Here is a 144,179-nt window from a genome sequence, read left to right on the forward strand (position 1 = left end):
TCTCATCTCCCTAAAATGTAATATTTTGGAATAAATCTAACAAAAATACATCAAAGATCTATAGGAGCAAGAAATATAAAGCACTGATGAAAGAAATAAAGAAAAATAAAATACACAAATATTCTTTGTTAGCAAGTCATGCATTTGATAAGAGATTAATATCCAGTATATTTAAGGAACACAAACTCTATTGAAAGAAAATAGATAATCCCATTAAGAAATGGGCAAGGGTCCTGAAATAGATACTTCTCAAAAGAAGACATACAAACAGTAACACATAAATTACTGAAAGATTTAAATATGAGAGCTAAGACTATGAAACTCCTAGAATGTAGGAGTAATCTTCATGAAGGTGGATTTAGCTGTGGTTCGGTGGCTATGACCAAAACAAAACAAACAACAATAACAAAACAGAAAAAAAAACTCACAACAGAAGCAAGAATAGATGAATAAAAAGCATGTATGTATCAACAAACACTATCTGAAAAGTTAATAAACAACCTACAAATGGGAGAAAACATTTGCATATCAGTTTGTAAGAGTATTAATATGTAGAAATATATAAAGAATTCTCAGAACTAAGTGATAAAGACAAAAAGCCCAATTAAAATGTGCAAAGGAACTCAATGAATATTTCTCCAAAGGAGATGTATAAATGGCCCCATTGGCCCTGTGTCCATGAAAAGATGTTCAATGTCATCAGTCATCCTCTACAGATCTTAAAAAGTTTCAAGAAAGGCTTTCCAAAATACTAGTTGTACACCAGTTTGATTTTAGCTTTTAAAAATGGAAAAAAAAATATTGGTAAGAAAGAATGCGGAGGAATTAGAACTCCCATACATTGCTGGTGGGGATGTAAAATTGTGCAGCTGCTCTGGAGAATTTATTCGACAAATTCTTCAAAAACAGAGGAGATGGTGCCCCTGGGCTGAGCGAGCTAGCCAGCTGGTCCAGACGCGGGTGGAGAGCAGTATGAGCAGTAAGAAGTACTACAGCCTAGAGGAGGAGTTGGAAGATTGCTTCTTCATGGCCAAGAGGACCTTTTTAAGAAATGTGAAGAGCAGACATCTGTCAGAGAGCATCTGTAAGATGGTGGAGGAGGGAATCTCAGGAATCTCCTCTGCCTACACTGCAGGAGATCAAGCATATCAACAGCCACAACAGCCTGGAGAAGAACTGCCTGGACATGAAGCTTAGCAAACATGGCACCTACACGGGTTTCATCAAAGTGCATTTGAAACTTCTGCGGTCCATGGCAGTGCCTGCTGGGATCAGGCCCCAGTCCATCAAGGATACCATCAAGGAAGTGAACCTGGGGTGATGATGGGCAAGCAGACATCTTTCTACATGCCACTGGATGTCATCTAGTAGCTGCACATCAGCAGCACAATCACAGGCTGCTCAAGAGGTTTATGGTTGTGGAAAATCCCCCAAAGTTTGCACTTTTTAAGCAAATACACAAGGATGGTCAAGTGCTCTTCTAGAAACTCTTTGTTGCTGACTGCTCCCTCTATCTGGGCCTCCTTGCTGGCCAGACACAGATGTCCTCAACTTTGTGCTAAAGGAGAATGAAACTGGAGGAGGGAGTGGGACACATTCTCCATCCCTGAGTTCCAGAACTTCCTAAGGATCTTGGAAAAGGAGGAACAGGACAAAATCCAGCAAGTGCAGAAGAAGTATGACAAGTTTAGACAGAAATTGGAGGAGGCTTTAAGAGAATCCCAGGGCAAACCTGGGTAACTGGTCTTGCTTCCTCTCCTCCTAACGCTCTCAGATTTGTTTTTATTAATAATTATTATTTTGCAGCAGATACTTTTTCTCAGGACACCTCTGGTGGGTGTATTTGTACCCACCCAGCTGTTCCAGACGTGGCACAAAGTCTCTTCCATGGACAAGTGTCTGTGGGGGGGGGGGTTGACTCCTGCCCACTTCCCATGCTGTGCCCCCCAACAGACTCCGCCAAGGATCAGAACTCATGAGATGGACAACATTGGCATCTCTCAAGCTGCAGGCCTTTCACTGACCAAATAGTTGCCTCTTTTGTTACCAAACTAGAACTTCTCACACCAGCCAGCAAAAGGAAACGAGTAAAAGGTTTTAGAACTCTATGTTCTTTCTCTGGCTTTGACTCATCTTTAGTTTCTCTTATTCACCACCTTCAAAACCTTTATTTAGGTCAAGTGTTGTAGCATATTCCTTTAGCAGGTCTGAGCTAAGTTCCTGAAAACAGAATAATGTTCAGAAAAGGGTTGTCCCACACTGCCCAAGGCACCTGCTGTTCCTGCTTAAGGGAAGTTCATGTGGCCTCTGGCCTAGCTGCTGGGGTAAGGAGCACCAAGGCTGAGGCTGGCTCAGAGATTTGCAGCGAAGTTGCTGCCTGCTCTGGTCCTGGTCCTCATTAGCAAGACTGTGCATGAGTAAACCCAAAGGCGTACATACATGTGTTTGATCGTCACATCTTTGTCAATGCTGTTTGTTTTTAAGTTACAAATTTGAATTTAACATTGCCATCATCCTCATGTGTTTCCATTAAGGGGAAACTAGCCATTTACCATTTTTAAAGTCTCCTGTTGAGTCCAGAAATCAGGCTGCAAGAGAAAGCCAGAAAGCATTGCAGAGAAACATGTCTAGGGGGGAACATAGTGCGTTGGCGGTGGCAACTTTACATGCCTCGTCCATCTTGGAGAGGACACCTGTGCAACTGGTGGGTGGCAGCACAGGCGGAGACCCGGAGCAGTGGGTGGGCACTGTGGAGTAGAGTCTGGACGAGGAATTCAGCAAAGAACAGCCGGTCCTCTCAGAACCTTATCTTGGCTTTGGATCTTAGAAGAGAATCATTAAGCAGAGATCAGACACAGTGAGTGAGCAGATGTTTTGGACACTGGACTGATTGAGCCAATCTCTATTTTTAAAATGGCTCAGAGCAACCAGGAGCTAGTGATTGACTTTCTGTCCTACAAGCGTTCCCAGAAAGAATACAGCTGGAGTCAGTTTAGTGATGTGGAAGAGAATAAGATTGAAGCCCCAGAAGGGACTGAATCAGAGGCGGAGCCCACCAGTGCCATCAATGGAAACCCATCCTGGCATCTGATGGACAGCCCCATGGTGAGTGGAGCCACTGGCCACAACAGGAGTTTGGATGCCCCTGAGGTGACCCCATGGCAGGAGTGAAGCAAGCACTAAGGGAGGCAGGTGACAAGTTTGAACTATGGTGGTGGAAGGCATTCAGTGACATGATATCCCAGCTCCACATCACTCTGGGGACATCAGAGCTTTGAACAGGTAGTGAATGAACTCTTCCAGGATGAGGTAAACTGGGGTCACATTGTAGCCTTTTTGTCCTTCAGGGAACATAGTGTGTGGAATGCATAGACAAGGAGACGCAGGTATTGGTGAGTCAGATCGCAAGTTGGATGGCCATTTACCTGAATGATCACCTAGAGACTTGGATCCAGGAGAATGGCGGCTGGGACATTTTGTGGAACTCTATGAGAATAATGTGGCAGTGAAGAGCTAGAAGGGCCAGGAGTGCTTCAACCATTGTTTCCTGATGGGCATGACTGTGGCTGGCATGATTCTGCTGGTCTGGCTGTTCAGTTGGAAATGACCAGACACTGACCACCCACTCACCCTCCCTCCCACTCCACCCCACCCTACCACATCCCTGTGTCCAACCAGCATTTCCACCAGGAGAACCATTACATGCAGGCCACACCCACCGTCCATCACTGGCTTGGGCCTATACCTGGGTCCCTGCAGTTAGTTTTCTAGATCTACCACGATTCTATGACAGCCACCTTCCTGCATACCTCAGTTCTCTTGGCCTTGAAGTCTACAGATTTTCCCTAAAATCTGTCCTATGAAGGCTGGCAGTGGGTAGGGGCAGCTAGGAGCAGAAGGGCCCTACCTGGTTGGTAGAATCCTTACTACCCCTTAGCCTCTAAGACTGCTTTCTTAGAAGCTAGAACAGTTTTTGACCCACTTCCCTAGAAAAAGACTATATTGCCTTTTTTTTTAATGTTAGTAACCTCAGAGTTGATCATCATTTTCCATCCCATCTGGACCTATTCCTTCCATCTCTACCCCCAAGAACCATTTAGAGGCCACTTTTGACAATTAGGAATAGAGGCTGCTTGGGATAAAGAAGCAAGGATCAGGACTTCCTCCTCCCCTCTGGCCTGGACCAAGTCCCCACTCCTAGTGTGAATATTTTCCAAAGGCCTCTGGCTAGAAGCCAGTCCTAATTAGGAGGGAGGGTGCTATTGCTGCAGGAAGTACCCCCATGCTAAACCTAGGGTGGCCCTTGCAGTTTAACACCCCCCGCTAGTCCCTTTCCCTCCTCTCTCCTGGCTCCCATGAACATGACCGAGGGACCATCTGGGCCCAAGACAGTTGCCTCAGAGCTATTTATGGCCTCAGCTGCCTCACTTCCTACAAGATCATCCTGTGGCATCGTTTCCCTGGGCTACTGTCCATTGGGTACAGGGATTCAGGGGACTCCCCCAGATGTAAAGGGGAAATATAGAGAACAGCAGTAGGAGCCCTGGGGTCTTCCCTACCTCAGGAAGGAATGGTGGGAAGGAGACCTTAGGGCACAGGCCAGTGGGTGGGGGTTGACTGGAAGGGCCTGTGTTGTCTGACCAGGTAGATATTGCCCTACTGTCCATCCTGGGCATCCAGGCTGCCAAGGTCAAAGTGGCCTGGCCCTTCAGTCCTCCCTCTACTCCAGCCTTGTCCTGTCTCATCCCTGGGAGTCCCAGCATAGCACTGTCCACCCCAGGCCCTCTGCTGTACATATTCCAGACAAGTTTTCATTCCTTGTGAAGATGATATACTATTTTTATTAAGTGTGTGTGTGTGTGTGTGTGTGTGTGTGTGTGTGTGTATTCACGTGTGAGGAGCTGCTGGCTTGCTGTGAGCGTGCAGGTGGAGAGCTGGTGCCTGGAGATTGGCGGCCTAATTAATGCTCCTTCCCCTGCCCTGTTCCAGGAAAGCTGTCCTAGGGGTCTTAGCTCCTGAGAGGTACCTGTCCCCCCTCTCTCCTTCAGTTGTTGTAGCTCTTTAAAATAGTCTGTGTGAAAGTGAAAGTGCAGGTCAGTAATAAACTGTGTTGACTCAGTGGGAAGAAAAAAGTTAGGCACTGAGGTATAGCTCACCTACCTACCTAGCATGCATGCAGCTCTGGGTCCAATCCCAAACACAAAGACCTGTAAAATGATCAATCATGCAATGTGAATGCTACTAGCATTGCATTTGGCATAAAACTTGCCAAAGTCAATAAAAGGGTCTTCAAAGCTAAAGAGTAGTTTCAACGTTATTTTTGTAGCTTACTATTTCAAGCTTATTTTTTCCTTCAGGATTTATAAAATCAAATGGTGAGATTTTAATCTTCATAATATTTGTATGACGTTGGATTTTTGTACTCTTTATTCAAATTAAATACTAAGTTGTCTAGAGCCTTGCCTCCGTCATCAGCAGAGAAGGGCCTGGCTGCCTTAGGTTCCCCCTGGGCCTCCAGCACGGCCTCCTCCTCCCCCTGGAACTCTCGGGTCTCCAGGTGCTGCCAGAGGTGTGGCCTTGATGACAGAGGGAGATCCTCCAACTGGGCCAACTTGGAGTCCTTGCTGTTGTGAAGCTGGCCAGGCATGTGCTCAGTGAACCTGTGGGCCTGGCTCCCCATTGACCTCAGTGCCTTTTGTTGCAGAGAGATGGGAGCAGGGTGTGTTTGCATGAAGCTCTGCTGCTGGCTTGCTTCTGCCAGGAGGTGGACATCAGCAGTGTGGGAGACAAGGCCAGGGGAGCCCTCACTTGAAGCATAGGGTGAGGGTCTCATACTTCCTACCCATCTGGCTTCCTGGACTTTGACTTCCCAAGAAGTAATATCAGGGTTTTTGACAGGGAGGATCAGATTCCTGACTCTGAATATTTGTACTGGCTCCTTGTTCAGGGTCAAGCTTAAAATAAATTAGCCAGATGATTCCAGCAAGTAGCCAGGACCGCAGAGACGCTCCAATGCAAAGGGAGAAGGACTTGCCATTTCTCAAAAATAGAACTGGTGTCCTCAACCAGCCTCTGAATGACTGTTTATTTGCTGTCCTCTGCTTTCCCAAGTCCCTCTTGAGTCAGTTCCAACCCAAGCTTCATGTAGCCTCAGAATTTTCCTCCTTTACCAACGCCGAGTCCATAATGTCCCATCCCAGAGCAATGCTAATCCCTTGTCATAAACCCTGTGCATCATCTTCAGAACTACAAAAACAACATGAGCTAACAACAATTTTTTAAGCCACAAAAGCCTGTTTATCTGCTGCCTCATGCTCAGTCTTATCACTTTCCTCCCTTAAAAAGAAAAATCTCTCCCTGTCCCTGCTGCATATTATTCCCTTTGTCCTGCATGTCTCTGCTGATAGTCTCCCTTGATTGGGATGGCTATTTTATTTTTGAGAAGGAAAAAAAAGTTGTGTGTGTGTGTGTGTGTGTGTGTATACATACACACATATATATATGGGGGCATATAGCTATATATAAAGAGAAAGGGTGTTTATAAAATAAGAAAATTACAGGAAAATTCAGACTTTAAATCACAGTTAGACCTGGGACCTATGCTGAGATCTGAGCCTTTGGAAGTCACGTTGGGTTTCCTTCCCTCCCAGAGGTGGTGTGACTGCTGGTAGTGCCTTCTATGGTTGTGTTGCTCAGTGTGCAAGTGTTTGTTCAGAGGATATTTTCTTTTGTCCACATATAAAAACTGTTGGTGTAGCTGTATTAAACACCATCAGCAGAGTGAAGGTTCCAGCAATCTGAGCTCAGGTATGAGCTTCATACATCTCTTAATGTGCCTCCTCGGTTTTATTTAACAGTTTGGGTTGTGCAGAAGAAAACAGAAGTGTGTGTGTTTGGGTGGGGGATTCATTTTAAAGATATATTGCACATGGTCCTGGGGACTGATAAGTCTGATATCTGCAGGGCAGGCCCACCTACTGGGATCCCTGGAAAGAGGAGAATGTTATAGTCTTGAGTCCAGAATATTCTGGAGGAAGAAATTTTTGTCTTTAGAGACTCAAGATTTTTCTGTTAAGTCCTTCAAATGACTGTACAAGGCTCATTACATTAGGGAGGGTATTATGGTTTGAGTGTGAGGTGTCCCGCAAAAGCTCACATGTGAGACAATGCAAGAAGGTTCAGAGAAGAAATCATTGTGTTACAAAAGCCTTAACCCAATCAGTGAATTAATCCCTTGAGGGATTAATTGAGTAGTAACTGAAATGGTAGGGTGTGGCTGGAGGAGATGGGAATTGGGATGTGGCTTTGGGTATATATTTGTATCTGGCAAGTGAAGACCTCTCTCTCTCTCTGCTTTCTGATCACCATTGAGCTGCTTCCCTCTGCCACACTCTTATGCCATAATGTTCAACCTCACTTCAAGACTTGAGGAATGGAGCTGGCCTCCTGTGGACTGAAACCTCAGGAACTCAGCACCTAAATAAACTTTTCTTCCTCTACAATTGTGTTAATCAGGTCCTTTAGTCACAGCAGCAAAAAAGCTGCCTAAAACAGAGGGTAATCTACTTTACTTAAGGTCTAATGATTTAAATTTTAATACTTTTTAAAATTTTTAAATGTATTTTTAAAATTAATTAATTTATTTTAACTAGGTATATATGACAGAATAATAAATTTTGATTCATTGTACACAATTGCAGCACAACTTTACATTTCTGTGGTTGAACATGGATGTAGCGTTACACCATATGTGCAGTCACACATGTACCTAGGGTGATGATGTCCATCTCATAAAATACCTTTGCAGCAACATTTAGAACTGTTATTTGGTATCAGGGTCTAGCCAATTTGACACATAACAATTAACCATCACTTACGGCGTGAACATCTGTAGAAGAATTGAAGCAAAGTCTTAAAAAATGCACCTTTTCCACCCCGATACCTTACAAAATGTTCATCATATTTATTTTTCCCACATCAATGGAATCATGTGGATTAAAATAGAAGGATGTTTGTTTTGAGTCACTGGTATCACTGAAAAGAATAGCACATTCCATGTACCCTAATATTTTTTGTAGATACAAAATTACATGTGTGACCTTGGTACTAGAATGTCAAAATTTAGGGCTAAATGCGTAAGTCTAGTGAATTCTAATTCTGGGAAGATTTAGCAGGAGAGTAATTCTAACTTAACGGGACTTTGTTGCCTTTAAAGTTGAAGGAATCTGTCTTAGCCTGAAGGACAGCCAACAAATACTGAAGAAGCCTTGGCCACATCAGGCACCATGCCAGGGGCTGCCCTGCTGCAGGTGTGAGGCAGACATGGAGTTTCCTGCATGGAGTTTACAATCTGGTGGGAAGTCAGCTACCCACCAGTGATCAGAACATCCAGTGGTGTGACATGAGTGCAGGAGGCTGTGGGACCTGCAGCAGGACTCACCTGATCTGGGGAAAAGAGCAAGGTTTGTATTAGCAAGTGCCATATAACATCCCTGAAGGGTAAATCAGGATGGGCCAGGCAAAGAGGAAGCAGAGGGGAGAAAGTGATAGGCTGGGGGAACACTGAGTCTAACGTGCTAGAGACAATAATTTGCAACCTTAGGTCCAGCATTGCTGGAGAGTGGGATGCAAGGGTCACGGTGGGGACAGAGGAGACAGTGGGGGTAGATACAGGTCAAATAATGAAGTACAATTTGTCCCTTGAAAGTGACTTTGCCTTTGTCTTAAGACCAATGATAACACAGTAAGGTACTCACCAGACAAGACTTGATTGTTATGTTCAGAAAACACTCTTACGTTCAAGTTCAAATCAATGAGAGCTTTATTAACCTGGCCAGGGACTGTCACCCTGGGCCCCAAAACAATGGAGTTGGCCAACCAAGGACTGAATCTGCAAATCTGAGCTAAAATAAACTTTTCCTCCTCTAAGTTTTTCTTATTAAGTCACAGTTTTTCTTGTTTGGGTCACAGACAAAAAAAAAAACAAACAAAAAAAAAAAAAAACAAAAACCTAGCACAATGCACAACCTCAAACTCTAGGTTCCAAACAAGTGTTCTCCTTTTCCTTTTCCTCATACAATGATTAATGATATCAACCTCCCATGTGGTGACCTGGGAAACCACTTCTGTGTGTAAGTGGTGGGGGGTGTATTCACAAAAGTAGATTATGATGATTTGGGGGGGCTTTGGGTGCCGCCCCCGATCTGCATGGGCGCTGAACTTCAGGTCACTTGTAATTTTCAGGGACACCAAATAAAACCCAGACACAAATTACCTTTACACAAGCTTCAGGATAGCTTCTCAACTCTCAGCCTTGGGCTCCCCAAAGAGGAGAGCAAGAGAAAGTCATGAGAGACTGGCAAGAGAGAGAGAGCACGTTTGGAAGTGGGCTTTTATTGGGGGACTCTTGTTCTTTAGAAAGTTCTATCCAAAAAAAAAAAAAGGCCAAAAGGGGCAGGGTTACAAGGATCAGGTAAGTGAAACGCAACCCAAGGGCGACACCTACACCTGAAGACCCACCTTTACTATCTGAGCTGGGCAATGTCCAAGTCACCAGGAAATGTAGTGATTGCTCAGAGCCTCCTGCTTTGGGACCGGAAGGTATGGGTCATTCAGAGCGGCTCCCCACATTTGGGACTTGCACTTTCCCCTTGATCTTCTCTAAAACTATCTTGAAAGGGCCCTATTCTGCCATTGGCAATGGCCCCCATTAATATTTCTGCTATCTCCCAGTACCCTTGATCTTGAGGCTGCAGTATATGTCCTTGAGACCCTCCTTGTGCCAAAGCTGCATTGTGTTCCTTGAAAAGGCAAAGAAAGTCTCTCTCTCTCTCTCTCTCTCTCTCTCTCTCTCTCTCTCTCCCTGCCTGCACACTTTAACACTTGACCCCTGAGCAGCCCCTGTCTATGTCCTCTGCCTCACAGAGTTGGCTGAAAGCAGAGCTTGTATCCCTTCTCCAATCCTCAGACTCTTTGTTTTTTGTTTGTTTGTTTTGTTGTTGTTGATGTTGTTGTTTTGAGTGAACCAGGGGATATGACAGATCTCACACTGACCAGTCCATCCTGCTTCCCTCTCTCCCCTGCTCAGGCACACACCTAGCCCCCACTCCTGTCCCAATTACCTAGTAGAAATAGGTCCCATTATATCCTGTCCCACCAGCATATCAGACCTAAACATCTGTTATTATGGGTTGAATTGTCTCACCCAAAAAGGTATGTTGAAGTCACAACCCACAGCACTTGTGAATATGACCTTACTTAGTACTTTGTATTCAAGTTAAAATGAAGCCATGGGGGGTGAACTGTAGACTAATATAAGCAATGCCCATTTAAGGAGATAAAAAAAAAAGCTATTTGAAGACAGAGACACAGAGAGTACACCATGTGATGCTGAAAGCAGAAAACAAAGAAATAGAGCTACCAGCTAAAAAACCCACGGCCTGATGACTACCCCTAGAGCTGGGCAGAGGCAAGGGAGGGTCTGCTCAGTCTGATGGGGACCAAGGCCCTGCCGACACCTCACTTTGAACTTCTTTTCTCGGGAACACAGAGAAAATAAATTTCTATTATTTTAAACTGCCCAAAATAAAAGAAGCAGACTATGGTTCACAAAATTTTGCACTATACATACAATATTCCTTTGAGTATTATTCTCAATTGTTTTTTTTTTTAATTTCCGGTGGTTGTTAAGGTAACACCAGTTTTTATCATAGATAAACTCTGAAATATCAGTGTCAAACTACAACAAAAAAGTATTAGTGACAAGACAAAGGATTAATATTTAAATTAAATCAATTTCTTTTACACCAGAAAAAATCTAACAAAAAATGAATCCTATACTCAATTGCACTGAAAACTAAGTACAAGAACTATAGGGAGGAAAAAAACTATCTCCTGATAGATACAAAAGAATATTACAATAAAAGGACACATAGAATGACCTCAGAAATCTTGTAACATTTAAAGATATTTTTTCATTTTTATTTTCATTTATATTAAACTGTCACAGAAAAAAATCATGAAAATTGTACATATATATTATCAGGACAACTTGCAACATTTTGACAAATGTAAATATTGTATAATGTTTAAATTAAGATTTCTATGTCCTCAAACATTTGCCATTTCTTTATGGGGAAATTTTTCAAAAAAATTTTTCCAGCTTATTGAAATACACAGTATATTATGGTAACCTATCAGCCAAATAGCACACTGAACTTCTTGTTCCTACCTTACTATAACTTTGTAGCCATTGATCAATGTCTCTCCATTCTTCCCTGCCCCATCCTACTTTCTCCAGCCTTGGATAACCACCATTCTACTCTCAATTTTTATGAGATTGACTTCTTTAGATTCAACATTACAGTGAGACTTGTCTATCTTTCCCTAACTGATTTCACTTAACATAATAGTCTCCCGTTCCATCCATGTTGTCACAGATGAAAGGATTTCATTATTTTCATGTCTGAATTGTATTCCATTATGTATATATGCTACAGTTTCTTTACCCATTCATCACCTGGTGGACACTAAGGTTGTTTTCATCTCTTAGCTGTTATGAATAGAACTGCAAGGAACATGGGAGTTCAGATGTCTTTTCATCATACTGACTTCATTTCCTTAGATCTATACCCAGGAGTGGGATTGCTGAATATGGTGGTTCTAGTTTTAATTATTTAGGAACTTTAACATTGTTTTCCATATCAGCTATACTAATTTACATTCCCCTCCACAGTGAGCAAGGATTCCTTTACTTCACATCCTTGCCACCCAGCACTTGTTATGTTCTTTGATAGTAGCCATTTTTACTGGAGTAAGGTGATGTCTAATTGTGCTTTTGATATGCATTTTCTTGGTGATAAGTGATGTTGAGCATTTTTTCAAATGTTGGTATGTCTTCTTTTGAGAAATGTCTGTTTAGCTCTATTGCCCCCTTTTCAGTCAGGTTTTTGGTTTTTTGCTATTGAAGTTTTTTATTCCTTATATACTCTGTATGTAAAAATATTGTCAGAAGTATACTTTGCAAATATTTTCTTCCATTGTGTTGCCTGTTTCTTAACTCTTCATTCTTTTATTTGCAGTGTAGAATTTTTTTGGTTTGAAGTAATCCCATTTGTTTATTTTTGCTTTTGTTTCATGTGCTTTGGGGATCTTGTGCAAAAATTCCTTGCCCATTCCAATGTTCTAAAGCATTTCCTCTCTGTTGTTTCTAGTTGCTTCATTTTTATTTTTAAGTTATTAATGTGTTTTGAGTTGGTTTTTACTAGATAGAGTGTAAAGAGATAGGAGAGAGAGAGAGAGAGAGAGAGAGAGAGAGAGAGAGAGAGAGAGAGAGAGAGATATCTAGGTGGATATTCAATTTTCCTTGCACCATTTATTGAAAACACTGTGGGTCCTCCAATGTTTTCTTAGGACTTGTATCAAAAATCAATTGGTTGTAGATGCATGAGTTTGCTTCCAGGTTCTCTTTGTATTGTTGATTTATGTGTGTTTCTATGTCAATACCATGCTGTTTTAATTGCAACTTTCAGGTCATACAACATCTCCTGTTATTTTCTTTTTGCTCAGGATAGCTTTGACTATTACGGGTTTTTGTTCTCATATAAAACCTAAAACTACTTTTTCTAGTTATGTGAAGAATATCATTGATTTTTTAATATTTATTTTTTAGTTATAGTTGAACATAATATCCTAATCATTAACCCAATTAATAACTACTCTTTATTTTTCCATATGTACGAATACTCAGCAATTTGCAACAACATTCTATCTTTATGATTTTCCTAGACTTAATATTTCATATGAATAGAATTATACAATATATGGTCTTTACAGCTGTCTTATTTCAATTAACATATTGTTTTCAAGGTACATGTATGTTTTTTCATTTATTTTATAGGTGCATTAAATTATATAGAATAGTGAGATTCATTGCTATGTATGCATAATATAATTTGGTCACTTTTGTTCCCAGCTCAAGGTACATTTATGTAAAAGTATGTATCAATATTTTATTTTGTTTCCGGTAACTACATAGAAGTTATGCGAATCAAGAAACAGAATGTAGGATAAAGAATATATGTGAGTAGATAATGGAGCTCAAATTTCTGTGACTCAGAAATCATCAGGTGAAGATATTCATTGAAAAATGAGGATAAAAACTATTATGTTTTGATATGGAGGAGGTCTAGGCTGCAGAGATGTGGAGGTCAGTGGCATTTAAGAGAAGTTGAAATGATACAGTTGGTTGTCATCACTTGCAGGGGACAAGGAAAACTCATGAGCCAATGATAACAATCCAGACAATGTACATGTAGCTCACATTGGAAAATGTGAGGCTGCATATCCTATTTCTGAGGTGAGGGAGAGGTGAGAAGAACCCCCACAATCAAATATCCTGCAATCTTAAACAGGTTCAGTACTGACACATAGTGGAGCATTGGCATGTTCAAATCCCACATTTTTCAATCTTTGGCCCATATTAAGATTCCCTTTCCTCCATGGATTCATCACAAGAGTTAAGTATGTAAATACTTAAATACTTTAAATACTTAAATTAATGTAAAGTTTATTGATAACTTGTAAAACCAAGGAGGGAAAGGTGATCCTTGAAGAGTAAGGTTGAAAAGTGTGTGGGCTCTCTCTCATCCAGCGAGGAGGTCCACGGAACAGGGTAGAGGAGAGTGTGGCTGCAGAGTCACTAACCAAGACCTCCAGAGACCAAGCAGGAAGCAGGTCTGATTTTATTGCACAGTTACCATGTATATATACTCAGGCAGTAGCTAGGCAGATTACAGGCAGCCATCAATGCAATTCTGCTAACTGCTCTTGCAGTGACCAATCGAGTAGTGGGCTGTGGAGCAAGCACAGGGACTACAACACATGGCCTCATGCCCAGAGTTGTGCCTCCAGGGTAAATAGCCTGCCGCTTACATGCCTAGCACAAAGGAGTGGCCTGCCACTCAGATGCCCTTAACGTATGCCATGTATGCAGTACTCCATGTACTTGTCCCCACAGAAAAACAGACTCAACAGCACTTAGCGCCTCAAGGGGACTTCGTTTCCAGCAAATACAAACTAAACTGCTATAACACAGTAAATGGAAAGTTTATTTTAAGTACAGATTGGGTACAAAAGAATAATGCAGACATGGAAAAAAGGTAGAAGTAATAAAGTTTAGAATGATGTGAACACTTTCTGAGAAAGAGATAAGTAAAGACTTTCTATTCAGGTATAAAAAGTTCCATTTAGAAGAGCAAGCATTGGCCTGAGTTGTTTGAATCTTGGCATTGACGTGGAAGAGCAGTATATCACTTTAAAAAAAAAGTTATAGTTTTGGGGCTGGGGCTGTAGCTCAATGGTAAAGCACCTGCTTTGCATGTGGGAAGCACTGGGTTTGATCCTCAGCACCACATAGAAATAAATAAAGATACTGTGTGTTAATCAACAACTAAAAAAATTTTTTTAAAAGTTATGGTTTTTTAAAAAGGAACACATGGTAAATTATTGATTTAACAGATAGAAATTTCAATTAAAATATTTAAATTATGCTTCCAGGGTCAGCTAGAATTAACAAGCAAGAAACCTTCCTAGCAGATTACTGATAACAGACTTTACATCAACTACCCATCTCCACTTCAGCTCTTTTGTTTTCACTTCAGATTTTTAACATTGGAAAATGATGTGATATTTTATTTGAACAGAAAACTTTGGGATGGGAAGAAAGAACTGCAAAAATATTCAAATGTACATCACAATATTTATACTGGACAAGACTGTTGTACCTATTGCAAGAGTTACCATGATACAGAGAATAGAATTGTCTTCTTACAAAAGACTCTTCTTAGGGCTCCCTTCATGTCTCTGTTCCTCAGGCTGTAGATGAAGGGGTTCAGCATGGGAGTGACCACCGTGTACATCAGAGCCATGACAGTGTCTTTCACAGTAGAATTATTAGCTGATGGACATAAATAGAGACCAATAATTGTCCCATAGAACAGTGACACCACAGAGAGGTGGGAGCCACAGGTGGAGAAGGCCTTGTGGATACCTCGAGCAGAAGGGACCTTGAGGATGGAGGAGAAAATTTGTACATAGGACCCAAGTATGAGTAGAAATGGGGTGACAATAACAAGTCCTCCCATGATAAATATCACCAATTCATTGACATGAGTATTGGAGCAGGCCAGCTTCAGTAAAGCAGATATTTCACAGAAAAAGTGGGGGATCACGTTGTCCGAACAGAAAGACAATCTGACCACAAGCAGAGTGTGCAACAGGGCATGGAATGTGGTCAGCACCCAGGACAGCACCACCAGGGAGAGACAGAGCTTGGGGCTCATGATGGTGGTGTAGTGCAGGGGGAAGCAGATGGCCACATAGCGGTCATAAGCCATGGCCACAAGGAGGAAGCTCTCTAGGTCTGCAAAGCACAGGAAGAAGTATATTTGAGTCAGGCAGCCTGCATAGGGGATGGAGGGGACTTGACTCTGCATGTTCTGCAACAGTTTAGGAATGGTCACAGAGGAAAAGCAGAGGTCAGAGAAGGACAAATTGCCGAGAAGCAAATACATGGGAGTGTGCAGATGGGAGTCCAGGTGAATGAGGATGATGATGATGAGGTTCCCCAGGATGGTGGTAAGATACATGGAAAGGAACAGGGCATAGAAGAGGTTCTGGTGCTCTGGCTGGATGGGCAGGCCCAGGAGGAGGAATTCTGAGACGGGAGTTTGGTTCCTTTCTGTCATGCTCTGTCTACTGTATCTTTTTTTAAAAAAAGAAAGACTTGGGTACCTTAACAATTCAAATAAATGAACATTTTTCTCTTATATGTCATCTGGTACTCATTCTACAATAACTGATCCCACCTTGATTACAATAATTATTATCTTTAAAATCCAATTGTCCATCATCTCTATAATCATGAATGCCTTTTTCTTAACTTCTTTGTAACATGTTTGAATATTCCATCCTTTCCTAAACACTTACCTATTGGTTTCTGAGACAAAATGCATTACTTTTTTACATACATGCCTGGCTGGTAATCCTAGGGAACCATAATTGGCTCCTGTTCTATCAGTAACTTGTATGTTGATATTCCTCATGGATTTTGTTAAACCCTATCTTATCATAACTCTACATGGAACTCTCCTAATAAACCTGATATGCTCCAATGGCTTATATCAGTATTTAAAACTCAGACATGAAATCTGGGGATATAGCACAGTGGTGAAATGCTCATCCAACATGCACAGGGCCCTAATGCAATCCCAAGCACCTCAAAAAATTAATCAATTAAATAAAAATAATAATCAGTAAATAAAACTCAGGTATAGACGCCCCTAACCTATAAATTTCTATATCCCATAACAATTGTCTTCCATTCAATGAATCATAGGTTCCTTAAGCTCAACAGGTCTCTAATGAAAATCATCAGATTGCACTTCCTCTGTACCTCTCTCTTCCTCCTCTACTCTCATATTTTAAAAAAGGAATGCAGCATCAGATCAGAAGTCGTGAATTGTTTCATTCATTCTTTTCTCTTACTGTCAACTCCAACATACCATGTCATGTATATTCTACACTTTGTTCTCCTGCTACTTCATCCACTTCTTATCACAAGGCCACGTTCCTCATCCACAATGGCATCTCTTCTCACCTGTACTATTGAAGCAGTTTCTCAAGTCTTGTCCCTAATAGGGAAAATTGTGCACCTGGTTTCTCAGAATGCTGAGTCCCTTCTGAGTGAGTAGGATGATCTCTTGAGTCAGGAATATATGCTGGGATCACAAACTGGAGACATCACCTGCTATTGTCACTGCTGACCCAATCAACTATGATCTTCTCCTGTGGGAAAATCCATAATTCACATCCTGCACTGACATAAGAAACACATATGGCACTATTTATAAATCTTATATATATGCAAATACCTGGGGATTTGTTTTAAAAAATTCATTCTGGTTCTATTGCTCGACTTTTATATATTAAATGAACATCCAGGTAATGGCAATACTGTGGTCAATAAACTGCATATAAGTAACAAGTACATATACTGCCATCAAAATATATATTACTGTAAACTTCAGATAAAGTTTAATAATAATCTCTAAGAGAGGTTTGTGAAAAGCTTCTTAAATCTCTGAAGAAAAACCCAAAGAAGAAAGAGGAGGAGGAGGAGGAGGAGGAGGAAGAGAAGAGGAAGAAGGAGAATTAAAAATTACAACTTTCTACCCAAACTTAAAGAGCTATTATTATTTCAAACTGATAGAATTGTCGATATTATTGCACAATAAGTTATAGCAATAAACATTATTATTAATAAAACATAAAAATGTTAAACATTAGTCAAAGTATTAAAACCATGTGAAAAAGTCTTGGGAGGCAGAAAGATGGAAACTTAACAGACCTGAAAAATTATTCTGCAGAACACCACACAACCTGGGAGTTCAAGACAATCACGTTTGAAAGACAGACAAGAGTTCATTCACTCTGCTACCAACTCATCCAGGTGGCTGAGAGTGACTCCAGGACCCAACTCAGGATCCTTTTCCCCTTTATTCAATAGAGACACAGGAAGTAACAGTCTCCATAGTCTTCACCTAACTGCGCCATCCCTTCTCATTCTTCCCCTTCTACACACAGAAGTCTGAGGAGCTCTGCATCCCAGAGGAGTACCAAGGCTGGAGGAACTCATTACAGACAAAATAATTAGCCAGGACCTCTCAGAAACTAATTCTCCCAGAGTCCTGTAGTGGTGACTCATGACAGCCTCTGTTCACACCAGACCATCCTTTGGGGGAAGGTGAAGATGCTGAGCAGCTCAGAACAGATGCTTTCTCATTGCCTGTGTGTGGAGGGGGCAGGAGACCTGTGTGGCTGCAGCCTACATTTCAGAAGGTGAAGGTGGAAGGCTGCAGAAACCATGAAGTAATCAGGGACCACATTGTGAATGTCCCAACCTATCTTAGGAGTTTAAGAGTTTAGGCTTTATCCAGTGGATAACAGGGATCCATACATCATACAGTGGTCTTTGAGTAGAGTACTGCCATGAAATTCATGTTTCAGAAACATTGCAAGGATGGCAGAACCTGTTATTTCTCCCATCTTTCTGCCCACAGTCCCTAGGACAGAGAGAAATGCATTTAACAAGGATCAGACTTCTATGATTAAAGCACATGCAGATATAAAGAATCACAAGAATAAGAAAAAATAAACTTACCTGAACATGTTCAACCCTTTCTCATGCAGATTTGAAAAATGGACCTTTGCATCACATTTGGCTCATTTGTATGAAAATCTTTAAGAAGCCCCAGCATGACCATTGTCCCTTCCTCCATCTATGTCATGTCACTTCCCTCTGCCAAGATTATTCTGGCCCTGTATTTGAATGTGAAGCCAGATTTGGCATATATAATTCACTTTCCCACCATCCACTCACTCATCTTTAGCCATCATCTCTGCTGCAGGATCTTTAAATAGTAACACATTGCAACTTTCCATTGTAGGGACCTGAATCTTTATTGGTGTTCCTTTATTGGGATTTATACTTTTCATTAATATTTGTCATGGACCTTGAATTGTAAAGTGGTACCCAAACAATTCTGCAAGATTTCAGATGCCACCTTCTCTATTCCAGTTGTGTAGAATAACAAAGTTTCCCCTTGGTGATCAATATCAACTAACCCACGCACAATGGCAACCCGCTGTTTGCACATTAGCTCACATCTGAAACAGAAAATGGTCAAATGATAGCCTAAAGGATGGTTATGTCCCTTGGCAGAACAGCATGTCCCTTCAGAACTACACACTTCTAATGCACTGTCCTAAGGTTTCTCAGCCACTTATTCCAATCAGTGTTGCAGTGATCTCAACTGACTTCCGTAGCTACCACGTAAAAGCACTGCACATCTATCCTGCTCCATCTCACCATGGCCTTTGCTTTGAGACATCTCTGGCTCCACAGAGCAGGATGTCATGGGGAATCTCCTCAGCACTCATATAAACATTAAAATCTACCATCCATTTTCTGTGAACTGTTGTACAGAATGTGAGGTGTAGATTAAAATTAAAATTTTTTAATAAGGGGAATCCAATTTTTCCAGCACCAAATATTAAACAGACTCCTGAACCAGCTTTCCACCAGTACAATGAAATATCTAGCACAGTCAACTTATAAACAGGTTCATTTAGCTCACAGTTTGAGGAATTAGAATGGCAAATGGCCTAGTGCAGCCTTGGCCAGGTCAACCCTTGCATGATCACCTCATGGGATAGAGATGGAAGAGCACATGCAGCTGAAGAATAGTATCTCAAACTAGAATGGAGATTCCATGATCCATTTCAAATCATCCACAATGACCTGAGGACTTTCCACAAGTTCCTGCAACTCCTATACTGCAATACTGAGTCTAGGCCTTTATGTATGAGCCCTTGTCAGACAGCCAACATTAAAACATGGTAAATTAGCACACAGGAAAAGATTAACAACAATATCTAAAAATAATTTAGAACAATTAAAACAATATACTGTAACAAAACTTTCTTAGTGATCTCTCTCTCTCCATATATCTTTTTCTCTCTGTCCCTCTCTCCCTAAAATATTTTTTTTTACTTTTAGTTGGATATTGACACAATAACTTTATTTTATTTCTTTATTATTTTTTATGTGGTTCTGAGGATCGAACCCAGTGCCTCACTTGTGCTAGACAAGCACTCTACCAATGAGACACAACCCCAGTCCCTCCTCCTAAAATCTTATTGTACTATATTTATTCTTCTTCTATCTGTCACACTGTATAATGATAAAGTGCCCACAGGGAAAGATAAAGTGAGGTTAATGACCTAGACTTTGTTATGTAGCATTTGCTACATAATATAATGCTCACCTGAAGGTTCACTTGAACCTTAAAAAGTAAGTTTCATTATGTGAGGTTTACTTATTGCACAGCAATGAAAAAAAAGGGCAATCTAATGCCACTGGTATAAACTGCTGTACTCCTAAGATATTTCAAATCATTCACAGTCTAGTATTTGATTTATTTTTATGGATTATCCAACTATTTTTCTTCAAGTCCCCAATATAGCCTCCAACAGCACAGGATTCCTGTCCATTCCCTACGTGGGCAATGATTCATCATACATCCCTGGGCTCTCCATCCCCACCTTTCCCCAGAGTACAGAAGGGTGTGATCAGTGGCTTTCATCAATCACCATACAGGACTCTGATAATTTGCCTTGAAGAGGTCCTGGATAATTACTTTGTGCCTAATGAGTTAGGCCTGAATCTGGACTCCCCTGGGATACAGAGCCTCTGGGGCCCGTGGATGGCTAGAAGGTGAGACACGAGAAGGGATGGCAGAGAAGGGATGGTAGACATGTGATGCCTACAGAGGACGTTACTTCATATGCTTGTAATGAATAAAGGGGAGCAAGATCTTGGATCAGAGCCCAGAGTTACCCTCAGACACCCTCGGTAAGTTGTCAATATGCCAGGTTGTATGATGTTCTGCCAGGTAAGTTTTCAGGTGTGACAACTTCCCTCTTTTCCATCGAGCTGCCTTCCAAGACTTTGCTACAGTATAGAAATATTTTGACTAAAGTTCAACACTTATAACACTTCTTATTAATAATACTGCTCATTAATGTTACTTACTGTGCAGTGAATCCTCAAAGATCACAGCATTTTGACATACCGGGCCTGTAAGACAAGGTTCAGTGCAGTAACAGTTCTTAACCTTTCTTTATTTTACATTCACCTAAGGAGCTTTAAAAAGCTTTGCACAAGCCACTTCACAGAGATTCCAATTAAGTTATCTCAAGGTGCTCAGTAATCGGAGTTAAACGGCAATGTGTGTATTTGCTACTCAAGTGCAGTCCAGTGATCACAGTATTGACACCCCTACTTGGGTGTTCATTTAAAGTGTAGAGTCTGAGCTATAGCACCAGAACCAATGTCTTAATGATAGGTAATTTGCATGTGAGTTAAGTGTAGAAACACTGCCCTACATGATTCTTGTGTGCATCCCAGAGTGAGGATATTGGATTTAATGGCCGAAGAAGAGGAAGCTCAGTGGATCATCTATGAAAACGTCTGCAGCTGCTATCTCTGGTTTTGTGATCCCTGCACACCTTCTAGACACAAAGATAGACCCACAAGCTCAAAAGGTAAGAAACAGGCTGAGAAACTAGGTACATGATTTTCTCCTCATGTTTTGTTCCTTTATGATGCCAACACATGGTGTCCAAAGTCCAAAGGTACAAACTGTTAATGCAGTTCTGTTAAACACCATCAGCAGTGGGGTGGACTTCCCAGAAGTAGGACTCATTTATATCATTTGTGAATGAGTTTCCCACATCTTTTAATGTTCTTCCTCTGCATTTGTGATGACTTGGAGACAGATTGGGGTTTTGTTTGTTTGTTTGGTACTGGGGATTGAACCCAGAGGAGCTCAACCACTGAACCACATCTCTGGCCCATTTTTTATGTTTTAGTACAGACAGGGTCTCACTGGGTTGCTTAGTACCTTGCCAAGTTGCAGAGGCTGGCTTTGAACTTGTGATCCTCCTGCCTCACCTCCCGAGCTGATGAATTACAGAGACATGCCATTGTGCCCAACCATGCTAAGCTTTATCAATCAAGGTTACCCCCCCAAAAGTGGCGTGTGTGTGTGTATGTGTGTCTGTATGAGAGAGAAAGAGAGAGAGAGAGAGAGAGAGAGAGAGAGAGAGAGAGAGAGAGAGAGAGAGAGAAACCAATTACAGTTGCGAAGAATGACCAATCAGGCAGGGAAGAGAAAATCCAACACTCCTTTTGTGACAGAAGCAAACAGATAAGTACTTAGGAATAGGAAAGAATGGGCTACTGAAACATGTTGAAAAGAAGATGAGAAAAAGTAATAAATGATCATAGAGATTAAAGACACTTGAAGGTTACACTTATTGTGATGGTGGTGGGATCAACTATTGTAGAACACGTAAACACTGTGTATGAGAAAAAAATGATCATTTTCACTTGGGTTTTTAAAGGGCCTTTTTATTTCTCTTAAAGGTATTGGAGACAAATAATAATGGGAAAAAACCAAACTCTCATCTCAGAGTTCCTCCTCCTGGGCCTGCCCATCCAGCCAGAGCACCAGAACCTCTTCTATGCCCTGTTCCTGGCCATGTATCTTACCACTGTCCTGGGAAACCTCCTCATCATCACTCTCATTTGCCTGGACTCCCATCTGCACACACCCATGTATTTGTTTCTCAGCAACTTGTCCTTCTCTGACCTCTGCTTTTCCTCTGTCACCATGCCCAAATTGCTACAGAACATGCATAGTCAAGTCCCCTCCATCCCCTATGCAGGCTGCCTGACTCAAATATACTTCTTTCTGTTTTTTGGAGACCTTGGGAACTTCATCCTTGTGGCCATGGCCTATGACCGCTATGTGGCCATCTGCTTCCCCCTTCACTACACCACCATCATGAGCCCCAAGCTCTGTCTCTCCCTGGTGGTGCTGTCCTGGGTGCTGACCACATTCCATGCCCTGTTGCACACCCTGCTCATGGCAAAAGTCTCTTTTTGTGTGGACAACGTAATCCCGCACTTTTTCTGTGACATGTCTGCTATGCTGAAGCTGGCCTGCTCTGACACCCATGTCAATGAGTTGGTGATATTTATTGTGGTAGGACTCTTTCTTGTCTTCCCATTCCTACTCATTCTTGTGTCCTATGCAAAGATAGTGTCCTCCATGTTCAAGGTCCCTTCTGCTTGAGGTATCCGTAAGGCCTTCTCCACCTGTGGCTCCCACCTCTCTGTGGTGTCTCTGTTCTATGGGCCAGTCATAATTCTATACTTATGTCCATCAGCTAGTAATTCTACTGTGAAAGACACTGTCATGTCTCTGATGTACACTGTGGTCACTCCCATGCTGAACCCCTTCATCTACAGCCTGAGGAACAGAGACATGAAGGGAGCCCTAGGAAGAGTCTTTTGTCAGAAGAAAATTCCCTTCTGTGTATGATACAAATAACTGGGGCTTTTACATCATTTTATCCAGTAAACTTGTTGATATTAATATTGGGATATTATTGTAGATTGTTTCCCACATCATGGTAACTTCTGATGAAGTAGCTTATCCCTTAATTGTTCAACAAATAAAAGAGAGGAAGTTTAGCTGATTAGTTGGAAGGAGGTCTTGTTAACCTGGCTATGCCTTCCTGTTTGTCTTTTCTTGGTGATCCTGGGAAAGCACAGGATAAGGGCTACTGTTTTATGGGAACTCCATTCTTTACATTCTTAAGATACCCCTGTATTTTGTTATCTTGTCTCAAACATGCTTTGAATATGGCATAATTTTTAAACAGTGCTTCATAATCTTAGGTTGTTGCCCAATAACATTTAAATATCTCAAAATCCCAGGCTCCTTCTAATATCTCCTACATAATTTTTCTGCACAAATTTTGACATCATTCTATCACTTAACTTTCCTATATCCCTGATTTATTTTCATGTCTATGTTAATTTTTCTGCCCTTCCCTGACCCTAAATACATTTTCTAACCCTTTTGTAATGCTGATAATTCTGTCTTTACCTGTAATTACATAAGGCAGGAACCCTATTAATTATTTCTCCAGGACTGGGCAAGGAAGCTTGAGATTGGTTCAGTTTTAAAGGATGTCTTTTTGCTTGGTATTTTGACTTTGAATAATTTCCTGACATGTACATTTTTATAATACACTCATGACAGTTCAAAGGAAGTAGAAAAGATACTCATTGTTTGGGATTGCAAAATAGGAAATTCATTGACTTTCCATGTCATCCAGAAAATCAGTTGTTCAGCCTATGCAAAATCAGAGAATGATTCTAAGGTTTCTTTTGATTTTCTCCCACTTCCAAAAGAGGGAAGTACCCATTCTTTTTTTAAACTCAGCTCTCTATAGCATGGGTTGATTCCATTCTTCATTTATTTGTTTCCTTAGTTGTACTCTGTAGGTGATGGCATTCAAACCTATTTCTTTCCTCCATTCATAAATCTGCTGACCCCACAACTATCTGAATGCCAGAACTTTCTCAAAAGCTCCCAGCAATTCTTTCACTTCCTCGCTATTCCTTTTATTCTAAACAATTTAGAATTGTTTTATCTAGTTATGTGAAGAATGTCATAGGTATTTTTGTAGAAATTGCATTGATGGAATGTATTGACATTTTAATTGGGACTAAACTGAACCCATATATCACTTTGGGTATTATGGACTTCTATTTTTTAAATGTATGTATTTTAATCACAAACTGTATGGACCACTTAAAATATTGATTTTTCAATCCATGAATATGGGATGCTTCTTTCTTTCTTTCTTTCTTTCTTTCTTTCTTTCTTTCTTTCTTTCTTTTCTTTTTTTTTTGGTGTGTGTGTGTCCTCTTCAGTTTCTTTCAACAATATTTTATAATTATCATAGTAGAGATCTTTTTTCCTCTTTGGTTAAATTTATAGGTATTTTAGTTAACGTTTTAGCTACTGTAATTTGAATTGTTTTCTTGATTTCCAATTCATAGAATTCACTTTTGGTATAAAATTGTATGCTTATTTTGTACCATGAAAAATTGCTAAACTCACTTGTTAATTTTAATGTTTTTATGGAATTTGGGGGGTTTCAAGATGTAAGATTATGTCATTCAAACAATTTTACTTCTCTTTTGTATTTTGGATGCCCTTTACTTCTTTCTCTTGCCTGTGACTCTGGACAGAATTTCCAACACTATGTTGGATAAAATTTGTAAAAGTGAACATCCTTTTCTTCCAGAGCTTAGAGCAAAAGCTTTCAGATGTACCCATAATTTTAGTTGTTGGCTTATTGTAAGTGACTTTTATTATATTTAGGTACATTCCCTCTATGAAGTATTTCTTGAGGGTTTTTTGGAGGTGTTAAATTTTATCAAATACATTTTCCATATCTATTGAGATAATCATGGGTTGTGTCTTTCATTCTATTGATGTCATGTATCATGTTTATTGATTTGTATTTTGAACCATTCTTGCATCTCAGGGATTAATCCCACTTTATCATGATGAAAATCTTTATAATGTGGTTTTGGATTCAGCAAAGTATTATTCTACTGAGAAGTTTTTGCATATATGTTCATAAAAAATATTAGCATGAAATTTTCTTTCCTTACTGATTTTGGCATCAGGTTAATGCTGGTCTCATAGGATGTGTTTGGAAGAATTACTTTTGAAAATTTTTTGAATAACATAAGAAAAATTGGAATTAATCATTCTCAACTATTTTGTAGAACCCAACAGTTAAGTCATCTATGTTCTAGGTTTTTCTTTGATGAGAGGCTTTTTATTATTGATTCTAATTTGCTACTTGTTATTGGTAAGTTCTGGTCTTTATTTCTTTATGATTCAATAGTATTAAGGTATCTGTGTCTAAGAATTTCTCATCAGAAGAATGGTCATTTTAAACAGCTTTTGCAGATTAATTTTGATGTAATAAAGCCGATCAATTCAAAATTATACAATTTACACTTGCCTAGCCTACATGAGACCCTGGGTTTCGTAATCAGCATGATCAAAACTATCTACAATTTGATGAGATTTGAACAACTTCAGTTCTCCTCAAGGACACTTGATGAAATTCATGCCAAATGCCAACTGGAATTATTTTTATGGAAATGAAAAAACTTAAATTTAAATTTACATGAAAGAGACAATAAGTAAAATTTCTGTTTTAAAACCTGGAAATGTAAGTTGGTTCCATGCCTAGCAATATCAATATATATCTTTTAAAAACTCCTATACAAGTATACATTTGTATAGGAATTGAAAAAAAGTTACAAGAAATGAGGAAGTATCTGAAGAAACAGTCCTATGGGGGGGATTGTTTTATGATGAATATGGTATTTAAATTAAATGTAGGTGAAGAAGGCAGTACCTAAGAATGGTACTGGAATAATTGACATGGTAAAATACTAAATGAATTCTTTACTCACATAATGAAAGTGCATTTTAGATGGCTAAAGCACTAAATATAAACTACAATCTTTAAAAATATTTTATACAAGAAAATATTTAAATTTATGCAAAACTCAGAAGCTACATTTTTTAAATGTCATACATATGACCATGCAAACTAAGAGCTTAACTTAATTATATTAACTTAATTGTATTTTCACCTTGCATATAACCATGATGAAAGAATTTGTTTAATTAAAATGAAAAATAGTACATTATTTCAGGATGTATTTTCTTTTCTAGCATTAAAAGTAAAGATAATTATAAAGTAGAAAAAATATAAAGTTATCTTTGAATATAATTTTAAAGTATCCCAAAAATACTTAAGACATTTATGTATATGACATTGATTGGGAATTAATTCATTTCTCATCACCTGATCACTCCTGAAATCAATAACTAAGTTGTAAGAATTGAAGAGGACCCCAAATTACCCCGAAACTTTGAAAAATGTTCATCAATTTTCTGGAATCTTCTACTAGTTCAAAGCCACAGGGTAAAATGTGCACTGATTTGCATCTATTTCTCCTGAAAAGGATGGGGAGAAAATGGCAGGCACACAGAGCCTCATTGGCATCCCCCCAAATGTTAAGGAGTAAGAACTGGAGGAAATAGTAAGCCATGAACCAAATTAAGAACACTATTACTGAAAGAAAAGTGGCATGGGACTAATCACACACACACATCTGGGATAAAAAGTGGGTTTGTTGTCAGGAGCCTGACAAGGCTGCTCTGCACAGAGAGAGGGACAGCAGCAGCAAGCAGGGACGGCAGCAGCGACTCCCCCTTGGAATGTTACCTCTTATAGGCTAGAATCATGGCTGGGGCTAGGGGCGGATTTAGTTTTGACTGACATAGTGAGCATCTCCTGATCTTGTGGAAGGCAAGTCTTGTTTCTTGGAAACAAAGGCAGGCAGTTTCCCTATCTTTCCAAAGGTGGTGGGTGGTGGGGGAAAAGAAAACCAGCATGTCGTTTTATCTTCTCAAGGAGAGAACAGGGAAATCACTACATCCCTATCTCAGGGGCTGGAAAGTTGCCTCCCATCTCTCAATGAGAAAACAGGGGGAGACCAGCACGTCTCCAGACCAGTAAGTTTTATCTTGGGAATAAGAACAGTATTCATAAAGTGGGGGTGGCGGAAAAGGAAGATGGTTGCAATTATGCTAACAATTACCTGGGTCTGTTGTCACCAGCATTTGAAAATGATGTTTTTAGAAAGCTAAATGTAACTTGGCAGCACTAATTTAGGGAAATAGCCACAACCATATTCCTCTCTTTTGGCCATCTGTCTATCCTGTAACTTAGTACAGGGTATAAGATGAGGGCCCAACATGATAATCCTTTTCCATATGACTGAGAATGTTAATCCTTTTTGTGAACATACACCCATATTTACACAAACATGCACAGCTTATTAGGTAGCTATTTGGAAGGTAATGTGAATCAAGAAATGGAATGTAGGACAAAGAGCGTATGTGCATAGATAATAAAGGGTTCAACTTTGTGTCAGAAAGTATCAAGTGAACATATCCATTAAAAAATGAGGGCAAAAACTATGAAATTGGCTGCAGAGATGTGGAGGTCAGTGCCATTTAAGAGAAGTTGAAATGATACATTTTGTCGTCATCACTTGCAGGGGACAAGGAAGCCTATGACCAAGAATGGAAACAGACAATGACACACACAGCTGACACTGAAAAGTGTAAGGCTGAGCTGGGGTGTGGTGGGCATATGCCTGTAATACCAGTTACTCAGGAGCCTGAGCAGGAGGATCACAAGTTCAGAGCCAGCCTCAGTAATTTAATGAGGCCCTAAGAAACTTAGTGAGACCCTGTCTCCAAATAAAATATAAAAAGTGCTGGGGATGTGGCTCAGTGGTTAAGTGGTCCTGGGTTCCATCCCTGGTACAGAAAAAAAAAAATGTAAGGCTGCACGTTCTATTTCTCAGGTGGGATTAGGTGAGAAGAACCCCCACAATCAATAATCTGGTGGTTTTAAATAGGTTCAGTACTGACACATAGTGGAACACTGGCATGTTCATATTACACATTGTTCAATCTTTTTAAATATTTATTTATTTATTCTAATTAGGTATATATGACAGCAGAATGCATTGTGATTCATTGTACACAAATGGAGCACAAGTTTTTATTTCTCTGGTTGCACACAATGTAGCATCACACCATATATGCAGTCATACATGTACCTAGGATAATGTCCATCTCATCTATTCAAGCTCTGACATCATAATTTTTTCCTGTCCTTCATGGAATCATCACAGGAGTTAAATAAGATCATGGAAGTAAAGTTTATGGAATACTTAAAGAACCAAGGAAGGAAAGGTGATGCTTAAAGAGGGAAGTTGAAAAGCAGATTCTGGCCTCCTCGACCATGCTTGAGGCAACAACATTTAGGGCCCCAAGAGGACTTAGTTTCCAACAAACACAAATTAAACTGCTATAAGAAGGTAAACATAATGTGCATTTAAATACACATCAAGTAAAAAGGAAGGAAAATGCAGACATGAGAAGAAAAGAGAAGTAAAATGGTTGAGAATGATATAAACACTTGCTCAGATAGAGATTTCTACTTAGAAATGAAAAATTAAATTTACAAGAGTGACTGCTGACCTGAGTTGTTTGAATCTTAGCATTGACCTGGGAGAACAGACTATCATTTAAAGCCAAGTTATGGTTTTCAAAAGGAACACATGATAAATTAGTGGTTTAAGAGCTTCCAACAGAAACTTCAATTAAATGATTTAAATTATGCCTTCAAGGTTATCTAGAATTAACAAACAGGACACCTTCCCATCAGGTCATTGAGATTATCTTTTACATCAACTACACTCTCCATTTCAGTTTTTATTTATCGGAAATTTTCTGTTTGAATAGAAACATGGAAAGAAATATCTGCAATAATAATCAAATATCAGACTCAACATTTATATTGGATAAAATTATGTATGTATCACAAGGTTGACCATGATACAGAGAAGAATTGTCTCTTTACTCAACACTCTTCTCAGAACTCCCTTCACCTCTCTGTTCCTCAGGCTGCAGATGAAGGGATTGAGCATGGGAGTCACCACTGTGTACATCAGAACCATAATAGAATTTTTCACATTAGATTTGTTAGATGATGAACATAAGTAGAGACCATAGAACACTGACACCACAGACAGGTGGGAGCCACAGGTGAAGAAGGTCTTGTAGATACCACAAAAAGAAGGAAACTTGAATATGGAGGGGAAAATTTGTGCATAGAACATGGTGATCAGAAGGAATGGGATGACAATAATGAGTCCTCCCATGATAAACATCATCAACTCATTCACATGAGTATCAGAGCAAACCAGTTTCAGTAGAGCATATATGTCACAGAAAAAGTGTAAGATCAGGTTGTCTGAACAGAAAGTCTGGCCATGAGCAGAGTGTGCAACATGGAATGGAGCATGGTCAGCACCCAGGACAGCACCACCAGGGAGGGACAGCTCAGGGTTCAGGACAGCAGTGTAGTACAAGAAGCAGATGGCTGCACAGCTGTCATAGGCTATGAACTCCACACAGGAAAGGAGAACAAGGAGAAAGCTCTTCTGGTTTCCAAATAGCAGGAGGAAGTACATTTGAATCAGGCAGGCTGCAAAGGGAATGGATGGAACTTGACTCTGCTTGTTCTGCAATAGTTTAGGAATGGTCACGTAGGAAAAGCAGAGATCAGAGAAAGACAAGTTGCTGAGAAACAAATACATGGTTATGTGGAGATGAGAATCCAGCAAATGGGAATGATGATGATGCGGTTCCCCAGGATGATGGTAAGATACATGGAAAATAATAGGGCATAGAACAGGTTCTGGTGCCCTGGCTGGATGGGCAAGCCCACAAGGAGGAACTCTGAGATGAGAGTTTGGTTCCTTCCTGTCATCCTCTATCTCCAGTATCTTTCAGAGAAAATAATTTTTAAAAATCCCTCAACAATCCAAAGAAATGAACATAGTTCTATTAACATACATTATCTGATACTCATTCTATAACAATTAATCTCATTTTCTTTATAATAATTGGAATCTTTAATGCCCGAATGTCTATTCTCCACATCATCATTGATGTCTTTTTCTTAACTTCTAGGAAACATGTTTGAATATTTTATCCTTTCCTAAACATTCTTATCTATTGGCTTTTGGGACAAAATGCTTTGTTATTTTTTATACCTGCCTGACTGCTAATCCCAGGGAAACACAACTGACTCCCATTCCATCTGTGTCTTATATGTTGATGTTCTTATTATGCCATTATTATAAATCTATATACACCCCCAAGAAAAACTCATCTACTCCAATGTCTTAGATTACCATTTTAAACTCAGACCTAGGGTCTGGGGATGTAGCACGGTGATACAGTGCTTCTCTAGTATGCTCAAGGCTCTGGGTTTGATCCCCAGTGGTCCAAAAAATAAATTTCTAAATAAAATAAAAATCAGTAAGCAACCAATAAATCTCTGTGTCCCATAATGACTAATGACTCTCATCAGATTGCACTGCGTCTGTTCCACCCTCCTATTCATCTACTCTCTCATATTTCAGAAAAGGAATGCAGCATCAGATCTGAAGTCTGTGAGCTGTTTCTTTCATTCTTTTCTCTTACCACCAACTCCAACATACCACATCACATATATTCCACTCCTGATCACAAGGCCACATTCCTAGTCCATGATGTCATCATATCTCACCTGGACTATTCAAGAGTCTTTTAAGTCATGTCCCTGTTTCTATGCCTCAATACCCTTCACTTTCAATATGCTTCAATTACACAGTAGCATTGTAAGTAGAAATCGATCAACTCTCTCCTTATTAGTGCTTCAGAGGATTGGCATTGCTCTTAAGATAATGTTCCCTTTGAAGGCACAAATGTTGCTTTATTACCTGACCTGCATCTACCTCCACTTTCTCACCTGTCCACACAGTGATAATTGTACTCTACTCTGCAGCAATTATGGAATTAATAGCATCTCATACATGCTGTTTCTCCTGCCAATCAATTTGTCCTTCTGCTCTCTCTTCACCTGGCTTACCCACACTTACTTTCAGGCATATTACATGACAGTTGCTAAGCTAAAACTCCCTTGTGTCACGTGCTAGGGGAGTCCTGCAGTACTTTCCACAATATCCTCTTCTCATGTCATATCACTTGTGTCTGGATCACAGGTTGATAGCTGACTTCCCACCAGGTTGTGAACTGCACACAGAAAAGGCCATGTCTGCTTTACACCTGCAATAGGGCAGCCCCTGGCACGGTGCCTGATGTGACCAATGCTTCATCTATATTTGTTGGCTGTCCTTCAGGATGAGACATGTCCCTTCAACTTTAAGGAAGTCAACTCTCCTTAAGTAGAATAATCGCTACTTTCATCCACCCAGAACACAAACTCTCTAGACTTCACCACCTAGCACTACATTTTGTCACTGCATTACCAACTTCTCTGATGTAGCTTTCTATTCATGGAAAATATTAGGGTCCATCAGATGCCCTGTCCTTTTCAGCAATACTGATGTGAATGAAACATTCTTCCACTTTAATACAGAAGATGCCATCAAATTGATGTTGTTAAAATAAATCTGAAAGCATTATGTAAATTATTATAAAAGGAGAGGAAAGAAACATATTTTTTAAAGCTCTCCTTTGAGTTCTTCCTCAGAGGAATTAGCCATATATGATGGCAAATTTTATGTGTCAGCTTTGCGTGGTCCTGAGGCCAAGTTTTCATTGCCATGAAGATATTTTGTTATATGATTAACATTTAAATCAGTAGACTTTAACAAAAGCAGATTATCCTCTATATGATGAGCCTTGTATCATCAGTTGAAAAACTTAGAGGAAAAAACAACTATACTCTTCTGATCAAGAATTCTGCCCAAAAAGACTTTTCTCCCCTAAGGAAGAATTCTGCCTCCAGAGAGCTCTGGATTCAAAAGTGTAACATCCACTCTTCCCTGGTCTACAATCTGCTGTCTTTCACTGAAGATTGTGAATTTAGAAATATTCAAATTATATGTATTATATTCTTAAATTCACACACAAAATCATAGATATATGCATCATATTAATTCTTATACTCAGCCCTAATAAACCCCAGTATGTCACAAAGCTGTCAAAGAAAGCAAAAGAAGAACTTTAACAGATGTGGGAATTTTAACAGATGTAGCTCCTAGTTCCAATAAAGAGGGACCCAGAGTCCAGCCCCTCACTGCAATGCTTTTCTTCAGTTTTGCATACCCCTGGAGTTCCAAAGAGCCCTTCTCACCATGTCTGGCTGCCATCAGCCCAGTTGCCGCAGAAAAAAAAGCATCTGAAGACAGGACTGCTGGACAATGGGTAGTGACCCCATGTCTGTGGCCATTGTTACATCTTCCTTGGTAGTGGGTGGGGGCATCCACATTGAGCATGGGCCATTAGGAACCCAGTAAAACCAGTCCAGCTTGAGGGGTGGCGGGGAGAGAAGAATCTGGAGTCACTCAAGGACTCTGAACTTCAGGACCCCAAGCTCCAGTTTTCCCCTTCAAGCATCCCGCTAGTCTAGGCACTTGGTTGCACCCACCTAGACCTCAGGGACCGTTGCTGTCAGTGGTCCCTACCTAACTATTATTGATGGCTGCGTGTTGGGCAGTGCGTGTGAAGATGCACATGGTAAGGAAATGACAGAGTTGAAGTCAAGACTGAAAAGAGGCAGGGAAACCTAGGAAAAGAAAAAACAATTTTTAGAAATATTACCCAGAGGGGATAAAGAAATACAGACTTAGTTATTAGTATGTGTTCATGCATTCATTTATGCATTAATTCAAAAACCCTGGAACTCTATGGACCAGGCACTGTCAAGCCATTGGGACTACACTGGTAGGTACCACACATCAATATCCCTGTCCTCTTACAGCTTAGATTCTAAAATGGAAGGAAAATAAAATAACAAAATTATGTTAGATAGTGGTAAGATTAGAAATAAAACAGAAAAAGGGTACATGAAAACTCAGGAAGGGTTTTTCATAATTTGATTAATATATATATATATCATGGAAAGACTATCTGAAGATCACCTGTGACGTAGGGAGTGCTGTGGTCCAGAGCACAGGCTGTGGCATAAGCCCTGGGTCCCAATCCTGGCTCTGCTGTTGACCAGTTGCATCAGTTGGACCAATTGATTACCTTCCTTGAACCTTAATATTTTTCTCTGAATATGGCAATAATAATAATCATCAACAACAATAATAACAATAATTACCTTATTAGTGAGATGATTACATAAATCCCCTCAGTACATGGTAGCTATTGCTCTTATGGTAAGATTTGGAGAGTTAAAGAGGTAGAAGAGGTTCTTGGTCAAATATCTCCTTTTATAAAAATGGTTAAAAGTCAGTAGGATGAAGACAGATAAATCTTAGGAAAATGGGCAAATACTTGAAAAGGCCTTTCACAGAAGAGGATATCCATACAGTTACTAATTCTATGTAAAGGTACTCAGCTCCACTAGTCATTGGGGTAATACAACTTAAATATACCCACTAATATGGCTAAAGAGGAAACAATAGAATTCTCTGTGGTACACTTAAGAGAAAATGAAATGGTTATAACTCGTCCTATGCTAGAAGGAATTAATATTGGTACAATTGCTTCCCCAAACTGTCATAAACTATTTAAAACAATTTCATTTTGTTGATATAAATTTCCAGTTTTCCCAGCACCATTTGTTGAAGAGGCTATCTTTTCTCCAATATATGTTTTTGGTACCCTTGTTTAATATAAGATGACTGTATTTATGTGGGTTTGTCTCTGTGTCCTCTATTCTGTACCATTGGTCTACAAGTCTATTTTGGTGCCAAAACTATGCCATTTTTGTTAATAGTTTAAGGTCTGGTATAGTGATGCCACCTGCTTCACTCTTCTTGATAAGGATTGCTTTAGCTATTCTGGTCTCTTATTTTTCCAGATGAATTTCATGACTGCTTTTTCTCACCATGCACAAAACTCAACTCAAAGTGGATCAAGAACCTAGGGATTAAACCAGAGACCCTTCACCTAATAGAAGAAAAAGTAGGCTCAAATCTCCATCATGTCAGATTAGGCCCCAAATTCCTTAATAAGACTCCTATAGCACAAGAATTAAAATCAAGAATCAATAAATGGGATGGATTCAAACTAAAAAGCTTCTTCTCAGCAAAAGAAACAATCAGTGAAGTGAATATAGAGCCTACAGAATGGGAGCAAATTTTTACCCCTCACACATCAGATAGAGCACTAATCTTTAGGATATATAAAGCACTCAAAAACTTTAACACACACAAACAACAACAACAACAACAACAACAAAAAAAAAACCAAATAAGCCAATCAATAAATGGGCCAAAGAACTGAACAGACACTTCTCAGAAGATGATATACAATCAACAAATATATGAAAAAATATTCAACACCTCTAATAATTAGAGAAATGCAAATCAAAACTACTGTAAGAGTTTATCTCATTCCATTCAGAATGGCAGCTATTAAGAATACAAACAACAATAAGTGTTGGTGAGGATGTGGGGAAAAGTCACACTCATACACTGCTGGTGGGACTGCAAATTGGTGCAGCCAATATGGAAAACAGTATGGAGATTCCTTGGAAATCTTGAAATGGAAACACCATTTTACCCAGTTATCCCTCTCCTAGGACTATACCCAAAGGACTTAAAAACGGCATACTACAGCCACATCAATGTTTATAGCAGCACAATTCACAATAGCTAAACTGTGGATCCAATCTAGATGCCCTTCAGTAGATGGATGAGTAAAGAAAATGTGGTATATATCTACAATAGACTATTACTCAGCAATAAAATAGAATAAAATCATGGCATTTGCAGGTAAATGGATGGAGTTGGAGAATATAATGCTAAGTGAAGAAAGCCAATCCCAAATCAAATGCCAAATGTCTTCTCTGATATAAGGATGCTGATTCCTAATGGGGCTGGGGGAGAGCATGGAAGGAACAGACGAACTTTAGATAGGGCAAAGGGGAGGGAGGGGAAGGCAGAGGGTGTGAGGGTAGAAAAGACGGTGGAATGAGATAGACATCGTGACCCTAAGTACATGTATGAAAATATGATCAGTGTGACTCTACTTTGTGTTCAACCTGAGACATGAAAAATTGTGCTCTATTTATGTAATATGAAATGAATTGCATTCTGCTGTCTATATAACAAACTAGAATAAATAAAATAAAATAAACTATTTAAAACAGAACATGCATGTACTCTATGATTCATTAATCTCTCTCCTAGGTATATACAAAGAAAAAACCTACTCAAAAGTGTTCACAGCAGGATTAAGATTAGTAGCTACAAACTGGAAACAACCATAATTTCTATCAATAGCACAAATGAAAATAAGTTGTACCATATTCACATAATAGAATATTATACAGGTGTGACAATAAAAGAAGTCCATGCTATATCCAACAGCATGTGTAATCCTCACATTGTTCAGAGAATGAAATAAGTGAGTTCAAGCTCATATTTCCATTTATATGAAGTTACAAAGAAATCAAACCAACCTGCATTGTGAAAAATCAGGATGGTAATTGCCTCTGGATGGGTATGACAGGAGATTTTTAGAGAGCGGTAAAGTTCTGACTCTTGATCCAAGTGGTGATTATCTCCCTGGGCCACCTTAGTAAAAGTCCTTAAGTTGTATACCTATGACTTAGATCTTTTTTTTCTCTTAGTCTATTTGATTTTAATAAAATTCCCATCCCCCTAAACAAACACAGAGCATGCCTTCTTATTTCCAGGCAGTTCTTATAGATGGTTGAATAATAATGCTAGGAAAAGAGAAGTTATTGTCTCATTTCAGACACAGGAAGTAGCTCAAATGTTAGCTATCTCACTCCACTCAATTTACAGGTGAATATTTGAAATATAGTTTCATTATTTATTTTATTTTAGTTTTTAAATACTGGGAATTGAACTCAGGGGCATTTTACCACTGAGCTCTGTCCTCAGCCCTTTTTCTTTTTTATTTGAGACAGGGTCTTACTAAGTTTCTGAGGCTAGCCTCAAACTTGTTATCCTCCTGCCTTAGCCTCCTAAATTGCTGGGATTACAGTGATGTGACACCATGCCCAGCTATTTTCATTACCTTTCAGGTATGATGAGGCTAACAGACAAGAGATTAATGCCATTGAAAAGATGGTTTATTATACTTACAGGTTCCAAAAGAATGGTACTTGCTATACCTTAGGGGGCCACACAAAGAAGCACAAGAGCCTGCCAGGGAACAGAGGGAGTAGAGGGCAACTGGAGCAAGAGCCTCTATTATGGTTTTCACATTTGGATAATTCTGTCACATTTGAGGTACAGTGGCTGTCCCCACCTGTCTAACAATCCTCTGGAATTCAGGCCTGGAGTGTGAGAGCTCCCTAGAGGAAGTGATTAGGGATGTAGGCTCAGAATTTAGACCTGGAGTGTGAGAGCTCCTAAGAGGAAGTAGTTAGGGGTGTGGGCTCTGGGATGGTTGGTTAGCACAGGAAAGACATGCACACAGGAAGTTAGCTAGCCCTGCGAAATGCAGTACCTTCAGGGTCAGCAAATCCCCAAGATGTCCAAGTATCAAAATCACAGAATAAAAAGATAAAATTAGTATGGTGAGTCAGGGTCAAAAAAATTTGTGATCAGCCCAAAGTCATCTACTGTGTGTCAGAGCCTGGATTCTCCTGTTCCATGCTGACCATATTGGGGAGGTATTTTTTGGTGGCATGGAGCCTATGATTAAACAACTCATAATATGCAGTCGACACATTTCGGCATTGTCACACATTTCATTTGCATCACAAAAGTTCGGTCAGGTACATGGTGAGGAGGGAATGAAAACAGTATGTGCATTTTAGAGATAAATAAACCAGAAAAAAGAATACGTAAATTGTTCAAGGTTGCATAACTAGGAAGAGGAAGAGACCGAAATTAGTACTTTAAAATTTGTTTAGTACATAACCTTTAACTGATGAGATAAAGAGAATGCTGAAAGATAAGGGGAACAATGGGTGAATCAGAAGTTAAAAAATATGTCTAAGTGTGTATTGTAAACCCTCTATATTTCATGGAAAGAAGAGAACTATGGAAGGGAAGAAAGATCTCATCCAAGAGGGGTGGACAAATTGGCCAAAGAAACCTGAGTCCCAAGGATAAGGCACTGAGTCATGTTTGAGCCAAAGCATGCATGGTACTGAGGTTGCATCTGGAAATGCCCTTGCACTCTGGCCTGGGCCTCTCTGCATGGTGGATAGTCACAGACAGGAAGAGAAGAGAGGGGAAGCCAGAGGGAGTCCTTATAAGCTTTGGTGTGAAAATTTTCCTATTTATATCTTCAGGCAGGAAAACAGGGGACCATGAAGACAGAAGGTGAGACCCAGCATGAACTGGACAGAATCCTTCACTGGCTTTGGCCTGGTTGGGTCCCAGGACATGGTAGGTTATGGGCATCTGTGACTGGGATGAGGATAGGAGTAGGCTTGATGGCCAGGGTCTCTGAGGAGACAATCCTTGGGGTCTAGAATTGTTCTGAGTCTTAGGGGGCTATGAATGGAATTCAGATGCTTTCAGGTGTGGTGGGAGTGGTGTCAGGAGAGGTTGGGGTTCTGTCTCAGAGGAGCAGAGCTGGTAAGAGGTTCTGGCAGAGTCTCCAAAGCGCTCCTGTCTCTGAGATGGATCTTACCTCTGTCCTGGGCATGGCACAGCCCCACCTCCATGATCTCCCAACACCAGGCCTGCAGCTCAGGATCCCCCCTCACAACATCATCCCTCTGGTAGAAGAGGTGGACGATCCCCTCCACACACCTGCCCAGAGAAGGGAGCTGAAATCTGTGATTCCAGAAGGCTCCAGCCTCTGACCTCTACTACTCTAATCTGGCCACTAAACCTGGGTCAGGTCCTAGTAGACTTGCCTTTTGGAACATTCCCCAGGTTTATGACACAATTGTGTAAAGGAAGTTGTAAGTCAAGAGTTCCAGGAATTCCCTACACTGTACATGGTTGCCAGACACTCTTCTTAACATAATCCCCAATACCACCAGATCCTATGGTTTACTCACTCACAGCTCTCCTCATCTCCATTTCCTGCCTCTCTCCTACCCTCTTTGCTTTTGCCCTATGCTGATCTCAAGCCAGAACCCCACCCTCCTCCTCCCACTCCCACTCCCCATTTCTTAGCTGCTTCTCACCCACTGGCCAAGGCATCATGAGCGTAGAGAGCACTTGGGATTCCCAGAAGACCCCGGTCAGCCAGGTCATCAGGAGGACAGAGGGAGCAATAGGTCAGCTGAGTCATTGCCCGATGGGCCAAATCTAGATGACCACCTCCACCTGTGCTCACTGCCTAGGATGAGAAAGTTAACAGGGCTTGAAGAACAGAATAATTGCCTTTTATACAGGGATTCAGAAATGGGTTGTTCAGATTTAAAGTCATCTATGTGATGGAACAGGGCTCACGAGTTTAAGGATCAGGCCATTCACGCAGGTTGGTCTGGGGTCTTGAGGATGTCAAGAAGTCATAGAGAGGTGGATGATGAGGCAGACCCATGTTCAAGTTCCTCTTTACCTTTGCAAATATTCCTTCATCGGAGTTAAACTGGATCCGGCCCCGGGTGTTGATTTCCATAGTGTTGTGGACATGGGGCGCCAGGAGCTGGGGTGCAGGAGATTGGAGGGGTGGTTAATGGAGGCCATGCTTGGGTCCTTTCTTGTAGGGTCTGGCACACAGCATGGTGTCCTTCTCTATTCTTGATGCTTTTGTCCCTGCTGCTACTTTGACAGTCTGGTCTCCTGATTCTTTAACCACTCACTTCAATATCCTCCAGCTTCCATGACAGTTGGGCTTTGGAGCCACACCAAGTGGGGTTTGAGTGCACATTTCACTACTCACCTTGATACCTGAGCAACATAATGAACCCTCTAAGTGTCAGTCTCCTCATTAGTTACCAGGGTGTCTGCAGTACTGTTTCTGAGAGTGACTGGGCAGCAGGTCTGGAACACTACCTGGCACACAGAAGTTCTTGAGATCATTGCCTTTATTATAATCAACTTGAACACAGTTATATTTTAAAGAATCTGCCCCTTAACTTTTGATATAATTGTGTTCTTTCTCTATATTTCACATCTTCATAACTTAAATAAGCCTGTGCTTATTTCAAAACCACACATCTAACTACTCATCATTTTCCTTTTTTTTTTTTTAGGTCTTAATCAGGATTAAAGATGTCACATCAAGCTACCTGTTTAAGCCATTCCTAATTAGGCCCTATATGTCCCCTAATGAAGGCCACTTATCATTGACACATGCTTATTTTTATGCTAAGTGGGGGTTTCCCCATTATAACCTGATTGATATACAAGATTCACATACTTTTTCGCATTTTAATTGTTTGATACTGGGCCAAGGGCAAGATTGAGGTGACACTGCTGGTTTTAAGGCATTAAGGCCCCTCATACCGGTCTTTTCAGAAAATTCATGGAAGGATATTGGCATCACAGAAAACATAAGACCTCCAAAATAAGGGAATAAAGAACCCAAATCAGAATCCCTAACAATAATGAGGATGATGATGATAATTAATTATGATAACCCAAAGAATAAAACAAAACCAATACTTTTCTGTGACACCACATTTTATCATTTAATGTGTTAACAACCCCATGATGGAGATCCTATTATCTCCATTCAGAGATGAGGACCCCAAAGCACACATCTGAATAAGCACTGAGGCCAAGATTCAATATTCAGATGCTGGTAATCTGCATGCAAAACCTGCCTATATGACCTTTAATGATACCTCTGGTGGGTCCTGATAACAATGCAGCTGTTTGCCATGTGATGAAGTTGTTATATTGAGGTTAGGGAAATATGGAGGGGGCCAAACTAGTAAACAGTGATGTTAAGTATAAAAATGTACTTAAATAATTCAAGTTAAGAACATGGTGATGCAAAATATCTTAAGATCATCATATATAAGTTCCCATGAACTATATTAATAATTACTTTGCTTTTTTAACCCCCCAAACCAAAATGACTACAGCCCAGATTAGGATTGGGGTGGGAACTCCAAGCAGCAATACAATTCAGTTTTCTTTGTTTTTGTACTGGGGATTGAAACTAGGGGTGCTTTACCACTGAGTTATATCCCCAGTTCTTTTTATTTTCTATTTTGAGACAGGGTCTCACTAAGTGGCTGAGTCTGGCCTTGAATTTGTGATCCTCCTGCCCCAGCCCCAGAGTTACTGGGATTACAGGCATGTCTCACTGCATCCACCTACAATTCCGTTGTTCTGTTGCCAAGTACTCACTTGTATATCTGACCAATACTTCAAACTCCCTGTATCTAAAACTGAAAAGTTCATCTTGGTCTCCAAACTGGCTTCTTTACCTGACTTTGCAGTTTCTGATCATTGCTCTGATGCCTAAGCATGCACATGTTTGCTGCCTTCTTGGCTATGTTCCCTGTATCAAAGTGACATTATGATTTCCAAAAATTTTTAAAGCAAGTTTTACACATCTTTTTTTTTCTGCATTATGCTCAGCAATAGATAACCAGACTCACTCTTTTAAAAATAAGGTCTGTACAACTCACCCATATTGAGGACTCCCAGGTGTTTCAGAAGCACAGACCTCTGACCTTGCCTCTCCAATTTTGCACTCAGGCATGCTGCAGTTACTGTTTCCCATGATCACCATTCATTGGTGTCCCTCCCGCCCTCTCTTCCTCCCTTCCTCCCTTCCTTTCTTCCTTCCTCCCCACCTCCCGATACCACCATGCAAATGCAGCTCTTTATCCACCCCACTCTTGGCAGGTTCAAGAGATCTGTCAGGCTTTGCTCTCTCTCTCTCTCTCTGCTCTCTTTGACTCTGTCCTTTGATTTTCTGCTTATCTGACTACCTCAGTTATGGTGGAACATCTCCACCAATACTCTAGCACCTCCTCTATGTCTCCCTAATTCCAGAAATTGCTGTCGGCCTTTCCACACAAATGATAAATCTCCTAAGGCAGAACTAACATTTCGCTTTAACAAATTATATTCCTACTCTATTCCTGACCCATTGGCAGAGAATTTCAGAGAGCTGACTTACAATGTGTACTTAATTAATCCAAGTGTTTGACTTCATAGGACAGATGAGATCACTCTGCATTATTTCTTAACTTGTGTATATCTACAATTTTCTCAAAATAAAAAGAATTTAAGTATTAAAATAAAACCAAGGTCAAGGTCTTGCAATAGTTATGTCTCCTTTCTCTCCCTCTGTTCATAAGACACTATGAAGATTCTGTGCTGTGTCACCATACCTATGCTTGTTGAGTGCCAATCATCAGTGTCATGGTCATATCTTGAAGACCTAGGCTTTTAAATCCCATACAGCTGTTGGGTTTTTCCTCTCTCTGAGGTACAAGATGGGACCTGGAGGGTGGAGCCTGTACCTTGAAGACAGGGTGCAGTCCTGGGAGGCACCTCATGGTGGCAACAGCAATGACCTCACCCAGCAGGTGAGTGTTCAGCAAATGATACTGGAACTCATGCAGTTGGAAATCTGAATTTCGGACCCAGGACTTGGCCAGGAGCCAGGCAAGTGGAGGATCAGAGGGCAGGAACAGTGTTGGGGTAGGAGAACTGGGGGTGGGAGCTTGGAGCTAAAAGAAAGAGGAATCAAACATTCATTGACCTTTTGCCATATGCAAGACACTTTGCTCGGTATTTTGAGGGAATGGAAATGACTGAAATCAAGTAATTGCTTCTGAGGAAGTGAAAACCAAGTAGGAGGAAGTAGGAAACTTCCACATTGCCTGTCACTAGCCATAGTTCCATGTAAGTGTCATGATAGTTTGTGTGAATGCAGGTGAAATGGAAGGAAGGGATCAGTATGGCGGCCCTAACAGTGGTTTGGGGAACACAGGATGGGCGTCTGAGCTTTGGTGGTAGAATGGGAAAAAGAAGGTGAGAATGAGAAATTAACAGTATGTATCAATGACTGTGCAAACAGCATGAAAATATTAAAATTAAGGAAGAAAAGATGTTTAAGAAAGAAGGGATATTCACCGCATTGAAAGATCAAAAGAGATTGAGTAACTTCAGCATGAAAACCAAGAGAGGCCATTGTGATTCTCAGGTATGCCCAGATAAGTAGTGACCAATCTGAAAACTAGAAAGGAGCGATCAGATAGATATGAAGATAGTTCTCATGGAGTGAGGTCAGGAGTAAGGATGGAAAGAGAGAAAGAGCCAGGTTTCTCTGTCCTTGGACAGGTAAGATGAACAGAGAACAGTGTTAGGAGTGAGATGCTCAGGGTACCTCAACTGGTTGACCATAGGTAGCAGCTTCCCATTGGGTTCCATCTTCAGCATGACAAGGAGGGAAGCCAGGTACTGCTTCTCTCTTTGGATCACATTGGTTGGAATTCTATCCAGCAGGATAAAGTCAGCCTCAAACAGGGAACCATTCTGGGGAAAGGAGAAATGTATGCATGGTTAAGATCGGAAGACTGGGGCTGGGGTTGTGGCTCAGCAGTAGAGTGCTTGCCTAGCATGTGTGAGGCTCTGGGTTCGATCCTCAGTATCACATAAAAATAAAATAAATAAAATAAATAAAATAAAGGTGTTGTGTCCAACTACAACTAAAAAAAATAAGATTGGAAGAATGCCCCCACAGCATCAGAGCAAAGGAAAAGAAATGTAAAGATGTTCAATCTGTCTTCATGCCATTATCTTGGGAAGTCTCCCTAGGAACAACCCTTCATTGTGCAGAGGTAGTTTTGGACCATACCTGTCCAATCTACTGTGAACCACAGGCACACTAATTTCAGGAGCCAGGCAAGTGGAGGATCAGAGGGCAGGAGCAGTGTTGGGGTAGGAGAACTGTGCGAATATCCAGCGTCCGTTTCCCATCATATCCTAAACACCTGCTACTTGTATTTAGCTCTCACCAGTGTCAAATGTTTTTTCCTACATATTTTATTCCCTCTAGATCTTCCCAGCACAGTGCTCTACACCAAGGACAGCAGGTTAAGACAACATTCCTCCCTCTGACTTGCATTTGGTCTCTTAACATCACTACATCTCTGGGCCACATTGCCAAGGATAGATCAACTGAGTATGGGAGGAAGTACCTGGAGTTCTTTTTTCAACTGGGCCCCAAGTTCCTCTGTCCCTGGGGGAAGCACCAGCCTGGAAGGCAGAGAAGTAGAGCATCTCAACAGCATGGGGTTAGCACCATTGAGGAACCGGTAGCCAAACAGTTCATCCTCTTGCCAGCGCTGATGAACCTTCTCTGTGGGGTGGGGATGGAGAATGGGAGGGAAATAGTTACCTGGATATTCCTCTCTTGCAGGTTCTATCCCAAGAATTCAGGCATATGATCATACCCTACCCAGCCCTCATATTTTCATCCTCAGGCCTTTCTGAGACGGCGAGTTATAATTATTTCTCATCTGGCAAGAAGATATGGGAGACTCTCAAGTGCAATGGATGACTTTGGAGAAAAAAAAAAGACCTCAAGGGGTCATGGAGGCCTGGGGGAACCACTGACCAGCCAGGGCGCTCTTCTGGCCCCCAAAATATCTGATCAAATTCTTCCAGGCGGGTCCAGGATGTCAGTAGAGTGTAAATACATTTGAAAACCACCTCCAGGGCCCTAGGACAGCATCAGAGGAAACAATCAACCAACCAAATCCCTCCTGATAGCCCCCACTCCATTCTGACCTTCTCCTTACTCTGTCTTTGCTGTCCATTCATAGTCCAGCCTCTTGCCCTCATGGAATCTCATGTCTGGGGGCAGATCATTCTCTGTGTCTGCAGCTATTTTCAGGGGTATCCCTTCCTTCCAGATGCCCCAACTAGCAGATGGGAAAGAGTTGAGGAAGAAATAGGATCAGGAATGGAGCAGGAGATAGGAAGATGTGGAAAAATTGGGAGGTATAAGGGTGGGTGTTCACCGGTAGGTATGCCTGTCTTTCCTCCAGTTCTTTCTTTCTATGCTTCTGGAAGATGTCCAAGGCATTGTCTCCTTCCAGGCAAGCTAGGGAGATGATAGATCACACAGTTTTGTCCAAACTGGTGCCATTCTTGGTTTGTTCTCATCTCTATTCTTAATTATATTACAGCATGCCGTCACCTTTCTCTTTGGCTCCTCCTCCCCTGATTTGTCTGTGGCATCCTTTATCTATTTTTATTCACACCTTATTCCTGATTTCCACCAATCTCAGTGAAAATTTCCCTAAAGCAAATATCCCATGTTTATTATACTTTCTTGTTCTTTAATTCACATTCATCCTCCAGTCCCTACTCATCATTATCTCTGAATCCTCTGCTTAGTCTCCTGTCATGTCCATACCTAGCCTACATAATCACATATTACTTTGGTACATTTAGCCAATCCTGGCCTTTCCCTGTCCTCATCTTCCCCTGTCTTCCAAATGACATATTTCATGTTAGCTCTACTTATATACTCGACCCTTCTCCACCTCCACCCTCACCTGTTCCTGATTACAAGAATTTCTGTGCACATTACTTTCAGCCTCTTATCCTACCTAACAAAAGGTTCCAAGAGTCTATCAGTCTCCCCATCCCATAATTTATATAAACCTAATTTGTTTCTGTTCTCACCTGTATTTAACTTCAGTTGTTCTTCAGAAGTACATAGTCGATGTTTCTATTCTTACCATGTCCATATCCCTAATTGTGTCACGATGAAATTTTTCTCCTTTTTTCCCATGGTAACAATTTCAGCATTTGCTGTCCTCATTCATCCCCATCTTCTACCGTGTCTCCACTCATCACAGTTGAATTCCCTGTTATGCCACCCAAACCAGCTCTCCAACATCGCTGTCATTTGTTTCCATAGCTGTGTCCTGCTCAAAAGTTACTGACCACCTTTATTCCATGAGCCCCTTACCAGCTGCTGCCCTAACATAGAGGAATCCTTTTTACTTTGTTCCTCTGTTTTCCTTCATTGCTGCATCTCCCACTCTCTATCTTCACCTTTTTGGAAGACAGAATCTCCAGATCACTTGTCCCTCTCCAGCCTCACTCGCAGCATCACTTATTCTGGGTAAAACTTTGGGACTTATAACTTCTTCCCTTTTCCTGTCGTGCATCCTGGAATCCCTGCACTCCACGTGCCTCGGAGTCCATCCTTTCTCTAAGCACCACTGACCTTACTCATTCCTTTTCTGCTCCTCTGCCCCCAGCACTTCCTGAGGAGGCCTTGCTCCCACTTCCCCAACGCTGCCAGCTCACCAGTGCCCTCAGGCAGGCTCACAACGCCCTTGCCTTGCACCCAGCGGTAGCACGGAAATGCGGTCTCTGCCGAGGTTCCGGGACCCTGCAGGGTGGTGCGATCGCAGAACCACGCGTCGTCCACCAGTGAGTGCTGTTTGCGCAGCTTCACGAACTGCAGCGGCCCCAGATCCTCTGGAGTGTCCAGAGCAAACTCCTCCTCCTGTGGGGGCCAGACTCGCCAGACTTAGCTGAAGGACCTGAGAAGCCTTTATGAGGGCAGAATGGGCCCTTGGTGGAACTTCAGTTTATCAGGGCCTCGGAAGACAACGTGCACCTCCCTTCCTCCTCCGCTTGACCTGTCCCAGGGGTCTCTGTTAGGCTCCATTTCAGCGCGAGCAAGCGGGGGGGGGGGGGTCCCGCGGTGCGTTGCAAGCAGTGACTTGAACTGACCACGGAGCATCATCCTTCTCTGAGCTGTCACGGGGATCATGCTTGCAGGAGCTTCAAGGCTGACCACTGGTGGTATAGTTACCTGACTCTGGGGTCATTTGGAGATGGAGTTGGAGGCCGCCAGGACCAGGGTCCGAGAAATGAAGAAGGGGGTTGAGCCTAATCCGGAATTATGACTCCTAACACTACCCGCTTCTCCGCGAACCCCCTTTCTCCCTACGCTGCGGGAGTACCAGGGCGGGCTGTCCCGCTGGAACTCTCCCCCAGTCTCCTACTGCTCGCCCACATTGCTCTGCATTCCTAGCCTGGCTGATGGCGGGTATCCCGGCGCCCACCCACTGACCTCGCCAGGCCTGGGTCGCAGCTGCAGCTCCAGCTCTGCCTCCCGCTGAGCCCCCACCAGCCACAGCTGCACGCGGTTCTGCGACCCTGAGAAAACCCAGACCCCAGTGGCCACCAGGATGCGCTAGCGGCTCCTGGCGCCCCCTGCCTGCTGCCTCTGTAATAGCTGTCCGTTAATAAGCCTTGGGAAAGGTCTAGGGGACCTGCTTTTGATGCGTTGCCTGAAGGACCAGCCCCCAGCTTAATAAAGCAGGGTTTTGTGTATCCGCTCACTGAAGGATTGGGGCGTTTCAGGTACCCACCCCAGACAGGCCTGAACCTGCAATTATCCCCATGTGGGGGTGGAGATGGCTGCTCCTCTCTGTGGAGAAGAGCGACTTTGAGGAAGGTGAGGGGCCAAGTGAGGGGGCACGAAGAAGGGGAGTGGGGACAGGCTGAGTCCATCAGCGTTTCTTTCCAGGCCTCTCTCTTCCTCTCCTCCTGTTTAATACTGAGTAGCACAGGGTGAGCATTTCCTGAAAGATCTTGGGTGGCAATGTCCGGTCTTTACAGCCTTACCTTGTGCCCATGTCAACTGTACCCACCTTCCTTTCTTCTGCCAGATCTTGCCTCCTGAAGGGCATTGGGATTGTCCTTTTTGGTCACAGAAGGCTCCTTTGAAGGGACAATCAAGAGTTCAGGGGGGAAATTATAGTCTTCACTGTAATATGATTTTATATGTTGATCCACTTAAGAGAGTAGCTCATTTTAAAATTTTCTTTTATTTTCTATCCTTCATACCCACCCCAAGAGAAGTCATTTTTCTCAGTAGTCCATTTTGATTCCTTATTTCCACTCTTTCCTGTTCAGAGAATTACTTATATGTTGTTTTGTATGTAAACATGAGGTAACATTAATTTTTTTTTCTTGGAACTTGCTTTTCACAGTACATGATACAAATAACAACACATGATGGGAGAGAAATCCATGATGGGAATATTCAGATCATTAGGTAGAGATCTAATTATTGTTTTCACTAACTTTTAGGATTCTCCTTTTGGTGAATCTTTATGGTGTTATTAGTAGTTCCAACCATGACAAATGCTTTAAAGCATTCATACATGTGTGTGTGTGTGTGTGTGCGCACACATATTTACATATATATATATATTCTGAATACACAGAGCTTTTATATTATAGGCTTTCAAAAATGGTATTACTGAGTAATATAGTATCCACATATTTTATGCTCATATTGTAAATTTGTTTTCCAAAAAGGCATCATGGTATCAAAATGTTCTGAGGGGGTATGGGGGGGTAGGAAAGATGGTGGAATGAGATGGACATCATTATCCTAAGGACATGTATGAAGACATGAATGGTATGACTCTATGTACAACCGGAGATATGAAAAATTGCACTCTATATGTGTAATATGAATTGCAGTGTATTCTGCTGTTACATATAAAAATTAAAATTTTTTAAAAATGCAAAAAGTTTTTTTTCCTAGCATGTTTACCAACAGAAGGGGTTATCACATTTAATTTTTACTTGGTAAAAAGTGAACAATTAGTTGGATGGAAGGGTCTGGAATTTTACCACATTTATAAGCTAATGAGTTCATTAATGGGTTAGCCCATTACCAGTTGGAAGAGGCTGCCAAAAGACCCAAGACCCCTGGTTCAGAGAAAAAGTATTGAATTATTCATTGCTTCATGTTCACATCAGCTCCCCCTGCCCGCAATTCCACAGGGTGACACAGATGGGCCTAGATGATCTGTGTTATAGGAGAGGACCACTGAGTTTGAGGGACTTACTACTTTTGTAGTAAATAGAAGCAAGTCTGTTCTGTGTCTGGGAGAAATCATCCTCCAGGTTTCTTGCTGCAAACACAACTCTTAGACACATCCTGAATAAAGTTGACACAGGGCATTGCATTCCTGGCACCATCAAAAAAATATGCTGATTTGAAACTTGGGAAAAGGTGCCACTACCCATATAGAATCAACAAAGGATCTTGAGTAGGGGTGATGGGAGATGGAGAAAAACACAAAGAAAACACAGAGACATTTTTAAGTAAAAATGGGGCCACTTGGGACATTGTTCTCTGATGGAGGAATAGTGACACAACATATTCTAAGGATTGAAACCATTTAGGTCATTTAATAGCTGTTTTGCAAAATTGGCAGGAGATGACATAGGAATCTTACTTTTCTGTATGAGTTGGATGTAGTGGTGCAGTTGTAAGAGATTTAAACTGTCACGTTTCTCACAACTAAACACTCCGGGTCATCCAGGTGAACTGGACTGGCACGAAATAATCACACAAGAGACAGATATACCTTTTTCTTTGGGGGTCCTGTGATGGCTCCTCTGACCTTAAGGGTTCACAGAAAGAGAGAAAAGAGCACTTGCTGAACCCTTTTATTGAGGAGAAGCCATTCAAATGACGCAAAAAGTCAGGTTTCAGAGGGTTGAGTCTAGCCTCCTGATGTCTGCTGTCTGCAGGTTGACTGATATCTAGGAAGGCCACATCCAAAGGCAGAGCAAGAGAAGGGGACACACAAAGGGCATTTCCATGGAATATTCTATCCCAAACAGGGCAAAGAGGTATATACAAAGGAATAGGTGAGTGTTGCTCCTGAAGACATGCCTTCTACTTCCTGGGCCGGGACAATGCCCAAGTCACCACGAAATGTAGTGATAGGTCAGAGCCTCTTGCTTCAGGATGGAAGGTATGAGTCATTCAGAGTGGCTCCCCACACTAAACTAACATTGCTATGATTCTAAATTCCTAATAGATGCATCTTTGTGTTTTTCCAATCCCATTGAGAGCTATTGTATAAACAGGTGTTACACAAATACATTTATAAGAAACATGGCATTATAATTGTTGTCTGACCTTAAGACTCTGTATCTGATCGCCTAAACGTATTACAGTAACTTCTAAAGCATTTAACTTAGCCCCAAGTTTACTATCAATAGCCTCTTGATTTTAAAAGTCTATTGGCGTAGAACCTAATTGATTATCACTTTTTAAATTTTTTTCCTTTTAATTTTTTATTTTTGTTTATAATCAGCTGTCTGTCCTTTGTTCTTGTCTCACTGTCCTGAATAGGGAATCCTTACTGTTATAAGGGGAAATGGGTGATGATGGCTCTGGCTGCTTCAGGTTGAGAGGGAGTGACATGGGGCATGCAGTTTTAGGAATTTTTTGGATCAGTGGCAAAATTTTAGTTCAAAGTGAACAGGTTGTAAAGTCATTGTAGAGATGGGTGCTTCTATAAGAGAAACAAAGAAGACACGAGTATTGGATTAAGATTAATACAAAATAAATGTCACAGCATCTAGAACATGTCAATGAATATCATGATGATGATAGAAACCAGTAATTTTTTTTTTAACAGGAGATGCAAGAGCTAAGAAGTTGTTCCCATGACAGGACCAATGTTGACATGGCCTCTATTTGGGAATGTAAATCTTTAAGGATATTAGTTACATTGTCAGAGTTATCCAAAATGTAAACACAACCCTTGATTTTTATAATGTCACAGATGTCCCCATAAGATGTAGTTAAGATATTTAATCTCACCTGATTTTTGTAAAATACCTTTTTATTGGTATAACCTCTGTGTTTAATAGAGATCCCTTTATTCATGTTATGTAGGGCTAGATAATCATACTAGCAAACACAGATTAAGTCTGTCTATGTAGGAGGTTAGGAAAATTTATAGGCCTTAAATTGATCAATATAAACTTTTGACCCTGATAATCTTTGTTGATAGTTATTAGGCACTCCTGTCTAAAAATTCTTTTTTTTTTTAAAGTCTCCAGCTTTATTTACTCTTGGTGGGGCTGACTCAACTGTATATCTTAAATTACATTAAAAGAAATATTGCCTCTCCTTTTAAATGTTCAGGTGTTACTGTAGTTTGGTTATAACTAGTTTTGCTAGGTGTTTAAGACCAACTTATCAAATTGACCTTATTCCTATCTATAGTTAAGAGTCAGTTGAGTTTTCTTAGGTGGATGTTCTTGGGAACCTGTAATCTCCAGCGATTTAGGAGGCTGAAATGGGGATTGCAAGTTTAAGGCCACACTGAACAAATGAGCAAGATCCTGTCACAAAAAATTAAAAAAATTAAAAGGATTGGGGATGTAGCTCAGTTGTACAGTGTCCCTGGATTCAATCCCTAGTATGAAAGAAAAGAAGAAGAGAAGAAGGGAAGGAAGGAAAAGAAAGAAAGAAAAAGAGAGAAAGAGGAGGAAAGAGAAAGAGAAGGGAGAAAGGAAGAAATTAATAAATAAATAAACATGGGAAAGGAAAAAAGAAGGTAATGCATCCAAGATCTGTGTGACAAAATCAAATGGTTTAAGATATTTGTAATTAGAATACTTCAGGAAAACAGAGAAAATAAAGCAGAAAAAACATTTTGGCTGATAATTTCCCAAGAAGTTTAGAGATCCCCAAGAAGAATACATATCAAAGAACCCACACCAAGACACATCGTAATTAAATTTCAGGAAACCAAAGATAAATCATATTGCAGAGGAAAAATTAGAACTGATAATTGTATACCAGCAAGTGGAGGTTCTGGAATGATACTAGAAACTGAGATCTCCAAACATATTAGATTAAAATTAGCTCAGGACAAATTATTTACTTGTCAGTGGAAGAAAGCAGCTGCTTCAATCATACTTTCTGTTCCACTCTGCAATTCTAAGAATCACAGAAAAGTCAGGTCAAGAGCTCATTAGAGTAAACAGGACCTTGATATCTATCAGCTGCTGGTGCTCTTGCTACCTGCAAGAGTTAGAAATCCTAGCCCTTAGTTGGTTATGTTACTCAGAAATAAAACCTCTTTCAACCCAAATTCACAATGCAAACTGCAAACAAAGAAGATACTTTTGTTCCTTTTGTGCAACATGTGACTGTTTTGGAAATGTGCATTTTGAGGTGAAAACCATTAATGAAAAGCTTATAATTGGTAAGGTTTTGAAATATTGGTCAGGATTTGTAAATGATATCTTTACAAATGTCCATGCTTTGGAATACACATTTCTACAGACCTAGATGTGACAAAGCAGCAATGATTGGTGCTTTTTTTCACTTTGATTTTATGTTCTTTGAACATTCACTAACTGGATTATAATAAGTAAGATGGTGAAAACAATAAAATATGCAGAATATATTTCAATATACCTTGAATCCTTGATTTCAGATCTGAATTGCTTGAGATCTTTTTTTTAAATAAAAATGTTAATTATTATATTTATTAAAACATAATTTAATGAGGCAAAAAAGAAAGTCTTTCTAATAGAGGAGACAATGCTGAAAATAGAAGCTCAGAGCTGGAGGACAAAGTGTTTGGCCTTGAACATTCAGATGGTATTAGAAAAGAAAATAAGTAACATAAAACAGACACTACTTGAATTAAAGACTCAGAACCCAGTACAATAATATTGAATGATTCCAACACACCTCTCTCACCAATAGATAAGTCATCCAGACATAAACTCAATGGTGGAGTACTGGGGATTGAACTCAGGGGCACTTGACCACTGAGCCACATCTCCAGCCCTATTTGTATTTTATTCAGAGACAGAGTCTCAGTGAGTTGCTTGAGGCTGGCTTTGAACTAGCAATCCTCCTGCCTCAGTCTCCCAAGCTGCTGGGATTACAGGAGTGTGTCACTATGCCTGACTCAGTAAAGACTCATTGTACCTAAAAAATATTATAAATAAAATGAACTTTACAGTCATCTATAGAATATGTTATCTAACAATAGCAGAAGAAGAATATACCTTCTTCTCAGAAGAAGGTATATTTCTTCAAAATATACCATATTTTATTCCATAAGGAAACTCTTAGCAAATACAAAAAATGCAATTCCTTGTATCTTGTCTGGTCAGAGTAGAATAAAATTAGAAACCAACACCAAAAACACTATATAAACACACATAGATTGAACCATATGCTTTTGAATGATGAATGGGTGATAGAAGAAATCAGGGGAGAAATTTAAAAATTCTTAGACTGAAACTTGTGTAATAATATAACTTACCAGAACCTCTGGGACATGTGATTGAGGATTTAGAGAAACCTCAAGCTAAACATCACTGTTAAAAGCCAGATCCCTCAGCCCCATGGGGCTCAGTCAGCCAGAACTTTTGTCATTTAGTTACTTTCATATTCAATAAAGAAGACTTCAAGCCAAAATTAATCAGAAGAGACAAAGAAGTCAGTAGGAAGGTGGTTCTAAGAGGAAAGTTCATAGTTATGAGTGTCTCATGTGAAAATCTGAAAGATCCCAAATAAACAACCAAATGATGCATCTTAAGACCCTTAAAAGGAAAGGGAGAGAGAAGGGAAATTGCATGGAAATGGAAGGAGACCCTCAGGGTTATACAAAATTACATACAAGAGGAAGTGAGGGGAAAGGGAAAAATAATACAAGGGGGAGAAGTGAATTACAGTAGAGGGGGTAGAGAGAGAAGAGGGGAGGGGAGGGGAGGGGGGATAATAGAGGATATGAAAGGCAGCAGAATACAACAGACACGAGTATGGCAATATGTAAATCAATGGAAGTGTAACTGATGTGATTCTGCAATCTGTATACGGGGTAAAAATGGGAGTTCATAACCCAGTTGAATCAAAGTGTGAAATATGATATATCAAGAACTATGTAATGTTTTGAACAACCAACAATAAAAAAAAAGAAGAAAAAACCCTTAAAAACAAGGAAAAAACCCTATAAAGCCAGTGGAAGAAAGGAAATAATATCAGAGTCAAAACCAAAATTCAGAATTAAAACAAATAATAATACAAAGAATCAATAAAACAAAGTTTGTTCTTTGAATTGATAAACAAGATTGATAGATCCTTAGCCAAACTAATGAAAAGAAATAGAAGATACAAATTAATAAAATTCAAAGTGAAAAAAGAGAAATCACCACACATATCACTTAAATCCAGATGATCACTAGGAACTCTTTTGAAAACTTTTGCTCCAATAAATTAAAAAACCTAGGAGGAATGGATACATTTTTAAGACATAAATTGAATCTAGAGGACATAGAAAACCTAAACAAACCAGTAACTAGCAATGAGATAGAATCAGTAATAGGAAGCCTTCCAACAAAGAAAAGAGTCCAGGACCAGATGGATTCTCTGCTGAATTGTATCATATCTTAATTTTTTAAATTTTTTTGGGAATTGTTCTGCTTTTTAAGATTTACTCTTTCAATGGAGAAATACATAATCTGCTTACAAAATAGCTCTTGAAAAATATAAGGTGTATAGATACCATAAAACAAAGCAAACTCCAGCAACAATACACATCATGCAAAAATGAAAGGCTGATTTCCAGTTTGTGAAAACTAGAATTAAAAAGTCACTATACAGAAAAGGTCCAAGTTGTCAGCCAGGAAAACTTGGATGCAGTTACATAAAATATTTAATAAACTGAATTTTCCCCCAATGTGTAAATAAAATGAAGAGATTAAATCTGTGTCTGGAAATTTCAATCTAACTCTGACGCTGCACAAAACACACAGACTCCTTGTGCACTTCACTTGTTAGTTGACTACCATTTTTTTCTTAGGTGGTGGGAGGAAGGGCAAGGTAACTGTATGGAACAAAAATGTGAAAGGTAGAAATATTACAAAGTAGACATTATAAAGTCATGGTGAGAAGAAAGCCTCAATTAATGCATCCCTTAAAGGTGGAAAGACTATACTCCAACTTTGGAAAATTAATTTAGAAGGATATGGGAAGAGTTTAACTAATTGCAGTTTAGCATGAAAAATGCACAGAGGATAGAATGGAACACAATAGAGGATTCATAAAACATGCTCAGCAGAAACACCTACCAGATTTGCTTTGTCCAAATTAAGAAACAGTAAGTTTGTGAAACATCTAGCATTATATTGCCTAAAAATGAATGTTCTGCTGCTCAATTATGAGAAATTATTTTCTTTAAAGGAAGTTTCTAATCTTTTGTTTCTTTTTTACTGTTTCATAATAATATACATAACATTAGGATTTATTTTGACGTAAAAATATTAAATGCATGGATTATAGTTTGCTCCAGTGTTTACTCTTACCCTTCCCCTTCTCCCTCCCCCATTCCTCTTTCTCCACTCTATTGATCTATTTATTTACATTTTAAAAAATTAGTGTTCTGTGGATATAGGTTTGGTGAGGTTCACTGTAGTATATTCATAAATGTACATTGGAAATTTAGTTCAGATTCATTACAGTGTTTCTCCTTTATCGGGTCCCTCTCCCCTCCCCCTCAGTCCCCTTCTTATACTCTCCTGATCTTTCTTTTATTTTGATAGAATCCCCCCATCTCTTTTCTCTTTTTCTCCCCTAATTTTAGACTATCTTCCCTGTATCAGAGAAAACATTCACCTCTTGACTTTCTGAGTCTGACTTATTTCACTTATTATAGTCTCTATTTCCATCCATTTGCCAGCCAATAACATCCTTTCATTATTTTCATGGTTGAATAATACTCAGTCTGTTGTGTATATATGCCACATTTTCTTTATCCATTCATCTATTAAAGGGAACCTAGTTTGGTTCTATAGTCTGGCTATTGTGAATTGTGCTGCTATAAACATTGATGTGACTGTGTCCCTATAGTATGCTGATTTTAGTTCTTTTGGATATATATCAAGTTCCCAATCTTTTGATAGAACAAAACAACATAAAAAGGGTAGAGAGCTGACTGACCAGATGTCAAATGCTTACTAAAAATGATTTTCAAAATGTTTCTGTATGTAAAATTTTCTGACTAGTGGTAAACCAGCTAAAATAAAAATTAATTAAAAATCTTTTAAAAAAATACCTTTTTGCCCACATGTTTAAATTGAAAAATCAATTTAGTGTCAGTAAGAATAGGAAAGTTCTTTGGAGTATACAAAATTCCTCTTATTTAGAGATCAAATGGTCATCCAAGACTGATGTCATATGTCACAGGCATTCCTTGTAGTCATCTTAAAATTTTAGCCATGGGACCAAAGTTTAGTGCTCTATGCCACATAGTCACAGGGTTATTGGTTTCACATTATGGCTTAAGAAAATATGGGCATTTTGTTTTGTTGTGAAATAAGCCTCACTTTGTGCATGCAAGCAAAAGGAAAAAAAAAAGAAAAGAGGGGAAACTGAAACAGCTTTTAAAATTCATTTTGAAGACAGCAGATAAATGCAAAAGAATACAGAGCTTCAGTAAGCTGAAAGAAATCTATTTGCTGGCTGATTGGACACAATAAAAAGAAACAAAGGAACAACTCAATGTAGAGACAAGTACAACTCAATGCAGAACTTTCCAGACAGCCACTTTTCTCTTGGCCTGAAGAAAACATCCAACACAGACCTTTCTGATATCCCACTTTGCAAGTCCTGTTCCTGTTATCAAGAATTCAATAAAACAGATTGAACTGGTAAAAAACAACCTTGGAGATCCATAAACAATATTTGCCAACTTGTCTTAAAAATGCTAACAAAGGAGAACAAAGTGTTCAAGATTAGACATGACTGAAAATGGATTTAGGTTTTGTTGGTGACCTCCCTTACTGGGCTAATCAGCATTTGACCATAAGCCTAGGATAGTATGTAAAGCCAGGAGTATTATTATTATTATGATGATGATGTTAACAACAGTTGCATTAATTATCCCCCCCCCAAATTACTGCTTATAAATATGAAAAAACCCTCAAGCTATATTTGTATCCATAATTGAGATCTGGATTAGATTTATGTTTTATGTATTGTTTGGAAAATTTGCAGTACAAAATATTTTTTTTAAAAGAGAGTGAGCGATCGAGAGAGAGAGAGAGAGAGAGAGAGAGAGAGAGAGGTTTTTAATATTTTTTTTTAGTTTTTGGAGGACACAACATCTTTATTTTATTTTTATATGGTGCTAAGTATCGAAACCAGCGCCCCGAGCATGCCCTGCGAGTGCACTGCCACTTGAGGCACATCCCTAGCCCACAAAATATTTTTTTTGTTAGAAAGTAGAACTATTAGATTTTCAGCTTTATCTAATTCAGTTCCCAGTGCTTTCTCCTCCCTTCTATCCTCCCCCATTCCCTTCCCTCTATTCTACTGATCTGTTTACTTATAATTTTTAAAATTAGTGTCTTTTGGATATACATGATATACATGATGGTGAGATTCACTGTGGTATGTTCATATATGTACAGAGAAGAGTGAGGTCAGATTAATTCCACTGTCTTTCCCTATCTCATTGTCTTGAAGTCCACCCTTCTGGATAATGTGGGACTCTTCTTCCTGAGGTGATGATGTCCTCCAGGCTCCCAAAATAGGGTTAAGTATTTTTGTTGTTGCATTTCCTAAAGGTCTAGATAGTGGGTTTATCAGATGTGTTGGGGAAATAGCTCTGGAAACCATAGGCTTTGGTGGTGGAGAAATGACTGGTGTGTGGCTGTTGGAGGAATGCTTTCCCTCAATGTACCCCCTGAGCTTTCACTGGAATTTACTTGTGGCATAGAAAATTCAGTAGCTGAATGTTGGTCACAAATGCTGGCATCATAGCTGAAGCAGGACTGTTTCTGGTCTGAGAACTAGCAGAACTTTTCATCGGACTGATCTTCATAGCATTAGGAGGTGAAGGTACAGACATGTGGTTATCACTGTCCATAAACAAGTCAAGGCAGCTGTCATTTCGATTGTTTAATCTGATTCCTTCTGTTGATTTTTTTCCTGAAGCACATGATTAGGTAGTAGTTGCTGGAATTGCTTTCTTTTTACATGAGTTGCAGCAATTTATATACCCATCTCAAACATCTTGCTGTTTATTGCTTGCCTATGAACTGTATCTGTGAAAGACTGAATATCGCAGGTAAGATCAACACTAAGATTTTCAGAGTTTTCTGGTTTTTTAAAAACTAATACAATCACCTACATTGAGCTAAATTCTTCCTTCTCAGTTTTTTCTTTGGGTGCTAGAAATGACTAGGGATTCTCACAAGCCAGTGAAATAGAATCATTCTTCTCCAAACTTCCAACCAGCATTCAGATTTTTTTATTTCACCAAGCCTACCTATTCTGGGCATTGTTTTTCTCTTGGTGCACTTGCTAGAAGTCCAATATAGCACTTGTACTTTTGAAAGGACTGGAGTTTTTAAAAGTTTGGAACACTCTGTCTTATTCAGAAAAATTTCATCTGTGATAGCAAGACCTTGTTTAACAACTCCTTAACCATGACCACCATACATGTTACAATGGATAAGTTGTATATGGAATTCTGCTGTGAGTATGCTGATAGAATTATAGGCATAAGATGGCATCTATCACTGGTCTTTACCCTTGGATCTCATACAGGAAAATTAAGACTGTATTCTTCAGGCTGCTTTAATAGCACTGGATTTGGCCATTCCAATTTAGAAAATACCAAGAAAATTTAATGTACAAGAGTTGATGCTGCTATTGCATTTGAGCTTAAACTTTTTGTTTGTTTGTTTGGTGCTAGGGATTGAACCCAGAGCCTTGTGCATGCAGGGCAAGCACTCTACCAACTGAGCTATATCCTCCATCCCTTTGTAAAAAATTTATTTATTTTTTTAGTTGTAATTGGACACAATACCTTTATTTCACTTATTTATTTGTATGTGGTGCTAAGGATTGAACCCAGGGTCTCGAACCGGCAAGGCGAGCACTCTAACCACTAAGCCACAACCTCAGCCCTGATGCTATTGCATTTGAATAAAGTCTATCATGTCTAAAGAATGTTTAAAGAAGAAATTATTCCATGAAATAGAAAGGGATTGAACACTTCCAAATTTATTTTATGAATCTAGTTATAATCCTCATATCAAAACCAGATAAGGACACATCAAGGTAAGAAAACTACAAATCTATACCCCTGATGAATTTAGGTATAAGTAATTTTCAACAAAATACTAAGAAGATTTCACATAATAACCAAGTTGGTTTTATCTCAGGGATGCAAGGATATTTTAACATATGCAAAAATGTAATTTACCATATAAACAGAATTAAGGACAAAAATCACATAGTCCTCTCAATAGATGGTGAGAAATCTTTTGACAAAATTTATGAGCCATTCATGATGAAAATACGAAGGAAACAGGAGACAGAAGAAACCTACCTCAACATCATAAAGTCTATATACAACAAGCCCCAAACTAACATTGTAATGAATGGGGGAAAACCTGCACACATTTCCTTTAAATCCAGAACAAGACAAGAATGCTCACTCTCACCAATCCTATTCAATATAGTACTAAAAGTTTTAGCCAGAACAATAGGAAGAGAAGGAAATAAAAGGAATAAAAGTTGGCAAAGAAGAAGTCAAATTAGCACTGTTTGAAGGTCCAAATTCAGCAAAGTAGCAGTTTATAAAATCAATATTAAAAAATCAACAGTTTCCCTATACACCAACAATGAATCTGCTGAGAAAAAAAATCAGAAAAACAATCTCATTCACAATAGTCAAATAAATCAAACCAAGGAGATGAAAGACTTTCATAGTGAAAATGATAGAATATAGAAGAAAGAAACTGAAGAATATGCAAGATGAAAAGACCTCCCATGTCCATATAGGCAGAATTAATATTGTTTAAATGACCATACTACCAAAAGCAATATACAAATTCAATGAAAACCCCATCAAAATACAAAGGATATTCCTCACAGAATGAGAAAAAACAGTCTTAAAATTTATTTGAAAGAATAAAAAAATACAGAATAACCAAAGCAATTTTAAGCCAAAAAACAATGCTGGAGGAATCACAATATCTGACTTCAAATTAGACTACAGACCTATAGCATCAATAACTTCATGGTACTGGCATAAATATGAACACATAGAATAAAGATACAGCATAGAAGATGCACAGACAAACCCACACAGATACAGTCATCTGATTTTTGACAAAAGTGCCAAAATCATATGTTGGAGAAAAGACATCTTTTTAAACAAATAGTGCTGGAAAAATGGTTATCTTTATGTAGAAGAATGAGAAGAGGGCCTTATCTCCCACCCTGAAGAAAAGTCAACTCAAAAAGAATTAAAGACCTGGGAATTTGACCATAAACTATGCAACTCCTAGAAGAAAAAGTAGGATCAACATTCCAACATATAGGTACAGGCAATGACTTCCTCAATATGACCCCTAAAATTCAGGAAAGAATGCAGAGTCAATAAATGTTGATGGCATCAAATTAAAAAGCTTCTTCACAGCAAAGGAAACAATTAAGAATGTGAAGAGAGAACCTACAGAATATGAGGAAATATTTGCTAGCTACTCTTCTGACAAAACCCAAATATCCAGAATATATAAAGAACCAAAAAAAATATTAACATCATAAAACAAATAACCCAATTAATAAATTGGAAAATGAATTAAACAAGACAATTTTGAAAAGAAATACAAATGACAAACAAATATATGGAAAAAATATTCAACATCATTCACCATCAGGGAAATGCAAATCAAAACTACACTGAAATTTCATCTCACTCCAATTAGAATAGCATCTATCAAGAATACAAACAATAATAAATGCTGGAGAGGATGGGGAGAAAAAGAAACACTTTCACAATGTTGATGGGATTGCAAATTAGTCTAACCACTCTGGAAGTCAGTGTGGAGGTTCCTCAAAAGACTAGGAATGGAAACACAATATGACCCAGCTATCCCACCTCTCTGTATTTGTCCTAAAGAGCTAGAGTCATCATTCTATAGCAATACATGCATATTCATGTTTGTGGTAACACAATTTGCAATAGCCAAACTATGGAGCCACTCTAGGTGCCTGCCAATGGATGAATGGATAAACACCACGGAGTTTTGTTTAGTCATAAAGAAGAATAAAATTGTGTCATTTGGAGAACTGGATGGAACTTGAGAACATTATGTGAATCAAAATAAGCCAAATTCAGAAAATCAAGGGTCATAAGTTTTCTCTCAAATGTGTAAGCTAAAGAAGAAAAAGGAAAAGAAAGATGGAGAGGGGAATCTCATGAAAAGCAAACGGAGATCAGGTGGAGATGGAGCAGGGAAATACTGGGGAATGATATTGGCCAAATTATATTGTTGTTTTATGTTCATATATGAATATGCAACAATAAATCCCACCATTGTGTACAACCATAATGCACCAATAACATTGGAATAAATAAATTAAAATGAAATAAAAACTAAGAGGAGGAGGAGGAGGAGAAGAAGGGGGGAGGAGGGGGAAGGAGAGGGGGGAGGAGGGGGGAGGAGGAGGGGGAAGGAGGAGGAGGAGAAGGAGGAGGAGAAAAAATTCAATGCATATGAAAGAGGGGATTTGTTATAAAAAGCCCTTCTCCTGCCCCTCCTTCCTGGCCATCATGAGGGGAGCAGCTTTGCTCTGCCATGTGCTACCCACCATGATGTTCTAGCTCACCACAGTCCCCAAATGGGGGAGGGATCAAGTGACTGTAGACCACAACCTCCAAAACTGTGAGCCTAAATAAATGTTTCATCCATTTCAGTTGTTTATTTCTGGTATATTATCGTAGCTACAGGAAGCTAACATAGCCCCTAATGTGCTCAGTTGCCTGGGAAGACTGTCTCAGTAAGAGTGGTTGCATCAGCATCTCCTGGAAATGAGGGTGAAAAAAAATGAAGGCCAGACAAAGGACTTCTCCACTGTACTATGCAAAAGACATGAGGACACCTGCTGAGAAGATTTGGGGAGAAGATGGGGTATATTCTGGAGGGAAATGGAGAAAGAGGTGATGTGCAGGAAATGGTAGAGCTAGGAGAGAGTACTGAGAGGGTATGGAATAATGTCTTGAGATGGAGGAAGACACAGTTGGCAGCCCCTTAATCCTTGAACTTCTTCTCCCTTGACTTCTGTGATCCACATTGTCTGGCTTTTCTTCTTACCTCCCAAATTAGGTTCATTCTCATTTCCTAGCTTCACTTTTCCCATTTAGACTCCCAACTGTGAGCATATCCGGAGCTGTCTTTGGTGTCTACTCATCTAATTTTCCCCCTTGTTCATAAAATTCAACTCATATGATTAACACCGCAGACCTTACCTCCCATCCTTCTTCAACTTGGTCTGATTCTCTGATAATTATTTTCAATAAGAGTTCCACCATTACCTCAACTTAACTTGCCTTCCATTCTGTATTTCTAGCCAGTCATGCCCAGACTGAAATTTTCTGTTTGATCTTTAACTTTCCTCTATACCTCTTTCCTCTCCACTGATAGTGGGATAGGACTAACAAAACCTCTAGGCAGACAAGTCAAAGATTGAGTCTATGATCTTTGTGGCTATCTGAAAATTCTATTATCATCTACCAAGTTATAGAACTTGTAGACATTAAGGTAGGCTAGTACAGAAGGTCCCAGGTTCCAATGTGCAATGAGAACAAACATTGCTTATTCCCCAAATTGTGTGATGGCAGCTTTAGGAATCTTGACTACTCAGCTCTTTATTTTGTGATGCCTATATTGGGATATTAGAAAGTTGGAGGCATTAGCAGGTGAATTTGGATGGAACACACTCTTCTGCTTCTGGCTTTCTAACTACACTGTATACATGTATGCATATGCATAGATAGCATAAATAAGTCGAATGTGCAAGATTCCTTAAAATAGTCAAAGTCTCTTTATATGTCCCTTCTTTCCCATTTCATTAGACCTCATTTCAGACCTTCACTGATGCTGGGGATTGAACCCTGGGGTATTCTACCTCTGAGCTACATCCCCAAACCTTTTTATTTTTTATTCTGAGACAGGGTCTTGCTAAGTTTCTCTGGCTGGCCTCCCACTTGAAATCTTCCCACTTGTCAGCATCCTAAGCAGCTGTGATAACAGGTGTGTCCTCTGGCACCCAGACCTCAATTATTATCATTGGATTTTTATACCATTGCTTTTGCTGTGGCCACAGTTCTGGGTTTTCCTCCTTATCAACTGGAATTTTACCCCATTGTGTTTTGGTTAAATGTCATTTATGTATTAATTCTCCAGCCCTTATTTTCCTCATTTATTAGATGGGGATCATGATACCAACCCCATAAAGATGTTGTGACAATAAATTGAGACCATATATTTAAAAACTCGTAACACAGTGGCTGGCCTACTGCTCCTTCAATTGTCCATCCATCTTCAGTATGTAGGACTGTGGGCTAGATTCTATCATATAGAGATGAAATGAAGGATAAGGTTTGTCAAGAGTCCTGGGAAAGGGCTGAAAGGAAGAGTGAGATGCTGTGGAAAGGGACAGTGCAGAGGGATGCAGGGTTGGGGAAGTCACACAGAAACTGTTACTGCAGGTGGCCCAAGGGTCATGTGATTGAGGATTTAGAGAAACCTCAAGCTAAACACCACTGTTAAAAGCCAGATCCCTCAGCCCCATGGGGGCTCAGTGGGCCAGAACGTCTGTCATTTAGCTTAGGGAGGCTTAAGGAAAGGCTAGAAGTCAGTGTTGATTCCTGGAAGAATTTTTTTGTTTCAGGAAAATGCCTTTCTTTTATCCCTTGGAAACTGAATAAGAAGGCAAGAAACAAAGTAAGGTATTTTCTCTCACCTTCACTTACCACATAATCAACATGACAATTTAATCAGGTCTTTTATTTATACAGAGACCAGCTCTTTTGGGAAAGGGAAAGAGGTAAGAGGGATCAAAGGTTAAGGAAGCATAGAACTTGTAGACATTAAGGTAGGCAAGTACAGAAGGTCCCAGGTTTCAATGTGCAATGGGAACAAGCATTGTTTATTCCCCACATTGTGTGATGGGCAGCTCCAGGCACCTTGACGACACAGCTTTTGGGGGCAGCTGTTTAGCAGAGAACATGGGCATGGAGAACAAGAGTACAAGGGTGTGTGGGGACAGTGAGCTTTGGGACTGAGGTGGGCAAGACCTCTCAGATGGTCACACTGTTTTCCACCATGCTGGGTTGAAGGTATTCATAGAGAAGGTCCAAGCCTGCATTCCGGGCCTTAATCTCCCTGTCCATGACAGCCAGCTCCTCCTGGAATTGCTGCAGCACAGCCTGGGGCCCAGGGCCTGAGAAATATTTCTCCTTATGTTGCCCCAGGGCCACCTGGAGAGAGAGAGGGGAACAAGATGGCTCAGCTCCTTGGGCCTCTCAGCCAAGACTACTGCACTTCCCTCAAGCTATCTCCTCCCCAAGAACCCAGGCATCTGTTTCTAACCATGACTGGCTGACGTCTGCCAAGGAACTTGATGAACGTCTTCTGCATACGGGCCTGGTGGAGATCAGGCAGTGAGTCTACTATATCCTTCTCTGTCACAGTCTTGGAGATGGGTGGAGGCTTCCTCATGGTGCATGGGCCATTAGGGATCCAGGAGTACCAGTCTAGCTACGGGTAGAAGAGCCACTCAGAAACCCAGGTTAATGGCCCAGGCATTTAACTCCCCTCATATTCTAATCCCAGGAGTCCCTGGGGGATGATCCCACAGGTTACCTGTCCCAGGTGGGCTGAAGCATGCTGACCAGTGCATGTGAAGATACACATAGTAACAATGTGGCAGAGTTGATCCAGGGACTCCAAGGAGAGGGGGAACCTGGGTGAATTGAGAATGAGAGGATTTGAGACCAGGACATGAGGCAGATATTTGGACATGAGGGAAAGATATTCGGAGATACATTAAAGAATTTCCTATGGACCTGGCCTCTGAATTCTATGATTCACAGAAAATGTGAACTCAAATAGGATATACTTGGGATAAACCTTAGAGCTATGGGGGAAAGAATAGAAACAAGTAAGGAAAAAATATCTAAGAGAAGTCATGTATCTGATTCTGGAGAAAGTTCTTCGTGCATAAGGAGTAAAAGAGTATATGAGAGGATGATAAAGGAAAGGAACTGGGAAAATCAGGAGTGACCATTAAGATTTCTGGATACTGTGGAAAAGTCCAGGGAATTCTCAGGGTCCTCAAGGAAGGGTGTCTTATGATGCGGTGAGGCAGGGAAAGTTGACAGGTGGGTGGGTGTTGACACAGGTTTCTGGGGAGGATCCAGGCCTTACCCCCGGTCCTGGGCACCCTGCAGTCCAGTTTCAGTGATCTCTCTGCACCAGGCCTGCAGCTCTGAATCTTGCTTCACGGCTTTATCACTCTTATAGAAGAGTCCCACCATCCCATGCACATACCTGTTCCACAGGGAAAAGGTTGTTGTGACTCAGCCAGCCAATGTAGGACCTTCTGTACCTGTGGTCCCCCTGGTTCTATCACTCTCTGTATCACCCTCACCTACTGATGATTTCCCACAGCCTAAGGGCATCCTGGCCATAGAGAGAAGATGTCACATCCAGGAGCCCACGGTCAGCCAGGTCATCAGGAGGGCAGAAGGAACGGTAAGTCAAACAAGCTGTGGCTCTCTGGAGAATGTCCACATGGCCTCCACTACCTGTACTCACCACCTGAGGACAAACCTAGGATTAGCCAACCCAGGTGAGAAAGCAAGGGAGATTTAGGACCAGAAGACTCTTCAGGTATGAGACAGATTAGGGAGAGGCCTTTAGTAGAGAAAGCAGATCATGGGGGAACAATAAAAGAGGGATATAAACCTTGGGATTCTCCCAACATCGAACCCTCCTCCCTCTTCATCCATCCCTTTCCATACCAGATCAAAAATTCCATATTCAGAGACAAGATTATTCCGGGCCAGGATTTTGATCTCCATGGTATAGCGAAAGTGGGGGATCAGGAGCTAATGGTAGAGAAAAGAAATGGAACACAATCAAATAGAGCTCCCAGGGTCCATGTCTTTTGAAGAGTCATGTGTTGTCTCTTCTTTCTCACCTCACAGTTTCCGCTCAGCCCACACCAATCAGATTTCTTGCACCTCTGCTTCCCTGAATAGCATTTTTCAGTGATTAACCACTGACTTCCGTGTTGACAAACCCAGATATGCCTTCTCTTTAACCATGTGGGCCTCTCAATAGCATCAGAAACATATAATCTGCTGTGGCTACAAACCACAGAGAATATTCCCTAGTATGATGGCTTTAGAGACTTCTGTTTCCTAATAACTTCAAAATTTATGTCTTCAATTTTTCTAGGAATTCCAGGCTCACATATCCACCCTGATATTTTCAAATGGATGGCGACCGGGATTGGAAAACCTTGCAGGGTCAAAACAGAGCCCTTGCTTCTTCTCCCCACCAAGTAACACGGCTTCCTTGCTTATTTTTTCTCACTTACTTGTTCTATTACACAACACTCCAATCATTCACACCTAACATCCACAATTATCCATGCTCCTTTCATTCCTCTCCTTTACAGATGGACTTGAATGTCCCCATCCCTTTCTACCCTTGACAACCTCCTCAGTCCAAATGTAAACTCCTTTGTAAAAGCTATTCTTAACCCTCCCCACCTTATAGCAAGTGTGTGTCCTGGGTATTTCCATAGCAGACTGTGTGTGTGTGTGTGTGTGTGTGTGTGCGCATGAGCACACATACATAAACTAAGATTGCTTCTAATATAATATGCTACAAGGTTAAACCCTGGGCCTCAAAGGCTAGGATTGTGAATTATGAACAATGATCAAATGCAGAATGACACAGGTGCTAAAATACCTTGTAGATAGGATGCAGACTGGGCAGGCTCCTCATTGTGGCCACAGAAATAACCTCAGCCATCAGATGTCCTCTTAACAGATGTGACTGTAACTGGTGCAGCTGGAAATCAGAGCTACGGACCCATGTCTTGGCTAGGAGCCAGGCCATGGGAGGATCCGAAGGCAGGAAGAGCAGAGGTGGGGGGCATCCATGTCGAGGTGGCTGGAGCTAGAGAAGGAGGGAGAATGGGAGCTAAGAACTATGTATCTAAGTCCCTAAATGGATCAATTCTAAATGGATCAATGTCTAGGAGAAAGACACCTGGGTCCTCTTACCTGGATAACCATGGGTAAGAGTCTTCCATCAGGTTGTAGCTTCAGCATAACCAAAGGGGCTGCCACATATTGTTGCTTAAAAATGATGATGTTAGGCTTGACCCCATCCAGCAGGGTATAATCAGCTTCAAACAGAGATCCAGCCTGTAGGGTCAATGTCAAGAACACAGAAAGGGGTTGGAGTCATTCTGAACCTGCCCTTCTCTCATTTCCCAAGGTGGATCCTTCCTCTATCCATCCAGGCTTTTGCTTTAAGCACTAACCACTTTCCCCAGAACCAAAGGCCTGAATGAAAGTTTTCATGACCAGTGTCTTCCACCAGACTCCAAATCCCCTGAATTGACTCTCCACCATGTGCCACACTCTCAACTATTGTCTTCCTGCTTGAAGGCTTTAGTCAAATGGGGCACAAAATATTTCCTTTATCCTCTCTTTTAAAATGTAAGTCTGGTTCTTCAAGGCTTTGGTCAGTCTTTTTGCTGTTTCTCTTTAGAAGCTCAAGCTCCTCCCTGAGACTGAGGCTCAGGTCCATCTAATTACTTCATTAGAAGAAACCAGGAAGGTGGGGATGGAAGAGAGGAAAGAAAACGAGACACAGGAGGAGATTATACAGCTCATGGTTCTCAAGCAGGAGTGATGCCCCCCTCCCCTCAGAACATTTGACAATGTCTAGGGATGCTTTCAGTTGTCACAACTACCAGGACAGAGGATACTACTGGCTTCTAGAAGGTAAAAGTCAAGGGTTTCTACTAGAATCCAACAATGCACAGGACAGTCCTCTACAGCAAAGAATTATCTGGCTTATAATGTTAATCATATCAAAGTTGAGAAATTCTAAGTGTACGTGAAAGAGGGTACAGATAGTGGAGGTGAACATGAAAGAGATAAGGGGAGGAAGAGATGGGAGGAATTGGAGGCAAAATGGTAGGGGGATGGCTGGGGTGGTGAAAAGCACAGTACCTGGAGCTCTTTGTTCAGTTGAGTTGGTAACTCTCCCATCCCTGGAGGCAGCACCAGCCGGGCTGGGAGACTCGTAGAACGCCTCAGGAGCATGGGGTTTGCACCATTGAGGAACTGGTATCCAAAGAGGTCATCATCCTTCCAGGAATCACAGACCCGCACTGAGGACGTCAGTTGGGGACATGTTGTGAGCTCCTCGTTGCACTGACATCAGTCTTCTACCCTCTATCACCCCTCTTTTGTCAGATCCCTGAGCTGGAAAATATATATATATATATATATATATATTAGCAGGTTGTGGTAACTGACCTGCCAGGGCAGTCTTTCCACGTGGGAATATTTTTTTGTAATCTTCCAGTCTATGTACGCAATTTGAAAGATCCAATATCCCCTTAATGGCCAAGTTCTTCAACCTGTGTAAAGAATGACATGCAAGAAGAAATAAGAAAAAATCTCACCTTACAGCCTGGGAAGAAAGTGCCCAACCTCAATCCAGCACTCTCTTTTGAGATACCGGCGGATTGAATTCATGGTGCTTTACCACTGAGCTACATCCCAAACCTTTCTATTTTTTTGAGGTAGGGTCTTGCTCAGTTGCTGAGGTTGGCCTCAAACTTGTGATTCTCCTGCCTCAGTCTTTGGAGTAATTGGATTACAGGTGTGGGCTACCACCCAGACCTGGCACTCACTCTTTTGTTAGAGAGAGGGTGAAATCCAAATCCTTATCCTCTAGAAATCGTTCATTTCTGGGAAGGTCCCTCTGCGTCTTCCCTGCTACAGGCAGGATTAACCCATCCTTCCAGGAGCCCCACCTGGAGGAAGAACATGGAGTCGGGAGTAGGTGGAGCAAGAGGTTTTCCTAACTGTAGTAGGGATCAGAAGCTTTCTGGGACTCACCGATAAGCCTTCCTTCTGTCCTCCAGCTCCTGTTCCCTATATTTCTTAAACAGGTTCTGGGGGTCATCACTCACCAACCTGGCTGGGTAAGGGGGAAACAAAAGACAGGCGTCCTCCCTGGAACCCCCCTCACACTCAGCCCCACGGCAGGGCCTTTCCATCAGTTCTCTTCCTGAATCCCATTCTTGCATTTCTTACCTCTGCATCTTTCTCCTCTTTCCCTTTTATATCATAGCATCCCCTATCCTGACCCCCGCTTCCTGGAGGAGTCACACCCTTTACCCAGAGCCCTCACCCGTGCCTTCGGGTAGACAGAGAATCCTGTCGTCCTGGATCCAGCTGTAGCAAGGGAAATGGACCTCTCCTTGGGTCCCTGGGCCCTGCACCGTGATCCACTTGCAAAACCAGTCAAAGTTCAACAGGCTTTTGTGCTTGCGCAGCTTCACCAGCAGGAGGCGCCCCAGGTGAAAGGGGACATCGATCTCCAACTCCGTTTTCTGTGCAACAGAACATTCCGCAGAGGCAGGTTATGAGGTCCTTAGCGAGGACTGTGGAGTCTGGATGCTTTCGAGGAATCTTGGCTTTGTTTGTCCCTCCGGGACACCCAGGGAGAGACCTGAAGCAGGTGGCGGTGAGGAGGAACAGCTAGCTCTGCGGGGCTCCAGCCTCCAGCCTCCAGCCTCCAATAGCATCTTCCCTACTCCTTCCACCCAAGCAGAGATACTACTCGATTCTCTCTCTTCTCACTTTCCTTTTTTTCTATCAGGCACCCAACCCTCGCACCATCTCATTCCCTGGCCCAGCTTCCCCTTGCTTCTGACCTAGGGCTACAGAACGTGCGGGCTGCTCCTCCTCGCCCTGGCTCCCAGGCTCCGCACTCACCTTCTCCCGCAATGGCCTTAGCAGCTTCCCCAGGTCCGCCTCCCCGTGCTCGCCGACTAGCCACAGCTGCACCAGGTTGGTGGAGCCCGCCAAGAGCGAGTCCCCGGTGGCGAGTCGGATCACATACTTGCCCATCTTGCCTGAACCAGGACAGGAACCTGGAAGAAAGTCAGCACTTAAGAGGATCTGATTCTAGTTGTTAACTCTTGCGCTATGGGTGTTCTATTGAGGAATTTGGAGCAAGACCCCACAGTATGTAGATCATAACCAATTTTTTCTTCTATCAGACCCCGTGTCTCTGATTTAATATCAAGCTCCTTGATCCATTTTGAGTTAACTTTTGTGCATGGTGAGAGATAGGGATTCAGATTACATACTACATAATAGAGTGTTATTTGAAAGGGTGCTTAGACTAATTAAAATGTCTTTTAATGAAAAAAAATCAATGAAGAATTTTAACTAAGAATGGAATTATATACAATCCTCAATTAAATCCAGAGAAATCAGTAAAAGTGCTAAGAATGCAATAAATAAAAAGTTACACAGAAAAAAAAATAAATGATTTTATTAGACATGAAAAAAAAAAAAGAGGATCTGAGACCCAGTTCCCAAGGCACCACACCCAGAGGAATGCCCCTATTGTGTGTGGGTTGAAAGGGCTCCTCCTCTCACCTCTCCCACTCAGATGCAGGTATCTGTTTCACTATAGTCTCTGCCCCCAGGGTTTCTCCCAGCTATCCTAGAAGTACAATGTTACCTTGCAAGCACTCCCTAACACCCAGCCATGCAGAAGATGACAGCTAAATACTAGAATCACCCCCCAACCTAATTTTGATGTGAAAAATCAGTGAGAAAGCAATGGATCGTACAGAAGAGAGAGAGAGAGAGAGAGAGAGAGAGAGAGAGAGAGAGAGAGAGAGAATATCCTGAAGTGTGGGAATGTTTTTCAGGGGAAAGTGAGTAAGCCATCTTGGCAAAGATGCAGAGCTTTGTGTTGAGGTCGAATACAGGTAATGTAGCACAGCTGAAATAGATATGTTTGTTGTCCAGATTCAGGAACCAAGAGTTTGGAATTCCCCTTCAGGTTGAATCATGAAGTTTCCATTGGGTTATCCTGAAACAGGGTTTATTTGAAGCCTGCACCACAGGCTGAGCACCCTTAATGTGCCCCATGGGTATGCTCCCTTCAGATCTAATTCTTTCCCAGCCTGGGACCCAGGCTTTGGCCCTCCTCATTCTCATCCTGGCAAGTGCTGCCCAGGTACACATCTCAATTATTCCATCTTTACATATTCATATTCTCCCAGCCCTGAGAAATCCTATTCACCTGGCTTACCTCTTCCCTGAACTTCCTGCTCTATAGTGAGCAAAACCCCTTGAATCTATACTTTTTGCATAAATGCTCCATCTCTGCATATTGACATAGTCATTCAAAATAGGTGATGAAAGTAGGAATCTGAAAGTATTCAGATGTACCTTAAACACTTGTTTTAACTCTGACATCCTAAATGTAGAGTCATTCATGAATTCTTTTCTATAGGGCCAAAGTGTTTTCTTTGAGTATGGGTCCATAACAAGCTCCCTTAGTTCTTCCCTACATAAATCACACACAGGTGAGTTTACATTTATTTAAAATGGAGCTAAAAACCTAAAGATTGTTGTAGGGGAAAACACCAAAAGCAGCATCTGTCTAGACCTTTTGCAGTTTTCCCCAAACCTTTTTACAGTTATCTTGCCTACTCCTAGTCCATAACTCGACAGTGATTTTTTTAATGGTTGCTGTTTACAGAGCAATAAAGTATTCAATTTGACTTTAATAAAAAGAATACCTGTAAGTTTATACTGCTGTTCCACCATTATTTCCTCTATAAGTTGCATAATAACAATAACCAATTTAACTGATATAAAGAGTTTTGAAAGCTTACATGACTATTCTTGATAAACACAAACTTTCAACTTGTGGAGTTCAAAGTGCTGAGGTTGTCATAAATTACCCTCCTTGTTATCTGCATTTGGCATGCTGTGGGCATGCCAGGCTTTCTGGAGGGCATGTACCATGTCAGTCACCTGGTAAGTTGGCTAAGTGCAGCTAAGATTTGGAAACTTCTACTGTAAAGTCTAGTTTTACTCTGATGCCTCTCTGTTTACACCCACATCTCCCAATACTCAAGAATCCTGGGAACATAAGTGGTCACAACCCTTCCTGCTCCCCCAGCAGCCATCTGTCAGTGACCCTCTTGTGAAGTTCACACCATTCACCACAAAACCCTCTTTCCTTCCTCCTCACAATGAGAAACTCTCCTATGCTCCCCATGGACCCCAATCTCTCACAACCTTTGTCCTGCCACGGTCATCCAGAGCCTCCATTTCTTTTTGAAAAAGACCATTTTTACCCTATGGCAACATATTCCCTCCACCGATTCTGCCTGTGAAGACCCATTTTTCACATTTCGGATGCTCACAGTCCAATCACAACTCAGAATTCATTTCTTATCACTTAAAATTCACCTGTAGTATATTGTACATACTGTGAATTATCTACTCAACCCATGAGCCATTTTCCCCTTCCTGAAGATTGTGACTAGAAAGAAAAACTGAGTTCCTGAGGATTTTCCAGGTCCTATGAGACCTAGTTCACTTCTTCTCCTTGGGTTCTATGAGACACCCAAGTGTCTTTCCAATACCCCCTCTTTATTGCTTAAGTTCGCTTGAAATGGGTTTCTAGAACAATCAGTTCTGCCATATATAAGACCAAAATTATCCTATTGGGAGTAGACTATTAGTAGTAGTATGTCAACTCAATTTGTAAGATTATTTCTCTTAAAACTCCCAACTCAGGACCAGCAGGACAACAGCATGCTGCAGCGGGCGAAATTGAGCGCTATGGAGTTCTGGCAGTGTACAGAAGCAGAGTTTCAGATCCTGTGGAGATCTGTCACCCGTGCCTCCACAGGGCACCAGACAGAGAACTGAAGGGGAGACTTAGTGGAGAAATGGCCCAGGTCCTTCCTCCTCACCAGACACCCAGGTGTGGAAAGGGGCGGTCACCTTCTTGGAGAATGGACTTCAGCAGTTTTGGGCAGATCTCATAGCAGAGAGTTTGGCGACAGATCAGGTGTGTGACCCCCAGCCCCTCCCTCCATCCAGCTGGGATAACTCAAAAACTTTCTTGCCAGCTCTCTGTGGGCATGAATATCAGAGCTGAGGGAAACTGAAAAGGCACCTGACCTCCAACTCCCCCTCCCCCCAGCAGCAAAAACCGAAACCTTTCTTGCCAGCTCTCGGTGGGCGTGGCTATCAGAGGGAATCAGACAGAACAGGTTGCCAGTTTCCAACTCCCTCTTTCCATAGCCATGATGACTGGGTAACTAACAAACAAAGAGAGCGCTCAGTTATTCAAGAGGGCAGGGTGGCCAGGGCGGTGCATGCCCAGAGTGAAGCTAGAGCTGTGGACAGGAGCCCCAGGAAGTGGCGCCTGGCGGGCAGGAGAAGTGAGGGGGCTAGAGACTGGGAGCAACCCAAAGTGACTGGATTGGAGAGTCACCCGGCAGGGGAGGGAGAGCCACCTCACACGGATTGCTTCCTATATCCTGAGGGCAGAGATGCAGCCTGGAAAGCACAATGCTACCTACTGGAAGAGAAGAAAACAGAACTCTAAGAGTGCATTTTTTTTCTCTTTCTTTCTTTCTTTTTTTATTTATCTTTTTTCCTTCCTTTTCTCTCTTTCTTTCTTCTTCTTTTCCTTGTACTTTTCTTTCATCTTCTCTCCCCCTTCCAATCTCCCAAGCTTTACTACTTCTACTACATGTAATTTAATAAAAATGCAAATAGGTGAATGTTTCTAGGCTTTTTATAGTCCTCCTAAGTACTTAGCTACCCCCAAATACTCCTGTCTATTTTCCTGTTAATATCACCCTTCATTAGAGCTCACCTTCAAAGTAGCTAAGATATACTAATCCCCAGATCCTCACATCTTTTCCCCTAAACATAAAGTCGTACGACCAAACCTCAGTTCTCTATATGCCATCAGAATCTGTATGCCTCTTAGGAAACTAGTGAATTCACTTTAAATTACAAGTGAACCCAACATCTCTAGACATTGTCTCCTGTCACAAAGGAGAGATCTCGGAGCTATACAAAAGCAAAACAAATTTATAGGAGAAAATAATAAAACAGCAGTCACACAGAGCTGGAAAGAAACATGAGCATCATGAATAGACAAGGAAAAAAAAGGAACACAAATAATGCAGGACAACTCAACAATACAGGAGTTTGTAGCCACAGCAGAGAGATTGTCAGATAAAGATTTCAAGATATACATGCTTCAAATGTTATGGAGTCTTAAGGGAGACCTTATACAGCAAATGCAGACAATGAAAGATCACTTCAACAATGAATTACATAAACAAATCCATGAAGCAAAAGAACAACTCTACAGGGAGACAGAGGTTATAAAAAAAATCAAACAGAAATCTTGGAAATGAAGAAAATTATAAACCAAATTAAAAATTCAAATGAGAGTATCACCAGTAGAGTAGACCAATTAGAAGTCAGAACATCAGACAACGAAGACAAAATATATCATCTTGAAAAGAGTCTAGTCAACTCAGAAAGGCTAGTAAAAAACCATGAGCAGAACATCCAAGAGATTTGGGATAACATAAAAAAACCAAACTTAAGAGTCATTGGGAGCCATTGCAGTACATTGAGCTCCATAGAGACAGTGCCGTGGCAAGTGAGAGCCGGACGGGCACTGGGTGACTCTGTGCCTCGCTGAGGAAAAATAACTAAACGTGGGCAAAGGAGATCCTAAGAAGCCGAGAGGCAAAATGTCATCATATGCATTCTTTGTGCAAACTTGCTGGGAGGAGCACAAGAAGAAGCACCCAGATGCTTCAGTCAACTTCTCAGAGTTTTCTAAGAAGTGCTCAGAGAGGTGGAAGACCATGTCTGCTAAAGAGAAAGGAAAATTTGAAGACATGGCAAAGGCAGACAAGGCCCATTATGAAAGAGAAATGAAAACCTATATCCCTCCTAAAGGGGAAACAAAAAAGAAGTTCAAGGATCCCAATGCACCCAAGAGGCCTCCGTCGGCCTTCTTCTTGTTCTGTTCTGATTATCGCCCCCAAATCAAGGGAGAACATCCTGGCCTATCCATTGGTGATGTTGCAAAGAAATTGGGAGAGATGTGGAATAACACTGCTGCAGATGGTAAGCAGCCTTATGAAAAGAAAGCTGCCAAACTGAAGGAAAAATACGAAAAGGATATTGCTGCCTACCGAGCTAAAGGAAAACCTGATGCAGCAAAAAAGGGAGTTGTTAAGGCTGAAAAAAGCAAGAAAAAGAAGGAAGAGGAGGAAGATGAAGAGGATGAGGAGGAGGAGGAAGATGAAGAAGATGAAGAAGAAGATGATGATGAATAAGTTGGTTCTAGCGCAGTTTTCTTTTTCTTGTCTGTAAAGCATTTAACCTCCCTGTACACAACTCACTCCTTTTAAAGAAAAAAATTGAAATGTAAGGCTGTGCAAGATTTGTTTTTAAACTGTACAGTGTCTTTTTTTGTATAGTTAACACACTACCAAATGTGTCTTTAGATAGCCCTGTCCTGGTGGTATTTTCAATAGCCACTAACCTTGCCTGGTACAGTATGGGGGTTGTAAATTGGCATGGAAATTTAAAGCAGGTTCTTGTTGGTGCACAGCACAAATTAGTTATATATGGGGACGATAGTTTTTCATCTTCAGTTGTCTCTGATGCAGCTTATACGAAATAATTGTTGTTCTGTTAACTGAATACCACTCTGTAATTGCAAAAAAAAGTTGCAGCTGTTTTGTTGACATTCTGAATGCTTCTAAGTAAATACAATTTTTTTTATTAGTATTGTTGTCTTTTTAATAGGTCTGAAATTTTTCTTCTTGAGGGGAAGTTAGTCTTGCTTTTGCCCATTTTAGATCACATGAATTTTTACAGTGTTTATCTTTTCATAGTTAGATGATAAAAAACTTTTTGTCTACACACCCTGCATATCATGATGGGGTTAATAAAAATTGAATTGAAGACATTTTCATCCATAACTGAAACTCCAAAACCTTGATCAATTGATAGCAAATTTCACATAGCCCACTTACATTTACCAAGTGAAGGGTAGCCAATTCTATTCACAGCATGGGATTATTAGAATCAAACAATCTGAAAGTCTGTCCTTGAAGGACTAATAGAGAAGTATGTTCTGATCTTTACATGAGGATCTATATTCTTAACTCCCATTACCATGTAATGACAGTTTTATTTTGCAGTTAACACATTAAAGAAGACCTGAGAATGTATCCCCAAAAGCGTGAGCTTAAAATACAAGACTGCCATATTAAATTTTTTGTTGAGATTAGTCCCAGCAAAGGTTCTGAGAGTCCTGGCTATAAATGCCTTTTCCCATTTATCTAAATATGGACTGCTCAGGAAACTTGAGACTCCATTGAAAGTATTTTTACTTAATTGGGCCAGCTTATAAAATTACAATGCCAAGTTTGAAGTAGGGTATATTTTCCTATATTGTGGTTTGCCCATTTATAAATCAAAATAGACATGAGGAAAAAAACTTTGCATCTCTACCAATTATCCAACTTATTTGATGTTTTTTTTTTAAATTTTTAACAAAAATCCAAACTCATTCATTAGAGTCATGTTTATCTACTTAGCAGTTTAGGGAACAATTTGGCAATTTTGTGGTTTTTGAGTTTATCGTTCTCTTAAAGTGCCAGTGTTCTAAAATAGTGTTCTTGTAATTTTACATGCTTTTGTGATGGAGTGCTGTTTTGTTATATAATTTTGACTTGGATTCTTTCCATTTGCATTTGTTTATGTAATTTCAGGAGGAATACTGAACATCTGAGTCCTGGATGATACTAATAAACTAATAATTGCAGAGGTTTAAAAAAAAAGAGTCATTGGGATAGAGGAAGGTATAGAGGTCCAAACCAAAGGAATGAGCAACTGTTCAATGAAATAATTTTAGAAAACTTTCCAGACATGAAGAATGAAATGGAAATCCAAATCCTAGAAGCCTACAGGACGCCGAATGTACAAAACCACAAGAGACCCACACCGAGACACATTATAATGAAAATGTCCAACATACAGAACAAGGAGAGAATTTTAAAAGCCACAAGAGAAAGGAGGCAGATTACATTTAGGAGTAAACCAATTTTCAACACAGACGCTAAAAGCTAGAAGACCCTGGAACAATGTATTTCAAACGCTGAAAGATAATGGGTTCCAACCAAGAATCTTGTATACAGCAAAATTAAGCTTCAGGTGTGACAATGAAATAAAAACCTTCCACGATAAACAAAAGTTAAAAGAATTCACAGCTAAAAAACCAGTATGCAAAGCATTTTGGGCAAAACACTACACGAAGAGGAGATGAAAAACAACGAAAATCAACAGTGGGAGGTAGCACAGTAAAGGGAAAAACTAATCAAAGAGGAAAAACAAATCAAGTTAAATAAAAAAAATAAACAAACATGGCTGGAAGTACAAACCATATATCAATAGTAACCCTAAATGTTAATGGCTTAAACTCACCAATCAAGAGACATAGGCAAGTAGACTGGATTAAAAAAAAAAAAAAAACAGATCCAACACTATGCTGCCTACAGGAGACTCATCTGATGGGAAAAGACATACACAGGCTGAAGGTGAAAGGTTGGGAGAAATCATACCACTCACATGGACCTTGGAAGCAAGCAGGGGTGTCCATACTTGTATCAAACAAAATAGACTCAAGCCAAAGTTAATCAAAAGGGATAAAGAAGGACAATATATACTGCTAAAGGGAATCATTCACCAACAAGACATAACAATCATTAATATATATGCCCCAAACAATGATGCAGCTACGTTCATCAAACAAACTCTTCTCAAGTTCAAGAGACAAACAGACCACAGCACAATAATCATGGGAGATTTTAACACACCTCTCTCACCACTGGACAGATCTTCCAAACAAAAGTTGAATAAAGAAATGATAGAACTCAATAACACAATTAATAACCTAGACTTAACTGACATATATAGAATATATCAACCATCATCAAGTGGATATACTTTTTTCTCAGCAGCACATGGATCCTTCTCAAAAATAGACCATATATTATGCCATAGGGCAACTCTTAGCAATTATAAAGGAGTAGAGATAATACCATGCATCATATCAGATCATAATGGAATGAAACTGGAAATCAATGATAAAAGAAGGAAGGAAAATTCCTACATCACATGGAGAATGAACAATATGCTACTTCTGTAACAATGGGTCACAGAAGACAACACGGAGGAAATTAAAAAATTCTTAGAGGTAAATGAGAACACAGACACAAAATATTGAAATCTCTGGGACACTATGAAAGCAGTACTATGAGGAAAATTCATTGCTTGGAGTTCATTCCTCAAAAAAAAAGAAAAGCCAACAAATAAATGATCTCACTCTACATCTCAAAGCCCTAGAAAAAGAAGAGCAAATCAACAGCAAGTGCAGTAGAAGGCAAGAAATAATTAAAATCAGAGCTGAAATAAATTAAATTGAAATAAAAGAAACAATTGAAAAAATCGACAAAACTAAAAGTTGGTTCTTTGGAAAAATAAATAAGATTGACAGACCCTTAGCCATGCTAATGAAGAGAAGAAGAGAGAGAACTCAGATTATTAGCATACGGGACAAAAAGGCAATATCACAACAGACACTACAGAAATACAGAAGATAATTAGAAATTATTTTGAAACCCTATATTCCAATAAAATAGAAGATAGTGAAGGCATCGATAAATTTCTTTAGTCATATGATCTGCCCAGATTGAGTCAGGAGGATATACACTACTTAGACCAATATCAAGTGAGGAAATAGAAGAAGCCATCAAAAGATTACCAACCCAGAAAAGCCCAGGACTGGAAGGATATACAGCAGAGTTTTACAAAACCTTTAAAGAAGAACTAATACCAATACTCTTCAATCTATTTCAGGAGATAGAAAAAGAGGGAGTACTTCCAAATTCATTCTATGAGGCCAATATCACCCTGATTCCAAAACAAGACAAAGACACTTCAAAGAAAGAAAACTACAGACCAATATCTCTGATGAACTTAGATGCAAAAATCCTCAATAAAATTCTGGCAAATCGGATACAAAAACACATCAAAAAGATCATGCACCATAATCAAGTGGGATTTATCCCTTGGATGCAAGGCTGATTCAATATACTGAAATCAATAAATGTAATTCACCACATCAATAGACTTAAAGATAAGAACCATATGATCATCTCGATAGATGCAGAAAAAAGCATTCAACAAAATAAAATTCCTTTATGTTCAAAACTCTAGAAAAACCAGGGATAACAGGAATCTACACTAAGCCTCAGGCCATCATCATTCTAAACAGAGAAAAATTGAAGGCATTCCCTCTAAAATCTGGAACAAGACAGGGATACCCTCTCTCACCACTTCTATTCAACATAGTTCTTGAAACACTAGCCAGAGCAATTAGACAGATGAAAGAAATTAAAGGCATAAATATAGGAAAAGAAGAACTTAAATTATCACTATTTGCTGATGACATGATCCTATACCTAGCAGACCCAAAAGGTTCTACCAAGAAACTTCTAGAACTAGTAAATGAATTCAGCAAAGTGGCAGGATATAAAATCAACACCCATAAATCAAAGGCATTCCTGTATATCAGTTACAAATCCTCTGAAATGGAAATGAGGAAAACTACCCCATTCACAATATCCTCAAATAAAATAATTGGGAATCAACCTAACAAAAGAGGTGAAAGATTTATACAATGAAAACTACAGAACCCTAAAGAGAGAAATAGAAGAAGACCTTAGAAGATGGAAAGATATACCTTGCTCATGGATAGGCAGAATTAATATTATTAAAATGGCCATATTACCAAAAGCACTTTACATATTCAATGCAATTCCAATCAAAATGCCAACAGCATTCCTTGCAGAAATAGAAAAAGCAATCATGAAATTCATCTGGAAAAAATAAGAGACCAGAATAGCTAAAGCAATTCTAAGTAGGAAGAGTCAAACAGGTGGTATCACGATACCAGATTTTAAACTATACTACAGAGCAATAGTAACAAAAACAGCATGGTACTGGCACCAAAACAGGCTGGTAGACCAATGGTACAGATTAGAGGACACAGAGACCAACTCACAAAATTACAACTACCTTATATTAGACAAAGGTGCTAAAAGCATGCACTGGAGAAAGGATAGCATCTTCAACAAATGATGCTGGGAGAACTGGAAATTCATAGGCAACAAAATGAAATTGAATCCCTTTCTCTCACCATTCACAAAAGTTAACTCAAAATGGATCAAGGACCTTGATATCAAATCAGAGACTCTGCATCTAATAGAAGAAAAAGGTGCCCTAATTTCCATCACGTGGGATCAGGCCCCAAATTCCTTAAGACACCTATAGCACAACAGTTAAAACTAAGAATCAACAAATGGGTCGAATTCAAACTAAAAAGTTTTTTTCTCAGCAAGAGAAATAATATGTGAGGTAAATAGGGAGCCTACATCCTGGGAACAAATTTTTACCCCTCAAACATCAAATAGAGCTCTAATCTCTAGAGTATACATAAAGAACTCAAAAAGTTAAACAACAAAAAAATAAATAACCCAATCAAAAAATGGGCCAAGGACCTGAACAGACACTTCTCAGAAGAGGACATACTATCAATCAACAAATTCACGAAAAAATGCTCACCATCTCTAGCTGTCAGAGAAATGCAAATTAAAACTACTCTAAGATACCATCCCACTCCAGTAAGAATGGAAGCCATTATGAAGTCAAACAACAAGTGCTGGCGAGGATGTGGGGGAAAAAGGTACATTTATACTTTTCTGGTGGGACTGCAAATTGGTGCAGCCAATTTGGAAAGCAGTATGAGATTCCTTAGAAAGCTGGGAATGGAACCACCATTTGACCCAGCTATTCCCCTTCTCGGAGTATACCCAAAAGACCTAAAAACAGCATACTACAGGAACACAGCCGCATCAATGTTTATAGCAGCTCAATTCACAATAGCTAAACTATGGAACCAACCTAGATGCCCTTCAATAGATGAATGGATAAAAAAATGTAGCATTTATACACAATGGAGTATTACTCAGCACTAAAAAACAAGATCATGGCATTTGCAGGGAAATGGATGGCATTAGAGCAGATTATGCTAAGTGAAGTTAGCCAATCCCTAAAAAACAAAAGCCGAATGTCTTCTCTTATATAAGGGGGGTGACTCAAAATGGTGTAGGGAGAAAGAGCATGAGAAGAAGATTATCACTAAATAGGGAAGAGAGGTGGGAGAGAAAGGGAGGAGAAGGGCAATTACACAGAAGATGGGAGGAGACCCTCATCATTATACAGAATACATGTATGACGATGTGAGGGGAAAAAATAAAAAAGAAGTGTGTCACATTAGATTGGGTAGAGAGAAGTGATGGGAGGGGAGGGGAGGGTAAGGGGGAAGGGAAGGACAGCAGAATAAAATAGACATTATTATTGCTGTGGGTATATAGGTGACTGTATGACCAATGTAATTCTGCAACCTGTACACTCAGAAAAATGAGAAATTATACTTCAGTTGATTCAAATGTATGAATTGTCAAGATCATTGTACTGTCATGTGTAACTAATAAAAAAAAGAGAAAAAAAAACTCCCATCTCAAAGTTCATTCTTTTTTTTTAGCCCCAAAGGACGTGATACTTTATTTAGAACAAGGTATTTATATGAAATACATACGATAGATGTAAAGTGTAATATTCAACACTTATTAAGGCTTCATCTTAGTGCCCAGCACCATTTTAAGTATATACCCTTTTTTAAAAAATATGTTATTGGTTCTTTTTAGTTATACATTAGTTATATACATAGCTTTAGGATTTATTTTGACATATTATAAAAGAATAGGATATAATTTGCTCTAATTCAGTCTCCAGTACTTCTCCCTTCCCTCTCCTCCTCCTCCATCTGTTCCATTCCCTTTATTATATTTACTTTTTTTTTTTAACATAAGTGTCTGCACAATCTCACATGATGGTGAGATTCACTGTGGTATATTCATTCATCTATGTACATAGGAAAATTAGGTCAGATTCATTCCACTCTTCTTCCCTTGTCTCATCTTTTCTCTTTCCCCTTTAATCTCCTTCCTCTAGTTCATAAATCTTTCTTCTCTTTTGATGGAATACTCACCCCCTTCATCTCCCCTTCCTTCTTTCCCCGCTTATTTGGACTAGCTTCTCCATATCATAGAAAACATTCAACCTTTGTTTTTCTGAGTCTTGCTTATTTCACTTAGCGTGATAGTCTCCAGTTCCATTCAATTACCAGCAAATGTCATGATTTCATTTTTGTTTATGGCTTAGTAATTCTTCATTCCGTATATATACCACACTTTCTTTATCCATTCTTTTGTTGAAGGGCACCTAAGTTCATTTCATAGCTTGGAATGAACTGGAAAACCATATATAGAAGACTGAAACTTGACCTCTATCTCTCACCCTGCATAAATGCCAAATCAAAGTAGATCAAAGACCTAAGAATTAGACCTGAAACTCTGCAACTTCTAGGAGAAAATGTAGGCCCAACCCTCAAACATGTTGGCACAGAAACCAACTTTCTTAAAGTGCAAGGAATAAAACCAAACACCAATAAGTGGGATGGCATCAAATTAAAAACTGCACTGCAAAGGAAGAAGCTAAGAGCATGAAGAGAGAGCCTACGAATGGGTGATCTTTGCCACCTCCTCCTCAAATATGGCATTAATATTCTGAATATATAAAGAACTCAAAAAAACAAATAATCCAATTAATAAATGGGCAAATGAACTAAACACATACTTCTCAAAAGAAGAAATACAATTGGTCAACACAACACATCAAAAATTGTTCAACATCTCTAACAATCAGGGAAATACAAATCAAAACTACATTAAGATTTCTTCTCATGTCAGTCAGAATAACAATTATCCAGAATACACATTCATAGGAAGTGTTGTCGAGGATGTGGGGTAAAAGACACACTCCTACTTTGGTGGGACTGCAAATCAGTACAACCACTCTGGAAAATAGTATGGAGATTTCTCAAAAAAAAAAAAAAACTAAAAATAGAACCATGGTATGACCCAGTTATCCTACTCCTTGATGTACATGCAAAATATATAAAACCAGCATACTGTAGGGATGAGGCTGCAACAGTGTTCATAGCAGCACAGTTCATGTCAAAGTGCATTCACACCACTTCTCCTGGCCTCCATCCTCTTGTGCCACACTGTGCTCCTTTCCACCTGGTCTAACACAAGCTACACCCATTTTTGGACCTAGAGGCTTAGCATAAATGAGAGAGCTGGTGTGCTTCTCATACATTTTCTCTCTTTCCCTCTCCCTCCCTCTCTCTTCAGTATTTATTTTTTATTTTTAACTGATACACAAAACAAAAAGATTTTCCATAATGTCATTAGGAAATTTCAACTTAAAACTATAATGAAAATCACTATGTATCTATTAGTATGGCTAAAATTAAAAAAAAAAAACCTGCCAGTACCAAATGCTGACCAGGATGCAGAGCCAGAGGACTTTTCATTCATGGTTGCTGGGAATGCACCTCCACTTTGGAAGATCGTTTGAAAGTTTCTTACAAAACTAAATGTACCTTTGCAGGGGTGTGGTGGTGCATGCCTGTAATCCCAGTGGCTCTGGAGGCTGAGGCAGGAGGATTGCGAGTTCCAAGCCTGCCTCAGCATCAGTGAGAGCTTGCTTCTAAATAAAATCTAAAAAGGGCTGGGGATGTGGCCCAGTGCCCTGGAGTTTAATTCCTGGTACCCCACTCCCCCACAAGAAAAGCTAAATGTATTTTTGTCATATGATCTGGCAAAATTATATTCATAGGAACTAAACTCGCTATGTCCACACAAAAACCTGTATGAGTGTTTATAAAGATTTATTCATAATTGTCAAAAATTTGAAGCAAAAAAAGATATTCTTCAAGAGGTAAGTCTCAGGGAACTCAGTCTTCCATGGCTGAAGGTCTTGTCCTGGTCTTAATTGCTTTCCATTCTTCCCCTGGTAGACCACATTAGATCCATCAAATATTACTAGCAGAACTATGAGAATGCCCCCTTCAACTCAGGCAATAGAGGACTCCAATCAATTTAATTCAGACATTCTTAAATATTGCAAAGATCTCGTTAACTGTATCCACTTTTCTAAGCAGCTCAAGGCTCCTTTTTGATCCAGCCCTTCCACCTAAACCACTTCACAACCAACATGTTGGAGATTTTGTTCTCTGGAAATGATATCATTGAAAGATTAACCCTAAACCCTGTTCAGAGGGCCCTGTGCTGCCCTTCTTATGGCTAATACTACAGCCAATCCTGAGGGGATTCGACTCTGGGTGCATGTCTCACAATTTTAAAAAGCACAAGAGCTACTTATAATGAAAATATACTCCAGCTGGAGATTAGAAACTGAGGACCTCCCCAGATCCCAGAAGCAGATAATTTCCTGAAGTAGACGACATTTCTAAGAATTTGAGGTAATGCAAATGACATCATGAGATGGTTACTTTCTACCCAAGACATTGGAATAAACACACACAGGATTTTCTTGTCTGTTTCCTTTCCTCATCCTTACATCCTTCTCTTCCATTCCTTCCAACATCATTCTTCATATCAACTTAATTCTACCCTTGCAACCAAGCAGCCTCCCATAATGATTCTCTACTATCTATCCATTTGATAATTCCTCCTCCTTTTCAAAAATCCCAGAAATGTGTAGCACTTTTTCTTTTCTTTCATAGCTTAAATTCATGATCTTATTGCTCCTTGATGGCTCTACATCTCTCTTACAGGAGAGTCATTCAGCTTTAACAATTTTTTATTGATGCATAATAATGAAACATAATAATGTCAATCATTGTGACATATTCATGCATGCGCACAACATATCTTGATCAATTTCATTCCCCAGTCTCTCCCATTTCCATCTGCTGCTCGCTCCCCCTGATCCATTTCTTCTACTAGTCTCCCTTCAATTTTCAGGAGATCCTCTCTTTCCCCTCTTTTCTATCTAGCTTCCATGCATGATAGAAAACATACTACCCTGGATTCTCTGAGTCTGCCTTATTTTGCTTAACATGATGCTCTCCAGTTCTATCATTATATCATCTATCATGACATGATTTTATTCTTTATAGCTGAATAAAACTTCATTGTGCATAGAGACATTTTCTTTACCCAATTCACCTGTGGACAGACATCTAGGCTGTTTCCATAACTTGACTACTGTAACTTGCACTTCCATAAACATGGGTATGTAGGTATCACTAGACTGTGCTGACTTTAATTCTTTGAGTATTAAACACAAATGAGTGGGATAGCTGGGTCATGTAGTGGTTCCAATCCTAGTCTACTGAGAAAATTCCATACTGATTTCCATAGTGGTTTGTGCTAATTTACAATCACACCAACAGTGTGATGCCTTTTCCCCTGTACCCTCACCAGCATTAAATATTACTTGTATCTTGAAGATTGCCATTCTAACTGGAGCAAGATGAAATCTTAAAGCAGTCTGGATTTGTGCTTCCCTGATTGCCATAAATTTTGAATATTTTTTTCATATATTTCTTTTTTCATATATTTTCATATAATCTAAATTAATTCTTTGAGAACATCTGTTTAGCTCTTTTGCCTATTTGTAGATTGGATTATTTCATTTTTAGTGGTATGTTTTGAGTTCCTTTTATATTTATAATATTAGTTGGAAGAGTAACTGGCAAAAATCTCTCCCATTCTGTAACCTCTCCCTTCACATTCTTGTTTTCTTTGCTATGCAGAAGCTTTTTAATTTGATGCCATTTCACCTATGAATTCTTGGTATTATTTCCTGAGCTTTAGGAGACCTATGAAGGAAGTCATTGCCTGCACTTATATGTTGGAACATTGTCCCTGTGTTTACTTCTGGCAGTTGAAAATTTCCTGGTATAATTTCTAGGTCTTTGAACCACTTTGGGTTGGATTTTCTTCAAGGTGTGAGTAGGGATCTATTTTCATTCTTCTATATATGACATCCAGGTTTCTCAGCATGATGTGTACAGTGTGTACTGATCAAATGAGGTAATTAATATTTCTATCTCCTTATCCTTACTTAGTATTTGGAGCCTTTGAATTCTTCTAATTTCTTATAAAATAGGTCATAAATTGTCACTCCTCTGTACTTTAGAATTTATTTCTTCGATCTGTGTTTTTGTACCTGTTATCCATCTCCCTCTATCCCCCTTCCCTGAATCCTCTAGTAAACAAATTTTCACCCAGGTCAACATTTTCTTCCATCCACATATGGGAAAGAATATATAGTATTTGTGTTTAGATGCTGGACTTATTTTATTTAACATAATGTCCTCTAGTTCCTTTCATTTTTGCTATAAATGATAGGATATCATTCTTATCATGAATAATGTTCTGAATTATATTCCATTGGAACATATATTTCAGTTTTTCTATCCATTCATCCAAATTGATTGACATTTATGTTGATTCCATATTTTGGATGTTGCTAATAGCTATTGACTTGACTGAATTTCAGTTCAGTGTCTCCATTCTCCACAGGACACTGAACTCTGACTCACTAAAAAGGTTATGCCAACATCAGAACCGAAAGCAAACTCCCAGCTAACTTCAGGGAAAATGACTTTTTGTTAAAAGGCTAGAGCACACTACCACACCTTGTACTTTCTAGTCCTGTGAACTACTTTCTATTAGAAAAAAAATTTCTAGCAGCCTGACAAGTGCAGATCTTATGGTCAAAGGGTTCCTCATTTGCAACAATCTTTTGGAAAAAAGTCTTTCCTTACTTACGTCTAGATTTGTTTTTGTATCACAGTGATATGGAAAATAGGGTTTTTTCTTTAGTTGCATTGGGTTCTGCTATGATTGGAATATGGGTTGTCCCCCAAGGGTTCATGTGTTGAAGACTTGGTCCTTAGTGTGGTCATGTCGAGAGGTGGGGGGGATCTTTCAGTGGAGGGGCCTAATGCTTGGCTGTTACTGGCTGCTCCTCACTCTCTGGCTTCCTGTCTTTTCGTGTGATCTCTTGCTCTAACAATATTTCCACCATTTTGTTTCCATCTACCATGAGATCCTTACCAGAGCTAGTGCCATGCCCTTGAACCTCCAGAACTGTGAGCTAAGTAAACCTCTTTTCTTTATCATGCACCCAGCCTTAGGTATTTCATTATAGTAATGGAAAATAGATGAATACAGGCACCAATACTATCTTTTACTATGAAAAACCTGTAGTTGTGAAATATGGAAAATTCTCCTTTGTTTTTGATTTTTTGAAGTATAAATTGGCATATATAAAGGTGGGATATTATGGGTGTAAGATTTGATGGCTTTCCCAAACTGAACATACCTATAATCCATATCAAGATAAAAACAAAACAAAACAACAAAGATAACAAAAATCACAGAAAATAACCAGCACCCCACAGACCTTTTTCATGACCACTTCCAATCATTATCTTCCCTATGGGGTAACCACTATTCTGACAACTAACACCATAGATTAGTTTTCCCTGTTTTCTTTATTTTTTAACTTTATAGAAATCAAATCATAGCATAAATACTCTTTTGTGACTGGAATTGTTGTGTCAAAAAAATTATTTTTTGGCGAGGGGGTAGGGGGCTTTGATACATTTCCTCAATTGGCCTCTGCAAAGTTGCACCAGTCTACATTTTCTCCAAGTGTGAGCAGGAATACTTGTTTGTGTTTCTTTGCCTTGTGACACATGGGAAGCAGAGGAAGCTTTAGGAACTTCTGAGTACCACAAGCAAAAGCTAAAGCTAAAGTATCCTTGGGCTTCACTGGCCACACTGTGCTAGTCAACATTATACTAAAAAGTGGGTGGGGCTTTCTGTTATCTGTTTCTGTTATTAAAAAAAAATAAGTGGAGAACCAATGAAAAGCATGCTCCAACTTCTAACCCATAACCTAGGCCTAGTTGTGCAGGTGAGAAACAGCTCCCTGTCAATCATCACTTCTGGGGAGGGAGGAAAGTACTACCTGTGGTAGGTGGGGCTGGGCCACAGACTGGGCAGCTGCTGCAGGAAAACTGCTCACTGCCTGGTGGGATCGTGGGGTCCCCACAGGAGCCATGCTGCATGGAAGCTGGTGCCTGTGCATTCTTCTTTGTCTTTTTCACTCCAATAAAAATATCTTTTCTTTAGAATTCTTAGAGTTAATGGTGCTGAATCTGACCTTTTCAGCTGTGGCAGATTGTGATAAACTATTGTGGTTAGAGCACACTTAGACATTTCCCCCACGGCTAGGTAAAAGTTCTGAAGGTTAAACATTTGTCCTAGGGAATAAAAGCCCACATTGACTGGAGGTGAGTGGAAAGCAATTGACCAGTGTGGATCCTGTCAACACACCTCTCTTCCCAACATGCACTAGTAGTATATAAAATGGGATTCCCTGTCTGAAGCTGACATGGGAAGGCAGGTAGAGATAAAGAATGTCTGCTGGCTTTTCCATGTCTGGAGTAGTAACCATTTCCCCTTGTCCTAAGTAACACTATACATTGTCATTTAAACAAAGTTTTATTTATTACATGGGTAAAAAGTGTATCCTATGTTTGTCATTTGAATTGCTCTGATTTAGTAATGTTGAACCTTTCCTAATATTAGTGATTTGAAATTTTTTTCTCAATCTTTATTGTGTTATATTTTCAATTTCCGGTACCATGTATTCCTTAAAGACTAGGTTCAGAACTAGTGTTTAAACTGTGTTTGCTCTAATTTTTGCTGATTTTGCTTTGCATTATGATATTTAAACTCTGTTCTAACAAGATTGTCTGTGTAATCTTAGTAAAGTTAGCTCTTCTAACAGGATAATGTTAGTCTAAGTCTTTGAGATGATGGGTCCTATAGAACCAGTAAGGTGGAACTCAGCACTGAACTCCAGAAAGACTTTTCCTGAGAAAATTTCCTTCTGGCCTCTTTGTTCCTCATGTGTGACCTGGGTCCCTGAAGTTGGCCCCTATAACCCAACATGGGACCAGGCCAACAACCAGAACAGGTTCATCCCCAGCATTGAGGGGCTTCAACTTCAGGATGGTTGATCAGTGATGCTTTCAGAAAAATGATCTTAATTAAAAGAAGGAAATGTAAAAATTGATTATATAAATACAGTTTTTAGTTGTACCCAACAACAGAGCCAAGAGCCCAATGGGGAAAACATTCAGGTTGCCAGCATCAATTCCGAGAATTACTCCACACGACCATTCCCATGAAACAATCAGCTGTGATTTTGACTAGTTTCACTAGTAACTTAAGATGAAACTTCTTGCTATGATTTTCAAACTAGTTTTACTTAGTAGCTGCAGCCACCTGCCAATTGGAGCCCACCAGCTTCTGCAAAATGCTGCAAGTGCCAATAAGCTTCCTCTCAAAACAGCTTATAGTTTTCTTCTTTCCTAATAAACACTTAGACTTCCTTTGTCATTCAATGCACTGGAGGCCATCCTTGTCTGTGTGTGCATGCCCCAGACTGCAATCCTAATTTTTATATTATTCTCAAACAAAACTTTTATACTTGGAAATTCATCCCTATGTTTAATTTGACCTTGGCACATGGAATCCTTATGTATGTCTCTACTTCAGAAATAACCATGATCTTGAATTTTGTGTTTGTCATTTTCTTCTTTTCTTTGTAGTTTTATTACACATATGTATCCTAAAATATGTGCATTACTTACGTTTGCAGTGTTTTGGAATTAAATGTAAATATTGCCATGTTATAAATATTCTTTTAAAACAGGTGTATGGAGGTAAAATTTACATACAACATAATTTACATAAAACTTAAAACATAACATTTGATGATTTTTGGCAAATGTACATATACTAAACTCCACCACAACCAAAATGCAGAATGTTTTTCTTCTCTTGAGTTTCATGGTTCTTTTGTCATGAATCCTTCCCTTCATTACGAGACCTAGGCAGCCACAGATCTGCTTATTTCACTATAGACTAGTTTGTACTTTCTAGAGTTTAAGACAAGTGGAATCATTTATGCCTGACTTCTTTCATCAGCCTAATGGTTTAACATGTAGGCATGCATTCCCTTCTGTTGTTGACTGATGCTCCATTTGTGTCCTGTCACCCACTGATGGGAATTTGGGTGGTGGGTAGGCAGCTTCCAAAATGGCTCCCAATGATTCTTCCTTCTGTATTCATGTCTCTCTACAATCCCCTTCTTTGTGTGTGGGCCAATTTTTTTTTTAATAAAAAGAATACATCAAAAGCAAAGGGATATTGCCAAGGTCTCAGCTTGGCACAGAATCACGAGCCACCACACACCTTGTAGATTCAAACAGCAATCCTTTATTCCCGAACTCACACCGGCCTCCACACAGGTTCAGCGGGCAATCTAAAATCTCTCCGCCCAATTTACCTACTCCACGAGGCTTTTTCCAAATCCCATTTGAATCTCACGAGAACTCAACGGGAACAAGCAGCAGGAACACCCTAATCCCAGCAGCAATAATCTTCAACCTCCAACTTCCCTAAAACCCCTATTGTCTCAGACCGGGAACGCCCTAAACTTGTCTTAAACCGGGAACGCCTTAAACTCAAGGATCGGGGAAACTTCCTCAAACCTGATCATCTCTAAACACGGATCCGCCCTGGTCTTTGAGCAGGGTCACCTTTCTCAAACACACATGCAAGGTCACAGCAAATTTCCAAGGCAAGTCCATTTAACATGGGGTACGCTGGCAAGGAAATATCGATGCGTCATTCCTACTTGGCAATGGCCCTCAGCAGGATATATTTTTGGAGATGAATTATGATAGACTATTATTTACATCTCTTTGCTCTCTGGTCCTTTGTCTCCTTGATCTGAGGAAAGAAGTACCCATATTTTTGAGAGGCCCCAGCAGCAAGGAAGTGAAGGCAGCCTCCGGTCGACAGCCAGGGAGGGGTCCCAGGACCCTCAGTCCAACAACTGAGGAATTGAATTTCACCAGAGACCACGTGAATGAGCACAGATACTTCCCCTTCCCCAGTCCAGCCCTGGGAGGGCTAGATCTCAGGATGACACTTGGGCTCTAGGCTCATGAGAAGAACCAAATCTACTATTTCTGATGAAAATTTAGCAGCCAATTGAGATTTTCTGTAAGTTTAAAATCCACATCAGATTCCAAAGTCAGCATAAAAACAAGAATGTAAGATATCTCACTTATAATTTCTTAATCTTTTTTTTAAGGTTTACTTATTTCTGCTATTAAAGAAAGAAATTACGACAGTGTGATTTAACAATCCTAATTGGCTTCATTTTAAATTTTAGAATCAGGTAACACTTCATTCCATAAAACAGAATCAGTTTTCCTATGAGCCAAGCACTCCTCAAAAATAATTTGATGAGTTAACATCAGATTGTTTATGTTGCTCACACAAAATAAGGACAAGGGAACCTCACTATTTCACCAATTGAGAATGGCTGTTCTCCCTCCAATCCAGTTTTCTCTTAGAGGACCAGATGTGTCAGCTTGGTTTGATTGACTCCATGTCCACACCACCCCCCCACCCCCCGAATATTTTCTCTGTTGAAAAACTGGCTTCACAAAGAAGGTGGCAGCAGGAAAATTTCAGAATCCAAAGCTTCAAAATAAGTCTTGGGCAGTGTGGGGTTATTTTCTGTCTCTGGGAGGATCATCTGGTGTCCAAGGCCTGGGGACAGAGGCAAAGTCCCCAGCTGCCCATCTAGGAGATGTCACTCTCAGTAGCGTCTGGTGTCCTGACCTGTGCTCACCCAGGATGATGGTGGGTCAGGAGCAGCAGGTCACAGGGGCCCCCCACCCTCTGGGAGACAGAGCTCTCCCTGGGCAGACCCGAGGCTGAGGGTCAGCAGCCAGGGGAGAATCAACAACTGTCCCTACCTGTGGTCCCTGAGGTCCTGGGGTTAGGGATGCGTGAGGTAGCCAGTGTTACAAGACGTCCCCATCCCCAGCCAGGCCAGCTTGGCTAAGCAAGGAGAAAGACGGTGTCCCTCCTCAGGGTCTGGCCCCTGCCCCTGGTCTTACTTCCTCCCCGGCACTGCCTGGAAGGGAAGAAAGTGATACCCAGGGGAAGGCCTGGAAGTGAGGCCACCGTCACATTCAAGTTCAGGGTGCGACAGCTCAGTCTGCCCCCCAACAGGCCCCATATTTGGCTCCCCTTCATGGGCCACATCCCTTCTGAGAGTCACGCCCTGCCCTTTGTAGGCACAAGGACCCAGAAGTTCCAAGGACACGTCCATGTTTGGGCCCTTGGATCCGGAAGTTCCTCAGGCATCCATGTTTAGGCCCTGGGACCTCAGGGGCACATCCATGTTTAAGCAGCAGGATCTGGAAGTTTGTCAGATGCACGTCCATATTTAGGCCCCCAGATCCGGAAGTTCCTTGGGTGCACGTCCATGTTTAGGCCACCGGATCCGCTCTTAATCTTTATTGCATGTTAAAATGGTGATATTTTAGATCATTGGGTTAAATAAGATATGCTGTATTTATGTGGGTTTGTCTCTGTGTCTTCTTAATAATGGGATTTTTTTTTTTGGCACAGTGAAGGAACACTTGGCTTTTTTGTGAGATTTTTCTTATTGGAGCATTATAATTATGCACAGTAGTTGGGTTTATTTTGGTAAAATCATATATGCATGGAATTTGGACTACTGCATTTCAATCCTTGTTTCCACTCCCTCCTCTCCTCTCTCCTCCACTTCTCCTTCCTCATCTCTACTGATCTTCCTTTCACTCTTTAAATTTATTTATTTTTGATTGGTGCTTTCTTTTTTGTATGATTTCCCCCCCCTCATACACTTGTTCTATTGATCCATTATAGTTGTAAACATTGATGGAATTTGTTATTACACATTTGTATATTTGCACAACATAACAATATAATTTGGCCAATATCACTCTCTAGCACTCCCTTCACCCCTCCCTTCCTCCAACTCCTGGTCCCTTTCCTCTATTATACTGATTTTTATTTTCTAATTGACAAATGCTATCAAGTAAATGTTTCCATAATCAGGTATGACATTTCTGGAAAATCTTAAAATAAGTATATATATATACATTTGGGGTACAAAGAGAGAAAACCCAAGGGACATAGAACTTCTGCACTTGTCAGGAAATATTTTGGTCTAGGAGGATGGGCAGGAGATGAGCAAGGGGTAACTTTTCAGAAGTAGCCACTGCCAAGGCCCTGGGGACCTTTTGAGGTCATATGTAAGATGAGTTGGGGGCTGTGTTAAATGCTCCTGGGGTACATGGAGTGATATAAAGGGTGGTAGATAATGCCCTCAAAATGTTTTTTGATGTTTACAGGCAGATGATAATACTCAGATGTCACTAAACATAAAGACTGTGGAGAGATGATCTTGTCCCACTCCCTTGTACAGGAGGGAATGAGCCCACCATGGTCAGGAACCTGCCAGGACCACAGAGCAGAGGAGGAGCTGGGATGCTGTGAGTACAACCCACATCCCCAGATTCTGTTCACAAGGATTTTTCCCTTTGAGAGAAGAATATTGTCTTCCACCCCAAAGTATCTGGAGACTCAAGAGCGTCAGGAAAGAGATACACTTCATCTTGTGTTTCATACAGAATTGTCAGGTGTGGGCCCAAAGGCAGAGAGGCTGAGGGCTTTGATGGCTGATGGTTATGGAGGATGATCTCCCAGAACACACATCCCCCCTCTCACTCCTGCATGTCACTGTCATGCTGGGTCCTTCTATAATCACCCCCTAGCAGAGGACGCTGAAGAGGAGAAGTACCCAGGTAATGGCATCACGACACCTCTGTTTTTCTTGGTAGGAAGGTCAAGGCCCAACAATGACCTCAAAGCTGCTGAAGCAGGTTATTAGTTGGTCACACACACTGATGGAAGGGATTCCACACAATGACTTTCCTCCTCCTCCCCCTTCCCTGCCCATTCTTCATTTATTCTGTAGTCATTTGTTTTCTCATTGACATTCCTGAAGTATTTTGTCTGATTCCCCAAATCCCCTCATCCCTTCTCATCTCCTGTTCCTTCATGTTTTCTCCCTCACCTCTTTCCCTCCTTCTTACCTCTTTTTCTCACCATCCCATCCACCACTCTCCTCCTGATAGTCTCATATTCAGTTTCCACTGCTCTACTCCAAACCATTCTACCTCCCGCTTTCAGATTTTTTTCTTTGCATCCATCTCAGTCCATCCTTCAATCTCTGGTCTCTGAGAAGAAATCACAATGAGGCCAAGCCCCAGGTGCAGCCAGAGGACGGGCACAGGGACGACACAGCAGAGAGCCAGAAGATTCATCAAGAGAGTCAGTGATCCTCCTGGGGAGACTGGAGAGAAGACAGGAATCTGGAACAATGGGCTAAAGTTTGACTTAACATCAAGATGAGGAAATGTTCTGAGTTAGAGCTGTGCTGATGTATTAATAAAAAAAAGTTAGAAGCATCACCAAAAGTTGAATGATTAGAAATGGGATAATGAAAAAAGAAGGACAGGCAAGGAGGCAGGAAGATGTGGTTTATACTTGTTAAACATATTTAGGAAATGAAAGGGAATGGTAATTCAAGCACAAATAAGAAAATGTATTTAATAGCAAGTTTCACTTGTATGCCTTAAATTAAATATTCAGGTTAGTCCATGAAAGAAAGAAAGAGAGAAAAAGATGAAGGAGAGAGAAGGTGGTGGGAAGGAAGGATGCGTGGAAGAAAGGAAGACACACAGCACACAGATAGACATCACTATCACCCCCAGGGACATTTAATGATATGTAAAATTTCTGAGCAAGGAGGTTGGAAAGGGAAGGTTGTCTTGGGTGTTTCACATTGAATAGGCCAAGGACCTGGCTGGGATGTAAATATTCTTTCAAAGGCTTTACCATATGTGTGAGGAAGGTGACCTATCAAATAGATAAAAATACATGACAAGGGGTGGAGATGGGTCACTATTTTTTTGATCTTAATATGGACCATGTGTACATTAATGTAATTTCTATTCTGTGGAGTTTTTCCTTATCTATACTGTTCCTGTCCCCTAAACATCCATGAGATTCTTATGTGACAGTGGAGAAAGGAACTGATCTTCTTGGAGTGAAAGGCTAAGTTGGGTGAGATTATCCCTGGTCCTGGGCCTGTGGTTTTTAAAGAAAACTTTCTGCACTCTGGTCTGAAGGGAATCTCATATACCCACCAGAAGGAAACTTTACAGTGACATTTTTAGATACTTTAGCTGTGATGAACCAAATGGAATTTTCCAATTTCCAATGTCCCCTTCCATTTCCAATATCCCTTGTGACGTTGATCCCAGACATACAGGGCATCTGGGGCTTCAACTCCACCCAGAAAGTGGGCATAGTACAAAATAAGGTAGCCACGTGTCCAGATGCATCGCTTGGCAGTATCTAACTTTATAGCTCTCACACTTGCTTTTCTTTATAGCAGTGTCACTGTGTGATACACTATATGTGGTGTTTAAATAAATCTTGCTGACTTTACAGCCTGTGAGTTTCACGAGTCAAGGGACTTTCGTCTATTCTGTTCACCAATTTCTTCAAAGACAATCTGAATTATAGAAGTAATTCAACAGGTACTTATTGAATGGGTAAACGAATGAATTATGCAGGGTCTCCTTGTAGGACAAACACATAACACTAATCTTCAGGCATTAAGAGATAGGGAAAATGGTTATGGACCATTTTTAATTGATTGTTGCCTTCATGGCAAAGTTTCCTGTCCAGAGAAGGCAGGAAAGGAGGAATCCTATCACTTCTCAGGTCAGCGACTGCCTTCTCACAAATACTCGCCTCAGAGCACCCTGCACATCAGGGTTTCTGAGGCTGTAAATAAGTGGGTTCAGCATGGGGTTGATGACAGTGTTAAAAATCCCAACCCCTTTATCCTTGTCTGAAGCCTCCTCTGAACCCAGACGCATGTAGTTGAAGATGCCTGTCCCATAAAAAAGGCAAACCACGGTGAGGTGGGAGCTGCATGTGGAGAAGGCCTTCTTCCTGCCCTCAGCTGAGCGGATTCGCAGGACTGCAGCTGCCACGTGGATGTAGGAGCTGATGATGAGAACCACAGGGGTTCCTGCCATTATGAAACCCACAGCGAAGAGCAGCAGCTCGTTGAGCTGGGTGCTGGAACAGGAGAGCTGGAAGAGCTGGGGAAGGTCACAGTAGAAGTGATTCACTTCTTTGGGTCCACAAAAGTTGAGGGAAGTTAAGGCCACAGTATGGGTCAGTGCATTGGTGAAGGCACAAGCCCAGGATGCAGCCACCAGTATCCTCTGGACTGTCTGGCTCATGCGGGTGCTGTAGGTGAGGGGCTGGCAGATGGCCAGGAATCGGTCATAGGCCATGGCTGTTAACAGGAAGCAGTCCATTCCAGCCAACAGTTGGAAGAAGAAGAGCTGTGTGAGGCAGGCACCATAGGAAATTGTACGCTTGTGGGACACAAGACGATCCAACATGGGAGGAACAGTGACAGTGATGCACCCAATGTCCAGCGCTGATAGGTTCCCCAGGAAGAAGTACATGGGGGTGTGGAGTTTGGGTTCCACCAAGATGGCTGCCAGGATGCTGAGGTTGCCCCCCACTGTGACCAGGTAGGCAAAGAAGAAGAGCACAAACAGCATGGACTGTAGCTTTTCTGTTTCCACCAGGCCCAGTAGAATGAACTCGGTGACAGCTGTCCTATTGATCCCAGCTTCTGGATCCATGTGTTGCTGTAGTGAGATGTCCTAGGAGGGGGTATTCATTTATACAACATAAATGTTCTAAATCACTTACTTGCAAAGTCCCATGGGAATGTTTCTACCTGTCTACGTGAATATTTTCCCACCCCCAACCACACCTTACTGGTCGACCTCCTCTATCCCCTCAACACCTTCACTTTGCTCTTGTTAGAGATGCCTAGTGCTGCCCCCACTTCCTTCCTCCCATAGTCTCTTAGCTGAAAGGGTCAGAATACTTGGCAAAACATATTAAAAGCAGACTTCCACTTTAAATGTAATAAGGTTTAGTTGAATTTCCCTAAGTTTTTTTTTCCTCTGAGGGATCAGCTCAAATAATAAGCAGATTTTTGCAATAGAAAAATTAATATTTTCAGAGAAACTAGAAAACATTTAAAAACATAATCTAGGTTTAAAAAATTCTCTAAAGAATGAAGTCAAGGTATAGCAGGAATCAGAAGACACCCATGATTGTGATTGTCAGACCTACCAAGTATGTTTTTCCACAGTGAGGGGCCCTACTCTGAATTGCATATTCAAAATCTCTAGTTCAATGAATTGCTAGTATTCTTGTTGTTACTTAAGCCCTTACGCTGTCTTTGGATTGCAGCTTGATTTAAGGTTATTTATTCTGTTAATATGGCCTCTCCAAAATCAAAGCAGTAAGCATACCCCAAATGTTGATTGCTTCTTGGTGTGATTAGAATTTTATATTGCATAGCGTCTTGTTTTCTACTTGTTCTGCCCTCAGCTAGGCATGGTAGATTGACCAATGAGACATCAGTTTAAGGAGATATCCTCCAGTAAAGCAGACATGTACACAGAGAGCCATATTGAATTGTATTTTACATACATTAAACTCTGGATCAAAAATATCATTGTCTCTATTGCCCTTGGAATAAGCAAAGCCAGAGCTTAGTTAAAAGTAATATCATTATATAGAAGCTTCAGAGAAAAAAGGAAAATAAAGGTGTGTGGGGGGGTTGCATCTCCTAAAAATCAAAGGGAGATCAGGATAGGAAAGGCAATAAGGGTGGGAGGCAGGAAGGGAGGAAGTGCTGGGTAGGGATATTGGCCAAATTATATCGTTATATTATATGTAGGTACAAATCCCATCATCATGTACAACTATCATGCACCAATAACAACATGAGGAAAAGAATGTAATGTCATTCCCTTGCACAGAATAGAGCAAAACCAGAGGCTAGAAAGTTGCCGGAGTCTGGCAACTCACAGAAGGGAATGGGTGATCATTGAGGCAGTGCAATTCAAGGCAGGAGTGGTTCCAGAGAGATCGCAGAAATCAGAGATGCTGTAATGACTGATATGACTGTCTGGGGATATGATCTCCAAAAAAGTTTTTAAAAGCTCTTGGTCATAAAAAAAAAAAGGAAAAACAACACACAGGATGGTGGCATGGACTTTGCTGGTCTTGGATCTGAGATGCATAGGAAGCAGAACTGAAGGAGAAGCCCTTGGGGGAGACCAGAAATACAAAAAGACTGCATGGTCAGCAGTTCCATGGCTGTCTATCAGCATGGACTATAGAGAAATAAAGATAAGACATACACAGAAGCAATCATGAATCAAGCGTTTTGTAGGAGTCTCAACCTTGGTTGGGTATTAGTTATTAGTCCTGATATCTGGACTCTACCTCCAGGGTGCTTAAATCAGAACCACTAAAGGTGAGATCTGGGCATTAGTATTTTTCAAAGCTCCCTCCCGATGGCTGCTGTCTCGGAAATTCCACTCAATGAGCAATTCCAATCAGCAGCTCTTTCCATTTTCTTAAATTTAAGATGTAGTCCTGTCTCATTTTACTTTGATAGTCCTTAAGAAGAGTCAATAGTTTAAAAGCTGACATGCAGAAAAGTTACAGAAATTTGAAATGTCTTAAAAACTTCTCTAAAGAATGAAGTCAAATGAAAGTAGAGCAGGAATCAGAAGACACCAATGATTGTGACTGTCAAATTGTTTGGTGGGTCTGACAAAGGTTTGGTGACCAACATTTCCAGCTATGATTCCTAACCCTCTGTTAGATGTGATTTCCAGTCCCCATGGTAATTGGATTTTGGGGGGGTGCTTTAAGAAGAAAATACTGATGTCCAAGCTTTTCACCAGGAATTCTGATCTAATTAGTTTAATTGATGGCAATGCATCGGTGAAGTCACAAGCCCAGGATGCAGCCACCAATATCCTCTGGGCTGTCTGGCTTATGCAGGGGCTGTTGGTGAGGGGCCAGAAGGTGGCTGGGGCCACAAGCTCTTTTAGGTTATACAGACCTTCTGTGAAGGACCCTCCACTTGCCCTGAAAGTGCCCATGAGGATAGGATGGCACCAACATCACATCATGGGGTGGCCTGAGGATTTTTCGAGTCACTTTATTAAAGTCATAGCATGGAGTATGAGTGTGTGTGTCTCAGGTGGCTCAAATGCCCAGCCAGGATGGAGAATCTCTGATATATTTGCAAGTTGAGAGGTGTGATTATGGCTTCTTGCTGCCATTTTCCTTGCTTCACCCTTATAGGGGATGGAAGGCCACCAGACCTTCTAGGTTATACAGACCTTCTGCAAAGAACCCTTCACCATACTTGCAGTGAACTATATAGATTGATCTCTATTTCAATTTCATCTCATTGCTCATCTTTTTTATAACAAGAGGTCAACTCCAATGTGAGACTACTTCAGTGACCAGTCTTTCCAGTGAGGTCTCCATCCTGTGTGTTCAAGACATGTGGTAGGGATACCTACCTGATTATCAACTGATGAAATTGGTAACTGATAAATGCTTTGCAAATGGACAAATCAATGGATAATAATATTTTTTTGGTAACAAACATTATATTAAAGTAGGTAACTGCTACCTATTTTCCCTCTTGGATTCCTTTTAAGCAGTTAATTATGACTCTGTGATTTCTACCTCCTTGCTCATGTTGCTTTTGCTGCATGCAATGACCCTTCCTCAACTCAGCATGCCAAAATATTTCAAGACTAGTCTCAACAGCTTGGCTGCTGAATTCATCTTTCCTGGGAACTCCCCCACCTGTTTCCTAAACTCCAACTACACACAATTTCTTGGAACTCGTTTCTGTTTACCTTTTGGTGGAATCATTTCTCAGTTGTGCACACCTGCCCTCCTTCTCTGTGACTTGAGGACAGAACACAAGTCTAATGAACTCTTTCAATGGAAAGACTCATCACCACATTCTACGCATAGTAGGTACTCAATATGACTTCAATAAACAAATGGATGGTTCAAATGTCCATGTAATTCCAGCAAAAGAGAGTATTGGTATTAGCTGGGTCATCCTGGAGGACTTTCTGAACTCATTGGAATTAGTCTAAACTTTCATGGATTAGTGCGAATTAAGGGAGGTGATGAGTGAGGGTGGGGTGCAAGGTGGTGGCAGGGCTGCCATTGTGTTGATGAGACAAGCAGGTCCCGTAGCAATTCACAGGACACATGATCTTACCCCAAATAAGGCTCCTATTATTAGGAAGGGTCCATCTTACAGACAGATGAGTCAGAGCCAGACAGAAGAGCCCCGAGACAGTGGCTGCCAACCCTCAAATGGCCTGACATTTGCTGGCTTAGTCCATGTGGGATTCTGACCCCCCCGAGTTATCCAGAGAGTCTGACAGACTCACCTGTGGCCTGCTGAGGAACTCTCCTGCATGACCACACAGGGGGCTTCCCTCACTGAGGAGCAACAGTCCCTGCTCTGGAACTCCACCAACCCTACTTGCTCCCAGTGGTGAAAAGCTTGACCAGGACTTCAGTGGAGGGAAGCCTCTGGGCTTCCTGATGCAGGAGACCCTGGAGAGTGAATTGGACTCAGCAAATCCCCTCATACTCTCTCCTAAAAGTAACAGAGTGCACGCTTCATCCAAGAGACAGGGTTCTGGGCAAAGAAGACCAGAAAAGGAGCCAGGATCTCTGGCCCATTATCCCAACTTTCCCCCTACATCATTTTTTCCCCTTTCAGGGACATAGTTGCACCCTGGATAATATTAGGTTTGGGCTGATGGCCCTAGAGGCCCCTTCTCTGTTTTGTAAGAGCAGAGGAAGGACTTGTGAGAATACTCACCTGGAATGGGAATAGACGCCAGTTAGTTTTCTTCCAGAAAAGAACTGCACCCAGAAAGCAAGTGAACGGCTATATGTCAGGAATATAACTGAGGGAAGAGCAAGCAGACATTGCCTCTGTTGCTATCCTCCAGGGTGTTCAGACATTAGCTCTCCCAGGGAAGAGGAGAAGGATGGAAAGCAAGAGACAACAAAGGGTAACATACAAGCCCCTCATACACATGGAAACATCTGGCACTTTCTGGAATTTAGGTTTTCTCTGGCTCTGGCTTCATGGGCAGGGAGTAGTGAGGGCAGGTAATGCAAGCTCTGCTTAATGGTGAGGTCACTGAGGCCTGGAGGCCTTGCCCATATCCTCACAGCCCCCCAGGGAGTCAGAGGTGTGACTGGGACTAGACATGGGTTTCCTAAAGGAGAGTCTTCTTTCCTAGCTGTTAGACCAGGGTCTAGAATGGAGACAAGTCAATATCAGAACTTCCTTGGATCTGGGGAGGAGGAGGAGGAAGCCCCAGAGAAAAGGCATGAGGAAAGGGAAGCCTCTTCAAACCCAGCTTCTTAATGACCCCTCGGGAATGTGGTGCTTTACCTCTTTCTCTCAGGGCCTTGTTAGTGGGGCCACTGGGACCATGACTTGGGGATCCTATAATGACTCTGGAAGAGGTGGCTCAGAGCTATCTCATGGTAGGACTCCTGGGAGGCTGTATACCAATATAATTCTCTAAGCCAGGCACTTAGAAATTGAGAGACCCCATGAAGATCGCAGACAAATGAACTGAAGATGTGGGAAGGTGAAAGGGTGTTCTAGCAACACCTATTCCCACTAATAATTCCTTACCCAACACCCATTCTCTGAGAGAGTATTCTCTCTTCTACCAGGGAGATCTGGTGCAGTAGGGAAAATATTATAGACAGATAGGCTCTTTGGGGTCTTAGTAGTTTTATTTTGTGCAAACTGCTGAACCCTTTTGGGCCGCAGTTTCTTCATCCATGAAATTCGCATATCCTCTGCCATGGATCATGCTGTGAACCTTAAATAAAGTAAGATTCATTAGTCTTCTAGAAGGAATTTGACAATACATCGACCTATGCATTGATAATACGAGTGTCTGTTATGTACATAGTTATGTAACCAAGAACTTCACAGTCTGGAAGTCCCTTTCAGCCCTCACAATCTATGAAGTAGGTTGTAGCAGATACATCTGATGTCCTGACTGACATCTGCTTAGCCTGTCTTCTTATTTCAGCCATGACTGGAGTGGACAGTTCCCTGTAAGCTTCTGGTCATTGCAAGCCTACAGTGTGGCCTCTTCCCTGGGATCCTCTAATGCCCCGAATAATGGGGGAGTGTATTCCATCTCAGCACAGGTGGGGCTCAGAGATGCAGATGCAGCTTGACAATGGGACTGGGAGAGAATGGATAAATGTTTACCTGCTTCTTCACACAATCCCAGGAGGCACTCTGTATGTGCTTGCACAATTAAGTCTCTGCTGTACATAGCAGGGATTGGGGTAGTGTGCCCCACAGTAAGGCACGGGTCTTCTTTCTCTGTCTTCCTGTCTTTGTAACTCAGTCTTATATCCTGGAACTATCTTTCAAATAAATAACCCCAGCCTTGCTCCCTGAGATGACTTACACACACACACACACACACACACACACACACACACAACTTGACAATCTTGTGTTAAGCTCTGCTTTGGCAGGAAGCCAACTAAGGAAGCACTGGGAGTAGTCCTAAGAAGCATATTCTTGAGGTGGAATTCCAGAACATATTCACCATGGCTTGGGGTAGGTGGAGTTGATTACAGTATGTGATAGATCACATCATAATCACTAACTAACTGGTGGCAGGTAGGGGTGAAGAACAGGTGGAGGTGAAACACTGATATATAAGTGTTTATTAGTATGTCTTAGCATACTAATGTTGTAAGAACCATAGCAATGCTCAAAACTGTGGAATATTAAGAATAGGGATGGAAGATCGGAAGAAACAATACTTAGCTCAGGTTAGCCAATTATCAACTCAGGGTATATAGTAAAAGCCAGAAACCTTCCAATGGAACATTTGGTGAGATATGACTCTTCTGCAGCTATAGGCACATAGTGCTGAAAATCAGGCTTTGGACTTAGTTATAGGATGGCATACATACAAGGGAGGCTGAGTGTATAGCTTGGGCAGATCTGCTATGCCCTGGGAGGGAAGATGCGAGACTCTGAGTATTGGGATGGGCATGTCTGAGTGAATAAGAAGAAAATTTTGCATCCTGACTCCCCTAAATCCACTTCCTGAAGTCAGAGCACCTTCCCCCTTGCTAGAGGAGAGAAGCTTATTTTTGCCTGAAGACCAGGCAAATGCCGCCTTTGAAGCAGATCTCTCATGAGGCTATTTTTGTTTTCCTCAAGAACTTCATCCACTTCCCTCAGTGCCTCCAAAATAATTAAGATAAGGTCTCATCGTTCTATGAGAAAGGAAATCACATTCAATAAATCAAGAGGAAATAATTTACTGTCTGCAAAGGGCCTCTGGGTGACAAACTGCTTACCCAGTAGGCACAGCTCTAGGCGTGAGGTCGTGTGTTGCAGTCCCTGTGCTTGCCCCAGGCCCGCCCCTCGATTGGTCACTGCAAGGACAGCTGGCCAGAAATTGTATTGGTGGCTGCCTGTAATCTGCTTAGCTACTGCCTGAGTATATATACATGGTTACTGCACAATAAAATCAGACCTGCTTCCTGCTTGGTCCCTGGAGGTCTTGAATAATGACTCTGCAGCCACACTCTTCTCTACCCTGTTCCATGGACCTCCTTGCTGGACGAGAGAGAGCCCATGCAGTTAGAGACCTTGAGATGGAGATATTATCTGGATTAGCCAGGTGGTGCCTAAATTTCATCACATGTGTTCTTAGAAGAGAGAAGCAGTGGGTATTTGACCACAGATGAGGAGAAGGCAATGTGTTGATAGAAGTGGGAATTGGAGTGATGTGGCCACAAGTCAAGGAATGATAGCAGCCACTAGAAGCTGGAGGAGCCAGGAAATAGATTCTCCTTGAAGCCTCCAGGAGCCAGCCTTGCTAACACTCTAAATGAATTTTATAGGAGTCACTTCAGACTTTTGGCTTCCAGAACCAGGAAAGAATAAGTTTTGGTTGTTTTAAGCTATTAAATTTGTGATGATTTGTTATAGCAGCAGTAAGGAGCTGATTCACTGACTGATACATCCTGCCCTAAGTTACACTTTTTTTGCAGAGGAACAACTATAAGAGTGGCTCATGAGGACCAAGGGATGGGGTTGAATGTAGAGATACATAAGGAGAATTAATTGACATAGGAACATGTTTTCATGGCTCAGGATTTAACCTCCTGGTAAGAATGCCAGGAAATGGTCCTAATAAACTGCTGAGATGTTTCCTTGAAGCTTGGAAAGATGATGGTGGAGAAGTCAGCACAGCTTTTGAAGAAGACTGAGGAAGGAGTCAGAAGGCTCAGAGGAGTACTAGAGATCTTACATAGGATCAGAGGAACCATTGCCTGATTAAGTTAGCTGGGAAGGTCTGGAAAAACATTCTATTTACTGAAAAAAATAAGAAATTTTCTGGTGAGGGGAAAAAAGACTCTGACAAACAGTGTTAGCTATCTTATAGTTTAATTTTCATTTATCACTTGACTGGGATTTTGAGCATCTTTTGCATACTTACTGGCTGTTTCTATATCTTCTTTGCTAAAGTGTCTTTAAATGTCTTTTGTTTCATTTTTACTGAATTTTTGTCTTCCCCTTATAACTGTGAGAGGATCAGAGTTTCCATCTAGTATCATTCATCTGAAGAATTCCTATAGAATTTGCAGTTCTTTTAGCAATAAATGATAAATTATCTTAGCTTTCTTTGATCTGGAAATGCCTTTATTTTTGTCTTCAATCTTAAAGGACACTGTCCCTGGGTATATAATTATATTCAACAGTATTGTTTTTTTTTTTTTTTAAATTTTGGTACCAGGGATTGAACCCAAGGGTGCTTTACCACTAAGCCATATACTCAGCCCTTTTTATTTATTTATTTAATTATTTAGATTTTGAGACAAATTATTGTAGAGTTGCTTAGGGCCTTGCTAAGTTGCTGAGGCTGGGTTTGATCCTTCTGCTTCAGCAGAAATTACAGGTGTGTGTCACCATGCCCACCAGTATTTTAAAAAAAAACATTTTGAAGGACAAGGACAGCTGGTCTGTAATCTGATTAGCTACTACCTGAGTATGTACTGCCTTTCCTCTGTTCCATGATTTCTCATGAGCAAGTGAGCTGTGAATTAGCTCATTGTACCCTAGTATGTAATATGTCTTTATTACTTAGATTTTTCAACACTTTTCTCTTTATGTTAGGATTTCAACAATTTGACTATGATGTGGCTTAGTGTGGACTTCTTTGTTTTGATTTTTTTGTTCATTTGTTTGCTTTTGCAGCACTGGGGATTGAAGCCAGGGCCTTGCACCTGCTAGGCAAGAGCTCTAGTACTGTGTTATAGCTTCAATCTTAATGAGCACTTCTTTGTGTTTATTCTGTTTTGTATTTGTTTAGTTTCTCATAACATGCATATCTTTCCTCAAATTTGGAAAATTGTTGGCCATTATTTTCCCAAATAATTTTTTCTGCCTCATTTTCTCTCTCCTCTCCTGGTATTCTAATTCCTCATGTGCTGGACTTTAAAAATATTATCTTATTTGTCCTTTAAAAAAACTTTATTTCTCTTTGTGCTTCACCTTGAATAACTTTTTATTGATCTTCCAGTTGGCCTATTCTTTCTTCTGTCATATCCATTTGACTGCTAAATATGTTCATTAAGATTTTATTTAGGAAAGTATGTTTTTAGTTTTAGAATTTCCATTTTATTATCTCTATTTCTACACTAAGATTTGCATTAATTGAAAACATGGCTTTTTAATAACATGGGGTTTTAGGGTAGTTATAATAACTGCTTTAAATATTTGTTAGTTTCAACTTCTGATTCATTTCAGAGTTGGACTTGGTATATTTCTTTTTCTAGAGAATGTGTTCCATTTTCTTGATTCTTCATATGTTAGGAAATTTGGGGTTATATTCTGGACACTGTGAATATTAAGTTATGGAGATTCTAAATTTGGCTTTTTATGACTGTATATGTCAGCAGTTAATTCTCTTGGCTGGGCTTGACTACAGACTCACTTCTTGGGTGGCAGTTCTGGTTTTAGTTCAAATATTTTTTCTTTGGCTAAATAGATCATGTACATTATATATGTGATCAAGCTTGCATTTTACTGTGATGAGACAGTTACTACCAACTGAAAAATTAGAACACACAGAAAATAATACTTAGATACATCAAATATTTGACATTTAGACACATGTAAAAGTACTAGAAAAATATCACTGACACATATTTATACACAGCATTTCAATGGAAAAGTCTTTTTTTTTTTCCTATATGAACTGGAACAAATAAGGTGAAGTTCACAGAAATGTGAAACTTAACTTGGGCAGTAGATGCTCTAAACAAATTAAATATAAATGGGGAATTGGGGACTATATTTGCAACATATATGGTTAAGAGTTACTATCTTAAAACCTGAAGAGTTTCTACCAATCATTATAAGCATTACACAACATATACATATGTGAAAACATTTACTTCACTATGTACAGTTAAAATAAATTTAATTGAGATAAAAATTCAAAATTTAAAAAAGTAAACTAGCCCAAAGTGGGGGAGGGAGCTTCAGACAATTTGCAAAGAAGAAAAATACAGATATCAGAGACATATATAAAAATATATCTAACCACACTTAAAAACAAAGAAATTCAAATCAAAATTATCTGATATTTTATCTAATTTCCAAAGATAAAAGATATAACACCCATAGAGTCAGAGATGTAAACTAATAGGCATTCTCATACATTTCCACCCAAGATGTAAAATGGTGTGTATTTTTTTGGCAAAAGAGAGCCAGAATACTTACCCAATTTTTATTTTGCATTGTATTTCCTTTATCATATATGTCATCTGTTCTTTTCAGTTGAATGGAGATAATTTCAGATGTATAGAAAAGTACGTAAGTATTGATTTCTGTATTTTTAGCAATTGCAAAAATAGGATGTAAATTTAGTTGCATGGATGGAGTTTCATTAAATATATTAGCTTATGTATAAAATGGAATATTAATCACTTTTAATATGGATAAGACAGATTTGTAGGTTTATGTAAAGAATTATACTATGAAATGGAAGAGGTAAAAGTAAATTGCAAAACACTATGATGTTTGGAAAACATACATGTGTGTCATATCCATTTAACTGCTAAATAAGTTCATTAAGTTTTTATTTAGGAAAGTGTGTGTGTGTGTGTGTGTGTGTGTGTGTGTGTGTGTGTGTGTGCGTATCTGGTGTATGATGGTGCATGTGTGTGTTCTGGAAATATAACAACAAATTCTTAACAGTAGTTACTTTTTTGTTGTGGCTATGTATAGGAAGGTGGCTATGACATTCTGTAATGTGTGAGTTTTTCCAACATGTTGTATTTCATATTCCATGAAAAATTTAAGTCTTGAGATATTTTTACTGTGGAATTTAAAAAAAAAAAGAGGAGAAAACAATTCCAAAGGAAAAGAAATCTCTTGAGTGGTTAAAGAAACCCTATGATCCTGGAAGGTGAATGGAGAGCTGGAATTTTCTTTGTGATGCTGAACCCAGTTACTCTGCTTGGCTCTAGTGATGATGGTGGAGAGAGTCATCCCTTGAGGCCTGAGATGAATGGCCCGATGAAAAAAATGCTAGAGGCACGAGGCTCTTGCAGGCAGAGAAGACATTCCCTTTCCTTGCAAGGCCAAATACTGGTGGGCAGACGTGATGGTGGAAGACAGGGCAACTCTCAGCGTTAACAGATTGAGACAGCCCTTCTGTTCACTCAGGATAGTGCAACCAGAGGACACCAGTGAACCAGAGAACCTTGATGATTACCTCGTGACTTCTGCCAGGTACAGGCCCAGAGAAGGGAAAGAACTTATTCAGGGTCACAGATGTTGTGGATGGTAGAGGTGATGACCTGGGAACCGTGTCATGTCACAGTTCTGGCCCAACACTTTTCTTGACCCTTGAAGGAAGCTCACACTTTTGTATCCTTCAAGTTTATCTGATGACTCAGAGAATCAGGAAAGACCCGTGTTTTCCCTGTTCTTTGACACTGTTGGCAGGCAAAAATTGTAATTTGGGCAGTTGGTTGCAAACCTTCATGATATTAAAGATCTAAGTTGGTTAAAAATATCCAGGTCAAAATACTCTTTTCTCATCTTATAATCCTTCCTGACTTTCTGAAAGCATCTTAATCTAGAGAAGTGGAGAATGAGCTCCTGTGCATTCTTTAGCACATTCAGCAAATCTGAAAATGTTATTTTCTTTGTAGTAAAAATATGGTCTACAATGATGGTTTCAGGACTGCCAGAACTAGTTATTGTTAGATAACACAGTATGGGAAACCCACATCTTCCATCCATTTTCTCTCTCCTCTGATCTTTTAACAGTCTTAAGTCATCTTTTCCAGTTCCCCAATTCTTGCTCAATCCCCCACCATCTCTTGTACTTCATTTGGTCCTCTCCAATACTTCCTTCATTCTTCTCAGCCTCCTTTGCTTGCAATTCTATCCTGTTTCCTCCCTATTCCTCATTTTTAATTTTTACTTTATTACAAACTTTCCATCTCCAATCTTGTATTTCTTCTCTCTTCCGTATCTCTTGCCTTCTTCTCTTTTTAATCCTGCAAATCCCTTTACCCATATCCAATCTCATGGAGAAACCAAATCATAGGTGCAGGTCAAAGAAAAGATTTCAAGAAGTGAATAAAGAAATATCAATAGCACAAGAAGTGAATAAAGAAATATCAATAGCACCAGAGAGTTGCCAGGAAGGGGCCATCAGTACTGAAAAGGATGCTGGACGGAAGATAGAGCTAAATAGTGGCTGGACTAATGTCTGGAAAACAGGAAGCAGGATGAGCCAATGTTCCAGGTCAGAGCCATACTCCCCTACAGACAATGGGAAATTTAGAGAAAGTAGTCATCATGTGACTTGCATTTATAGTTATAGATTGTCTCAGCTGTGAGGGTTGGCGAATAAAAGTGAGAATTTAGGGGGGAAATTTCATAATGAGTAATCTGGGATTGCTGAAATATTTTAAAAATGTTTAGATAGTAAATTCTTTTCAAAAGACTTGACGTGTACGGGGAAGGATGGATGCGGGAAATCCATTTCTGTATCATAAGACATATCATACATATGAAGTTTGGCATTTGGAAATATGTCTGTGAGCTGTACCAAGCTTCATATTACTTAGAGTTTATTAGAGACTATGTAGCTGCATAGCTTTCCTTTTGCCTCTCTGTGTCTCATGAGATCTTTGTATCACAGGAAAAACTACTTGTTTTCTGTTTTGTTTTACTTTATCGGGTTATATTTCATAAACAGCACAGCCATATCTGAACTTGAGGGAAAAATATGATCTCTTGGCAGGGTTCGGCAGGGGTGGGAGTTCTGAAATGCTTTTGGAACCCAAACTATAACTGAGTCTATGTCCTTCCACTTAGGATATGAATCTATAAGCATTTGCATGTTCTTACATTTCACCTTTACTCAGTAAAGGGAAGCCACAGTAACTGAAGTTATAATTTGTTGAAGGGACTGGCCTGATGGAATCTATAAACCCATTGTCTATAACAGGGTAGGGCTTCTTTGGGAAATGATAATTATCCCTTACAAAAAGTCCTCAAGTTCAGGGAGATAGAAGTTGTTCTGTACTATTTGGGCTAGTTCTTGGCTCTAGGGGATTTTTTTTCTTTAGTCCAAAAAAAAAAAAAACCCACAGGGAGAAGAGACACTTAAGACTTCCTTAAACCAGTGACCACCTCCCCAGGACCACCCTCCAGAGGGCAGCCTGCACATCAGGGTTCCTGAGGCTGTAGATTATTGGGTTTAGCATGGGGTTGATGACAGTATTAAAAATTCCAACAGCTTTATCCTTATCTGAAAGTTTGGCTGAACCTAGTCTCATGTAGTTAAAAATACCAGAACCATAGAATAAGGCAACCACAGTAAGATGGGAGCTGCATGTGGAGAAGGCCTTCTTCCTGCCCTCAGCTGAGCGGATTCGCAGGACTGCAGCTGCCACGTGGATATAGGAGGTGACAATGAGAACCACAGGGGTTCCTGCCATTATGAAACCCACAGCGAAGAGCAGCAGCTCGTTGAGCTGGGTGCTGGAACAGGAGAGCTGGAAGAGTTGGGGGAGGTCACAGTAGAAGTGATTGATCACATTGGGGCCACAGAAGTTGAGTGTGGATATGGCCACAGTATGGGTCAGTGCATTGGTGAAGGCACAAGCCCAGGACACAGCCACCAGTATCCTCTGGACTGTCTGGCTCATGCGGGTGCTGTAGGTGAGGGGCTGGCAGATGGCCAGGAATCGGTCATAGGCCATGGCAGTCAACAGGAAGCAGTCCACCCCAACCAGCAGATGAAAGAAGAAAAGCTGTGTGAGGCAGGCTCCATATGGAAATGTACGCTTGTGGGACACAAGATGACCCAACATTGAGGGAATAGTGACAGTGATACACCCAATGTCCATCACGGATAGGTTCCCCAGGAAGAAGTACATGGGGGTGTGGAGTTTGGGTTCCACCAAGATGGCTGCCAGGATGCTGAGGTTGCCCCCCACTGTGACCACATAAGCAAGGAGGAAAAGTACAAAGATCACTGGCCATAGCTCTGGTGTCTCCACCAATCCCAGCAGGATGAATTCAGTAACTGCTGTTCCATTGGCCCCAGATTTCGGCTGCATGAGTTCCTGCAGGGAAACACCCAAAGAAGAAAAAAAAAAAAAGAAGTCAGTCCTCTAAATTGGTTTATTTAACCAAAAATAAGCTTTCTGTATTCCCAGGCCTCTACTAAATTCCCTCTGTCCAAGAAAGGACTTTTCTATTCCCCAGGCCACACTGTATTTAACTCCTTCACTACATCTACTTCAATACCTTTACTTCTTGTGAGGTACCAGGACAGGTGACATTACCACACCACTCTGGAATTCCTTCCCTCCACTAGCTTAAATAATCTATTTGTAGGATTAGGAGGCATTAAAACCCTTGAGAAAAATAAATAAGCAAGAAGTATACTTCTGGTCTGAATACATAAGAGTAAATCTAGCACTTTCTCTTCTCAGATCTCATCCTTTACCAAACCAAGCAGGAGAATAAACATATAGATTCTGTCTTCAAAGAAACAATTAAATATCTAAAACTCCAATCCATAAAACAGAATGGAAGGATTTGAGAACAGTGGAGATCAAATAGGAGAGTGGTAAGAAGTGGAGAGAGGGAATCCATGGCCGTCAAGAGCTAGATGAGTATAATTCTGTGAAAAAAAGGGGGCAATCAAAAGGACCAATACTGAAAGAACTTGTTTGCAATAACAAGAGTAGGGTACAAAGTTTTGCATCATTTTTTTTTAGAGTTGCATTCAAGAAGCAGAGGAAGGGCTAAATGAAGAATCAAATACACAGACAAGTTGTAATCTAATACACAGACTACAGATAAGGCATAAGATTAAAAGTGAGAGAGGAAAATATACCATAACAGCTCCAAATTACGTGTCAACATTGATCATAGACTGATAAAGGCTAAAATAAATTCTCTCCAACTTGAAATCACAAAGTGAGTTTCTGCTAGGCCAAAACAATTCTTAGACTCTCCTGACACAAGTAGCTTACAAATATTTAGTTTAGCAATAACTCACTTCAGTCAAGGATTCAAAACCAAGAAACAACAGGATGGATACAAGGATTCTACAAGAAAAAGAAAAGAAAGAAGAAAAATAATAAAAGGTAGAATTCAGCCCATGGGAGGATCTTGCCATGGAATGGATGAAAATTGGGATCAAACATTTCAATCTATCCAAAAAATCTCAAGGAATAATATTCCTTTATAAAACAAGAAGACAGAATAAAAATATAAGAGCTGAGGGAAGAGGTAATAAAAAGAACCTAAAATATGAGCTTGAAGAAGACAAGAAAAATGTTAAAGAAAATTTATAATAACTACAGGAAGAAAAGCAAAATTAGAAACAGCACAATGAAAAAAATTCAAATAGACTCAGGAACAGCATTTTATAAAAAGACAAATGAAATGAAAATAGAGGGAAAATTATAAACACAGGGCTAGACAAAGGATATTCAGTAGTTGTAAATTTGGAGTCACTAAACAAGGAAAGATAATGGAAAAGACCAACAATTTAAAGGCAAATTTCAATGAGAAAACATTTCAGAAATAAGAGTGTATTTGAATCTACAAATTGAAGGGGCAGAATTTATATTGAATGTTCTAGGAAAAATTTATATTGAATGCCAGTATTGTTATATGCCATTATGTTATTACTGATGATTAAAAAACAAAAAATAACAACGAAAAACAAAAACAAAGAATAGATAACTAGGAAGAGACAAAAACACACAAAAAAATAAAATCAAAACAGTCAAAATAAAAAACCCACAAACAAAGACCTCAGATCAATTCTAAAGGAAAAAAAATTAAGATCATCTCTCTTTGCTCCAAAATAGCATTCAAAACAAAATCTAATGGAAAATTGCTAACAATGCATTTTTCCCAAAAAGGTGATAAAAATATTACAACTATTTAGATTATCACTTATCATTCAAATATAAAATTAATTTTGTGATGCAAGAACTCCAGGACTAATTGTGAACATTAGGAATTTTTTTGACTTTATTCTTTTTTAAAATTTGTTCTTTTCTAGTTATACTTGACAGTAGAGTACATTTTTACATATTTGTACAAACATGGACTATATATTATCCTAATTAGGATCCCAGTCTTGTTGAAAAAGGCAGACATTAGAGTTTTCAAGCAGAGTTTAGAAAAAACAAACTTTGGTCAACAGAGAAAAATGAAAAATCTACAGTATATGAACTGGTGGTTAGTTTTAAATTTCATTAACTAAAGGACAAAGATAAAGTTATAATGGTAACCCTAAAACAAATCTTCCAAATTATGAGAAGAAACATTGCTGTAAAACAAAGACCTAACAGTGAAAGGATTTTTAAAAACACTATAAAAGCAAATAGGCTGACATGAAAAAATAGAACAGAATTAGGATCACACATACTTAAACAGGAAAGCTGAGCTGAGTGCAGTGGCACATACCTGTAATCCCAGCGACTTGGGAGGCTGAGGCAGGAGAATTGCAAGTTCTAAACCAGCCTCAGTGACTTAGTGTCGTCCTGTCTCAAAAATAAAAAATAAAAAGGACTTTGATGTTGCTCAGTGGTTAAGCATCCCTGTGTTCAATTCCTGGTACCAAGCCCCCCAAACTCAATAAAGATGAATGGGCTAAAGTCATCTAGTGAAATAAGTGGGTTTCAGATTGTATCTAAAAACATCCAACTTTAAGCTGATGCCAAAGTATCTTGCCAAAGCAAAGTTAACTTAAAAAGTTGAAGGTAAAGGAATACCAGTTGATTGCAGTAAAAAATAAAGCAGGGATCATGATCTTAACGAGATCATTTTGAATTGGAAAGGAGGCCATAAGTGGAAAAACAGAAGAGTACTTTGTAATAATAAATAATAAAAAGATATAATAGCTATGAAAATGAATGCTGCAAATGTGTAGCATTGATACATAACGAAGTTCAAGGAGAAATAGCCAGAAACAAGATAACAGTGAGTGTATTTCAGTGATCTACAGTCCATAGAGAGTTAAGTTGACAGAATAAATTGAGACAATCAAGAAACCTCAGTATGAGATGCAGCTCAGTGGTAGTGTGCTTGCCTTGCATGCTTGAGGCCCTGGATTATGTTCTCAGCACTGTGGAATAAACAAACACTCCAAGAAAACACACAAAACCTTCAATATAATTATTCAAAAGGTGGGACTAATTGATATCTAATTCACATCAAGTGTTGTTTAAAATCTAATTCCTATAATAAATCGTTTCAAATATTCATAGTGTTTCTGCTTCTTGGATTGATCACTGAATTGATATAAACATAATAAAAAGGCAAAGAACTTGGAAAAAATATTTGCAAATGACAGCAGACACAGTGGCCAACTTCCCTAGTAGACAAAAAGCTACCTGTGTGTGCATGTGTGTGTGTGTGTGTGTGTGTGTGTGTGTGTGTACCAAAAAATCCATAGGAAGAAGGACAAAATACATTAACATTTCATAGATAAAATATATGAATATCTCTTAAAACAAGAAAATATGATTGAGTTTGCTTTTAACTAGAGGAATGCAAATTAAATTACAATAAAATTTTTCTCTTATCAGATTGGAAAAGACTAAAATCTTATGGTAATTTGTCTAAGAATGATTCTGTAGAGACTGGCCTTCTGCAGAAATTGTCTATAATTGAGTTGTTAACGTGGTCGATTCTGATTCAGGCTTCAGTAGAGCTCACGCTACAGGTTCCACCATATCCTAGAGCTGCAGCTGCCAAGCTTGGACCTCAGCCCCCTGATTATTCGGGGGTGGGGGGGTGGGGAGGGGGAGCGGTGCTGGTATTTTTCCACTCACTCAGCCTATGAAAGTGAGGTGGCATCCCAGACTGTGATGGGCATGGAGGACCTGAGTTCCTGATACCATTTCTATTTCTATAAGTTTTCTCCCTATAAATGCTGCCCCAGTATGTTATCCATCTACTCTTTCTGATTTGTTTGACAAGATGTGGGAAAACAGACCCTCTCATTAGTGATCAATAGAATAAAAATGGATATAAATTCAAAAGAAAAAGGGCAATATGAAAATATCCTTTAAAATTATAAACATTTACCTTTTACCTATTTTTCTTTTATCTATTGGAATTTATTCAATAGTTATATGGTCACATGTAAAAGGTGACATTGTGAGGTTATTTGTTGCAACTTTATTTGTTCTTTCTCTTTTGCTCTTTGGCTCGAGATGAGCTGAGTAATTTTGCTCTACTGTGCTTTCTTACCGTGTTGTGCTGCTTTGCCACTGACCAAAGAAATAGGGCCAACTGATCATCAACTGGAACCTCAAAAAATGTGAACCAAAATTGATTTTTTCTCTTTATAAGTTGATTAACTCAGAGATTTTGTTATAGTGATATAAAATTAACTAACACACACCTATTCACAAAAGAAGATATACAAATGCCCAATAGATATATGAAAAATGTTTGTTATCAGTAACAATCAGGGAAATGCAAATTAAAACCACACTGAGATATTGCTTCACATGGGTTAGAATCATTATTATAAAAAAAGAATAAAGATACTAAATGTTGATGAGGTTGTAACAAAAAGCTAACTCAGTACACTGTTAATGGAAATATAAATTAGGACAGCTATTATGAAAATGAATATGGTTTCAACCCCTCCAAATATCATATTATCTAACAATCTTATTTGACCTATTAAAATCAGTAATGTTGAAGAGATATCTGCACTCCCATGTTCAATGACGCGTTATTCATAAAAGCTAAGATATTGAAGCAACTTAGGTGTCCATCACCAAATAAATGGAAAGAGGAAGTGCATATAATGTAATACTATTCAGCCTTAAAAAGCAGAAAATTCTGTCATTTGTGGCAGCATGGATGAATCTAGAGGACATTATGCCAAGTGAAATAATCCAGGCACAGAGAGAAAAGTTCTTTGGGTTATCATTTCACTTGTAATCCAAAAAACATTGAACTTGCAGAAGTAGAGAGTATGATGATGGTTACTAGAAGCTGGGGGATGGGGAAAGGGAAGATGCAGATCAGACAGTATGAAGTTTCAATTAGACAGGAGGAATAAGCTTCACTGATCTATTGCACAGAATGGGGATGGTGATAATTAACAATAATGCATTGTATATTTCAAAATTACTGAAAGAGTATAAAAAGCATATGAGATGATGAGTTTGCTAATTAGCTTGATTTAATTGTTTTAGAGTGTAAACAAGTAGTAAAACATCATATTATGCCCTATAAATATATATAATTGTCATTTGGCAATTAAAAGTAAAATAAAGAAATAATTATCCTAGTAGTAATCTTTATGCTCTTAAAGATAAGAAAAGGTCTTTTTTTAAATTAGTAGAATATTTGTATGCCATATAAACCTCATAGCACAGGGGAAGATTTAAGAATACAAATATTTTCATGTGGTTAGCATATATCTGACAATAAAATTTAAAAATCTTATGAAGAAAAAAAATCATTAGAAAACAATGCTAGTCAGGATTATAGAAACAAAATGCTAAAAGTAACCACAGGAAATTTAAAAATCAGTATATTTAAAAGAATAATTGATCATTATTAAGTTATAGCCTTCATAACAAATATGTCAATATAATTATAAAATACATCAGCTCATTTGCCTGAAGACATGTGCTGCCACAGGTCAACACCCACTCTTCCTTTAAAAGAAAAAGTATTCCTGCTGTAGTTACCTAGGAGCGGGTTATTATGGTATCCTTCCTAGTAATAACAAATTATCCCATGAATATCAGGAGCAGAGATGGGGCCACTGTTACATCTGTTTTAAATAACTGTCCTGGAATCATTAACAAAATTAGTGTCAAGAAATAAAAAATGGTTATTTGTTGGAGAGAGGAAAAGGCTATTTGTCTATAAAAAAGAACTATCAAGACAACAGTGGCACAATAAAAAGCAAATATACAAAATCTCTTAAAATTCTTACTTCCAATATATTGATGGGAAATATAGTGAAAAATATATTCAGAAACACATTTTGGGGGTGAACACCAGGGATTGAACTCAGGGGCACTTGACCACTGAAACACATCCCCAGCCCTATTTTGTATTTTATTTAGAGACAGGGTCTCACTGAGTTGCTTAGGGTCTCACTGAGTTGCTTAGGGTCTCGCTAAGTTGCTGAGGCTGTCTTTGAACTTGTAATCCTCCTGCCTCAGCCTCCTGAGATGCTAGTATTACAGGCATGCACCACTGTGCCTGGCTTAAAGTGACATTTTTGACACTTCAACACTCTCAGTACACTTTACTCTTATACATGGCACGTAACCTTAGCACAGTCATTTAGCTATTTATTCTACTTACTCCAGTTTTTTTTTATGGGCAAAATTTGTCTGATTCATCTTCAGGAACTATATACATACACCCATTTTACTTATGAACACTTTCATAAATAAATTGCATGGCAGCACCAGCTGATGAATAGAATTCCTGTCAAAAAGGGCATCCTGGTGGCTAATAGGAATTAGAAAAGGGTTTTTGGACAAGTGAAATTTGTAGTAGGGACGATTCCTTCCTTTTCCTAGTTGGGTGTGCAGGTGTCACAATCCACACACTGACATGTGGCTTTTATAAAAGCTTCACATTTTTTTTTTACAATCAGAAGAAATATTTCTCAAAAACAAGTAATTCATGGTCAGAATGATAGATACTGTCTCACTCTCGATCAATAAGGGACAGAGTATATGTCAGATCTCTGAATCATTCACTGGGCTCTCCATCCAGGATGTCTGTGGTGGACGGGGTGGCAAGTGAGCAGGGATGAGGAAGCCCTTCACTTGTGGGGGCTATGAGAGTCCCAGTTTCTTTCATATGCCATGACCTCTCCCTGCTCTGAGGCTCCAAGAAGTCCTTCATGCACCAGGGCTGGCCTTGGGGTCTGGCCAGGCTGCTTTCTAAGGACTGGATTCTAAGCAGGGAAATTGAACATTTAATCTCCTTCCACATACACCAAACAGAATCTGGAAACAAGCTGCCCCTGAAAAAGAGGGGATTGGAAATGTGCCTGGAGAAAGAGCCTCAGTCCCTGGGATAGAGACTCAGTCATCCTGAGCGAGTCTCTTGTTTTTGCTTTTGAGATTTTGATTGCCACATCTGCGAAACCTGGAGGTCTGTCTCACTGAGAAAAAGAAACTCTTTCTTATGATGTGGGAGCAGAGGGAGGACCTTGAGAGAACTCACCTTGTGATGGCACAGAAGCCAGCAATCTTTCCTGGAAAGGGATGGGTGGGGTCACGAAGCTGCATAAGCTCAGTCAGCTGCACTAAAAGCAAAAGGGGGTTTTATATATATGGAAATGAGATAAAGAGAGGCAAGACCATGTCTACCGTGGGGCTTTTTCATCATAGTGTCAGCCTCTTGAGTCCCTAGGAGGAGGAGGGTATGAGGAGAGCCCAGGGCAAATCAATAATACAAGCCCTAATAAATACTGCAGTGGTGAAGCAGCAGGGGTCACCCTGGTGAGGAGCTAGGATTTCTCTGATGTGTTCATCTCCACCCCCATGTTAATCTATGGGGATAGTTAGGGGAAATAGTACAAAAACTAAATTTAACAGATGGGAACATCAAAGAGCAGGTGTCCAAAGTCACCTGGGAGCTAGAGGATTGAATCTGGAGCCAGGATTGAATCTAGGTCCCCAGATTGAGGATATTGATCTCCTGGATGCCTGTTCCAAACAGGATTTGGGGGTGGAGATAGAATGACTCATAAACCTGAAGATGAAGAAGAAACTTGCCTTGGATCTGGGAATAAGGGGGATACTCAAGAAAGAAGAGAAAAGTGGGAGAGGTCTTTTCCAACTTCAAACTCTTAATAAATCCCCAAGAACAAAGTGTATCCCACCCAGGGCCTATTAGTGAGGGCCAGAGGGACTGTGTCTTGGGAGCCACATAATGATCCTGGGAGAGGTGGGGGAAGCACTGTGCTGTGCTAGGAGAAGCTGGTGGCAGGGGACAGGGGGGAGGGGACAGCTGTGAAGTTGTTCTTCACTGTGATTTTCTAGGCCAGGCCCTTGGAAATTTAGAGTCTGATGACAGAGATGATGAAAGAGGAGAAATTAGAGCAGACTCTCAGCCCCTTCTCAAACAACTACTTATCCACCCAACCCTGGGAGGTAGCATGCTCTCTGTGGGAAACCTGTTTTATAATGGATAGATCTGACTTCTATTTATTAGCAACTGCTGACCTCTTTGGGCCACAGTTTTCTTATCTGTGAAATGTACTTAATATCCCCTCTTAGGGTTGGTGGGAGAATTAAATGAAGTAATCCACAACATCCCTAGTAGGAAGCCATCAATAATGTTATTAACAACTGACAGCATGTTTCACATGCATATTATTATGCACCTGGCACTATACCATGTGCTTTATTTATTTATTTATTTTATTTCTTATATACATGACAATAGTGGAATGCATTACATTCATAATTATCCATTCACAGCACGATTTTTCCTAACTCCGTATATAAAGTATGTTCTTTAGTTGTGTTAAATCTCAATCAAATCCTCCAACAATTCTATGAGGTGGGTACCTTTATTATTCCCATTTTATAAATAAATAAATTGAAGTTCAAACTAATTCAGTAACTAACCTGAGGACACACAGGAAATCGAGGGTTAGGGTATATAATCTCAATATCTTTGCCAACCTACTCTCCACATCCTTCCATTAGCTCCTTTTGACCAATGTAATTTTAGCTTCTGATTGTGGTAACCATTGCTGCCAAATAAATCATGGAATATGTTCCAGAATGAACCAAAGACATCCCTATTCAGTAATAGCATCCTGTGCACCATCTATAATAGCCACCTATAGCACTAAATCTGACTTCCAGTGGCTATCTTCAGTGTAACTCTTTTGCTCTTCCGTTATATCTGTTACTTACTCTCAGTGAATGATATCATAACTGGTAGTGTTCTACCACACAACTTCCATTGGTAAAAGATATTAAAAACAAAGAGAAAAGAAAAATTGTAAATTGGGAGACTGTGTGGAATTATTTGCAAAATATGTGGCAAAGGATTAATATCCACACAAGGCAATAAAAAATAATGATCCATTAAAAAAGAGGCAAAGGACATGCAAAGACAATTACCAATGAAAAAAATTCAAATGAATTACATTAGTCCACTCATGTTGCCATTACAAAATACAATAGATTGGATAGCTTAAATAGCAGAAATGTATTATCTTACAATTCTGGAAGCTAGAAGTCCAAGATCAGTGTCAGCATGGTCAGATACTGATGAAGATTCTCTTCCTTCTTTGTAGACAGTCCTTTTTATTACATCCTTACATGACAAGGAGAAAGAGAGAGGAGGGGTGGAGATCTTCTTCTTATGAGGCAATAGCTCTGTTCTATTAGGGCCCTACCCTTATAAACTTGTTCAACCTCAATTACTTTCTAAAGACTGTATCTCTAAATAAATCATGTTGGGGGTCAGCACTTCTACATGTTAATTTTGAGAGAAACACAATTCAGCCCATAGCCAAGAAAAATAAATATTTGGAAATATATTCATCTTTATGTGAACATCAAAAATACATATCAAATAATAAAGAGTGATTTTAAACCACTATATTATCAAAATTAGGAGAATTTATTTATAACAGCCACAGTTATCAAATGGATAACTTGGAGAACAAGCAGTTTCATTCATCACTGGAATAATAAAATAGTGTGGAATTTTTGTAGGATAAGGGAAAATTATATATTAAGATCTAAAATTTTATTTTATTCAACTTAGGAATTTTACTTATCAGAACTTATGGAAATGCTTACAGAATAATAAAAACATTCTGGTGGTTCAGGAGGCTGAGGCAGGAGGATCTCAAGTGGAAACCAGCCTCAGCAACTTAGTGAGTCCCTCAGCAACTTAGGGAGACTCTGTCTCAAAATAAAAAAGTTTTTAAAAAAAGGCTGGGAATGTGTCTCAGTGCCCTGGGTTTAATCCCTGGTGCCAAAAATGAATGAATGAATGAATGATTGAATGAATGAATAATTACACCATTCTAAAGAATATTCTATATGTTATTGATTGTAAATGCAGAAAATCTAGAAGCAATTTAAACTTTATCATATGGCTAAATACATTATGGTTTATTCATAAATTAAATCTGGGTAACCATTAAAATGGAAATGGTAAGTTTTTAGATATTTGACAGGTAAAAGAATCTACCTATCATGTACTGTGTAAACAACAACCATGACATAACATGCCCCTATTTATATAAAATAAATGTAAACAAATTTTTATTGATATAAAGATACATTAACATGTTTATATATATTAAAATTAAAAGAATAAGCACCAAATTTTTTTAAATACCTTTATTTATTTATTTATTTAGTGCTGAGGATCAAACCCAGGGCCTTACACGTGCTAGGCAAGCACTCTACTGCTGAGCCACAACCCCAGCCCAGCACCAAAATTTTTAAAATTTTATTTATTCTAATTTGTTATATATGACAGCAGAATACAATTCAATTCATATTACACAAATAGAGCACAATTTTTCATGTCTCTGGTTGAACACAAAGTAGAGTCACACCATTCATGTCTTCATACACGTACTTAGGGTAATGATGTCCATCTCATTCCACCATCTTTCCTACCCCCATGCTCCCTTCCTCCCCTTTGCCCTACCTAAAGTTTGTCTATTCCTCCTATGCTCTCACCCCCATCCCCATTATGAATCAGCATCCTTTATCAGAAAAGACTTCCAGCATTTATTTATTTTTTATTTTTTGGATTGGCTTACTTCACTTAGCATCATATTCTCCAACTCCATCCATTTACCTGCAAATGCCATGATTTTATTTTCTTTTAATGCTGAGTAATATTCCACTGTGTATATATACCGCATTTTCTTTATCCATTCATCTACTGAAGGGTATCTATGTTGGATCCACAATTTAGCTATTATGAATTGCCAGCACCAAATTTTTAACAGTGGTTATTTTATAAGAATTATGAAGATTGGGGGCAGAGAAAGTAAGGGTTTTGATTTTAATTTTCTATTGTTAAAAGTTTGTTTTGTTTTCATTTTCATAAGTGCAGTTCCTAATGAAAAATTTTAAAATCAATGAACATTTCCATTTTGAAAAAACAACAACTGAGAAATCCCCAAGGAAATAAATAGTAATTTATTAATTTCACAATTAAGTTCCCCCAAATCTCACGATGTCAACAGGATAGTTTTCTTTTTTAAAAAAAATATTTATTTTTTAGTTGTAGTTGGACACAATACCTTTATTTTATTTACTTTTATGTGGTGCTGAAGCTCGAACCCAGGGCCTCACATGTGCTAGGTGAGTGCTCTACTGCTGAGCCACAATCTAAGCCCTCAAATCGTTTACTATAATGTCTCTCTTCCTGATTATTTTTCTATTTTGATTGTATACACTTTACCTCATTCGTTTTATTTTAATTGCATTTCATAAATACAGCACTAATACAGGCATACCAGTATTGCATATGCAGTAGTGCTCTCAGCTGGAGAATCAAAATTACTTTAGCTAGGAATTCAAACAAACCTGGCAATGCTGGGAGGGTCCCAGCAAATTCAGCATATGTGAGGGGCACATTGGAAAATGATTTGTGTTTTTTTTTCTTTAAATCTGAGTTCATTAATTCCATTCCTAATTAGAGACCTTACAGAATTTCTTCTATGTGTGCACCAGGAGATGTGTACAAAAAATGTTCACAGCAGCAGAGTACCTTCAAACAGAAAAGAAATGACTCAACATGGAACACTGAGCGCAATGAGATGCAGCCATGGAAATAAGTGAACAGCAGTGTAGACACTGGTATAGAGAGCCACACAAACAAGTCGGAGTGAGATAAGCACTCCAAAAGAGAACGGCTAGTGACTCATATAGTGCATGGGCTCTCTCTCTCATTCATCGAGGAGGTCCAGGGAACAGGGTAGAGGGGAGTGTGTCTGCAGAGTTGCTAATCAAGACCTCTGGAAAAAAAAAAGACCTCTGGAGACCAAGCAGTAGCAGGTCTGATTTTATTGCGCAGTTACCATGTATATATATTCAGGCAGTAGCTAGGCAGATTACAGGCAGCCACCAATGCAATTTCTGCTAACTGTCCTTGCAGCGACCAGTGGAGGAGTGGACCATGGAGCAAGCACAGGGACTGCAACACATGGCCTCACGCCCAGGGCTGTGCCTACCGGGTATGTGGGCTGTCGCTCACATGCCTAGCATGGGGGAGTGGCCTGCCACTCAGACGCCTTCAATGTATGCCATGTATGCAGTACTCCATGCACTTGTCCCCACAATATAGACCATTTATGTAAGTTTTGTAACTGAAACTCTTTTCCTTGAATCCAGCGTGCGTTGGGAAGCAGAATAGAGAGGACTGGCACCAGAAGATGAGCTCTCTCTGGTGCATTGTATACCTTGTCACTGGACTTGGACTTATGAACTCAGTCTGCCTTCTTCAGGGAAGCTCCACCCACCGCCACGCATGCTGACCCTGGTGGGATCCAGTGTTGCCAGGTCTGTCTGAATCCCAAGGTAAGGTAATTTTGATTCTCAAGCTAAGAGCACCACTGCATATGTAATATTGTTATGCTCGTATTAATGTTATATTTAAGAAAAACATTAAAAATAAAATGAATGGGGCAAAGTATGGTTAGTCAAACAGAAAATTAATCAGAAAGACAGACATTGTAGAATCTTTTAGCACTACTGGGACCTGAAGTGTGGGCTTGTGGTAAGCTCATGCTCTCGAATAAAATCCACATCCCTATCATCTACAAGTAAATATTATACCATCATCATCTGTTGTTGTTATCTTCATCATCACCCTCATAAGTCCTGATATAGATTATATTGCCTAAAAACTCAAAGAAATTTGCTTCCTTTTACCACATGATTACATAAGGTCTCTGAATTTGCCATGTTTACCAAGTAAAAGTCTTTTCCACTTACCTTCATAGTTAACTGCGTTAAAATATCTCTGTTAACAAAAAAAGCCACCATATATTGTCACTTGTATTCTTGATAATTGCCATTCTGACTGGAATGATAGGAAATCTCAGTGTAGTTTTAATTTGCATTTCTCTAATTGCTAGAGATACAATTTTTTCATGTATTTGTTCACCATTTATATTTCTTCTAAGAAGTATCTGTTCAGTTCCTTTGCCCATTTGGGGATTGGGTTATTTGTTTTTTGGGTGCTAAGTTTTTTGAGTCAGAATGGCAATTATTAAGAATACAAGTAACAGTAAATATTGACAAGGATGTAGGGAAAATGATTCACTCATACATTGCTAGTGGGATTGCAAATTGGTGCAACCACTCTGGAAAGCAGTATGAAGATTCTTTAGAAAACTTGGAATGGAACCACCATTTTCCCCAATTATCCCTTTTGGTATATATCCAAAGGATTTAAAATCAGCATACTACAGTGCACCCACATTAATATTTATAGCAACTCAATTCACAATAGCTAAGCTATGGAACCAACAAAATTGCCCTTCAATAGATGAGTGGATACAGGAAATGTGTTATACATAAACAATGGAATATTACTCAGCCATAATGAAGAATGACTTTAAGACACTTGCAAGTAAATTGATAGATCTGGAGACTATCATACTAAGTGAAATAAGCCAGTCCCCAAAAGCCAAAGGTTGAAACTTTTTGCTGATCTATGGAAGCTAATCCACAATAAGGGGTAAGATGGGAAGAATAGATATTCAGTACATTAGAGGGAAAGAAAAGGTGGAAGGGGGATAGAAAAAGGAAAGATGGTGGAATGAATCAGAAATAATTTCCTGTTTCTAATATGAATATATCATAGTGATCCCACCATTGTGTGCATCTATAAAAATGGGGTACTACTTAGAATAAAATATATTTCATGCTTATATAATTGTATCCAAATGAATTCTACACTCATGTATAGCTAAAAGAACAAATAAAGTTTTAAAAAAACCAAGCCATCAGTCAAAACTCTCTTAAAACAAAGATACAGAGTGGGAAAGGAATATGAAGAATATAAGTAGGTGGGAAATCTTTATTAATGAACAAGAAGTTGTTAAAAATGTTATTTGCTGCCTAAAGTCACTTTCAGGAATTAGTAAAAATAGGGTGGTCCTGGTCTAGTAATTTCTTCCACCATAAGTTGTGTGGTTCTATTAGTTTGTGTGTGTGCACATGGGCACACATATATTTTGTACAAAAAGGGGACATGGTATACTCTTACTTTTTCTTCTTGAGGTCCCTGTGAGTTCTTCAGATAGAAATATCCACATATAGGTATTAGAGCAAACAGAGTAGTGTCTGGGATGGGCATAATTCAGGGTCACCAGCATGCAATTGCCTTCAGGTTTCTGTAACCCTATAAAGGAAGGTTATCTGGCCCAGACCCCAAAGCTTATGGATGGTTTCCTAGAAGACAGAAGACCTGCACCGGGTCTTCCTGAATAGAGTTTCCTGGGCTAACAGTGTGTGAGAAATGGAAATGTCTAGGAAGTAAACAAAGCTTTTGCTAGTCAGTTGGAAGGAAATACATATGATGCATTCCATTTGGGTTCTGTAACCCAGAGGTCCTTTTCCACAGATAACTGTCAACAGAAATCTCAGCTCATCCTAGTTCTTGGCCCATGGCAGCCTCAAGCCAGTGGGAAATCTTTATTAATGAACAAGGAGTTGTTAAAAATGTTATTTGCTGCCTAAAGTCACTTTCAGGAATTAGTAAAAAATAGGGTGGTCCTGGTCTAGTAGATGCTCTAAACCTTTATCTGCCCTTATGGTGTTGGAGACAGGAGGCTAGAAAACATCTAGAATCAGATGCTACAGGATCTAGATTGTACAATGAGAGCAGAGAAAAAGGGAAGACATTTGTATGAGACTAGAAGACAAGCTGGATTCGAGGATGGTCATATCATGTGAGGTAAACTTGTGAGACGTTGGAGAGGACATTGTTCCAGGGATGCACTAGGAGCAGATCTCTTCCCAGACTTCACCTTCCACTTCTCCCCATGTTTCAAACAAAGCTGAAGAGTCTCAAGTCGTTTCCTCTTCTGAAATGACAGGCTAGTCTAAACCAGAAACCCCAAATCTCAATTCTAGCCCCCAACACCACATGACTTTTTAGACTTTAAGATTTTGAGATTCATTTTAACACTATAAAATGCTAGGAATAAGAATGCTGATTTTTTTTTGAGAGAGAGAGAGAAAGAGAGAGAGAGAGAGAGAATCTTTTTTTGGAAATGGATACAACACAATGCCTTTATTTATTTATTTATTTATTTATTTTTAAGGGGGTGCTGAGGATCGAACCCGGGTCCCGCCCGTGGTAGGTGAGCACTCTACCGCTGAGCCATAATCCCAGCCCAAGAATGCTGATTCTTAATAAGTGCATAAAACCACATATGTAAAATAAATGAATTTTTTTGCAAAAGTTGTACCTGGAAATACGGAGAAAGTTCAAAAAAATTTTAAAGTTACTAGAGATCATTATCTGTTTGGCAAAGGCAGATGTTTACCTGTTCTGGGTCCCCTGAAGACACTTATTTCTGAAGCCTCCAAGGGGTAACAAGGTGGAGAAGAAAAATCCCAATGTGAAAATGACGTCAGCCAAGTTGTTTGTCTCTGTGTCTATTGGTCCTTTATAAGCTCTCCTTCTGTGGGGTCCACTGGGCTGGCATGACTGTCCCTCTTCTTTGCCCATGAAGTGCCAGTTAAGTCTTCTTTAGCCAGGTGAGTGCCATCCCCGCTGCATACTCACAACTGAGTTTCCATGAAAGTGAAGTCCTCCCTCTGGACTCTGGACTAGCTTTTCCTTCCCCTGCAAAACTCCAGTGGGACTTAGGTATTTGATTGTGAGAGGGCAGAAGGAGGCAGTCAGCAAAGACTAAGTTTTTGAGCCACACTGAGAGGATGGCAAGCCTGTTACCAAAATAGTTCCATGAAGGGCAGATCAGGATGGAAAGAGGGCAGTTCAGCTTTGGAGAGACTGGGTTGGAGGTAACGGTAAGAACATGTCCATGCGGTAAAGGTCACACCTGCAGATGGCAGTTGACCTATTATGGACCTGAGGACACTATTCCTCCAGATGTGTCTTCTTCTGCTCTTGCCTTTTGCCCTGGAGGATCTTTGACTCAAACCATTTCCTATGTGAATTAGGTTCCTGGTGAGTGAAATCAATATCTACCCCCTCAGGCAGAGGTCGATGTAGGCTACCAGGTATTTTGTTGGGGTGGCCACTTTGGGGCTAAGCAGTGGCTCCCACACATGATCATCATACATGGCTCTGTAACTATTGCTTTATCTGGTCATTAAGCCCATGATACTATATGGGTTAGATGATGACTGATTAGATTCAGTAGAAAAAAAGAGCAAAAAGCTAAGCGGTGGTAGAACTGGAAGCAGAGTGGAATTTGGAGTCTGGTTCTCTTCTTACTCAACACTCCTTCTGGGAGAGATCAACTGCGTATCCAGTGAGGCAGCTCAACTTTGTATCTACTCCATCACTTGAGAGCTTAAACCTTGAAACTCTCACTCTTCTCAAAGATCATTTTAGATTCTTATTAAATAAAATGTCAGTACTTTGGGCCCCAAATTTCCTAGATTCTATATGGAGAAATGCAAAACAATCTGACTATTTAGATAATCTAAAAGGCTGTCAGTCACTGATTTTGGAGCTCGAAATGTCTTCAATGATGTGTCTTCATGCAGTTTCCCGATTTATCATTGCATTTTTACCTTTTTCTAAGGAGTTCAGGTGGAGGCTCATGGCTTCACTAATTAATCATTTAATAGTCTGGGCCACAGGAATCACCTCACTGCTACTATCACTCATAGTCAGTCCTCTGTCTCTGAGTTCTATATCCTTGGAGTCAACTCAGCACAGATAAAAAAAAATATTTGGAAAAGAATTGCATCTGTGCTGAACCTGTAGAGAAGTTTTACTTGTCATTATTATCTAAACTGCATAGTGTTACAACTATTTACTGACTTTTACATTGCAAGAGGTAATATACATAATCTAGAGATGACTTAAAGTATGTGGGAGAATGTGCATAGATTACATGCAAAGACTATGCCACTTTATCTATGAGACTTGAGCATCTGCAGGATTTGGTATCCAAGGAGTCCTGGAACCAAACTCCCGAGGTTACCAAGGGATGTCTGTATGATGACATACATATGTAGAGGTTGGAGATGCAGGTTGGAGGCACCGTGTCTACCCCCTTCTCCCAAAGCTTCCCTTTTATCCTCTGGGATCTATGTACCCCAAACTGTCACAATGCCACCACCTGCAGACTTGAGGTTTCTTTCCTGGAAATTTGGCCTCTGGAAAATTGTCTGTCCCTGTAACTCAATGTTACCCTTGTTCTTCTTTTTATATCAGTTTATCTATCTCTGTTTGTGGCTGTCCAATGCCTCTGTTCTTGCCCATGAAGAGTCAGATTTATCAAGCCTTTTCTTATTATAGCTCAATCTTTAACTTTCTCCTCCCTAAATTTTGTGTGTCTTTACTCTCCTGGACATTGTCACACTTGATGGTTGTTATAAAGATCTCATTCTCCTTTTACCACCATTGGTGCCTTCAAACTTTGCTCAATCTACTGCAGGTGGAAGACAGTCATGGATCTGGGAGCCTCGGGAAATGATTCACTTGTGACCCAGTTTGTCCTGCTGGGCCTAACAGAGACTCCAGCTCTACAGCCCATCCTCTTTGTCGTCTTCCTTCTTGCTTATGGAGCGACTATTGGTGGTAATTTTAGTATCCTTGCTGCCATCTTTATGGAACCCAAACTCCACACCCCCATGTACTTCTTCCTGGGAAACTTGTCTCTGCTAGATGTTGGGAGCATCAGTGTCACTGTCCCTGCCATGTTAAGGCATTTCATATCCCACAACAAAACCATCCACTATCGGGCATGCCTTTCACAACTCTTCTTCTTCCATCTGCTGGCCGGGACAGATTGCTTTCTGCTGACTGTCATGGCCTACGACCGCTATCTGGCCATTTGCCAGCCTCTGACCTACAACACCCGTATGGGTTGGGGGATGCAGAAGGCCTTGGCTGGCATGTCCTGTGTCTTTTCCTTCACCAATGCACTCACTCAAACTGTTGCCTTGTCTACTCTGAAATTCTGTGGCCCCAATGTGATCAATCACTTCTACTGTGACCTCCCCCAGCTCTTCCAGCTCTCCTGCTCCAGCACCCAGCTCAATGAGCAGTTGCTCTTTGCAGCAGCAGCCTTCATGGGTGTGGCCCCCTTGGTCCTCATCATGGTGTCCTATGCCCATGTGGTGGCTGCCGTGCTACGAATCCGCTCTGCGGAGGGCAGGAAGAAGGCCTTCTCCACGTGTGGCTCCCACCTCACTGTGGTGGGCATCTTCTATGGGACAGGCGTCTTCAGCTACATGAGGCTGGGTTCTGTGGAGTCTTCGGACAAGGACAAGGGCATTGGCATCCTCAACACTGTCATCAGCCCCATGCTGAACCCACTCATCTACAGCCTCAGGAACCCCGATGTGAAGGGCGCCCTGCGGAGGGTGCTCACAGGGAAGGTGCCCCCCAAGTGAGACTCTCTGCCTCTGGTCTTAACAAGTGCATTGCTCTACTTAAGCTTCTAACAGGTATTGTCCTTACTGGAAGTAGAGTGTGGGTATGATGGAATGGGGTCCGAGACTGGCTCAGGAAGGAAGGTGCAATCAAAATGATGAGAATAATCCCTTATACCATAATAACTACCGTGTGCCTGCCTCTGTTCTCAGTGAGTGGACTCTATTAGCTCATTCAGTTCTCATAACCTTTTGAAGTGGTTACAGATTTATAAACTGCGTTTTATAAAACTGAACCTCAGAAGGTTTGAATAATTTGCTGAAAGCCACAAAGCTAATGAATGTCACAGCTGGGATTTGAACCCAGGGCAAGCTACACCTGTAATTACTGCCTCTCAAAGAGTAATAAACCATCTCTAGGAGAAAGGGTATCTTAAGGTGAAGAGATGGGATGGACAATAAAGACTAAAAAATACAAAAAGGAACATGAAAACGTGAATTAGGAAGTTTGTATTTCCTTAACAAAATTGATTTGTTCCAAAGCAGTTGGTCCAGGTTGAGGTATTGCTGGATGTCAATTTTAAGAAATAAACCTATAAGACGAAACTGAATCTAAAAAGTCAGTTCTGAGCTGGGTGCCGAGGTGTGTGCTTGTAATCCCAGAGGCTTGGGAGGCTGAGGCAGCAGAATCACCAGTTCAAAGCCGGCCTCAGCAACAGCAAGGCACGGAGCAACTCAGCGAGACCCTGTCTCTAAATAAAATACAAAATAGGGCTGGAGATGTGGCTCAGTGGCCAAATGCCCCTGATTTCAAACCCCAGTACCAAAAAAAAAAAAAAAAAGTCAATTCTGAAAGAATAAGTACTGTTTAGAAAAACCACAGAGGTCCAATGTTTTCATATTGGACCATTGACAACAAAAAAAAGAAATCTGAAAAAGTTAATTAGAGAAAGAGATTTGGCCCACATGGAAAAATCTTCTTGACTAAATGGAGATCTTTGTTGCCCCTGACTGAAGCTTTAAGCAAGCCCCTGTCTGCACATTTCTATCATTTTATTTATTGAATTTATACCTTTAAACAACTGTTTCCATAATTCAAAAAAATGTGTGTTTATTGAAAAGTTAGAAAATACAAAAGAGCTGGATGTGGTGGCAAGTGTTTGTAATCCCAGTGACTCTGGTGGCTGAGGCAGGAGGATTGCAAAGCCCACCTCACCAACTTAGCAAGCAAGGCCCTAAGCAACTTAGTGAGACCCTGTCTCAAAATAAAGAAAAATAAAAAAGACAAAACCCCAAAAAGGACTGGAGATGTGGCTCAGTGGTAAAGCACCCCCGAATTAAATCCCCTCTACCACCAAAACCACCACCAACAACAATAAAAACCATGCATACACCAAAAGAGCAAAATGAAAAATCACCCATAAGTTGACCATTCATAGATAATGGTTATGAATATATAGCATATATGTGTAAACATTTTTTATTCATAAGATATATTTACAAAAAAGAATTTTTCTACATCTAAAGCTCTGTAACCTTAATAATATAGGCAAACATCTTTCCATGACATTAAACATAGGTCTTCTTATCTTTTTTTCTGTGGTTGCATAGTATTCCTTTGACTGAATGGAGGAAAATAGACTTAATAACCTTCTATTGGTAAACCTGTGTTGGTTCAAATAATCTGAATGCTGCAACAAGTGTTCCTGTACATTCACCTGTATACACTCTTCTAATTGTTAAAGATAAAAACATGTGAGTGGCATTTGTAGTTGAAAGGCTATAAAATTCTCCAAGGCACATGACAATATTTGGCCAGGTTGGCACTCAGAAGCAGCTGAACAAATCAACACTTCCAATGACCAATTACTTCTGTCCTTGTCAAATGATAATGATATGCCAAATGTTATAACTCACTGCTCAGTTAATTGTATGTGTTTGTATAGTGAAGGGCTAGAAAGCTATTTTTACATAAAGATATTAAATTTACATATTTCTTTTTTAAATAAAAATTTTTTAAAAGTGCTCTTAATTAATAAATGAGGGGATAGAGATGAAGCCATGGGTTGGGTATTTGCCAAGTTGATAGGGAGGAGGCCATTCCAGCAGGGTGTGGCCCCTCCAAGGGCACTCGGAGAGAGGTGGTTGGAGTAGGAGCAGGTGCAGTTGGAGGATCCAGTAAATGGAAAGTCAGGAAGTGGAGACTGCAGATGAAGGCAACTCTTTGGAGAAGTTCAGCTATGATTGGAAGAAGGTAGCCAATGGAGAAACAAATATTAAAGGAGTATTGAATTTTTTTAAAGTTTCTTTCTTTTTTTTTTTTTTTTAAGATGAGAGTAGCTGTATTGTTTATATGCTGGTAAGAAAACAGCAACAAAAGAGAAGATGAGCTTTGAAGGACAATCCACATCCAAATCCTAACAATGACACTCTGAAAAAGGCAAAACCATGGGGACAGAAGTGAGATTAGAGGTTGCCACAGGCTAAGGTGTGAAGAGGAGGGAGACTGATGGCAAAGGGCCACCAGGGTCCTGAAGGGAATCACTGAAATGTTGTCTGTATTGATGGAGGTACTATAAGTACCACTCGATCTTTACTCAAACCCATAAAACTTTACAATTAAATTTATACTTTAATTAAACCAACTTTAAAAATTTCACTTTTAAAAATATGAAAAATAAATGAGAAAAAAAAATGTACCCAAATCAGTTATTATCGGGGGCTCAGTGTGAGCTCCAAACCCATTCTCTGGACACCGCAAGTCATCAGAGTTCTTTGGTGACACTTTTCCAGATCTGCAATCTGTTGACTATAACTTTCTTCCTTTTTGGAAACATTAGGAGGCGGGAGTGATGTCATGAATCTAATGATTCTTTAAGAGTCCAAAATACTAGGCAGTTAGGAGAAATCCTCAAGGACTAAGGTTGTTTGTCTGTCTCTGGTTTCTTGTGCAGCCCCTGGGGAAGTTTGGTGTTAGGGCCTCTCAATGCTAATTAGCTCCTGAGTGGAGAGAACACTGGGACAGATTCTCTGGGCCCCTGCCTTGCTCCCTTTATTAAGCCTATTGGAGACAGGCGACCTTGGGTCAGCTTGGCACTCACTGCCCTCTGAGAACCACCCCCAGGTGTCCAGCTCACTCACAGGAAGGTAAGTGCACCACGGGCCTGCCCAGAGCTCCAGGCCTTCTGCTTACTCATGAGCTTCAGGTGGCCTCTTCCTGATCTATAGGAGAATGGTAGAAACTATAATGATGAGGTTTTCATTCTAAGTCACTGGAAGGGAAGGGAAAATGAACATCTATACCTAATCTACATATTCATATACATGGCAAGGTCCCTGGCAGACAGCAGGAATTGGCTGAAAATAAATAAATTCTCTTCTCAGAACATAATCTGACATATGTGACCTTAGTCAAGTTAATATTTTTGAACTTGACTTTTCTCATCAATCTGGCAATAGATGGCCAATAGTTTTTGTAGAACAGGAGAGGATGGAGGTGTTAGGAGCACAAAGGCTCACCTATGGTAGCCTATTAGCATAATCTACGCTCTGTGTTTTGTGCTACTGATTCTGAATGGCTCTCTCATGACTCCAGACAAACTACTCTTCTTAATGCTTCTTATCCCTTTTCATATATGAAATACTGGAATGAGTGAGGTTACCGTTGTCTGTGATGACACAGGAGAGCAAGTTCCAGTAAAAATTGGGCTGAATAAGGAAAATCACTTTAAGAAATTGGGATGATGAGTTGGACCTGAGAATTGAGGGTTGGATTTTTGATGCACAGAAAGGGGACAGTACTGAGGGGGGAAAAAAAGACACTAGTTAGCAGCAGAGTGAGAGTGGCCCAGTTTATGCAAGCAACCAGAAGAAGGAGGCCTTGAAGTTTGGAAAATCGTCAAATGCAAGTATTTCAATATTCTAATTTTTTACTTGGAATCTCAAGTTTTATCATTGCAACAAGTACTTTCTGTTGTTTACTTAGAGGACTTGCTCACTTGTTTTATTTTTAAGAAAACACAATCAAATACAGAAATACAAATAAATAGAGTTTATTTGTCAACCATCCTTCCAAATAAAAATAGTTTTCCATTAAAATGTTAGCTGTTTGATTTTTATTTCAAACAATCACATAGTATTTTTTTAATAGAGTGAGAGAGAGAGAGAGAGAGAGAGAGAGAGAATTTTTTAATGTTTATTTATTTATTTTTTTTTTTTTAGTTTTCGTTGGACACAACACCTTTGTTTGTATGTGGTGCTGAGGATCGAACCCGGGCGGCACATATGCCAGGCAAGCGCGCTACCGCTTGAGCCACATCCCCAGCCCATATAGTATTTTTTCTTAGATAATTGCACTTTAGTATGTAGTAGAAATGCTTTACGAATACATTCAATTTAATCAGTCAATGTATTAAAATATATTACCATAGGGTTGAGGTGTTTTTTTTTAATTCCTGACTGAAGATGATGGCTGCTGCTGCTCCTGCCTCCCCCCACCCCTCACCCACCACACCTTCTTTTTCTGCATGTGTATTGTACTGAGGAGTACAAACACCAAGGTTCAGTGTCAGTGTTGTGATTCCTGCTAAGACACTCATAGCTTCACCCACAGCTGATCTTGTACCATCAGGCCAAATATCAGCACAGTGAAAAACAGCCATAATTTTAACACACAAACTGGCTGAGTGATGCACAGAGTTTCACAATTCTCCATGGATAACACTTGGAGAACTGCTGCTCTGTAGTCTAGTCAAAGGAGGAATATCTATGCCTGTAACCAGGCTTAATGTGTCCCTGGAGACATTCCAGAAATTCCCTTTGGCATTTTATGTATTTTTTAAACTTTATTTTATTTTTTTATTTGTACAGTAGAGAAAAATGTTATCTTTTAAAAATATTATTTAATGAAGTAGGCCAATATTTGGAAGATCTGTAGGTCAGTGAATCAATACTTTCCAGTGACCAAGGACTTGATGATACAGTCATGTAATTGGTTAAACATGCATTAAAAATGCAAGATGCATTAATGTGTTTAAAATTGAAAAGTTTGTTGAGTTTTTCAGATTCCACATTGCAACTATCATTTGTTGAATTTTGTATCGAAATAGAATATCCATAAATATCTCTTAAGGATATTAAAATCTATTATCCTATTTCACATCTGTTTGATTCCTGATTGTCTTTATAGATTACCAACCAAATGAGCCATTACAGGATGTTAGGTAAAAATACAGAGAGAAAAATTGTAGATGTGATGTTCATGTCTGCCCAGCTCCCATGAAGGGATGCGATGGTGTGAGGAGGGGAAGAACAATTGAGAGGCTACTGGAATAATCCATGTAGACAGCCAGCATCGTCTGTGCTGATGGTAGCTGTAGAGGCAGCAAGTGGTTCCAGTGAGGAAACAGACTTCAAGACAAGGACTGTATAGTTTAATAAAAAGTTTTACATGTAAAAAAAGAAATAAAGAGGCCTTGAAGACCCCTTCCCAGTCACACTAGGGTTCACTTCTCAATCATCCAGGTACCTGGATATATGTGATGGAGTGGAAGCCACCTCAAAGCTCTCAAGGACTTCAATTCCTCCCTTTTCCCTTGGAAAAGCTCTTGATCCCACCTCCCTGACATGCATGCACAAAATCATCTGTTTTCCTAGTGACATTTATTAACAACTCATCTTCCCAGTTTCTCAGCCCAAGAACCTTAAAATCATCTTTGTACCTTCTCTTCCTCCCACACCTCATGACCAGCATGTTAGGTTGATCATCAAAATATACCTAGGGGCTGGGGTTGTGGCTCAGTGGTAGAGTGCTCACCTAGCATGCACGAGCACTGGGCTCTATCTTTAGCACTACATAAAAACAAAAGATAATGTGTCCACCTAAAACTAAAAAAATACATACATAAATAAATATGTTAGAAAAATATACCCAGAATACCATGACATTCAACAAATAATTATTGAATGAAAGGATAAAATAATGGGGTCTCGATTTCCTTGAATATTTGTAGAAATCCTAATACCTAAAACTTTTTAAATTCCATTATTTTCTTTATTATAGACAATGCCATTCATAAATCCTCAACAACCACCTATGTCCAAGCAATATAGCATTAAAGTGTAGGTTAGAAGGCAAAAAGTGCTAGGCCTGAGACACGATTCTGTCAGGAGTTTGATGATCTTAGGTCCTTATTTAACCTTTCTAAATCTCAGTGTCCTGATTACATAGAAATCCTAGTAGTTACTCCATACAGTTTTTATGAGAATTAAAAAAAAATGAAGTGCTTATTTTAACACTCAGAGTATACAGTTTAAAATGTTAATATTTTCCCAAATCCCACTGTCTGCTTCCCGCTCCTCTTTTTCCTTAATCTTTGTCGTGTCTCTTGTTTTCATGGGGTCTTGTCCTCCTGTCCTGGGTCCCTGGAATAATTCCCTCTGCTCCAGGCCCTTTTCTTAGGATTCCCTGCATCTCTCTCTTAACCAGTAACTAAAGTGTTAATGTCTGGCATGGTGAACCTTCAGGAACCTGGCCTCAGTGTAGGCTGGTATCCCTCCTGATTGGGAGATGTTCTAGCTGGAGCACTCCACCATCTAATAGACATAGATTATGTGCCTACTGTGTGTCACTCTCTACCTTTGGCAGGTCTAAGTCTCCTCTTCTCAGTACAGCTTCCAGCAGTGGCCTATGGAGCCTGGTGCCTGGGGAAACAGGACAGGTGTCACCGAGTTCATCCTTCTTGGACTGACAGGAAATAGAGGACTGCAACCCATTCTTTTTGTCATTTTTTTCTTTGCCTATTTAGTCACAGTGGGGGGCAACTTCAGCATTCTGGCTGCCATCTTTGTGGAGCCCAAACTCCACACCCCCATGTACTACTTCCTGGGGAACCTCTCTCTGCTAGACATTGGGTGCATCACCGTCACCGTTCCTCCCATGCTGGTGTGTCTCCTGGCCTCCCAGTGCAGAGTTCCCTATGCCGCCTGCATTTCACAACTCTTCTTTTTCCACCTTCTGGCTGGTGTGGACTGTCACCTCTTGACTGCCATGGCCTACGACCGCTACCTGGCCATCTGCCGGCCCCTGACCTACAGCACTCGCATGAGCCGTGAAGTCCAGGGTGCCCTGGTGGGCATCTGCTGCACCGTCTCCTTCATCAATGCTTTGACTCACACAGTGGTCGTATCAGTGCTTGACTTCTGTGGCCCTAATGTGGTCAACCACTTCTACTGTGACCTCCCTCCCCTTTTCCAGCTCTCCTGCTCCAGCATCCAACTCAATGGGCAGCTTCTGTTTGTGGGAGCCACCTTTATGGGGGTCATCCCCATGATCCTTATCTCAGTGTCCTATGCCCACGTGGCAGCTGCAGTCCTGCGGATCCGCTCGTCCGAGGGCAGAAAGAAGGCCTTCTCCACGTGTGGCTCCCACCTCACTGTGGTCTGTATCTTTTATGGAACCGGCTTCTTCAGTTACATGCGCCTGGGTTCAGTCTCAGCCTCGGATAAGGACAAGGGGATTGGCATCCTCAATACTATCCTCAGTCCCATGTTGAACCCAGTCATCTACAGCCTCCGGAACCCTGATGTGCAGGGCGCCCTGAAGAGGGTGCTGACAGGGAAGAGGCCCCCAGCATGAGCCGGACAAGAGTATCAAAATGTCCCTTCCTCCCTCCTTGATCACCCACCTAACTTGCTTAGGCTGAAGGCCTGGGAGCGGGCAGGGGAAATCTTTAGCGTTGGTTCTAATGGTTCAGGGTAGACTTGGATGGAGGACAAATGCTAAAGAGCTTAAAGAGTATCTAAGTTACTGATAGAAAATGGACTAAAGACGGATGGGAGTAAAATTATAATGTGGGTCATGAAATGAGAGATGAACTATTTTGTGGGTTTTTATTTTAAATTTAATGACTGTTCACCTGACATATTTAAAACGTTAATAAAAAGAAAAATGCTTGTCCCCACTTTTAGATGAGCTATATTTGTATAAATATTATTTGGTAATTTTTTTTTCCAGTTCCTTCTTTAAGAAATAAATCTAGGATTGTGATGTTAAATTGGGGTTTGACATACTCTAGGAGCAGAGTGTTGGTACCTGTCGGAGCATCCTGCCGACACCTTCTTCAAAACAGGATCATCAGACACCTATTCCCCAAACCAGCGTTCATTTTCTAACTAACTCAGGTGTAGGCAGAACACACTTACATGCTAGTGTGTGAGCTGATTCTCAAGACCCTCCTCCAAAACCATGAGGACGTTTTATTACGCAGGTGTGTGAGGCCCTCTGTCTTTTCTTCCTAGCCCCTCCAACTCGATTTTTGTCTCTCAACCACAGGCTCTTTCAGGTGACTCATGCCTCCCTTTGCTTAGAGTCACTACTCTTAATCTTCTCTGTGGCTCACAAAGAAAGACACTGTCACAATCATTTCGGTATTTCTTGCAGCTTCCTTTGCTCTCTCCAACTAGATCCCAAGCCCTTAAGGACAGCTTCCATGTCTTATATTACACCACATCCTACAAACACCCAGCTGAGAGCTGAGTAGATAGTCCAGGTTCCAGCAGTCTTGTGGATTAACTGATAGTAGGAGGCATGACCTATGAGAAGAGACCTATCTTCTGTCAGAGGTCAGTGAAACTGCCAGATGTTTTCAAAACACCCTAGAAGACCCAATATTAGGATGATATAAAGATATAAAAGGAAATTTTTTTTAAAAAGAAGTTTTCTTCTGATGCAGCAAAATGATCACTATATTTGGCATAATAGGGAAAAGTTTTTCTGACTGTGCATAAACCCCATTATCAGTTCTCCTTAAAATTAAGAAAAAACTGCTTGAAGCTAAAACTGAAGAAAGTGTCTCCTTGCGAAGGATTAAAAAAACAGCATTGAGTTTGCAAAAGCTGAGCACAGAGCACCAGAGTGGGAAATCTTATAGTGTCCAAAGACTGGCAGAATATTATAGGGATAGTAATAATAAATAAGTGATCATAAGTTATGCAAAAGTGTTTATCTTTCTTTAATTCTTGTTCTAAAGCGAATGGTTCCTAACTCTGCTATGCAAATATGAGTAATTTGTGTTTTATGTAATAAATTTAAATAAAAAGCATATTTTTGTTTAAAAAGAAGAACTTCATTATTGACCTGAAAAGCTATTTAGCAGATATTGCTAAATTTAGAAAGTGATGGTGATGTGACATCTGAATGGGGGGAAGAGCATCCTGGTAAATAACCTCGGATTGGATGTGACGATTCCCTCTGTGGAGGGGATTAGTACTGGGAGAGCACTGAGAAATGGAGAAGGAAGTTGAGTTTTATCCCATTTATCTGACATTGTCTGAAGTTTTTCACCAAGCACTGTAATTTAAAAAAATAAAATAGATTTTAAAAAGTGCTAATGGTAAAGGTGTGGGATGGGATAAAGTGAGTTGTTGGTGATGTTTTCTCTCCAGCCTTCAAAGTGTTTGTTGTCATCCTCACCTTTGAGAAAACTAGTTCATTGGCCTCTCCATCCTTTACAAGGCCACTGTGTCCATTTTCCTGGGATTCAGAGGCCTGGGAAAGACATGAAGTGGTTATCTTGTCCATCCCTCCTCTCCCAAATGGAAAGCTAAACCAAACTGTCTCTACTCTATAGAGAATACTTCCAATGGATCTTTTGCTTCTCCCCATGTCCTGGCCTGAAAACTGAAATCTCATGCTCCATGCCACACCAAACCTCATCTGTCACCCTCCTCAACATCTACGCAGCCCTCGAACCTCTGCCCGACTGCCTATTTTAACTCTTTTTATGTAAGTCCAGTTGAAGATAATGTTCAACCTTGGTTGAGATTAATGTGTGCCCTTTGTGAATGTAGGTTCAGACTCCTGACAGTTAAAGGAACTCAAAGCAATATTTTAGTCCACCTGCCCCAACTTCAGATGGTTCATATCCAAAGGAACACATTCCACGTCTTATCAGTCCTCAACACACCTGTGAATTTTGAGGCCATCCCATGACTCACCTGTGAAGTGGAGCATTTGCATGTGTCTACCTGGAGATGCACCCACACGTCGCAACCATTCTACTTCCCACATCCTCCATCCCCCTTCCAGCCTACACCTGGAGCTTAACCATGTGTTCAGCACAGAGAAAAGTGCTATTGGGATTCGGGAGAACTCTAGCAGTAGGTCGCTTTCTCTTACTGTTCTAATAGCACATAACAGTAGTTATAAAGCATTTTAAAATCTAAGTTTTCATTTGGATTTTGCAACAGCACAGTTGAATGTCATCCACAGTGACAATAAGGGCCAGGATTAGAGAGTAGGAAAGACAGCCTTTTTTTTTTTTTTAATCCTTACTTCACAGATAAAAAAGGCAAAAGACAAGCTAAGTGATTTGCCAGAGCCTGTGAAGTTAGAGCGTAGAGCAGCCTCCAAGTACTGGCTTCTAGGCCAGTGTCTTCATCTCCTCTCTGTCTTTAGAAAATCACCCACCGAGTAGTTCAAAATTCACAGAGTGATACTGATTCTAGGTGCAACAAGTCTCAGAAATACCAAAGGTGGTAAAGTTGAATGAAGAAACCATCAACAGGACATATGGAGACCCCAGTCTAATCCAGGTCTGAAGCACTTTAGTGAGTTCTTAAAGCCTCAATTCCTGTATTTATAAAATTAGTCTCTTCCAAGAATTTTAGACTTTTTTTTTCATTCACCTTCTACATGATAAATTCTCAGACCCACACAAAATGCCAAAGGACAGAGGGAAATAAGTGACTATGGGCAATTAAATGGAAAGTTCTCACCAATAAAGCTGAGAACAGGTACATAAACCCATCAACAATTCACCACCGTGGATCTCTGATGGATAGACCTGGTTTGGGGGGCATCAGCAACTGAACAGATGCCCAAATTGGATATGGTGGCCGTGAGCCAGGAAGAGATGTGAAGGCCTGAGAGGCAGCAATGAATGGAAACAGAAAGAAGTGACCTCAAGAAAGAGCCTTGGAACATTGATCAGAAAGTATTTAACTTTGTTGTTAGAGTTTGTATTCATGGAATCTGGGGCAACAAAAATAGCAGGGCCCTAGTGGGGCTCAAACATTTATTTGGTAGTTAAAGATGCTTTTCCAGGCCAGAATATCAGGAAGGGTAAATATGATTCCTGAATCTTTGATGTGGCAGGGAACAAGCTGGAAGGCCCAGGCTCTTGCTGCATCAGGCCACCCAGTGAAGGCAGCATTGGGTGAAGAATAGTTTTTGAGAGCTGGGTCCTGGGCTAATACCGCCATATGATATCAGGTAAATCAGCTCTGCAAGCTAATTTTTTTCATCTATGAAATGATTATTCTGAGGATTAAGTGACTTGAGCTTAGGATTATTGAGTTGATGTTAGGTATCGTATAGCTGTTAAAATTCCATTCAATTTTTAGTTGAAGGAGTTAACATATTTCTACAGTCTGTGCTCTCTCTCTCTAATAAGGGGTAGAGCATGGATTTATCCACCCAATCCACTAAATAATAGTCATTCCAATCCTCTGGCTGGTGCTGTGGCCCTTGTACCACACTTGCCTGCCTTTCCATGAAAGAACTAGTGAAGGGCTCAGACCTGTAGAAACCACCGTGTCTTCCCCCCACACTGGGATTCATCTCTTGAGTCCCCAAACTGATATATTTTGATATATCAGACAAGAGGAAACTAATTGATAAACTTTGTAAACTTCCTCAGCTGTGCAGGGCCTCAGGAGTCTCTCCTCCAGCAACTATTTCCATTGAGACAGCCAGGGCCAGGATTGGGGACTGAAGTCCTTGTGAGTTCCATGAACAGAATCCTCTAATTAGCTCCCAAATGAGGGTTTAGAATAAGGCAGCCTAGGGGCTGAGGGAAGCCCAGGGATTTGCAGATTGTCTTCTGCTAATAAGACCAGGGGGAAGGGCCTCTTAGGAAAGAGTTACTTTCCTTTTGGCACTTAGTCTGAAAGGAACTGGGACCTTGGAGAGTGAAGGAAGCCAATTAACAGTGCGTGGTTTCAGTAGTGTCATTAGCAAGACTCATTGGGTGAGGGGAGGGGAAAGGTGTTCATAAAGACAAGGCCTGGGCCTGGGCCAGCCTCCTGCAAATAGAAGCCAGTTGTTCCTGACTTTTTTGCCTGGTTATTGGTATTTTCATTCTTGCTCTCATCAGCATACCCCACTCTCCTGTTCTCCTGCTCTTTTTCCTATCACAAGCTGTTTGTTTTTTTGATTCCATATTAATAAATCCATCTGCTTCATAGTCTGCAATGGCTGTCATTTTATAACCGTGTCCTGATTTATTTGATCAAAGCCCTGTCTTAACCCTTTGGATGGTTTCCAGTTTTTCGCAACCAAGAGCCACACTTTGATAGGCCTTTGCACAATTTCCTGGAATTTTCAACAGTTTTATAAATTTGACAAACTTCAACTAGACAGATTGTATTATTTGACTTTCCTTTCAATTCAGTGTGAGAAGGCCACTTCTCTAACCCTAACCAACCCTAGATATTACCATTCAAAAAATCTTTATGATGCGATACATGAAGCACTATTTTTTAAGTTTTCACATTTTTTATGAGTAAGCCCAAGATTTCCATTTTATATTAATGAAAATATTGACATTTTGTTATAAATGCTGCAAATGTTTTTCCTAGTACAGTTCTATCTCTTTAATGCTAATGGTGTTTTGATAGTTTATATAGTCAGATAAATATTTATGACTTCTGTTGTGGCTCTCATTTTAAGTTTATAAAAATTACCACCTATTTTCTAGCATTTCTTTTATGACTTTATTTTATACATTTTACATTTTACAATTTTTCTATCCAAATTCATTTTAGTACACGATATGATGTAGGAATACACCTTTATATATTTTTTAACTCTAGCTTGTGTCCCAAAATTGTTTCCAATAATTTGAAGTGTCACTTTTTAACAAATTATATATATAGTATATATGAATTATATATATATATATATCTGTGTTATCTTTTCGTTGCTGTGACCAAAATACAGGAACAACTTAAAGGAGGAAAGATTTATAGATCTATCTTGGCTCACAGTTTCAGAAGTTTCAGTCCATGGTCAGCAGGCTTCATTGTTTTGAGCCTTACGTGAGGCATAACGTCAGGGTAGAGGGGTGTGACAGAGGAAAGCTTCTCATCTAATGGTAGCCAGGAAGCAGAGGGTGGGGCAGGTGGGGCAGGGATATAGATCCCAAGGACATGTCCCCAGTGACCTACTTGCCCCAGCTAGACCCCACCTCACAGTAGTCCATTCAGCTATCCATGGATTAATCCACTGATGAGGTCAGAGTCCCCATGATCTGATCCCTTCTCCAAAGCCCCACCTCTGAACACTTTCGTGGGGGAACCAAGCCTTCAACACAAGATCCTATGGGGACATTCCAGATCCAACCACAACATACACATTAGTCTGTGTCTGAGCCTTACATTCTCCACCATCCTGTGTTGGTCTACCGTGTTTCCAGCACTGCACCCTCAGCTTCTCACAGTCGGATTTGCTTGGTTTTCTGGGAAGGAGTCCTCTGACTCTCTCCTCCCAAACCTTCTTGATTAATCTCACATGTTTTATCTTCCCGTTTAACTATAGATAGCATCATTTTGCAACTGGGATTTTCTCCCATTGATATTTTACTCAGATCTATATTAAATTTATAGATTGATCTAGGGATATAGATAGCTTTACAATATTGGATCTTTCCTGAGAGGGTCATATATTAAGTGTTATTTCTAGAGAACAGTTTTGTAGGCTTCTAAAATCCAGAGATTTTGCCTTTTTATGAAGTTTATTTCTCAATATGTAACAGGTTTTTTTTTTACTATTATGAAGTGGATATTTTAATGTTAATATGAATATTTTAGGACTTTTGATATATCTTGCTAATTTTGTCTATCATCTGGATGGTGGCATCTTTGTCTCCATTGGGAAACAATCAGTGTCCATTTCACCATACCATCACAGTATTTTATTATTTTAAATCATTGCTAATTTGAGAGGCAAAATATGATAATTTTGATTTACTTTTTCTGCTTACTACTGAAGCTGAGTATTTTCTCCTGTTAATCCTGTTTGCATTTTTGTCCTTTGTAACTTGCCTTTATGTTCTTGGCATATAAATAAATATATTTATAAATATAAATATAAATATAAATATAAATCTATATCTAGATATAGATATAGATATAGATATAGATATAGATATAGATATAGATATAGATATAGATATAGATATAGATATAGATATCTCCTGACACCAAATATATATATTTGGTGCCAGGATTGAATCCAGGGACACTTAACCCCTGAGCTACACCCTCATCCCGTTTCATTATTTTTTATTTTGAGACAGGATCTTGCTAACCTGCTCAGGGCCTCACTAATTCACTGAGGCTGGCCTTGAACTTGCAATCCTCCTATTTCAGCCTCCTGAGTCACTGGGATTACAGGTGTGCATCACCATGCCTGGCTTGTTTGTGGCTTATTTGTCTTTTGAGATCTCAATGTTTTCCTACATATTTCTATTAGATCTTTAGAATGTAAAGATATTAACCTTTTCATATTTTCTGCAAATATTTCTCCAAGTTCATTGTTTGCCTTTCAACTTGAATGATTCTCCATACCTTAAAAAAACAATTTAAAACTGTTTATATAGTCAGATCTATTGATCTTTTTCCTTAGTCCCTTCTGTTGATTGTGTACCTAGAATGTTAATCCCTCCTGCATTTGTTTTGAAACATCTTATAATATATGTATCTAACAGAATTTTTTCAAGTGAACAATCAATTCCCTTGACATATTAAATTATTATAAATCCAAAAGTATGTGTGTAGTCTATCTTCCATTCCATCTATTCCTAAATCAGAATGGCTTTATTATTGTTATACCGTTACAACAACTGCCCTCATTTTTTCCCTTTCATATCACCAGGTAGAAACTAAGCTTTACATACACCATCTCATTTAATCCTTGTAACCAAAATTCTCTTTGGCAAATGTTACAGTTTTTACTTAGAGATGAAGCTAGCTTACAGGGGACGGGAGTGGATTCTGAGGAGAGAACACAGTCTAACATTATCTTCATTGATTTTTCAGGTTGTTTGAAGATAAACTGCCCAGCTTCTCTTAATCCCCAAAATTAATTTTAAGCACCCAAGGACCCACAGCACAACAGATGCTAAAGCATCACATGGATTTCCTTGTGTAATTTCTTTTATGCGTAACAAAATGTAACCCCGACTCTATTTCATTCCTGATGAAATACACATAGCATTCCAGTGGGAAATTTAAAAACTCTCCTGGCCAATGCTAGGAGAATGACTTATCTTCATTTAATATATTGTGGTGGAAATTTAACAACATGTCACTAGTCCTGACATCAACCAGGTATGTATCATTTGAATACAGCAGGTGACCTAGGCTAAAATTCTAAACCTGAACAACCTATGGTATAGTCATTTTTAGAGATAATAATTCATATTTTTCTATTACCTAAATTTTAAACTCTGTACTCTGTATCTTAAAAAACTATCTGATTTGGAGATTCAGAAGAGAAAACTGAAGTGAGAACCAATGTGATTCTATTTGCTGATGCAAAAGTCAGAAAAACAATAATCTTAACATGTATTTGGACAAAACTTTTAAACTATATTCATATAAACATTTTCTGTTCCTAAATAGCATAACTAGTGATGTCCAGAAACATAAATGGTGGGGGAAATGAAATCAAAGAGAATTTAAAATAAGTTGAAATATTATGTTCAATGTAAGTGTTAACTCCATTAACAGCACTCATGGAGGGAGCTGAGCAGTTATTATTAATTGAAAATCTATTCAACACACCACCATGAATAATATTTGAATAAATGTAAGAAGAATATAATTTTGAAGATGTATCCAAATATTAGACAGTCTGTGAGCCCAGACATCTCAGATTAGCTGTGCCCAAACCTGAGATGTGCTCTTAACACTTTGCCTTTTAGACTAGACAGAGTTCTTCATGAGGTCAAGCATTCTCTAGAGGCTGGGTTGTAGCTCAGTGATAGAGTACTTGCTCAGCATGTGAGAGGCCCTGGGCTTGAAAAAATAATTTCTGTATTATTTCTTTACATGTCCCTAGAACCCAGCACACATGGTAGTGATAAATATATACTTTTAAAATTTTTAATTAATTAATTAATTTTAATTAGGTAAACATGACAGCAGAAT

At 40.0% G+C, this 144,179-nt stretch overlaps 7 protein-coding genes and 6 pseudogenes across 8 annotated transcripts; 7 read left to right on the forward strand and 6 right to left on the reverse strand.

Annotated features, from left to right (window-relative positions):
• The first annotated feature begins 786 nt into the window (after nucleotides 1–786).
• Nucleotides 787–1,740, forward strand: LOC144256172 (ras association domain-containing protein 5 pseudogene; annotated as a pseudogene).
• Nucleotides 1,741–2,901: 1,161 nt separating this feature from the next.
• LOC144255946 (bcl-2-like protein 1 pseudogene) lies at nucleotides 2,902–3,607 on the forward strand (annotated as a pseudogene).
• Nucleotides 3,608–14,795: 11,188 nt separating this feature from the next.
• On the reverse strand, nucleotides 14,796–18,286 carry LOC144255776 (olfactory receptor 1468). The gene is made up of 2 exons (XM_077800671.1): nucleotides 18,276–18,286; nucleotides 14,796–15,753 (listed from the first exon to the last, which is right to left on the reverse strand). The coding sequence occupies exons 1-2, from the start codon at nucleotides 18,284–18,286 to the stop codon at nucleotides 14,796–14,798; spliced, it is 969 nt and encodes a 322-aa protein (XP_077656797.1).
• A 3,781-nt stretch (nucleotides 18,287–22,067) lies between these two features.
• On the forward strand, nucleotides 22,068–23,009 carry LOC144255884 (olfactory receptor 1-like; annotated as a pseudogene).
• A 14,451-nt stretch (nucleotides 23,010–37,460) lies between these two features.
• Nucleotides 37,461–46,647, reverse strand: LOC144256174 (polyunsaturated fatty acid lipoxygenase ALOX12-like). Its single transcript, XM_077801256.1, is given in 16 exon segments — nucleotides 37,461–37,555; nucleotides 37,743–37,864; nucleotides 38,248–38,402; nucleotides 38,625–38,711; nucleotides 41,494–41,703; nucleotides 42,377–42,511; nucleotides 43,177–43,337; nucleotides 43,596–43,617; nucleotides 43,619–43,700; nucleotides 43,780–43,902; nucleotides 44,002–44,012; nucleotides 44,014–44,084; nucleotides 45,305–45,506; nucleotides 46,080–46,202; nucleotides 46,352–46,439; nucleotides 46,637–46,647. Coding segments are annotated over 16 exon segments (1,698 nt in total).
• Nucleotides 46,648–46,959: 312 nt separating this feature from the next.
• Nucleotides 46,960–51,210, forward strand: LOC144256175 (phospholipid scramblase family member 5 pseudogene; annotated as a pseudogene).
• Nucleotides 51,211–56,255: 5,045 nt separating this feature from the next.
• LOC144256176 (poly(A) polymerase alpha pseudogene) lies at nucleotides 56,256–61,132 on the reverse strand (annotated as a pseudogene).
• Nucleotides 61,133–62,958: 1,826 nt separating this feature from the next.
• LOC144255818 (polyunsaturated fatty acid (12S)/(13S)-lipoxygenase, epidermal-type-like) lies at nucleotides 62,959–68,832 on the reverse strand. Of its 2 annotated transcripts, none has more exons than XM_077800764.1 (14): nucleotides 68,698–68,832; nucleotides 68,111–68,312; nucleotides 67,816–67,897; nucleotides 67,608–67,730; nucleotides 67,228–67,331; nucleotides 66,919–67,079; nucleotides 65,959–66,102; nucleotides 65,642–65,851; nucleotides 64,684–64,770; nucleotides 64,311–64,480; nucleotides 64,088–64,210; nucleotides 63,524–63,623; nucleotides 63,251–63,418; nucleotides 62,959–63,138 (listed from the first exon to the last, which is right to left on the reverse strand). In XM_077800764.1, the coding sequence occupies exons 1-14, from the start codon at nucleotides 68,830–68,832 to the stop codon at nucleotides 62,959–62,961; spliced, it is 1,989 nt and encodes a 662-aa protein (XP_077656890.1). The 2 variants fall into 2 exon arrangements, with proteins under 2 accessions (XP_077656890.1, XP_077656891.1); XM_077800765.1 differs by having other exon boundaries at nucleotides 67,816–67,884; nucleotides 68,098–68,312.
• Nucleotides 68,833–73,487: 4,655 nt separating this feature from the next.
• Nucleotides 73,488–74,120, forward strand: LOC144256177 (high mobility group protein B1 pseudogene; annotated as a pseudogene).
• A 20,459-nt stretch (nucleotides 74,121–94,579) lies between these two features.
• On the reverse strand, nucleotides 94,580–95,527 carry LOC144256243 (olfactory receptor 3A2-like). Its single transcript, XM_077801336.1, has one exon. The coding sequence runs from the start codon at nucleotides 95,525–95,527 to the stop codon at nucleotides 94,580–94,582; it is 948 nt and encodes a 315-aa protein (XP_077657462.1).
• Nucleotides 95,528–108,524: 12,997 nt separating this feature from the next.
• Nucleotides 108,525–109,472, reverse strand: LOC144256239 (olfactory receptor 3A1-like). The gene has a single exon (XM_077801329.1). The coding sequence runs from the start codon at nucleotides 109,470–109,472 to the stop codon at nucleotides 108,525–108,527; it is 948 nt and encodes a 315-aa protein (XP_077657455.1).
• Nucleotides 109,473–127,040: 17,568 nt separating this feature from the next.
• LOC144256178 (putative olfactory receptor 3A4) lies at nucleotides 127,041–127,988 on the forward strand. Its single transcript, XM_077801258.1, has one exon. It carries the CDS (start codon nucleotides 127,041–127,043, stop codon nucleotides 127,986–127,988), a length of 948 nt encoding a protein of 315 aa, XP_077657384.1.
• A 6,667-nt stretch (nucleotides 127,989–134,655) lies between these two features.
• LOC144256237 (olfactory receptor 3A10-like) lies at nucleotides 134,656–135,603 on the forward strand. The gene has a single exon (XM_077801327.1). It carries the CDS (start codon nucleotides 134,656–134,658, stop codon nucleotides 135,601–135,603), a length of 948 nt encoding a protein of 315 aa, XP_077657453.1.
• The last annotated feature ends 8,576 nt before the right edge of the window (nucleotides 135,604–144,179 follow it).

Source organism: Urocitellus parryii, chromosome 7, assembly GCF_045843805.1.
Source record: "Urocitellus parryii isolate mUroPar1 chromosome 7, mUroPar1.hap1, whole genome shotgun sequence".
Classification (NCBI taxonomy): Eukaryota; Metazoa; Chordata; class Mammalia; order Rodentia; family Sciuridae; genus Urocitellus; species Urocitellus parryii.

Excerpts from the sequence above, each read along its gene's own strand:
- LOC144255818 (XM_077800764.1), bottom strand. The coding sequence starts at position 68,832 with ATGGGCAAGTATGTGATCCGACTCGCCACCGGGGACTCGCTCTTGGCG. Across the intron at positions 68,313-68,697 it reads TAAGGCCATTGCGGGAGAAG|AAAACGGAGTTGGAGATCGA; the intron begins GTGAGTGCGGAG and ends TCTGTTGCACAG. Across the intron at positions 66,103-66,918 it reads AACTGAACAAAGAGCTCCAG|GCTGGATCTCTGTTTGAAGC; the intron begins GTACTGTGCTTT and ends TTGACCCTACAG.
- LOC144256243 (XM_077801336.1), bottom strand. The coding sequence starts at position 95,527 with ATGGATCCAGAAGCTGGGATCAATAGGACAGCTGTCACCGAGTTCATT.
- LOC144256239 (XM_077801329.1), bottom strand. The coding sequence starts at position 109,472 with ATGCAGCCGAAATCTGGGGCCAATGGAACAGCAGTTACTGAATTCATC.
- LOC144256178 (XM_077801258.1), top strand. The coding sequence starts at position 127,041 with ATGGATCTGGGAGCCTCGGGAAATGATTCACTTGTGACCCAGTTTGTC.
- LOC144256237 (XM_077801327.1), top strand. The coding sequence starts at position 134,656 with ATGGAGCCTGGTGCCTGGGGAAACAGGACAGGTGTCACCGAGTTCATC.